Below are 144,179 nucleotides of genomic sequence, written 5' to 3' on the forward strand. Positions count from 1 at the left end.
CGATTTAAACTCTGTGACTATTGGGAGTTTAAACTGCAAGCTATCTTCTTTTGTGGGGCTGCTGCCTCTGCTTTGCTGCTGCTGCGATTTAGACTCGGTGACTATTTGGAGTTTAAACAGCAAGCTATCTTCTTTTGTGGGGCTGCTGCCTCTGCTTTGCTGCTGCTGCGATTTAGACTCGGTGACTATTTGGAGTTTAAACAGCAAGCTATCTTCTTTTGTGTTCGCGATGTGGAACTATAAGAGGTCGTGATTACTATTAGTATACTCGAGCTGAAGGGGAAGTTTTGAAGACGCTTTGAACTTACGGTAAATCGATACGGTGAGCATGTTCGTGTATAATAGTGTGTTTTTTGAGCAACCTTGAAGCAACCTTAGGGCTGGTGTGTTGTACAGTCTGTTATGCTACGCAACGTTAGGCTATGCTTCGCTATGCTATGTATGTTATGCTATGCTAGGTTATATTGTATGTTACGCTATGTTATAAGATAAGGTTATGCTATGCTTTTGTATTGCTCGTCATGATGGGTTATGCCATGCTTGCTATACTAGGATAGATTACCTCATGCTAGGTAATGCATGCCTCGATATGCCTTGCTAAGCCAGCTCGTTATGGTATGTTAGGTTATGTTATGTTAGCTAGGCTTACCTTGCTAGGCTATGTTATGCTATGCCTTGCTAGGCCAGGTTAGGTTATGTTGTGCTATGTTCTGCCTCACTAGGCTATGTAAGGTTACGTTATGCCATGCCCTGCTACATTTACATTTACAGCATTTTTCAGACGCCCTTATCCAGAGCGACGTACATAAGTGCTTAAATCTCTAACATTGGATACATTAATGCTGGCTTACTAAGTTACATACTTAAGATACCATGAGTTTAAAACATTTGTTCAAAGTTACAATGAAAAAGTGTCAAAGGAAAAATAATTGAAAATTGAAAATAGCCAGTGACTCATTCAGTGTCAGTGGTGCCAGTACAGACAAGAGTCTTGTAGTATGCTTGCCTCTTACCCTGAGAGATGGTGGAACCAGTCGAGCAGTGCTGGTAGATCGGAGGGTGCGGGGTGCAGTGCGCGGAGTGATGAGGGCTTTGAGGCTCTGCTAGGCTATGTAAGGTTACGTCATGCTATGCCCTGCTAAGCTATGTTGGGTATGTTATGCTATGCTATGCTTCACTAGGCTGTGTTATGGTGCTTGGTGCTGTGCCTTGCTGGGCTATGTTGTTGCGTTGCATTGTGCTGCGCCTTGCTAGGCCGTGTTAGGTTACGTTATGCTATGTTGTGCCTCGCTAGGCTGTTGTGATACGTTGTTCTGTGCCTCAATAGACTGTTGTGATACATTGTGCTGTGCCTTGCTAGGCTATGTTGTGTTGCATTATGCTATGCCTTGCTAGGCCATGGTAGGTTACGTTGCGCTATATTATGCCTCGCTAGGCTGTGTTGGGCCGTGCCTTGTTGGGCTATGCTGTGTTGCGTTGCGTTGGGCTGTGCCTTGCTAGGCTGTGTTGGGTAACGTTACGCTATGTTGTGCCTCGCTAAGCTGTGGTGATAGATTGTGCTATGCCTCTCTGGGCTGTGTTATGGTATGTTGTGCTGTGCCTTGCTAGGCTATGTTGTGTTGCGTTATGCTATGCTTTGCTAGGCCATGTAGTTTACATTGCACTGTTGTACCTCGCTGGGCTGTTGTGATGCGTCGTGCTTTGCCTCGCTAGGCTGTTGTGATGCGTTAGGCCGTGCCTTGCTATGCGTTTTGTTACGTTATGCTGTGCCTCGTTTGGCTGTTATGATGCGTTGTGCCTTGCTGGGCGTTATGTTGAGTTGCGCTATGCCTCCATAGGCTGTAATGGTACATTATGCCATACCTTGCTGGGCTGTGTTTGTGTTATGTTGTGCGTGCCTCGCTGGGTTGTGTTGGGTTACGTTGTGCTGTGCCTCGCTGGGCTGTGTTGGGTTACGTTGTGCTGTGCCTCGCTGGGCTGTGTTGGGTTACGTTGTGCTGTGCCTCGCTGGGCTGTGTTGGGTTACGTTGTGCTGTGCCTCGCTGGGCTGTGTTGGGTTACGTTGTGCTGTGCCTCGCTGGGCTGTGTTGGGTTACGTTGTGCTGTGCCTCGCTGGGCTGTGTTGGGTTACGCTGTGCTGTGTTTATGCCTCGTTGGCTGTAGTGATGCGTGGTGCTGTGCCTCGCTGGGCTGTAGTGATGCGTGGTGCTGTGCCTCGCTGGGCTGTAGTGATGCGTGGTGCTGTGCCTCGCTGGGCTGTAGTGATGCGTGGTGCTGTGCCTCGCTGGGCTGTAGTGATGCGTGGTGCTGTGCCTCGCTGGGCTGTAGTGATGCGTGGTGCTGTGCCTCGCTGGGCTGTAGTGATGCGTGGTGCTGTGCCTCGCTGGGCTGTAGTGATGCGTGGTGCTGTGCCTCGCTGGGCTGTAGTGATGCGTGGTGCTGTGCCTCGCTGGGCTGTAGTGAAGCGTGGTGCTGTGCCTCGCTGGGCTGTAGTGATGCGTGGTGCTGTGCCTCGCTGGGCTGTAGTGATGCGTGGTGCTGTGCCTCGCTGGGCTGTAGTGATGCGTGGTGCTGTGCCTCGCTGGGCTGTAGTGATGCGTGGTGCTGTGCCTTGCTAAGCGTGATTTTGCGTTGTGCTGTGCCCTGCTGGGCTGTGTTGCTTTACGCTATGCGATGCCTTGCTGGGCTGTGTTGCGTTACGCTGGGTTATGCCTCACTGGGCTGTTGTGATGCGTCGTGCTATGCCTCGCTAGGCTGTTGTGATACGTTATGCCATGCCTTGCTGGGCGTTATGTTGCGTTGTGTTAGGACTTTCTGGTTATGCTTTACCCTGCTAGGAGGTTATGTTATGCCATGCCTTGCTAAGCGTTATGATACGTTATGTTAGGACTCACTAGGCTGTTATGATGTGTTATGCAGGAAATATTTACTGACAAATGATCTAACTTCTTAACTTGACTGGTTAAAGGCTAGCCAGCAATGAAATGAAAAGCTTCTTAGTTTGCCTATAATAATTTGCTTTCTGCTGTTACAGAACCTGAAATCGTCGATTCTTTATTGGGAAAGGGAGTTAAGACTGGATTTCTTGTTGGGCCTTTTGGAAGTCTCCTTTCTCGGGTTGTTGGATGGATCCTAGAGGGATGGCTACTCGGGAGATATTCAGGGAGGAGGCGCTTGGTTTCTCGTTTGTGATTGGGCTAGCTCTGCTGCTAGCTCTCCTCCTCCTCTGCTGCTGCTAGCTCTCCTCCTCCTCGAGTCTTCTGAGGCCTTGAATCGTATACAGACGCTGCGCCTTCCTTTGGTTTTGGGGGGGGGGGGGTTTAATGGTCAGTGGTTGCTAGTAAATTGCAAAAGAACTGCTTTCCGCTCTGTTGGTGTTTTACTAATAAGTTTGGTTAGTGAAATGCTGGCTCTTCAGTTAGCAAGAAGAGCCAGGGAGGATTGCCTGGTATGGTCTGTTTGGGGGGATTTTGTCTTGCTGCTTTCCCAGTTAAATGGGAGATTTTCCCCCCACGAAGCTGCTGCTGTTCCCTGACTAGCTTTCATGGAGCTCATGAAAAGGATGGGGAATTCAGAACAGAGCCATACCGCCAAATGTAAATTTTATAAGCTTGCAAATCAAAAATTTAAATATGTCAAAGAATTGTCTTTATTTTGACTCAAGTGGTCCTGACTGAAATAACGTTTTTGCTTTTTTATTCTGTTCACAACTGAATAATCAATAACAAATAAGTAATTAACAAAAAATGCCACAGTCTTTACTCACACAGAAGGGGAAAAAGCATCATAAGAAGTGGTGGATATACACACACATACATTGTCATTTTAAAAGCACTATAAATATATAATTTTATTGAACTCAAAGCCAAACCAATGATTTTCACTTTGTGCTTTTCTGCACCACATAATGTCACAAATTCCAAAAGCCCAGTGTGCTAGTTTTATATTCTTGCTTTTGGATACGAGTATGAAATTGAAATCCACAGTAATTCCATAAACTCACAGATTTATAGGTTCATTGCTTAACAGAACGAAAAGACACGAAGGAGGGGTATCAGAGGTAGCTTTATAATACCTTATTATTAATAGCTGTATCAATATTAACATTATTAATATTACCATTATTAATATTATTGCTATTACTACGGCTATTTTTAGTTGTCCTCTTCCTGATCCTTTAATCTCCCCCTCATTCCGGATGAAATGAGTATATTTGTTAATATGTTTATTACTGCTACTGCTAATACTATTAGTCATTTATTAATTGGATTTATCATCATTATTATTATTACTATTGTCACCTTCCTCATACCCCATTTTCTATTTTTTTGTGTGATACTATTATCTTCATCATTGTCACTAAAAGTATTTTTTTTCCTCTTTGATTTATATATTAACAAAAAACAAAAACAAAAAATCCCTTTGGTTATGTCTGTTGTACTTCCCTACATGCTCCTTTATTCATACATTTCCACACACACACCCCCAAATCGTACTAGCTGTTATGTATGTTTTGTTAGTCTTTGTATTTTGCATCTAATTTCTCTTCTGTAAATATTGTAATTGTCTGTTTGCATAATATATATAAAAAGGAGGGATATGTCCTTTTGGCTAATGTATAAGTTAGCATTTATCTTTACATGCATCCATCTATTTTAGTCAGCTTGCTTTTACCATACTTAGTTTGGGTTTAAAGGTTATTTTTAATCCAGTTTTAGCAAGATCACAGAATTTCCCTAAACCAGAAAATACACAATGAGCTCCGTGTACTTACCAGACAGACACACCACCACACTCTGGAAAATCAAGTTTATTGATAAACTGTATAACACTAACATGTACATAAAAAAAAAAAAACAAGAAAAACATGAAGAACAGCAAACAATTTTGGTTTACTTTGCAATCCCAGTACCATCAATTGACTTTTCCATTCAAGAAGAATGTTTCTTACCCAATTTCAATAGTTTTCAATACTCGTATTTAATCGGAAATCAGTCAATCCACAGTACATTCAAGAGATTAGACATGATATAATCTAATATACTAGTCTGACATCCTCAAAGGCCTTCCACTACCAGCTGTTAGATATATTTATTTTTATTAGGTTCAGTTATGTCTAAATATAACATTCTAAGTACAGACCTATATTACATTTCAAAATTTGTGCATTGAAACAAATGCTTCTCTGTTCAACATAAAGCCATATGCATTCAATGTCAAGAGCCTTATATAGCTCATGACATGTTAGCACTTTTGGGCATTTATTTTCAATAGCAATCTGCAACATTGTCTTCACTCTCTCTGGTCATAAACAAAATGTCTTCCATTAGAGACTGGGGTGAATTTATCACATGATCACTACTAAGTGATAAAGTATGTTGCATGATCTCAAGGTCTAATAATTCTAATATCTGACACAGATCCAGGTCTGCTGAAGCTCGATCAAGAGATTCTGCATTGTCTATTTTCCTACAAGATGATTTGGCTCCATTTTTCACACAATGAAGCTCAATTACTTCTTGGTTTTTCTGGTATCTCTTAAGCATTTCCTCATTCCAACTGTACTTACGTATGTCAAGAGTAAGAACTTTGTGGTCAGCAGTAGTAATCTCTCTCAAAAATGTTCTTAGCTTAAGCAGGAGTGAACAAGCTTTCTGAGAAACAGGTCTGTCACAGTCAAATATGCATTTAAAGAGAAAGTCAAATAGCCCTAAATCCTTCAGTTTGGACAATGTGTGCATTATGCATGTATTTTCAGAGCTTCTACAAATCTTCTGAAAGTGACAGGGACAATGATTTAGCGATTTGTCCATCAATGAATCTGCTAACTCCAGAGTGAGAACTTTAACCTCCCAGTCAATGTCATTTCCACCAAGTAACAACACTGAGCTAATCGACTTCTCCAAGGCAGTACAGCAATATGGGCTTTTTAGCCAGGCAATGAATACCTTCACTGCAGCACGATGTGGGAAGCTCTGTGTATCTTGAGAAAGAATTCTCAATAGATGTGTCACAGCTTTTTCCTTTATTTAAAAAACAAACAAAAAAAAAAACTGTGAAAAGGTGTCAATAATGAATATAAATATATACTGTATTTTCATTGTTTAGCAATTTTACAAAATACAAAGTGAGTGAACATGAGAAAATCTGAATCAAATCATTAGTTGGCATGACTACCCTTTGGTTCAAACCACCACCACATTGTACACTTGCACAAAGGCAGGGATGTTATAGGAGTCAGGTGTATGATTTACCAGTTATACACAGGTGGACAAAATTGTTGGAACATTAAAGGAAGAAAAAACTACAATGGTGACTGAAATAACTTGCAACTTACAAAATAATAAATAAAAAATGTGCTAAAAATAGAGTAATACAAATTAGAAATTGCGGTTCAATAATTAAAAAAAAAAAAACAATTTATAAAAACAAGCTAATGAAACTGACCTGGATCAAAAATGAAGGTACCCTTAACTTGTTGCACAACTTTTTGAGGTAATCACTGCAAGCATTTCTGTAACTCTCAAAGAGAATCTGCACCGGTCCACATGTATTTCTGCCCACTCCTCATGAGCAAACTGCTGTAGCTGTCTCAGGTTTGAAGGGTGCATTCCCTAGACTGCATGTTTAAGCTATTTCCACAAATGTTCAATAGTATTTAGATCAAGGCGCATAGAAGGCCAGTTCAGAATAGTCCAATGTTTTGTTTTTAGCCATTCTTGGGTGCTTTAGGTAATTTTCCTGTTGGAGGACCCATGACCTGCAACATAGACCAAGCTTTCTGACACTGGACAGCACATTTCACTAAAGAATACCTTGATAGTCTTGAGATTTCAATGTACCCTGTACAGATTCAAGACTCCCTGTGGTTCATTTTTGTGTTTGTGAACATAGAGCAGATGTGACTTGCCATAAAGGTCCAGTTTTGTTTCATCTGCCCAAAGGACATTCTCCCAGAAACTTTGTGATTTGTCAATATGCATTTTGCCAAATTCTAGTTTTTTTTTTTTAAATTTGCTTTCACCAGTGGAGTTCTCCTCGGTCATCTTTCATTAAGTCCACTTTGGCTCAAACAGTGATAGATGGTGTGATCTCACACTGATGTTCCTTGACTTTGGAGTTCACCTCTAATCTCTTTGGAAGTTGTTTTGGACTCTTTGGTTACCATGTGTATTGTCTGTTTCATTCTAACTGTCATCAATTTTACTCTTGCAGCCACATCCAGAGAGGTTGGCTACAGTATTGTGAACCTTAAACTTCTGAATAATGTGTGCAACTGTAGTCACAGGAACATAAAGCTACTTGGAGATGATCTTATAGCCTTATAGCCTTTAACATGCTTGTCTATTTTCCTTCTAATCTCCTGACAACTTTCACCTTAGCTTTCTGTGGTCCATGTTCAGCATGGTGCACACCATGATACCAAAGAGCACAGTCACTACTTTTCACCCTTTAATTAGGCAGACTGATGGATTACAAGTTTGAAGTCACCTGTGATTCTAATTACAGGACACCCTTTAATTTAACGTCTCATGTGTTAAACCAATTAATGACCTGGACAAAAATGATGGTACTTATAAAAGATGTTATTTTCATCATTCTGTTGAACCACAATATAAAAGCAATTTCTGATTTTCATTAGTCAATTATCACTACATTTTCAAGTTATTTCAGTGACCATTATGGTTTTTCTTTATTTAATGTACCAACAATTTTGTCCATGTGTGTGCCAAGCAAGTGCTAATGATCATCAAGTTCATATGTAGGTTGAAACAACTGAAACAGCTGTGTAGGATGCTTAAAACTGAGGAACAGCCAAAACTATGGTCGTGGAACAGCCAACTGAGGTTGTGGAAAACAGTTTCATGTCACGGGTCATAAAGCATAGCAAGACTGTGCTGATGAAGTATGACACAACTACCTTGATCATGTTTCAGTGCTATCATGTTTCAGTGCTATGTCTCATGTTCATGTTTCAGTACTATCATGTTTCAGTGCTATGTCTCTCACAGGCAAATATTTCAAAGCAGACTGGGGTTTCCAGATTTGTCTCTTTTTTTTATTGAAGAGACAAAGAAACAGGCAATGTTGAGGACCGCAGACTGGGTCTGGATTAATGCTGAGAAATACAGGCAGATACTTATCATGCAGTACCATCAGAAAGGCATTTGATTGGCAACAAATTTACTTTGCTGCAGGACCATGACCCAAAACATACAGCCAATGTCATTAAGAATCTTCAGCATAGAGAACAGCAAGAAGTGAGGGTTTGGCCACCACAGAGACCCCAAAGGGTGCTCAAAACAAATATGGATTTGTTTTGGAAATATGGATATGGATGTTATTGGGATTTCTTTTGTGTTCATTTACTTTCCATTTTTAAAATTGATAAAAAATCTATTAACATTTGTATTTTTGAAAGCATTCTTTCTTTACAGCATGTTTTCACACCTATGTATGTATGTATGTATGCATGCATGTATAGTGTTTCACCTGCACATTGCTACAGACATCAGATGATGTTACTGCCTCCCCAAGAGCTGAGACTGCACTTGCTTGGACATAGCCTTCTAAATCTGACAATGAGGTGAAGAGTACTGAGATCATGTCACTACTATGAAGATTTTCAGTGTACTTCCTATTACCTGAACAAAACAAGATGACAGAAATAACTTAATAAAATTGAAACATTGCAATATTTGGAAGAATGATTTATGAAATTGTAAACATGTTTAATTTTAGTACTGTACCTTTGAGTTGGGCTGTGAGTTGTGTAATGAACTCAAGAGTTGAATCTCTCACTTCCCATCGTCTATCACATATACGTTTCTTTGTTAATTGAAACAGCTCTGGGCACACACAAACAAAGCTAGGTATATTCAATCTTATCACAACACCATATAGATGTATATCCATACATCTATATCTATTCTATCTATCTATTCTATATATACACACGCACATACACACACACACACAGTACTGTGCATATTTGGTGTTACTACCTTTTGCCAAATTAGCATGAAGTGATGGCATGGTCCCCTCGTATCTCAAAACAATTTTCCCGTTTAAATGAATTGGATGTTTATGTGTTTTGAATATGAAAAATGTACAGTACCTGTATTATATATAAATGACAAATATTATATAAAAACATACTGTAATAAAAGAGAATGTTAAAAAATAAACTGGTTTTACTTTACGGAAGATGCGCACGGAGATTAAGGGAGGATTAAACAAGGAGGAATTTTGTCTCGTACGTACACTTTCACTTTCGTTCACTTACTCGCTACTGTACCCTCTTAATGCTACTTTACACTTAAATGGAACTTAACTAAACTTCACTAAAATTACCGAACTTAAAGCATCACGTTAGTTCTGGCAGGCCACGTTGTCAAGCGTGCATCAGCTGTAAATCAGCTGTCCACGACGCGCACCAATCCGGTTACAACATCCATATTACCAGACAATTTAAATCCCCATTCACAGAGCCGCTCTAGCGCTTCGCTGCTGCCGTGATCTAAACTCCCTCCTCCAACCCGACTCCAACATGCCGGAACCTGTGTTCGTTGTACCAGTTTAGGTCATAAATCTCCACATATTCTCTCTCTCCCTCTAATTATTTAATCATTTATTTATCAATTCATTCATTTATTACTTTCCAAAAACGCGTAAGCGAGCATATCGAATACTATGCATGATTAGTGGTTCTGTTATACGGGGGTCTATTCTATTTTCGCTGCTCTCTCCGCTCTGTCCATGCATGCGCACGGACGGGCGTGTGGATTTTTGTCCAGAACAGAACCATACCGCCAACACTAACTGTATGCATATCATCTAATAAATTCTCTTTTGACAAAGTGGTCCTGAAGAACTGAAATTCTCTTAACTTAACTGAACATTAATTTTGCTTAATTTTCTTCATCGCTTTTCTTTTCACTTGTTTGTCTTTTGCCTTTTTTGTCACTCTTTCCTCACTAACATCTGCCGGTCGTTTTAATAAAAACCTGTCCAGTCGGCATATCAGATGCGGTGTAGTCGTACAAGTAAAATCTTTTTAACGGATCCAACGCTCAAAACAAATCCGAAAATTACGGATCCTCAGATGGTCGGCACCTCACGCAGCGCCTTTGCGACTCTCCATAGGAAATGAATGACTTCCTGTTTATCGGCCGTCGTTTGACGTGTGCAGTAGAAAGGCGGCTTTAACCGAGTGAGACGCGGGAAGCTGAGGCGGGGGAAACAGAGCACACGTGGTTGTTGGGGATCTTTGTTTTGGCGGCGGCGGCGGCTCGAATGCTCAAATCTCAAAGATTTGCTCGTATCTCAAGCCAAAAATTTGGTCCCCACGTGGGTCTGTTATTTTTACAAGTTATTAACCAATCTAAAGTCTTGAAAATAGCTTCAGCGCAAATCTCTTAACTCCATTGGACACTTCAACTGTCTGAGAAATCTCGTAACTCCACCTCTTCTTCACTCCGCGGGAGAGCTTCGCAGCATATTTCTCCTCAACATTAAGAGTCGCATCACTTATAGATCTTAAACATTTAAAATAGAGTTTAGGAAGATGTATGTAACTACAGCCATTAGCTTTGGTTAACTATTGAAGCCTTGTCTCTTGTCAAAAGGCTCAACGTGACCGCAGACTTTATTGAACACTGCTGGCAGCAGCGACATCTGTGTCCGTACCATTCTTATCAATGACAGCATAATCTCGTATCTCCCTGTTCCCAAGTCATAAAGCTTGTATCTCCGATAAAACGTGACTTTGGGAAAATGTTGTGTTAATGTTGGTACACATTTATTTATTTAATAAATATTTTACCTGAAAAATAATGGTTTTGGAGATACGAGGATTCCGCCCGACAGCGACGATATATAAGAAAATTTGTCTGTCACAATAGGTATTGGTCTAAATGCTAGTACTGGTATTTTGCAGTTCGGTATAAATAAACCTCCCTTTTTAAAATTAAAACTGTCTCGGTCAATCAATTGACCGAGACAGTTTTAATTTTAAAAAGGGAGGTTTTTTCTGACAGATATTAGCAAGATTGTGTGCTTTATTGAAAAAAATCAAAGGGCATCGTAGATGAAACTGAGTCTATTTGTTGGATTAGAGGAAAGTATTAGGGTTTGGAGATGATTAGAATGACAGCATGATGCTGTATTTTAGCCTTATATTGTCTATTCTCTGGCTGGAAAAAATATGCAAAACGATATGTACTAAAATATTTGTTAGTTTGGATACAGTATTAAATAAAATCTTGGTTTCTAAGTTTTTATTGCTTTTAATTAACTTTGAGTAACATGTTCTGGCTGGAAAGAAATGCTTGACGGTGAAGGGTTATTTCAGACCTATACAGTCTAGGGCAGAGGTTTAGAAACACCTATGTTAAAGATAATCAACATTTCCAATATTTAGTCAATTAGACTCATCTCCTTTACTTTTAAAAGACTTCATTTAAAAAAAAAACTATGGCATCTATACAGGCTGTCCTAAAGACTCCCTATAGCAAAAAATTAAATACTTTATGTTGTATTTTATTTTCCTATACAATTATAGAATATGGAGACATGGGACACCCTATATTTTTATATACAGTAGGTATTAAAATTTACATTTACAATAATTACATTGCTTTATATGGCTTGAACTTCAAATATATAACTGGGGTGGCTATTCAACACTTTTTAACAATAGTTTGAAGAAATTTCCAGTTATCCTCCTTCCTCATGATTCTATCTATTCTCTGAGGTCCAGGGCTGGTGTGATTACACATGGTCTGCGGTTGTGAAGCCGGTTGGATGTACTGCCAAATATTCTGAAACGCCTTTGGAGACGGCTTATGGTAGAGAAATGAACATTCAATTCACGGGCAACAGCTCTGGTGGACATTCCTGCAGTCAGCAATTGCATGCTCTGTCAAAACTTGCAACATCTGTGGCATTGTGGTGTGAGATAAACTACACATTTTAGAGTGGTCTTTTAACGTGGCCAGCCTAAGCCAAATCACGCTGTCTAATCAGCATCTTGATATGCTACACCTGTGAGGTGGATGGATTATCTCTGCCAAGGAGAACTGCTCACTAACACAGATTTGTGAACAATATTTGAGAGAAATAGGCCTTTCGTGAGTTCAGCTCATGAAAAATGGGGCAAAAACCAAAGTGTTGCCAATTTGTTAAAGCCCTGTATTTCCAGTAAGGATCCCTCAGGTTCTATAAACACTCGCTTCAGTTTTTTTGCCTCTACTGTAGTGGTAGTTGTTTTAGCGGTGTCCAGCTTGTGATGGACTTTTGATTACTGACTCTTCAGTCTTGTCTGCTCATCTGTTTTCATACCAATATACATACACATATAAACTTTACTTGCAGTTATTACTGCACAAGGGCTCAGAACAGATACCAAAACTTTCACATATTTTTGCAAGTCACAGATATGTAACGAAGGATCACTTTTCTCAATATTTAAATGAACTATAATATGTTTGGCCCATTTGTTTGATTGGGTTCACTTTGTTTACTTTAGGATTTCTGTGAATATCAGAAATTTGTTTTCAAGTTGTGAAATCTTTCGTAACTGCATGTAAAATAATTACTACGATTTCTGAACAACCAACATTTTCACAAATGTTGTATAATGAAGCCCTGGGGTACTCACCATTTATAACCATCTTCCATAAATCTGATGATGGTGAACAGAGATTGAGCCATTTAAGGGTTGCCTGATATGTTTTCTTCAAAACCTAGAATGTTCTCTCATATTAAGTTTGAAGAAGCCAAGTGCAAGTCAAAGAAGCAGAAGAAATAAAATGGACACTGAATGCATCTCAAAAGAGAATAAAACTACTAATTTTGATTGATTGTACACTTACTGTAGCATGTAAGTCAGGAGACTGCAGATATTGCAGAAGAATCATAAGAGCCTCCTCAATTGGGTCTGTACACTCTGTAACTTCCAAAGCATCTGCAATACATTAATTTAGAGTCTCTGGTTCAATGTGTCTTAAGAATTAAAATTCAGAAGAAAAAACAATTCCCTGCAACATTCAAAATAATCCAGTCAAAGTGCCAAAAGTCTACTTCAAAAACTGAAGAAATTACCTATGCAATAACTTTGAAGATGTAATGGTTTCTTTATTGTGAAAGGACATTGACCTAATTTAGTTCTTCAACTATCAGAAAAATCATGCATTCAATATTGATTAATGTGTATGGAAAATAGCTTACTGTAATATTTTTATATATAATATTAATAATTTTTTGCCGTATTGCCTAGTACTACTTAATGGAACTATGTTCTGTATTATATGCATGATGCTTTTTAGCACTTCATATATGATGCCTTTGGAGAAAAAACATTTCAAAAAAAATAAAATAAAATAAAAAAAATAATAAAAAAAAAAAAACATAGACATGACCTTCTAGAAGGATGTCTCCTAAATTATATGTAGTAATTTCCCATGCATTAAATAATATGATTATACAAATAGACTTCACAACATGATGGGCCAAGCCCAATATGGGACATACAATATAATGTGCTTTGCAGGACAATTAAACATTGCATAGTATAGGATGACAAAATGTGTTTGCTAACTCTGTCAAACATTACTTTTACCCGCAAGTTTAAAAAAAGACAATCTTCAGCATGACATTTGAATCTCCACAGCTGACTGATGTAATAAAGATGATCCTTGCTCCTGGATAGTTTCAAAATCTGTTCCCTATCACAGAAGTAGTGAAAAAGAGCTACATGTGTGCTTTATGCAGTGTGGCAAAGTCTGCAGTTATTTTCTCTTAAAGTGTTCAAATATCTGCTTTGGCCTCTTGCCGAAGATACAAACTCTCTCTCTTTATCTCTTGTCAAGTTCTCAATTTGTAACTTAATTGGAATGGCTTTGCTATGTAACCAAAGTTCAACCATGAGTAATTTTAGGCCTCAGGTGCTCGCTCTGCAATTTTCTCCTGAAGTATATTTCAAAATTCTCTGCATAAGATTTTCAGGTGGGCTTTGTTCCATGTCCACGGGCACTTTTTTGCGATAGGTTGGCTATTAATTAACCGAGCTCCCTCTATGATCACCTGTATTACTTTCAAGAAGTAATATTTTTTTCAATGCAGTAGTTCTTCAAAGCACTACAGATGTTGAATCCTCTGGTTTAAGTTTTCATATGAAACCATATTAAAAAAACTCCTATTTGGTGAAAAAAAAATCTGCTGGTTCATCATACTGAAATGAAAGTCAAATGAACTTTTAAAGTCCTGTTCTAACTGTCCCATCACATCTCAAGAAAGCAAGGCAGCTCACTTTGCCACTGTGTTGGCACAGAGTTGGACATCAGCGATCAACTGAGCAATTGAGGATTAAGAGGCCCAACAGTGGCAGCTTGATAGACGAGGGATGCTCACAACCTTTCAATCAGTAGTCCTTAATCACTATGCTACCACATACCCACATCATTGATTCCTTGATTGCCTCCATAAATTGGATAAGTATCTGACTATTTATCAGCATTGAGGACACCAAGGATCCAGACCAAATCTTCAAATCCATGTGCAGAAATGCAGCCCTAAAATTGCAAGTAACCTCCACCATGCTTCATTGTTGCCTGCAGACATTCATTATTGTACCAACAGCCCTTCAGCAAACAACCTGCCTCCTCCTACAGGCAAATATTTAGAATTTGGACTTAGTTGTCAGAACATCTGCTGCCTTTTTTCAGCACCCCGGATCCTACGTTTTTGTGCATAGTTGAGACTCTTGTTTCCATGTCGGAGGTATGGCTTTTTGGCCACTTGGCCAGACTTCTCTTGATAGTAGCCTGGGTCCGTCTGGTTTCTGCCAGTTCTTTATTGACGGCACTTCTGGACATCTGGACTGATGTCAAAGTGAAGAAAGCATGATGCGCCTTTCATCTGCTGAAGTAAGTTTCTTTGACCAACCTCACTTTGTATTTAAAACTAGGTAAGGAACAACCAAACCTCTGCTGCAAAATGTGTAAATGCTGGTTTGAAGCCAAAAGAGTTGTCACACCAAATATTGATTTGATTTAGATTTTTCTTCAGTTCACTCACTTTGCATTTTGTAGAAAATAATAAACAACTAAAATATACAGTTGTGCTCAAATGTCAAATTTCATACCCTGAAAGAAATTGTTAAACATTGCTATTTATTTAGAAAATATGACTGATAATGCAAAATATTTTTTCTTATTTAATGATAGTGGTCACGTGTAGCCATTAATTATAACAGTTGTTTGACACCTTTTTAAAACTTAATGATAACTGAAATCACCTAAACAACCCTAATCAAAAGTTTACATATCCTTAAATGTTTGGCCACATTATAAACAGACAGGTTGACACACAGGATTAAATGGCTATTAAAAGGGAGGTATCCACACCTGTTACCCATTGTAATTGTAATGCAAAGTCTGTGCATAAATTAGTTTCTCAGCTCATGAGGTGATGCAATGACTTTACTGGATAGTGCACCATGGAGAAGACAAAATAACTGCCAATGGACCTGCATGATAAAGTAGTTGAACTTTATAAATCAGGAAAAGGTTATAAAAAGATCTCTCAACACTTGAAAATGCCAGTCAGTGCTGTTCAAACTCTTAATACTAAGCAACAGTCAGTAGACCAAGAAAGATTTCACCCACTACTGCCAGAAGAATTCTTTGGGATGCAAAGAAAATTTCACAAACAACTTTGAGAGAAATACAGGCTGCTCTGGAAAAAAGTGTTGTTGGTGTTTCAAGGAGCGAAATAAGGAGGTACTTGAACACAAATGACCTGCATGGTGGAGTTGCCAGCAGAAAGCTGTTACTGCTCCCATGCCACAAAAAGGCTCACCTTCAGTACACCAGACATTACCTAGACAAGCCTCACAGCTTCTGGAGCTTTTGGAGTGATGAGACCAAAACTGATCTTTATAGTCACAACCATAAACGCTATGTTTGGAGAGGAGTCAACAAGGCCTATGGTGAAAAGTACACCATCCACACTCTAAACCAGGGGTGTCAAACTCAAATTCACAGTGGGCCAAAATGTAAAACTAAGATAAAGTCACGGGCCAAACTAAATATTTATTGAAAAATTAACTGCAACTGATATGTAATGTTCAACCTTTTTCATATGGAAACAAATTTTAGTTTTGCTTGAACACAGGATTTGGAACAACCAGAGCTTGATATTGCAAACACATAAGAAATTAAATTTGAAATAAAAGACACATCAGTGGTGTTCATTTCTTATTTAAATAAATAAAATAAATGATGCCTCTCACTATCATTTTAAGTTCCTTTTTGAAGTGGATCTTTTTCAAAACCAACAACAAAACAACCAAAAATAATCATTTCATTCAATGAAAATCCAACTTTTCGACTAGTGTCTTCTTGTGTTATATTCTTTCGTTACAGACACGTTAGCTCCGCACACAAGACAAACAGGTCTGTCCTTTATATTCGTGAACAGATAATCTGCCTCCCACCTGTCTTGAAAGCTCCTATTGTCCATCTTTCGTTTGGCCATTTTTGTGGAGGGTGGAGTTAACTTGCCCGATGTGACTGTAGCATGGTTGTTAACGACTGTCAACAGAGAATGAGGGGCGCTTGCTGTTCGTGACTACACGTCACTACAGTGGCAAGGCATTCTGAGATTTGTAGTATTAGCAGAACATGCAGCTAGCCAGCTGTAATGCACATTCGATATGATTTCGCGGGCCAAATATAATTACACCGCCAAATTTGGCCCGCGGGCCTGAGTTTGACACCCCTGCTCTAAAGCATGGTGGTGGATCTCTGATGTTTTGGAGCTGTATGAACTCCAGTGGCACAGAGAAGTTAGTATAAATTGATGCCAAGATGAATGCAGCATGTTATCAGAAAATACTGGCAGACATTTTGCATTCTACAGTACGAAAGCTGCACATGGGATGCTTTCGGATGTTCCAACATGACAGTTATCTAAAGCACAAAGTAAGGTTGACCCTCCAATGGCTTCAACAGAAAAAGATGAAGGTTCTGGTGGCCATCACAGTCTCCTGACCTCAATATAGTTGAGACACTTTGGGGAGATCTCAAACGTTCAGTTAGTGCAAGAAAACCAAAAAATTACAGGAACTGGAGGCATTTTGACAAGAAGAATGAGCAGCTTCACCACCTGAGAGAAGGAAGGACCTCATGCACAATTATTACAAAAGGCTGCATGCCATCATTGATGCTAAAGGGGGCTATTGCATGATATTAAGAAATAAATGTATGCAAACATTTCTACAGAGATTTCCTTATTTTCTTTTTTGTTTGATGATTGTGCCATTCTGTTGTGCCTTACATATTAACTTTAGTCCTATAAGAAATAAAACAAATTAGTTTTGCCTTCTCACTCATGTGTTCTTTAAAACAAAATGGTACACAATTTATGGCAAACGTGTGAGCACAACTGTATATTTTTGAAAGCATTCTTACTTTACAGCATTTGCAAAATTCTGCACAGGACTGTACATTTCATCTTCTATGCCAGATGACATTGGTGCCGTCACCAAACTAAACTATTTTAGGAATCATTTCCTTTAGCTATTTAAGCTGGTACATTCTATACTATTGCAGGTTGATCATGAAGAACAGTGTCTACATAACATGGGAGAATCATCTGTCTTCATTAACAAAATAATTAAAATCTTCTTACCTGCAAAAATAGTAAGACCACCTAGTAGGTCGATACTGCACTGCTGAACCTTATTACAGCCAATAAGATGAGGAAATGCACCAGCTTCTACGAGAGTGAAGGGGCAATGGCCAATGCACATTTCCAGAAGTTTTATCACAGAAGAGGCAATCAGTTGAACAGGAATATCAGCCAAAGATTCCTTTCCAGGGAAAACAAAGATATCAGAGATGATATAATTATTTAGTCACTTTTCAGCATTTGTTGCCCAATTTAGACAGAGTAAAAGACTATTTAGTACTAATAAGTCTAATAATTCTAATAATTATTAATCATGTTAAAATTATATTATTATAATTATAAGTCTGTATACATTTTATGTTCGTGGTATGCACGTACACTGGTACCGTTAATGAAAATGAGGGGAAATGCATGCATACAAAATAGTACTGAAAAATTAAGAAAGCAAGTAAGGAAATATATAAATATTTTTTTCCAGAAATAATGCAACTTTGGCTAAAAAAATTGGGATGATAGACAAAAATAAACCAAAAGATTTCAAATTTAAAACATGAGCCTATAGGAGATTTGCATAGGCAAAATGCATAAAGAAGGCACAAGATCAAGTGAGAGGGCTGCAGACAGAAGGTTAAATCTAAAATTTGTAGGTGTCAGAAAAGGGGTAGAGATTGACAAAACAAATGACAATGTAATACCCTGTTGTTATGAACATGTTAGCACATTTAGGCAATGACTTAAAATGGATATACCTTTAATGAACACTCTATATAAGAATCACTATACTAATACTGAGTAGGACCTCACATGGCTCTTAATTATTTGTGGCAACGATTTTACAAGATACTGAAAACATTCCTTAGAGATTTGGGTCTCTACTCTCATGCATTCACTCATATTTGTTGAGGGTGTGGTGGCTGGCTGCTTTATTTCCCCTGCTTTATTGTGTTCTGTTCAGGTTTACAACTTAGATTAGCTTGTTGTAGGTTGTTTTGTACATGATGGCAAGTATACAATGATGGCAAGTACAAAAATACTTGCCATCATGGCGACTAGACACCTTGTATAAACATGCTATTTCTCAATCCCTAGGAAAACATACCCCCACCATGATTTGGCTGGTCCTCCCTCTTCTTCAGTCCTGAGCTTTAAAACAGGAAATTGACTCGATGACACCTTGAGCGTCTACAAAGGAATACTGGTCCAGATATATATGCCATAGCTTACTCTTAGCACTTGCTTTAGGCTACTTGCTACAGGACTGCTTTAAACACAGGGTTCCTACAGGTTTCCTCAAGTTAAATTCAAGTCTTTTTAAGACCTTTTTAAGACCATTTTAAGACCATTAATGTGCTTGGACGACTTGGCATGAGACTAATGCCTTCATTCCCATTGTACCTAGCTGAATCCTTTTTTTGCATATGGTGCAAAAGGCCACAAAAACGTTGTTGTCCACTGGTTTTAACCAATGATGAAAAGAGTTTTTATCCAGCCACGCTTCATTAAATTTACATTTCCCCATAACCTCAGAATGAAATTGGTAGCTTAGTTTTTATTTAGTCTTAGGCCAAATGTCCTTGTTAGTTTTAGTCATATTTAGTCATTTTAGTCTAGTTTTAGTCAAAAGAAAACTCAAGGTAGCTTAGTCAAGTTTTAGTCGACTAAAAGTCTTTTAATTTTAGTCTAGTTTTAGTCAAAAAAATTGTAGCTTGACCACATCTGGAATCTATTGTAAGAATAATTAAATTCTTAATTAAATTCTCATTAAATGCAATAATATCAGGAACAGAAGTGTTATAGTGGAAATGAATAACAATGAAAATCCTAAGATCAAAACTGTAGGTGTGTGTGTGTGTATATATTATATTACCAACTTAATACAAGTTATACATGGTATTGTACACACCATTATTGATGATATTTGGAGCAATATTACATGTAATTGTTAAACTTGATTCCCTTACATATACATTTGCTTTTAAGCCTAATTATTAATTTTGATCATAATGTGATTGTGACAGAGGCTTGGGAAGAGGTTTCTGTTTGGGGGTGCTGAGTTTTTTCTGTCACCACTTTTGAATAAGAAACAATATCAAGGCTATAAAACTTGTCAAAACTCCGCGAATCACAAAAGTATCAGTGAGAAGTTGAGAACACTCATTTAAACAGTGCATACACTCGAACTTGACTGCACATCACATTTTTTACTTTATTGATGCTGCTTTTAATCGTAATGCAAAGACCGGTCATCGGGACATAAGCTGTCATGTACAATAAGCCTGCGCAGCGACAGGAAATATAATTTAACACAAAAAGCTGCCTTGACCTACAGTGGACTTGCGCTCAGGAGATTTAATTTATTTATTAATTTATTTATTTGAGCGGCGTGTGGACGAATTGTTTCTACGCACACACTATTTTATTTCTTGATAACAGACCACTGCGAACTATAACACACCGTTGCCATGAGAAACAGAACGTTGCCATGGACACACTGGATTCTAACCGTAGAGACGGAGCGCACCATTTTCTTTAGCGGAAACAATACAATTGTTTTTAAATCAATAAACTCCTTTTTAAATCATCATTTTGAGTCAAATTATCTATTTATTTGGTAGGTAGCAATATAATAAGCAGGATCCGCTTCGCGGACCTGTAACTTGAGCAACAGTGCGAAGCCGCGAACTCGTTGTGAATATTTTAAAGGCGTAACAGCTGATGAAAAATCAGAGACAACTGTAGACGAAAATGAAGAGAGATTTTAGGTTGTTGACGAACATATTTCGTCTCATCTCGTCTAATGAAATTAACACTACGTCAGTCAACCTTTCCTGTGGAATGCTGAGATTTTCATTGATTTCTCGCGCTTCTCCTTTGCTTGTTATGTTGTGTTGTAGTCTATGGCTGTGGTGTCGTAGCGCGTGATCTTCCTTTACTGAAGGCATCGCGTGTTCGCAGTATTTTGTACGGTGACCCGGGGCTGCGTTGTGTTATTTATTTAATTATTGGTTCTGCCACTCTTTTATACGCCGTCATTTAATCAAAATAATCGTGGTTGACAAATGAAACTTTTGAGGAAAATTACAATATGGAAAAGTTACATACAGCACAATTTTTAAGACCCAAACATCAAAATTCAAGACTTTTTAAGGTATTATTTCCAAATTAATAAATTCAATGCTTTTAAGACTTTTTAAGACCCCGCGGGAACCCTGTAAACAGTGCCTGGTTGTGGTGCTCTGTGGCATGGTTTCCTTCACTTTGCAGGTTTCATTCCCACTTGCACATCCACTGTTGCTGAACTCATCCTGAAGTCAAATTTGTCATCCTGTCAGCTTGACCCAGCTCCTACCTCTCTCTGGAGAACATATGTTATCCCTATTCCCATCTCCCACTTGATTAAATTGGCCCCTTTCTTCTGCCTTGTTCCACCAAAATTAAAAACTGCAGCTGTCACACACTAACTACAGGCCAATCCAATGTTCCTTTCCTAGTGAAACTATAAGAAAGCATTGTTGCCAGTCAGTTGCAGTCACACCCGTATTCCAAAAACCTCTATGACCCCCTTCAAACAGTTTTCCTTCCTTTCAATAGCACTGAAACTGTTTTCATCAGAGTTGTAAATGATCATCTCACTGCTGTCTCAGGGGCCCTTAATATTCTCGTTATTTTTCGGATCCCTTTTCTGCCTCTGACACCATTTCCTAGTCCATATTCCTATATTGAATCTCAGACATTGGTATCTTTGGCATGGCTCTATCATGGGTTTAATCATATCCATCTCACTGACAGTTAGATATGTACACAAACACTAATCCCCCATGACCCCTCTTATGCAAGATGTTACTCAGGGCTCCATTATTGACACTCTACTATCTTATCTCCCCTTTGTCATATTACCTGGCATCATGATCTATGCTGTCATTGCCATGACGATGACCTGCAGATCTACCTTTACACTAGCTATACCTACACTAGCACATCTCCTCCAGCCACGTCATCTTTAGCTGTCTGTATCACTGATATAAAACAATCAAAGGACTGAAATTTTCTAAAAATAAACTCAACAAACATTTAAAAAAAAAAGAATACTCATACCTTCTCAAACTGTTATGAAACATAGGTCAATTTTCATCCCTACCTCACATTTGAACCACACACCAGCTCTTTTGTTAAAACTGCCTTTTATCATCACCTCAATATAGTTTGCCTCCCTCACATTGTTAGTTTTAAAGACTAACAGAAACTCTTGCCCATGCATTTATCTTATCCCATGATCTAAGGCCATAACCAGACTACAATACATTCAAAACTCAGTAGCTAGAGCCCTCACTGTCTACTCCAAGTCCCTGCACATTACACCTATCTTACATCATCTGCACTGTCTACCTGTAGCATCTAGTATTTAGTACAAAATCCTCCTTCTGACCTTTAAAGCCCTCTATAGCCCTGCTCCCCCTTATCTCTGAACTCGTCTATCCTTCCATCCCAACATTAACTCTAATACTTTGCAATTCATGCCCACAGAAGCTTTGAAATATCTCCATCTTGACTATTAAATTCCAACTTAAAAAGATTTAATTCTTCTTCACTTTGGCTCTTCCCCCAACAGCTGAAGTTCATACATCATTCCTCTTTTCTTTGTCTTAGAGTCTATTTCTGATTTTTTTGTCCTTTATCTGCCGGTTTCTGTTTGCCACTTTGTTTATTGTATGTTACTTTGTTGTTGTTTGTTAGTGTTTAACCCTGTGTCTGTTTGACTGCTATGCAAAGTGGACTTACCTTTAAATAAAATGCAATATTATTATTATTATTATTATTATTATTATTAGCAAATGGGGGACTAAATCTGGAATAATGGACGTTCAAAAATCACATACGAGTGATATATAGACCGTGTATAATTACTTAACCAGTGAAAGATGTAATATAGTAATGTATAGCACAGGAAGCTTAATAAATAAAACAATGAATGAATACAACCTTAATTTAGATCAACAAAATATATTCAAATATGTCTTTGGAAAATAACTATATGCTCTCTATACCCTGTATATATTATATGTTGTCTACTACTGTTTCAGTTTCATATAAATACTGAAATGTCTCCTGAAGAATAATACAATTTTATTTAAAAAATGTTTATGATTACTGAATATCTGTATATAAGTGTATTAATATTATTTAGTCTTCTTATATTTATAACATTTGATAAATGAATACTGAAAAGTGAATATTTTCACCCTACCTTATATACATGCTCTGCTAAGCTGGACAGGCTCTGAGTCAGCAAACACACACAGAAACCTTTCTGGGATAGCTGCTTCTCCAATTGTAATATATGGCCTTTGAGCTTATCTACATCAAAAAGAGAAGAAATATTGTATATAATAAGTATAATTACAAGTGGTGCTGAACGCAATAATACTTTTCACTTGAGAGATATTGGACAAATCCAGGGTCAGGATCACATCTAACTGACAGACCTCTGACTTTGGCAAACTCTGCCAACATTTGCGCACAAGTTCTGAATAGCAGTCAAGTCTATAGTTATATATAGTTATAATTCAGTATTAAATCCTCAATAAGCTTGGGTAACAAACTCTAAGAATGGTCTACAGACCAGATCATCTTTAATCCATCTGTCTAAGCCCATGAGCAAATATTTCTGGCTTCTTTTATAAGACCATAATTAATATCATATCATAATGAGACCATAATTAATATAATACTTAGCTCAGTTTCTACCATCCTTTACCAAAGGATTCAAACAAAATAGGTGGGACATTTTGTACCTGGTTCATGAAGCTGTAAAGGGGATGCAGTGGCACACAAAAGAGGAAGGAGGATTACATCTGTGGCTTTCCATTTTAAAACGTCAGGGCTAGGAAAAGGACACAAATTAAAAATACTGATGCTTTTGGTTATACTCAAGTGGTATTCAAAAGCAAGAAATGTATCTCTTCGATAGTCACCAGTTTTCCATTTGTAAGATAATTGCTGCACACTGCACAGATTCAGTTGCATTTCTTGAAAACAACATAATATCCATGAGTGTCTCCAATCTACAATCTGACTGGATCAAATCAGGACTCCTGTGATACAAACAAAAGTATTAAGATTTAACATTTTTTTAATTAGCTTGTGCAAAATGTAATAACTGCTGTCTATTACCTACTGTATACTAAATGTGGCATTATACATTTCATTTTTGCAGGAGCAACTTTAATACTGGGTCCATATTCATAAACTCTCAATTAAAAAATAGGAATTTGGTCATTTGTCACACTGTTTAAAAATTGTAATTTTGTTTCTCCTTCACTAATGCATGTAGAAGTAATATTCATTTAGATTCCTAATATAGAAAAGCACACCTAAACAATAGATGTGCCTCACAATATGAAATAAGAACTTACTGTGCAACAGCTTGGAGCACTGCTATTATGGGCAGTGTAAAGGAGTCATTTTTTACATTTGCTAATACTTCAAGTGGTCCCACCACATGTTTCCAAAACATGTCCTTGAGTGGTTCTCTACACTGGGTGAGAATTGTGGCCAACAATCTTAAGGCTGGAATGATAACAGACTGATCCTCAGAGGCTAATGAGGCAGCTACATGGTTCATCACTTCTTTTGTAATGGAAACAAACTCAGTACTGCCAGGACCGCAGTTTGGTGTCTCACTCTTAGTGTTGTTGCTTTGCACTACTGGCGTGACAGTGTTTAAAATGTGTGCTAAAATCTGACTCGTCAAAGAGGTAATGAAAAAGCCTTTGTCATTTTGCAGGTGGAGGATCAAATCAATAAATCCTGTGAAAGATGCAGACATAAAACAAAATTATTGCTTTTGTTTTAAATTAATTAAAATTTAAATTAAAGACAATAATACATTTTCTTTGTTAATTTAAGAACATATATGACAACATAAATTCCTAGTCTATAGGTGTGAAAATGGAGGTGTGGTAGAGCGCATGAGTGCGTGTTAAAAAGCGATTTGATAAAGTTATGCGGCCATGCCTCCAGTTTCATTTGTTATCATCACTGATGTCAGTTTCAGTGTTTGGAAATTTTTTAAACTACATATCTTAGTGTGTTATAGAGGTTTTTAAAGTTTATCTACTGTCTACAAATATCTATAGATTAGTTATAGTGTTGTCTGCTAAGGAACCACTTTAAACAATTCATATAAAAATAGACGCTGTTTTCCTGCGAGAATAAAAGAAAAAAAAAAAATCAAGATCAAGAAAGTACTCAATAGTTACCATTCTTGCAGAAAAAGTTAATGGATTGTGAATGTTGCAACATACTCCACAATCCGTGTAGCCACCCATACCGAACTAAAGAATTTTTCCAGAGTTCCAGCATATGCCAGCTATCTGGCTGAAACATATAGTCCAACACTCCCCTCTCCTGTTTTTCAAAATCAAGAGCAGTTACAAATCAGAATTTTTGAAGAAAACACATTGCATATAGTACTTCAAAGATTAGTACATGCCAAAGACATTGGACAAAGGTATAAATAAGGACAGACATTAGCTGTAGCCAAGGACTCACACAGAGAAAAACAAGATCAAAATTATTAGCAATCAAATAATTTCTCCTGATTATTGCTGCCGGCTCATTTAAAGTTCAATAATTTGTAAAAATAAGAACACTATACTAGAATACACTAGTATCTGTGTCGTTGAAACGTAGAGGGGCAACGACTTGTAATAACACTGGGGTATGTAAAGACATCCCAAAGTAGTTGAAACCCCAGGAGCTGCTACCAGTCAAATCCTACCCTGATTGTGCAACACAGTGACTAAGAAAGTGAACATTTATGTCAAAATAACTATGTAGTGCAACTTTGAACATTCTTACCTTCAGCAAGGTGAAATTGTGCTCTTTTCCTGCCAGAAGCCCAGCAAGTTTGAGTGAGAATGTAAAGACAGAGGGATCCACTGTTTGAGATTTTGATATATGCTGCAAGAACTGCAGAAGACATGGCATATACTGCATAAAATATTGTTCGCCATCTGTGGGAGGAGTAAATATGCATTCAACAAAAAATAATTAAAATGTATTTAATGAGAAAAATGACTGAATTTCTCTAAGGAAGGGTTCATTTAAAATAATGTAGCAATACACCTACAGGTATTGGACAAAATAATTTGAACACCCATAATTATAGAAATTAATATTGTTTTTGTAGGATACTGTAAAAATTAAATGTTGTGATTATCATTCATTTATTTTTGTTGCTATATTTTGTTTAGGATGCATGTCAGAATAAAACAGGTTGTGTTATGCATTGGTTAGTTTAAGACATTGTTGAAATATCCACATTAAAGACGCTGTTTTCACAAAAACAGTCCACAGAGAATTGTGAAGTCCACTTCACAAATCCAGCATCCATGGAAGAGTTGCAATTGCTAAACCATTATTCACAGACACCAATCTAAAAATGTGAGTGTGTTCTCATGGTGTCACGCTCACACTTGCCCCAAACCCCCATACTGTACTTACTCTGCACAATCAGCTCTTTAAAACAATCAAGAAGCTTCTCCAGACATGTGTCATCATGGAGCAAAAGTTTGGAATCTGCCAGAACTTCACAGACAGATGGCAGCAGGCTTAAGCAGTCACTGTCCATGACTTGGTGATGCAGTTCACTGAAATAAAATAACAAAACAATAAACACAATCATTCAAAAAACTACTTGTATATCATCTAACACATTTGTAAATTCAATAGTTTTGCTCTGTAAACGTTATTTCCTTGTCAGAACCCCCCCCCGAAATTCTGCCCTATTGTCTCATATTTTGTAAACTCGTATCCAAATCTCGCAGCCTTACAATCCAACTTAGTGGTTTATGAACAGTGCCATGATAATTAATACAAACAGCTGCTAATACTGCTAGCATTCCACTGCTAATACTGCTAGCATTCCACTGCTAATACTGCTAGCGTTCAGTGGCGATACCAGTGTGAGAACACTCATGGCACCCGGCATAATATAACTTTTATATTAAATATTAGTTATTTTGCTGAGGATATATAGAGTATTTGATAATGTTACCAGTGACACCGAAGCTCCGAGGCGAAAAAATGAACCGATTTTCATTTAAGCTTTGCATCGAAGATTGATTCGTTCTGGCAAAATCACGTGACCAATGACGTCCGAAGCTTCGTTTCACACACACACCCACGTGACTGCTTTGTTATATGCTTCGGTGCGCCATCGTGTGTTGTATTGGAGTATTGCGTTACACGGAATCTATTACTGTATAGCGAGTTAAGGAGAGCTTATTGTTGCGAGTTGTCAATGGAGCCTGTTACAAAAAGATCGCGTTCTGAAATGTGGGAACACTTTCATTTGATTTCACCCAATAAGGTGGATACAGTATATATGGTTTTGTTGTGAAGCCTATATTTATAACTTAAATCTCACTCATCATTGGGCAATTATACGATTCAATGTAACATTTCATGTCGTATATTTTGTCACATATATATTTATTGAATAGTAGTAATAAGTTAAAAAATATAGGAATGCAGAAAAAGCCTTTTTTGCACCGCTTAATACCATGATCTTTATTTAAATGGTTCACACTTTATACTTTTGAGACAAGGTCTATCCCTTCATCTGTTTTTAGGTCCAGTGTTTGATTTGCTCCCAGCAGCTGGCTTATAAAAATAATACATCATCCATGTCACTCAGTCAAGAACACTTACAATTTCCATTTCACGAGTTCACACTTACAAATAAGACTGTGTGTCTATATAGTCATGCTGAACAGGTTGTTTGCAGTCCGCCTGATTGCAGACTGCTGATTGCTAATAAAACATAACTAGATTTGTAAAGTTTGTCGCAACTTTGATGTTGGCTTTGACGATGCAAGTATTCGCAACGGATGGTGCTTTTTGGAGGCAAGTGGATATAAGGGTTAGTGTTGCTTTTGGAGGCAAGTGGACAGAAAGCTAGGTTACCAAAACATTTGGAGATAAATGGAGACAAGAATGTGACATCATCCAAATACTCCTGAGGAAGTTTCCCACATTGGGCTGATTGTTTTGATATGTCACTTATCCATGTTGTGCTAATTTTTGATTTTCACGTGACATCACGTGACGTCATCAGAATACACGTGAGGAAGATCCCCCTTGTTCTGAGTGTTTTGATATGTCACATGTCCATGTTGTAAAAAGTTTTTTGATTTTGCATATTTTGGGGGCGGGGCTGTGGCACAACCGAAAGGCCAGTCGGTACACCAATTTAAAAGTTTGTTCAGAGTATCACCCTAAAGGAGCTGGACGAGTTTGGTGTAGATAGTTCGAAAGCTTGCCGAGTCATAAACCTCTAAAGTTTATAATGGGAGTCTATGGGAAAAAGGCCACTTTGAGACCAGGTACCGGAAGTACCGGTACTCGGATCGCTTAGAAAAGTAATAGTAACAAACTTCAGACCAGGGTCTACAACATATCCGAATTTGGTGCATGTGGCTCGAAAGCTCTAGGCCGCATTAAATTTTATATATTTTTGTCTAAGCTTAAATAGGAAAACAGAATGTTGGCTTCTACAAAGCCAACATAATTAAGCACAAAGCATCCATATAGCCTACAGTACAGTAGTCTGTAAGGCAGATTTATAACCGTGTAAAAGTGTGTCTGCACTTATGTACCTTCAACATTCATGAGTTTGATTTTTTTTCTAAAAACAGTCAAAATGTCCACATTCACCATACAAAAAGTTTTCTTTAGCACTATTCGGACGGGACTAGTTTTACAGGGGGTCGCTAGAGAAATTTCAGTTTCACAGACGTACTTTGTGATTTTAATCCCGTCCGAATCTGCCATGTCTGTCTTTTTCTCACACGACCTGTGTAAAAATTCCAGCGCAAATTACCTACTGTTTTTCAGCAAAATCGGTGCTTCTCTGAGAAATCTGATCCCGTCCGAATGCGAATGTCTGTGATTGCCGAAAATGTTTTTTCCAAAACGCGTTTTCTTGTCTGTTTTGGTCAACGTGAACTACCGTATTAACCCTAGCGCACCGGTATTCAAGTTTCTGCACACCAATAATGGATGTAAAATGTTTGCTACCTTGCGAAGAAATATAAAAAATGAAATCAACAAGAAGAGCCAAATCACGTAAATTGTTAAGACTGGCTACTGTAATATTAGTTTCATGTAAGAGTACTTTCCTTTCTATAGTCAATTACATAACGTGAAAATTATATAAAAACGTATTTATTCCAGTGGGTTTATAAGAAGTTCTATATAAAACCATATGATGACCATACAGCAATCCACGCATCCTGGACATGTGGTCTTGTGCAACGCCCACATGTAAAACACAGACACTCCTATCTCAGTAATAAACACAGATATTAGTCCCGTCCGAATCCATACATGAAATGACAGACGTCGGCTGAAAAAAATTCTAACTCTAACGTCGTTTGGAAAACTAGTCCCGTCCGAATAGTGCTTTTATTACGTTTTTGTTTGGAGTTACCAGAACATGCTTTGGTCATGTATGTATGTATGTATGTATGTATGTAAACATTTAACCAATGTTTAATATATTGGTACATTTATTTATTAATCCTTAATTTGTCAATCCATTAATTTTTGCTTCTAAAATTAATACGTTTGGTTGTGGAACATTCTGTGATAGCGCTTTCACCAGAAGAGGTCCTCATCGAGCTCTGATAGGAAATGCTTCGAGTAATGAACCTTTTCCCGATACAATTGGGTTGAACGCTTCACTGCTTCAAGAAAGCTTGACTTCGCCATCACTAGTATTTGACTACTACAAAGGTTATTATATCCAGTAAGTTAGTTATTGTTAAAACGTTGATCACTAACCAGCCTTCGCTTAGCTGCTTCGGCACGTCTCCTCTTCTTCGTGGCTGTAGCTGTTACTTTTGTTCTCGGTGGCTCTCTGCTGCTACCATCTGGATTGGGTCCGTTGATGAACAGAGTTAGCATGTGGCAGCGGCACAATGAAAACAAAACAAATGAAATACACGCAAAAAGAAAATACGTTATTATACTCCGCACTGTCGTGTATTAAGATTTGGTAACAACGAGAACATGTAACTGTAAATGTGTGGAATTTTATATATATGAAAAACAAATTCGTACATGCCACTAATTCTTGTCTTATATGTTCTTAAAAATGTCAAAATGTAAATTAATTATAAAAGCAATGCTAAGAAAACTAAACACTATTCAGTGTGCTTTAATTTCATATATTTGTATATTATCATATACAACTTATTACACACAATAATATATAATACACTGCTCAAAAAAATAAAGGGAACACTTAACACAATGTAACTCCAAGTCAATCACACTTCTGTGAAATCAAACTGCCCACGTAGGAAGCAACACTGACTGACAATCAATTTAACATGCTGTTGTGCAAATGGAATAGACAACAGGTGGAAATTATAGGCAATTAGCAAGACACCCCAATAAAGGAGTGGTTCTGCAGGTGGTGACCACAGACCACTCTCAGTTCCTATGCATTCTGGCTGAGATTTTGGTCACTTTTGTATGCTGGCGCTGTTCTCACTCTAGTGGTAGCATGAGACGGAGTCTACAACCCACACAAGTGGCTCAGGTAGTGCAGCTCATCCAAGATGGTGACGAGTCTGCTTATCAGCAGGAGGTGAAGCGGCTGGTGCTATGGTGCAGTCAGAACAGCCTAGTCAAAACTGTGGAGATGAAAGTGGACTTTAGGAAAGACCCCTCAACACTTCTCCCCCTCACAATATCCAACAGCCCTGTCATGTGTGGAGACCTTCAGGTTTCTGTGCACTACCATTTCCCAAGATCTGAAATGGGAGTGAAACATAAACTCCATCATTAAAAAGGCCCAGCAGAGGATGTACTTTCTACATCAATTACGGAAGTATGGTCTGCCACAGGAGCTGTTGATACTGTTCTACACTGCAGTCATTGAATCTGTCCTGTGCACATCCCCATCTGGTTTGGAGCAGCAAAAAAACAGGAACAGACTGCAACACAGTAAAAAACAGCACAAAAATAATTGGTGCCCCCCTGCCCACTCCCCAGGATGATACAAGAACCAGAAACCAGGCAGGAAAAATCACTACTGACCCTTCACACCCTGGACACAACAAGGTTACAGATAACAAGGATAAATGCTTTTAAATTAATTTAAAAACACTTTTAAATAGCTTATCATGCTTGTAGATAATTATAGGAAAAAAGTGTCATCAGGAAGACACTGAAAAAGACCACACATCAACCAAGAGGAAACAAATGAAAGTGGGTTAAAAACTTTGAGTGGGGCTGACAAATAAAACAGAATGGGCTGTGTTATGGGGCAAATCGGATCATATGACCAAATGCTGAGCAATGAAGCTCTTATTCAGGGTGGTCTAGTTATGTTGTCTAGGCTAACAGGATAAAATGAGGTTTTAGTTTCACTGGTACCTAAGATGTAAGCATATCCAGACTACATGTGAAATGGGGTGTTTAAAAGGTACATCAAATCTAATGAACAGGTGTCTGGCCTTCACAGGATTTGAAATTGTATTAATGGCCCTATTCAGGAAGCTATCAGTACTGCAGTATTTTGAATATTTTGAAAATATTAAAAGATTACCTGTTCATCAATTTGTCCAAGTGAATCTTCATTTCATGGCCATTCTCTGCTGGCCACTCTTTGATGTCATTAAGCTTACAAATTTAAAGTCTGGTCTTATATATTGGCTCCTTAATAGAAGACTTTAAACTTCCATTTAGACTTCCATTTAGACTTCCATTTATAACAGCTATGTGGGAACCTAGTAAAGATAATCTAGTGTACGGAATGTGTCCAATCAAGAATACAGATTTTAGAACTTGTATCACTAACTCCTAATGAGTTGAAACACTTTGTCACATTTCATACTGACTTTGAAAGCTTTCAACAGATGGAAGTTATTCAGCATGTCAGGATCAAGAACATGAATGCCACTGAAACAGCTTTTTTTTTTTCTCAAAGGGCCTGAAAGGAATGACACATCTTTAATAGTCACTACATAGTTCAAAAGCATTCTGGCAAACCACCACATTGTCCTGCAGAGATAATCATGCCAGTTGTATATTGACCTCCATGCAAATGAATATTAGTTGAGAGAGACACCTGACTTGTGGTTGGATACCTTCTCTCACTTACCTGGTGCTTCCAGATATGCACCTGTGTAGGCTGTTGCTTTCTCTACATATGCGTATTATTTGAAAAGGTCCTCAACTTCCAGATAATAAGCAACCATTGGTTGATGCTTTGTGGAAAGTGTCAGCAGAACTTAAGAGATTTGAGTATCATGAACTATTTCTTTAAAGTAACTTTATCATTACTTTACACATTTTCAAGGATTTTGTTACCAATCATAAGAGGTAGTAAACATGAAAGTGTTAAATTCTCATGCGCATTACTACCCACTGTACCCTAGATGAAACTTGATTAATACCTTAACTTGATTAATACCTTTGTTTTGTTAAACCTGTATTAATCTTTGTATTTGAATGACTTCATGCAGTTAAGCTCATCAATTGAAATGTTTTCTTTAAACATAAAATATTTAAGGATCAAAGACAGTTCTGCCGGTACTATGCTTTCCAAAAATCATGTAATGTGTCAGGAGGGAAACTTGTGACAGACCTCTATCTGTCTGCACTTTCTGCACAAAAGAAATGTGTCCTTCAACAGTTCTTAATTTAAAATGAGTCATTTCAGCCTGACTAGACTTCATTTTCAGACTTCAGACAGAGATTCCATAAATATACATTTCATGATCATACAAAATCGGTAAAATCTGTCAGACATAATGCTTCCTAAAACTCTGTCAAGCTATGGGCTTCTAGGTTATCAGCAAATACACAAAGGATTGTCCACTTTATGTTCAGAACTGTCTTGAATCCAGAGAAGTGAGCATCACGCTTACCAAGAATAAAAAGCTGAATAGAATAAAGACTAGAGTGGAATTTGCATGTTTAGAAGCAGCCAGTAAATGGCAACCTTATGTATTTTTCTCAAAGTGCTCAAGGGACTGCAAACTTTAAATTCGTCCACATGCAGTCCCAGAAATATTGCTGTGTCATTGTCACCTAGGTGTCTGTTCTCTTTAAAATAAGAACCATTAAAAAAAAAAAAATGTCAAGGAGTAGACTCTTCTTCATGACCTACCAACAATATAAAGACACATAAACAAAGTCAACTTTGTGTGTCCTGTCATAGAAATACTCAATTAAAGAGAATGATGTATTCAGAAAAGGGTTGGTCTCAAAAATAGCAATGCCATTTACCTGGATACATGGAGGATACAAGCATCTACATCAATTTTTTTGATTGATCCTAGAAAAAGTATATCCTAAATTTCCTCAATTGTTTTATGAAAGGTATTCTTCTATTTGTGCAAGATTATTTGCACTTTCAAAAATACAGACGCTAGTTTATGGCTAGTTTAAGAGTTTCAATATCTACACGCTCTTGAACAGTTTGTGAAGACTGCAAAACATAATCACAATCATAATTAAAGTTCATTGTATCAGTGTAATTTAAGAGTTTTTTAAATTTCTTGTGTGACTTTTGTGTTTCCTATTCCTGTGACAAGCCTGTTAGGTTTATACACACAGCTAGCAAAAGGGCAGGGTGCAGTTTCATGACTTCTTAGATGTCTTCCAAGATGTCTAAAAAAATATGCTTTTACTTCAAACAGTTTGCTATATTTGGCTTGCATTTTCTCTTGTTCAATTTTTTTCCTTCATTAATGGACAACTTCTGTGTAATAATAAACTCTTCATTCGTTTTCCTTACTTTTACACTAATATTTAGGTTAACTAAAATGCTAGCTAACTATCTTTAGATATGACAGTCTCATGGCCCAGCACCAGAACACAATTTATTAGCCATTTTAATGAGATACAATGAAACAAATGTTATATTTAATACTCATTACATGCATATCACACAATTTTCCTATTATTCAAAGTATTATTAAAATTGTGCATAAAATATTTAGTTTTAAAATAATGTCAGCAGGACAAAAATGTACAATGGCCAACACCAGAAGATGGTGTAATGACCTTTTTTTTCAAGAAAAATGATAAACGAATGTCTCTATACATTAGAATTTTAATGCAATTTTCCAATTATTCGGACGATTTCATTTAATGCATTTCCTTTTTTGTCCCTCGGACAAGTGCAAATTAAGTAACACACTACTAAATCAGTTAGCTTGGGAACAGCACATGAAACATTATTATGACAAATAATATAAATACACACCAATGACTCTGTGGAAACACTGAATTACTTTGGCATGTCAATGATCCTTCACATCAGGTAAGGTTCATCACAAAACTAGTATTATTTACTAAAACATTAAAACATAGCACATTTAACATTTAAGGAATGTATTTTGTTGAATTCAAAGTATTTTACTTTAAGCTTAATTTTTTCTGTTCATTTGGAGAATGTTTTGTAAGTTTTTTTTTAGTTCCTTATTTCTTTTGATAAAAAGATTTGGATTTAATTTTTGGCAAATTCTTTTGTTTACACACTGAAGACATTTGGGTTTTATATCAAAAGATGAAAATAATATGCTATTTTATGTTGCCCAGTTGTGCCGTTAGATTGATTGTTTAAGCATTTAACAGTTTAAATACTTACTCTTGGTTTGATCCCTATGTTTTGCCTGTGTTTGTTTTTAAAAAAGATAAACCTCCATGAAGGCCATAGACCCTTCACAGCTGTCTGTGTGGGAAAAGGAAGCTACTTCAAAGGTGAAAAAGACAGAAATCATAGCCAAAACAACAATTTGAAACAATTGGCATAGTAATGACTTCATAGAGGGCATTGGAGAAAGTCTTACAATCCACTTTAAAAAAAGACTTTTCAATATCAGAAATCTAGAAGTCCAATGATTTAAATATATTTATTTTATAGATTCTTTTGTTTATATAACTACAAATTTAGATCTGTGATATACTAACACTATGAGCTACAGTTTAAATACAGTGAAAAAAAAGTATCTTGAAAAATAAACAAATTCACAAAAACAGGCTGATATTCTGTCTATGTGTTCAGAACTGTAACTGCCTCCCTGTACGTTTGCATATTTCTGTCAATAGGTTGCCAGTTATTTGCAATAGTGTATTCATGACTGATTCTTACAAATGTTTCCAATCAGACAAGGTGCTTATGAACATTCAATAGGGTGAAATAGATTAAGGATGAAGAACTATGAAAAAATACTGAAGCAATATGTCAGGGTACCAGCCAGCAAGTTAAAACTTGGTCACAACTAGTTCTTCCAGTAAGACTATGATTCTAATCAGCATAGTACTAAAGTTGTAAGAAAACGGTTTCAAGGCAATGGTTTAAAAGTGGCCATCTGTCTCAAAGCTATCTTTTTTAAAAATTGACCTCTAATGGAAATATGGTTCATTTCCTACCTAATTTAAAGTAGGAGGTATGTGGTAACATAAATTTTTATTTTATGTTTTATAATTTAAATTTTATGCATTTAAATTACTTTACCCAGAAAACATGTAAATCAGTCTCTTTACCCTAAATACATGTAAATCAGCATCTGCTTTAGATAATAAAAAAAACCTAACTTTTATTGTACCATATTTGGGATGATATTACCTCTAATGTTATAAATACATAATTAGCATTATATGAATGCTACTTAACAGGTGAAACAAATTAAATAATGCTTGGCCATGTAGCGATAATTAAAAAAAAAAATTCACGTCTGTGGGTCTTTTCAGCATGGCTGTGCTGTGTATTCAGACCCTTTATTCTTTTTATGTGCTTTATAGTAGCAATTACTCTCTCAGCTTGAAGCTTCCTTAAGCTTCTCATGCTTTGCACATCTCTAAAAATCTCCGGGGCATGTTTTCTTCAAGGACCTTGAAGAAAGGTATTTGGCTGCAATAATTTTTTTCTTAACTCTAAACAATCTATTTGGCAATTGGAAGAACCCCCTCAGCATACTTAGGGGTGGTATGAACAGTTGGTGAGCAGTACCTGTATTTCATCACAAAAGGTTTCATATTTGTCTTATCAGAGCAGAGCAAGCTTTACTTCATACTCTTAAAGTACTTTAATTGCTGCCATGTCTTTTAATGTATAGTGGTTTCTTTTTCTGTGTAAAACGCTATATACCACAAATATATGCACATTCCAGTTTCTCCCTAAGCAGGAATAACTGTGGGTATCACTTCCAGGGTGTCATATCAGAATGCAACTCTCAGTCAGGGTAGACTGAGCTTTTTTCCATGTTTTCTCGGATACGTAATGCACTTGTTCTAATGCAATACTTTATGATTTATTATTGTTATTGTTTTTCTATTGGGTAAATTGAATATTGTACATTTAATTCAATTAGTTTAACTGCTGCTAGAATGTAGGAGGAATCTTGTGGCATACGGCAAAGTCATGCGTCACATTCTAACTCACATGAACCTGAATACTTCCTTCAGCCAATCGGGAACTGAGCAACTGCTCCTACAAAGATGACAGAACAGACACAAGACACAGCTCTTCTTACTAACTAACTAGAATTAATACAACAAAAAAATGAGTAACGATAACATAGTACCGTCATATGTGGATTAACAAAAATAGCCTTTATTTGAATAATTTTGAGGCGGTTTGAACGCTCTCCTTTCCGCGATCCTCCGGTCGTAAAAAAAAAAGTTTCGTCACACTTCGTTTGCGCAGCAGCCAAAAGCCACCTCCAGTCCACTGCCCCGTTCTTCACGACGTTTAACCCCGAACTGGCGGACTGGCCAGTTTCTACCTCAGACTCAATCTTACCCTGATATAGCCAAACTCATAGAGGGCAGGATTGTTTTTGTGGCGTGAAACTGGATTACGGATAATTGCGCGTAAAATAACGAACGTCAGATGCCATGTGCGGGAAGGGCGGACAAATAGCAGGAATTACGCACCGCCAAGACATGAAATCTCTTCTCGTATTGATCACCCTGTGTTTCATTATAGGTGAGTACAGTAAGCTTCAGTAACACGTGAGAGACAGAGACAGAGGGAATGTGTACAAGAACCAGGGTGTAATTTTATTTCAAAATGAATAAATAACTTGTGTGAGATAAAGCCGAAGAGAGTTAACATTGGTTTTAAAATCACAGTTATGTCTCCCACTTTCAGATAGAGTTGTACTGTGACAGTGGGACTTTAAAGACATTGATATTAAACAATAAAAGGGTACATTTTTAAAGACCCTTCTATCGTTCTGAAACTTTGAACCGTTCTGAAGTGTATTTGATTGGGTTGTATATTTGACATAGTCTCAGTAAAGTAAAGTGGCTCTCACTTTGACATGCTGTAGGCTGCTGTCTACTGAATTTTTAGAGAAACCCCGTAATAGGCACTTAAATGTCGAGAACACAAGCAGATTCTGGCTGCTCGTTTTGTGGGGTTTAAATGTACTTGTGTTAAAATGGTGTATGTGTGTTTCCTGTTGTCATGTGGAGGTGCGCCTACAGGTGTCATTAACCAGGGTTGCCAAGTTTACGCAAATTTCCCTTTCAACCATTATTAGTAAATCATTTTAAAGACACACACACACACACACACACACACACACACACACACACACACACACACACACACACACACACACACACACACACAAAAGACCTGAAACTAACTCAAGGTTCTGACAATAAAAAAGTGAGACACATTTTCTTCTTTTTCTCAGCCGTTGCGTGGGAGACAAGGTGACACAATTAAGATGTATGGACATTATACACTTCGTGGTCTTGCATTCCTTCTGCCAGTCTTTGCCATATATCTTGCAATTGTTCCTTGGAAATGATTCTGTACATCATAAACCCATTATATGCGCTTACATTTATTCTGGAATTTTTTTAACTGATATATATAAATCACCAAATGGCTTTTCTCCACCAGCATATGAACATAACATTGTGAACACACGTTGTGGATGAAATATGGTGTTATTGGTCAATTCTGATGTATTTAAAATGTAGATTAAAACCGTTCATTTTTAGATATAAAACTAGTCATTGTATAATTATAGCACTAAGAATATTTTAATCTAATAATCATATACAGCCCCTTATGAAACTATTGGAACTGCAAGACCAATGTATTTATTGGAGCAATATGAAAGAAAAGAAATGTATATATTTAGTTGCACATCTCTTGTTTGGAATAACTGTAAGCCTGCAACTCACTGACATCACCAAATTATTTATTTACTGCAGCTTAGTTCAGTTGTTTGTTTCATGAGTATCTCCCTTCAGTCTCCTTTTCAGGAGGTATAAATGCTTCTCATTTGGGTTAAGCTCTGTGGATTGACATAGCCAGCCAAAAACCTGGCTTTGGTTTATTGTCTTGCTGCATGCTGAAATTACTCCTGATTATTTTCTTTGAAAATAAATTAGCAGTCACAAATCCATGACACTACCTCCACCAAGTTTCACAGATAAGCTTGTGTCTTTTGAATCATGAGAAGATCCTTTTTTTGTCCACACCTTGGCCTTTCCATCACTTTATTAGAGGTTAATCTTTGTTCCAGAACTTATGTGGCTCATCTCTGTAGATGTTTAGAGCTATTTATTGTTTAAACAATCAATCAAACTGGACACATCTGTCAGTCAAATGTTCTAATATTTTTGCTCACCACAAATTGGATGGTCATATATAAAATGCACTGTAAAAAACTTTTTTCTCTTTATCTCAAACCCAAATGTTTTTAGTCTACAGCACAAACAGTTAAATTGGCCTTCCAAATAGTTAGGGGACTGTATGATGCTATTTCTACATGTTTCTGTTTTTCTTTTTAGCTTTGAATTGTTTCATATGAATACATTTTCAGCTTCCACATAATTGCCTTCTTAAACTGTGAGAAATTTAACGTTTGTGAATATAGTCTGTGAGAAATTTGCAATATTTAAAAGTTGAATAATACTTACACTTTTATTCATTTAACTCCAAAATCTCACCCTTTCTGTTCATACAGTACTGACCTTCCTCTTCAGAGACCATTTATTTAACTATGTGTCTGTATACTCTATTAAATAACTGCAAATGTGTGTGAATTTAACAAAATGTAATATTATTAAATTATTTCAATTATTATTAATTAATATAGTTATATTACTTCAATTATTGTTTGTTTAGGTTTGACAGTGGGTCGAAAGGTGTTACTACCAACAGGCCCTCTGATCCGAGTGGAGGGTGAGACACTGTCTTTACGTTGTGAAGTGTCGGATTATCAGGGCCCCAAGGAGCAGGATTTTGAATGGAAAGCAATAAATGGGTCAAAAACCATTCGGGTTGTCTCCACGTTTGACCCTTCATTTCCAGACCAGTCTTTAAAGTCCCGGGTATATACTGGTGACATCAGTGTGGAAAGAATTAGTGAAAGTACAGTGGATTTGAGGATTAAAGAAGCCAGGGTGACTGACAGTGGCACTTTTACGTGCAGTACCCCCAGCACAGATTCTGTTATCAGTGGAAACTATGAGGCAGATGTTCTGCTGAGAGGTAAGTTAAGTTTTTTAAAAACTGTTAAAAGGTAATTTTGTTGTCCTGTTGTGTAATACTCTGTAGCCTCAAATCATTTGTGTTTTGGGAAAATTCACATCAAGTGTTTTGGGAAAAATCCTTGGCAGAATGCAGACCCAGCACTTGAGATTTATTCTGAATATTCTGATTTAGAGACTCACGTGAGCAAAGCACCACAGCCCGAACAGCTTACTAGCTGTGATCAAAAATGTCCACCAAGAGCCAATAATGTACAGTACCAAGTGTGGTTAGCAAAGTCCACACTGTCGGATGTGTCCAAGTTAACACCGCAAACTGCCCCTGTGCCAGGATATATTCTGCTGCTGCATAAGGCATTTCAAATGAATTAATTTATTATTATTATTATTATTATTATTATTATTATTATTATTATTATTATTATTATTAGTATTATTATTATTATTATTATTATTGTAGTTGATGTTGTTGTTATTATTATTACAATCTGTTATAAATTAATTTTTACATGCAACATATGCAAAAATACAAATATATACAGAGGACACAACTACTACTAATAATTTAAAATTTAATTATGAAAATAGACTATGAAAATTACAAAAATTAAAATAATAAATGCATGCGTGGCTTCAGATACCTCCTCTAAAGGGAATTTACTTTACCTTTAAGATAAGCAAAATTTCTAAATAGATTCCAATATTTTTGTTGCTATCCAATTTGTGCTATTTTTGCTGTCTACAACACGTCAAGTGATTAATTATTCAAAAAAATAGGTTATTCAGCTGAGGGCAAACATCATAATTTAGCTTCATACTGTCCAAATCTCAGCACTAAAGTGCATGTGTATGAGTATTTTTATTAATTCATGTAAACTTGACACTACTGGTTCTGCTAAAGGTGCCTTAAGATGTTTTCTCTTTATTGCTTGCAGTAATTCGTAATACACTAGTTGTGGTTCCCGAAGTTCCAGCCCCTTCAGTCCATGAGAGCAGATCAATCAATCTTCACTGCAACATCACTCAAGACTTCACTGAAGGAGTTTACCTATCAATAACATGGTCTGTTAAAAAGAATCAGTCACTAGAGCAGGATCTCCTTACTTTTGGCCCTGATTCAGGTCTTATTGTTGGAAAGAATTTTACCCAGCGTTATGCAGATGGTGAAATATGTCTACATATGAACAATACTGGTTCCTACAGCCTGGTGTTGTCTAGTGCAGTGCCAGAAGATCAGGGGATATATTTATGCACCGCAAAACAATGGAGCAGAGAGCAGGGCACCTGGACCATGATACAGGAAAAGGCAGAGGTCATAGGTGAAGTGGCTGTTATCCCAGCAGGTGAGGTGTGGTAAAAATGCTTTAGGATTGCATTTGAATATGTGTAATAGTTGTCAGTTGCTGAGAACTGTTCATATGGCAGCATACCTCTGTAGGGATCGCCAAAAATTATTTCTTTTGGACATTATTTAAAACATGTACAATCATTGCAGGTACATTAGACTTAAATGAAAGTTCTTAAATAAAAAATGATAGGGTATCCATAATTAAAGCCCCATTTTGATATTAAGAAAAAGAGGAAGATGCCTTGGAACATAGCTTGAAAAATATCTGGTATAAATAATGCTATTATTATCTATTATAGATAATAGATATAGATAATAGATAAACATCCAGTTTCAATCCAAATAAAAAATGTTTTGGGCTTTGCGCACTATACAGAAATGATCAACACACATTATAGGTCATATGGTTAGATGACTATGGACTTCATTATATCTCCTGAGCAAAAGCCTTAAATCATTTCTGTTGCTCATGAATCTAGGAGAGTGATTGTGTTGCATCTGGTGACTCTATACTCAGCACTTGATCATGCTGAGTTTAAATAGTAGTGTCTGGTAGTTCCTTCTATATTTCAGCACTACTGTAGTACCGTACTTAGAGGATGCAGGAGACAGGTATATTTTTATGGAGCTTTGTGTTTCCTTTTATTTTATTTTATTTTATTTTGTCATTTTCACTTACTGTATTTAAAGTGGCCTGCCAGTGTATATGTAATTTTGGTTTTGAGATTTCGAAGGAATTCTTGGGAGATTATCAGTCCCCTTATGTGAGCAAACATAGACTTCAAGTGTAAAATAAGATCATTGTTTATTTAACTTCCAGGTGGAACTTAAGCAAAAGGTGGTTCTATGATGTATTTACTAAGTGGTTGGATATTTATGTACCCAACAAATCACTGCTTAAACTTTGTGCCTCAATAAAATTATTTAGTACCAGATGTTAGACATATTATAAATATGTTCATGAGGAAAATATAAAATAAATGGGGAATAATGAATATTTATATTGTATAGTATGTGAATCCTAATATCTAAAATATTTAAGATCTTTTACACAATTTTATTTTAAAGAGACTGTGACTTTTCTCACAAACTCAACTGTTTGCTTTTGTTACCAGGGATACTCTTGCTGGGTTGCTATGTAGACTTACCACACAACATTTAATTACAGATGGGGTGCACGGCAGAGAGAGTGCACAGCTGTAAACGACCACCCATAGAACATAGAGGAAAGCGATATATGATCTTACTCAATACTTGATTCCACCAGTGTCTTTATTTGTTTATGGTTTCATATTACTAGATATCTAGATATGTTTGATTATATTTTTGTTCAAATATGTATTGAAAAAACTTCACTGACATTTAATGAGAAAATTTGACTTATATTTTATGAATCTGACGAAATATTTGTATAACTTACAAAGAAATTAAGCAAAAAACATCCACAAATAGACCAAATTCAAATCTAAAATCTATTTCATTTATTTAAATAAGTATTTAACTTCACCTTGTTTATTTGTCTAGTTCTTCATTTTTTACAGATCACTGTATTATCACTGGCATTTTAACAAAAAGACTAGCATTTATTCATGTATTCAAAAGCAGTTCTGACATTGACTAGTGCAGTTCAAGCTACAAATATGTTTTTTTTTCATCATGTCTGCTCTAAACAATCAGTCAATTTTCTGACACAGCTGTAGCTTTAACCAGTAACAGCAAATATACACTGATCTACCATAAAATTTAAACTATGTGACTAGTATATTGCAGGTCCTCTTTGTGTTGACAAAAGAGCTCTGACCTATTGAAGTATCTGGATTTGACCTTGTCTAGTAACAGATACTTGATTAGATTGAGATCTGGGTAATTTAGAGGTCAATTCAACACCCTAAACTCTTTGTCATTTTTCTCAAACCATTCCTGAACATTTTTTTTTACAGTGTTGCATTGGTATTCCCTAATGACAGCGGCCTCTTTCAGCAGAATAATGTGCCCTGACACACTACAAAATAATTGTTGCCATGAAGGGATGTACTTGGTCTTTCAAGATTTTCTGAAAATTGTAACGTTCACACTAAGTCAAGACCCAAACCCTATTTTTATGGCTTCCAACATATTAACTTCAAGACCTTTATTGTTTTCTTGCTGCTACATATATCTTACCCATATCCCATAATCAAAATTATTCACTAGGTGAAATATTATGGATAATTGGTGTATTGGTTGTTTCTGAATCCACCTTAACCCTGACCAGGCTTAAGCACTTAGTGAAGATAAATGAATGAAGGAAATAAATTAATCACAACTTTGAAGTGATTAATTTTGTTTATTCATTGATTTATCTTCTGAAAGCCTCTAACCTCAAATTTGAAATAATGTACAATTTTCAGTACAAATTAAAGTTGTGCATTTCAGAAACATTTGTGAATTACAGAAATATTTTTGCATTTCATTTTATGGATTTGTTGATGGAATTTTATATATTTGTGAAATTCTTTATGTATGAATAAAGTATTATTTATTTGTAGGTTATGTAACAAATATACCACCCTAAATTACTGTTCATATTGTCAATAGTGTATTGACTTTTACAACATAAATTGAAATGTTTGTATAAGTGACAGCATGATGCTGCAAAATTAGTGAGTGTCGCAATATTATTTGAGTTTATTATTGTAAGTGGATTTTCTGTCATGTGGTCATTACAGTAATATTAACACAGTTCCTTCTTTATTATTTGATTACAGCTGAATCCCTCATTGTACAAGTCCTGGATAGTACGATCCTTAAAACAGGAGACAATCTGAATCTCACTTGCTTGGTTTCTGCATATGACCTTGCTGCCTTAGATCTTGAGGTGACATGGCTGCTAAATGAGACTCATATTCTGACCCACCTTAGTCGTGATGGAGTGGTGGCAAAAACCTCAGATATATTTAGCATTAACCAGGTTGGAGAGGGTGATTTCAGGCTGGAGATCCACAGCGTTGAGCTGTCTGATAAGGGACTTTACTTATGCAGGGTGAGGGCATGGATACAACAGAGCAGGGGAAAATGGTACCAGGCTGCAGAGAAGACATCAGCCCCTGTGCAAGTCTTGATAACCCCACAAGGTGAGTTAACTCAATTATGTCTTTATATTTTCAAAAGTTATTCTCAAGCCCAGACAATACAAAACCTCACCACTACAGTTCATAAGCCTGAGATGCCCTTTAACATATAAAAAATAATTTGCTTAAAAAAAAATCGGACGCAATCAACAAACGATATAACATAATATTTTAAGAATAGGAATTCCATAACGATTTGAACCAGTTTAAAATTCTGATTTTGAGTTAAAGGTGGGGTCTCCGATATTTGAGAAATGCTTCAGAAAGTCGGGACGACAAGCTAAACAAAAATCAAAACAAACGTGTAGCCAATGAGTAGAAAGGGGCGTGTCTTGTCAATCTGGGCGGAAAGAGTGTTCAGTGCGCATGTATGACATTAGCAGAAAGTGTTTTTTACATTGACTTGGAGGATAAAAACAAATAAAGAAAGCGAAGAAAGGCTTACGATAAGGCAAGAAGTAGGACCCGTGTTAATATAGGATCAGCTTTCCAGCGCTGGAGAGAACTGAAGGAGCAGGAAGTTGGCTCATATTCACAGATTGGAGTTTCCTGAGTCATTAACTCCTGAGCTAAACGCTGTTACTAGCAAAACGCGTTTGTAGCTGCCTCTCTACATTACTACGATAGAAAGGTGTTATTTGTGTAGTAACAGCGTTTAGCTCAGGAGTTATTGACTCGGGAAACTCCAATCTGTGAATATGCTCACATGCACACATGCACACTGAACACTCTCTCCGCCCATATTGACAAGACCCGCCCCTTTCTGCTCATTGGCTACATGTTTGTTTTGATTTTTGTTTTGTTTGGTGGCCTAACGCAGTTTTCTGAAGCATTTCTCAAATATCGGAGACCCTATTTTAAGGGTTACTTGTTGCAATAGTTATATTTCTATTCCAATAGTTGGTAACCATAGCACCTTGAAAACAGCACTAATTCTGCCATTTATCTAAACCATGTTTGTTTTTTTTATATCTGAATCTTGTTCCGTCCTTGCTTTGTCCATTTCCTAACCTATACCTGCTTTTTGACTTTGTATTTGCCATTAGGATTTGGATTTGTTTTTACATTTTGTAATTCCTGTTTACCAGCTTTGCATTTGGATAATAATAAAGTCTTTGGTTGATCTGAAGATGATGTAGGCCAAATTTGGTGTTCTCACTCACTCACTCTCACTCATATTCTACCGCTTATCCGAACTACCTCGGGTCACGGGGAGCCTGTGCCTATCTCAGGCGTCATCGGGCATCAAGGCAGGATACACCCTGGACGGAGTGCCAACCCATCGCAGGGCACACACACACACTCTCATTCACTCACACAATCACACACTACGGACAATTTTCCAGAGATGCCAATCAACCTACCATGCATGTCTTTGGACCGGGGGAGGAAACCGGAGTACCCGGAGGAAACCCCCAAGGCACGGGGAGAACATGCAAACTCCACACACACAAGGCGGAGGCGGGAATCGAACCCCCAACCCTGGAGGTGTGAGGCGAACGTGCTAACCACTAAACCACCGTCATCCCCCCCCAAATTGTCACTTAATATGGACTTGTAATATGGACTTTTAATATGTAGGAGGAGTAGTGAACAGATTTTGACAAAATACAAGATGGTTGACAGGAAGTACACTTGAATTTCAGATGTTGGGGGGCATTCACTTATATTCCATGGAATTATATAATATATATATATATATATATATATATATATATATATATATATATATATATATGCTAAAATGATTTAAACAAATGATTCTTTAAATGATATAAGTAAGAAAATGAAAGATATGGTTTATAAATGTATTTATTTTTTTTTTTTTGCATTTTCTGAAAATGTAAATAATACAAATTGTTGAAAAAACTTATGACTATCAACACACTTCCAAATTAAACCCAAATTTGACCCTGACAGTGGTACTAGAGTTTCCTTAGACTTTCCTTAGTGTCACTGGGAACTTAAAGCAAGATCATTTGTTTTTCTGAAACGAGAGAGAGAGGGAAATTGTGATACTGCTTGCCCAAGCTTGTAAAAAACACAAAACCACAAAACATGTTAAGGATCATTCACTTTAACCTGATAGACCTGTTTCCTGTTGTTACAGAATGAATAAGCATTAGCCTGGAACTCAGGTAAAATTCTGCTTGTCTATGGAGTCTTCTTCCATACCCTTACACAACAGATAGTACAAAGGTGCTAAAACCAAGGATTTCAGAAAGACTCTGGTCAACACTGGTTAATGGCGGAGGAGCAGGATGCAGAGCAGATCATCAAGTTGGTGGTTCTGGGTCAATTTGTTGCTTTACTTCCAGCACGATCAGTAGAGATGGTCTAGTGCCAGCAGCCCACATCCCTGGATAAAGCCTTCAAATTGGTAGATTTGAGAACAGACTTACTACAATCTGACTGTAATTAGACACTGGGGGCACTGTTTGTGTTTTACTTCATTCATTTTTTGTACTGCTTACCATACACATGGTTACAGGGAACCCCTATCCCAGGGGATTCTATGTACAAAAGGCGGGTGACACCGTACAAAGCCCATTTCAGCGCATAATCTCAGACTCATTCAAACACACTCACACACCCATTTGTACACTATAGACAATTTAGAGATGCCATTTAGCCTGCAACACATGTCTTTTGACTGTCCACATGTCTTTAGACTGAAAACCACTTAATATGCTCTATGTGAGAGAACATGCAATTTCCTTTTGCTTACCAGGTCAAGTAAATCTTTTAGAAAACGGTGAAATTTCTTGCTAAACCCTTATAAGGGCTAAACCCTTATAAATTTTCCATTTGAATAATTTAGTCACACCCACTCAAGTTTAGTGTTTGTGTAATATGACCACTTCCACATATTTAGTGTCAAAACACTCAGGAGTGTGTTTATTATTTATTATTTATTTATAATAATAATAGTTTATTATTTAAAATGCCGATACAGTAATACCTCGAGATATGAGTTTAATTTGTTCCGTGACCTTGCTCGTATCTCAAATTGCTCGTATCTCAAAGCAATTTTCCCCATTTAAATTAATTGAAATCCCATTAATCCGTTCCAGCTCGCAAAATTCCACTCCAGTTGTTTTGTTAGTGTTTTGAATATGAAAAATGTACAGTACCTGTATGTATAAATGCCAAATGTATAAAAACATACAGTAATAAAAGAGAAAGTTAAAAAAAATAAACTGGTTTTACTTTACGGAAGATGCGCACGGCGGTTGAGGGAGGAGTAAACAGGCGGAGGAGTTAGGAGGAATTACACTTTCACTTTCGTTCACTTACTCGCTACTGTACACTCTTAATGCTACTTTACACTTAAATGGAACTTAACTAAACTTCACTAAAATTAACGAACTTAACTGAAATTCTCTTAACTTAGCTGAACTTAATTGCTACAATTTCTGTTTTCTTTACATTAATTTTGCTTAATTTTCTTCATCGCTTTTCTCTTCACATGTTTTTGCCTTTTTTGTCACTCTTTCCTCACTAACATTTGCCGATCGTTTTAATAAAAACCTGTCCGGTTGGCATATCAGATGCTGTGTAGTCGCACAAGTTGAAAATTTTTAATGGATCCAACGCTTTTTCAAAAATCTTTAATGGATCCAACGCTTAAAACGGATCCGAAAATTACGGATCCGCAGATGGTCGGCACATCACGCAGCCCCTTTGCGACTCTCCATAGGAAATGAATGACTTCCGGTTTATTGGCCGTCGTTTGTCGTGTTCTGTCGAAAGGCGGCTTTAACCGAGTGAGACGCGGGAAGCTGAGGTGGGGGAAACAGAGCACACGTGGTTGTTGGGGATCTTTGTTTCGGCGGCGGCAGCTCGGATGCTCGTATCTCAAAAATTTGCTCGTATCTCAGGGCAAAAATTTGGTCGAATCACAGCTCGTATCTCAAAAAAATTGTATGTCAGAGCACTCGTATCTCGAGGTATCACTGTATTTGCTAACAATATATCTGCCACCTCTTAAGTAACCCAAGTGGGATGGAACTGATTTATTCAAAGAGCTGTACTTCACAAACGCCTGAATGGAATAGATAAAACTTGAAATGCATGTATTGTAAATGCCAATGATTCCTAGGTTATATGCAAAGTTTGAAAGCATAAACATTGAAAAGAGGCAGTGTTAAGTTGAAATAGCTATTTCTCAAAAAATAAGTGTACATTACTTCATTACTTCCTAGGCTATAGTCCAGGGATCACAACATTACATGAGTACAAACTACTCAGGAGAGTATGAAACTAAGTAATTATCAAAAATATGTTATCATTTATAAATAGTATAGCACTCAGACGTCACTCAGTTCTAAGGAGTCAGAGATGGTTTGCTTAATGTCTGCAGTGATTAGGGTATGGTCATACACAGTCCAATTTGCTGTTTCTCAAACAAAATAAGCCTGATCAACCTGGAGTGTGCAACCAAGTGCTAATCTGTATGTGGATTTTTCATGATACTTAATCACTAAAAAACATAGGATTTAGGTGGCATGTGACAGGTAAAGTTATCCTCATGAAACCCAAATTTCATTGGTTTCATTGGGGCCAACTAGGCCCCCTTTCCACCAAAAAGAACCAGGTGCTGGTTCAGAGCTAGTGCTAGTGCTGGATCGAAGTTGGTTCCACTGGCGAGACTTCTAAGAACTGTTTTGCCTTTCCATGGGCTAGAGAGCCACCACAGAGCCAAGTCTTACGTCACTGTATATGTCTCATCTTTACCAGCAACGTTAGCGCAGCAGCGGCAAACACAAACGCAACATCAACAATGGCAGATGTTGCTTTACTGTTAATGCTCATGGCTTTGCGAACCTACATTGGCATCCAAACGAGGCGACTCCAACGTGTACGTGCATGTAATTTGTATAAACGGAGGCTGTAATCGAGAATAACGGAAAGTACATATCATTATTTTATCATTAAGCCTTAAGGTATTAAAGGTAGCCTTAGCATGTACAGTAGCTACCTACTATCATGTGTGCTGATAATTGATCATATTGCGGTAAAGTAAAAGTGTATTAGACATTGGTATACTTAAGGTACATTATCAAAGGAGCTAACAGTAACCATGCCCCCAGCCCCGCCCCAGCCCCTACTTAAGGTACATTATCAAAGGCGCTAACAGTAGCAGCAGTTAGTAGCAGATAGCAGCAGATAGTAAATAAGAGCTGAGCTTCTCTTTTCAAATTTACTACATAAAGAGAAAATTATATAGATGGCACTTCTTTGTTTTGGGTTTGACTTTTTTCTATTTTTATAAATAGTATTTACTTACAGTTAACATTTTCCATGTACATTGACTACTTTCTAACTGTTGAAAATTGTTCTGAGAGAAGAGAAAGAGAAAGTACAGATGAGAGAGAAAAGCAAAAAAAAAAAAAACACAGAGAAATGGCAATGTATGTAATTCATGTTGATTGACACCCTTCTTGTTTAGTTCCCAGAGTACTACATTCCTATCCCCAGCAACGGCCTAAAGTTAGCAGAAGAACATAAATTTTGTTCGTACTGTTTGTCTGGCTAACAATGTTTTAAGTGCTCTATATGCCAGTCTTTTTTCTATTCAATTTCTTCTTTTAATATGTTAACACTAGTCTGACTATCTGTCTGTCAGAGATTCTTGTTAGTGATTTGATTTTTTTTTATTTTTAAAAACGAGTTGTTGAATATTGATAGTATTTATATCGAAATATCATTGTAGCCAGCAATAAACCGACTAGATTTTGAAATTTATTCAGAGGAGGTCAGGTTCACAGCAAGCTCAGAAGTTTTAATTATTTCATTAACTTACTTCAATAGCTTGTCTAAAGTATTTTTTAAAGTTTTTAAGGCATACAAATTAATAACAAGAACAAGACTGCTGCAGCTGAGTGAGGAGGAAATCCAAAAGGGAATCCATTTTCTCTGGGTTGAAGGTGAAGGTGAAATTCCCAGCAAACTTTAGGTAAACCATTTGGGGCCATCCTCAGCAACAGCGAGTGATTCTCAGGTGAAGTAAGCAACAATTATAAGTAGAGCATCAAAATGGATCAGACAAATGGCTGGCAACTCCTTAAATCTTTTATACTTATTTTTGTCTGTTTCTCTTTTTCTCCCTAAATTATTTATTATGATGTTAGACCACTGTATTTCAAGTGTTATTTGAAATAAATACTTTCTCAAATATTCTTTCACATTCTTTTATTATTGGGCAACAACATACAAATTTTACTGTTTTGATTAGAAAGTCATTCAGAGTAAGTGGTTGGGTCTCTACCTGGGTAGATTACTGTAAGTCCTGTAGATCATCTCTCTAATAGATTTACTTTTTTATGCTGACTTCCACATATAGTCATCCTACTACTAACAACATTTCGAAGGACTGTCTAGAACTGACTCTGGTTCTGCTTTCTTTTTTCATTGAATGCTACAATATATAGCTTTCCTTACTCACTAGTCTTAATCGGTTATTCCTTGTTTGTTGTTACCTTGTTTCATACAATACGGTTTTCAGGATTTTACCTGTTTAATTTTACCAAACTGTCATGCATAATCATGTCATGTTTTTTTTTGTTGTTTTTTTTTTGTTCATTAAATAAAATCTGCCCATCCAACTACTTCTGGCTGGCTAGTACTTCTACTGTTATGCATGTGTGTCTTTTATATGTCAAAAAAGTAAGCTTCTAGATGCTCATATATCAAAATTATTTTGCACTGATATTTCTCTCTTATTTCTTTCAGATCCAACATTTACTGTGACATTCAAATCTCCAGTCATAGCCCAGTATGTAGGTGATCCCACAGAGCTTGTGTGTCAAGTGTCCAACATTTCCCAATTCTGGGGCAAACGATTGAGTGTCTGTTGGTTCTATTCTGTTGCCTCTTCTGATGGTGGGCATGTTGGCACTGATGTTATTGCCTCACTGAATGAAAATGGGGCTATCATTCCCAGTGATAAATATAGGGACCGCATTGATTCAGGTCTCATCCTGGTAACCCGGATTGAGCCAGCTACCTTCAAGCTCCGCCTTCTTCACACCACAAATGCAGATGTAGGTGAATATGTCTGTAGTGTCGCAACATGGACACTCACTCGCCTTGGCATCTGGAAACATACATCAGAACAACAAACTCATGGACTAAAAGTCAGCTTGGCCTCCAAGGGTGAGGGAATTTTCATAATTCCATTTAAATTCAGCAGGTTACACTACATTATATGTGATGAAATGCTTCCTGGAGAGAATAAAAGTAATAAGTGTCTTCCTTTATCAAGTCTGGAAACTAAAGAGCATCTAGATCACCAGGCACAAAACCTCCCTGAAGTGTCAATGACCCATCACCATATTTTACAGATGGTTTGGGAGAATACACTTCTGATAACATTACTTAATATAGTCTAATATAGAACATTTTTAAATTACAAATGACTACATATTTAACAGTTAAACATTAACTAGTATTGATACGCATCATGTCATCATACTACAAATCTTTTATTTTAATGCATTAATAAACATCAATAGTAAACATCAACAATCAAGTCTTGTTAAACCATTAATAATAATGATAACAGTAATGCTAACAATAATAGAAAACAATCATTGATGATTTATTATGTTATTTGTCCTTCTTTTAAGCCTCTGCATTATGGTTTTCATTTTCCATCAATCCAAGATTCTTGTTAATACTAATTTTCAAGAATGATACATAAACATGAATATAAACTAATTGCAAAAAAGACACATTGCCACCAACTTCAGTTTAAAATCACAGGCTAGGTCCAGCCCTAAATATGAACACTGATGATGTTCTTTGTGAGACATTTTTTTTCAGGGACATATAAAGTGTCTTTTATATTTCTTTTCAGGGACATATAAAGTGCCATATTATTACTACTTTTGTATGATTAAGATGTAGTTTGGCTGGAAGTGAAACCTGGCAAAACTTGGTTAATGCTATTATATTTTCAGTGTGTGCCTTAATGGGACACTTGCTTTGTCAGACACATTTGGACTAAAATGCATCCTAAACCAGTCAGAGGCTGTGAGACTGTATTCTGAATAACTGCATGTTGCTGCCTCTCAAGTGCAACTTATATTGTTACTTTTAAAATTCAACAGACAGAAGCCAAAAAGCATATATTGTTTAAAGTGTAATAGCCTCTCAGCTTAATTAGTTTGATGTCATCCTGCCCCACCAATATCTATGTTCATGGGCTTCTGCTGACTGTATATATGAGTTGTGCTTTATACAAAACTAATTTGATAACTTTGATAAATTTGATAACTCACAATCTCCCCCACTCCTTTAAGGTCCTGGCATCAGTGTAATCGCCCGACACATACGACAAGCAACTTTCAGTGGATCCACTTTTGAAATGAACTGCCTGGCTAAACTTAAGAACCTCTGGGATGGTGTGTCCCTTTCTGTTCACATATTGGTCCAGTATGGTGTAGGTGCCCCGAGTCGGAAACTTGCTTCACTCAGCCCTGACCTGGTTCTGAAGTTAGAGGACTGGTACGAGTCAAGTCGACAGGACAGCCTGAGTCTGGTGAAGACTGGCAACATGGAGTTCATATTCCGAATTCAGGGTGTGCAGATGATGGATAGAGGATTCTACTACTGTGAAGTTGCAGCATGGACTAAGCCAGATGGGAAGAACTGGGTGGAGATGACAAAAGGAGAGTCAAATAAAATTCAGATTAACTTTGAGCACACAAGTAAGAGCTTAATTAAACCATGAAATCTGAATGGATGATTGCTATACAAATGATTTCCTCTACTGTCCAAACTGAGTGAGCTGTAACTCAGTAATTTAGGAGTTCTACAGTGAATGTAAAATAGGGGAGGGGAAATTGTTGCATGATAAACAAGTTATAAGTGTATGGTTAAGCTAGTGTTATAATTGCTCTTAATCTTTTAATATTATTATTTTTCTCAGGGCCAACATTTGACCTTTCCATCATGTCAGACACTACCAGTGTGTACCCCTGGGAAACGGTTAAGATAGATTGCATTATCACTGTATCAGGAACTTCCAACACAGGTATGTATATTTTTGTTTTTCAATGAAAAAAACTCAATTCATTGAAAAAATGCTTTTGCAATCTCAGTGTTCATCACATATTTGCATTGAAATTTAGAATTAAAAACCACATGGGAGTGGGCAATCTGCATTCTAAATAAGGTTTTTTTGTTAAACAGGACAGCCATATTTCTTTTGAAATGCATGTTTTTGTATGCAAAACTGTTTCTGTGAGGTCCATAAATATCATAGTTGCTACTAGTGATCAAAAAGTGTTAGGAGTAGTGAGGATGACTTTTAATAGGCTTAAGAGTTTCTTTATCAGAGGAGAAGATTGCCAAAAGGTGAAGAAGGAGAAGAAATGTATTGTATTCAATATTTAATTGAATACAATATGGAGTTAATAAGATTTTACAGATCAGATCGTGTCAGGATTATTTTTATGACCAATCATATTAGAGATAACATCTCTGACACAGTATAGAAATGAAATATATATATATACAGTACTGTGCAAAAGCTTCAGGCAGGTGTGAAAAAATGCTGTAAACAAAGAATGCTTTCAGAAATATAAATAATGAGTGTTTATTTCTGTCAATTTACAAAATGCAAAGTGAGCAAACAAAAGAAAAATCTAAATCAAATCAATATTTGGTGTTACTAACTTTTGCCTTCAAACCAGCATCAATTCTTATAGGTACACTTGCACAAAGTCAGGCATTTTGTAGGATTATAGTCAGGTGTATGATCAACCAATTATACCAAACAGGTGCTAATGATCATCAAGGTCACATGTAGGTTGAAACCCAGTCATGAACTGAAACAGAAACAGCTGTGTCATGTCATGTCATGGCAAGATTGAGCACAGCAACAAGACACAAGGTAGTTATACTGCATCAACAAGGTCTCTCCCAGACAAAGATTTCAAAGCAGACTGGGGTTTCAAGATGTGCTGTTCAAGCTCTTTTGAAGAAGCACAAAGAAACGGGCAACGTTGAGGATCGTAGATGCAGTGGTCGACCAAGGAAACTTAGTGCAGCAGATGAAAGACACATCAAGCTTATTACCCTTCGAAATTGGAAGATGTCCAGAAGTGCCATCAGCTCAGAACTGGCAGAAACCAGTGGGACCCAGGTACACCCATCTACTGTCTGGAGAAGTCTGGCCAGAAGTGGTCTTCATGGAAGAGTTGCAGCCAAAAAGCCATACCTCCGACGTGGGAACAATGCCAAGCGACTCAAGTAAGTACAAAAACATAGGAACTGGGGTGCAGAAAAATGGCAGCAGGTGCTCTGGACTGATGAGTCAAAGTTTTAAATATTTGGCTGTAACAGAAGGCAGTTTGTTCATCGCAGGGCTGGAGAGCGATACAATAATGAGTGTCTGCAGGCAACAGTAAAGCATTTATTTATGCATTTAGGATTTATGGTGTTCTCAATGCTGAGAAATACAGGCAGATACTTATCCATCATGCAATACCATCAGGGAGGCATATGTTTGGCCCCAAATTCATTCTGCAGCAGGACAACGACCCCAAACATACAGCCAACGTCATTAAGAACTATCCTCAGCGTAAAGAAGAACAGGAAATACTGGAAGTGATGGCATGGCCCCCACAGAGCCCTGATCTCAACATCATCCAGTGTGTCTGGGATTACATGAAGAGACAGAAGAATGTGACAAAGCCTACATCCACAGAAGATCTGTGGTTTGTTCTCCAAGATGTTTGGAACAACCTACCAGCCGAGTATCTTCAAAAACTGTGTGCAAGTGTACCTAGAAGAATTGCTGCTGTTTTGAAGGCAAAGGGTGGTCACACCAAATATTGATTTGATTTAGATTTCTCTTTTGTTCGTTCACTGCATTTTGTTCATTTATGGAAATAAATGTTTTTTTCAAAAACTTCCATTTTTGAAAGCATTCTTTGTTTACAGCATTTAATCACACCTGACTGAAACTTTTGCACAGTACTGTATATTTATAGATACATGAAATCTTATACTCCGTATAAGAAGCCAGCACTATGTTTTCCCTCCAGTGCTGGCTCTGATCTTTCACCCAGGTGTCTCGTTGGGTCTTAAAATGCACTGCTGCTGCCAGTGAAAATGCAGCAAACAGTAAATGCTGTTTTTGGTAGCATAACCGCCATAACAAGTTTTTTCGTCTTCTTTTTGATTGCATTCTGAAAACCGCATTCACCAACGAGTGTTCCATTTGAATTAGACCGGTAAAATATATCTGCATTTTGGGCGGGAGTAGAAAGATCGGATTGATATCCGATTCGCCAAGACGCATTTATGTGGCCTAATGTAAATGGAACAGTTTAAACAAATCAGATAGCTATCGGATCAGAGAAAACACATGAAGTGACCAGGTGTAAAAAGGCCCTTAAGCTAAATTCTGAGTTAGAAAATTTTAAGCTAAGTTAGGAGCTCTCTGAGGTCATCCTTATAATCTTTATGAATACGGGTCCTAGACTCTGGCAGGAAAACAAACCATCATTAGGCAAAAAACAGTATAAACAAACTGTAAAACCTGTTGTGTGTGAAGATGTGGAGGAAGTCTTGGGATGCAGACAGCATTCAAGCTCCAGGCTTGCTTTTACATCATTCTTTTTAGTCTTCTTTTGAAAAACTCAATCAACAAATCAACTAAAACGTGTCCTTGATTAACTCAAAATTAACACTTTGTTTTTATGCTCCTGTGTCTGTGTATGTTGTACACTCTACTCTACTCTTGATCACACTCTCTTTCTGGTTACAGCTATTCCTGAAAACTCAAAGAGACACAATATGTGACAAGACACCAGTGACACTCCTGCATTACCTGCCAGTTTAAACCATCCTACTCAAAAATAAGGAATCCTCAAAAAATAGGAATATCAAATTAGAGATACATTTACACCTTGTAAAAAAGCCAGCACAGTTCTGGAACAACATCCTTTGTATTTACTGACAATGCAAAAAAGAAGGATGACAAAAAAGAAGGATGAATTCAGAAGGGTTATATTATCTGCTATAAGGCTTTATGTCAAAGTGCAGATGGAGAATGACCCAAAACATATCAAGGAAACCAGAAGCATTCAAAAGCAAACCGAGACTTATTAAATCAAAGTCAACTCAACTCAAGTTATTTAAAAAAGAATTAAATGCCATACTGACCAAGGTGCATAGGTAGAGACACAAGTAACAAATAACAACCGTAAACAATAAACGTAAATAAACAGTAAACATTTAAGCATCATAGAGCTATGGTGTCTTAAATATACTGTAAATGTCATGGCCGAGACACCTGCCTCGTCCCCCGACCGCCACCAGAGGGAACCTCCGCCTGAGTACTAGATGTTTCCGGACTGCATCTCCCATAATTCTGATTAGGCCTGATGACAAGCCTGATTACACCGCCACCTGCGGCCAATTACCCGTTTCCTATAAAACGAACTTGAAATGTGCTATAGTGCGAAGTCTCAATTTGCCTCTGCTATCGGTCTGAGCGTTTATGTCCTGTGTTTTCCCGGTTTATGACTTTATTCTGTTTGCTCTGATTTACGTTTGTCTGCCCCCTGCCCTGATCTTCTGCCTGTGTTACTGATTCTGATTTTGTTGTTTACGTTGTTGTGTTTGCTGTTTCTGACCTACGCCTGGGGAACGAAGCTGTTGCAGAACCTTGTAGTCTGATGGCAGAAGCACGAACAGGAGGCTTGAAGGCAGCGTGCCTGAAAGATTTCCTGGATAGAGGAGATGGAGACCCCTATAATCCTTTCAGCTGTCCTCACTATGCACTGTATGGTCTTGCATTCTAAGGTTTTGAAATTTCCAAACCACACAGTGATGCAGCTGGCCAGGACGATTTCCAAAGTTCCTCTGTAGAAGGTGGTAAGGATGGGTGGTGGGAGGCTGGCTCTCTAGTCTTTGCAGGAAGTAAAGATATTGTTGTGCCCTCTTCACTGTGAAGTTGGTATTAGTAATCCAGGTGAGGTCATCAGAAATGTGTACCCCAAGAAACTTGGTACTACTGACTCTCTCAACAATGGTGCCACTGACGAGCAGGTCCGGAGGTCAACAATGATCTCCTTTGTCTTGTTTACATTAAGAGACAATTTTTGTTGTAACACCAGCTCACCAGTCGCACCTCCTCTCTGTATAGTGTTTCAGTGTCGTTTCTGATGAGTCCCACTACTGACATATCATCAGCAAACTTGACGATGAGGTGGATTCCGACTTTGCTGTGCAGTTGTGGGTGAGCAGTGTGAACAGCAAAGGGCTGAGCACACAGCCTTGTGGGGCACCTGTGCTCAATATGATGGTGCATGATGTTCTGCTGCCAATGCACACTGTCTGTGGTCTCTCTCTCAGGAATGCTATAATCCAGTTACACAGTGGAGTGTTGAGGCCCAGTAGAGAGAGATTCTTCACCAGTTGCTGAGGGATGATTGTATTGAATGCTGAGCATTCAACAGGTCAACAAACAGCATTCTGACATATATGTCCTTTCTGTCCAGATGAGAGAGGACAGAGTGCAGGGTGTGGGAGATGGCATCATCAGTGGAGCAGTTGGGACAGTATGTAAATTGCAGTGGGTTCTCTGAGGTGGGCAAAGTGAATGTACCTCCTGACCAGACACTCAAAGCACTTCATCATGATGGGAGTCAGTGCTACTGAGCGGTAATCATTGAGACACCTCACCGTTGACTTCATCTGCACTGGGAAGATGGTGGTCTTTTTGAAGCTCACAGGGACCACAGCCTGACTCAAGGAGATGTTAAAGATGTCTGTGAGGTCACCTGCCAGCTGGTCACATCACCTGCTCCTCTGGGGTAGGCATGGACCTGCATGCTCGTGTGGTTTTCAGAGCTTCAAACTGCGCATAGAAGTTATTTACCATGTCTGAGTTATGGCTTTCACTGTTGAAGGCATGTGAGATGATTTTGTAGTCAGTTAGGGCCTGGATGAACTGCCACATGTGTCTGGGGTCCTTAGTATCACAGAAGTGGTGCTATTAATTGCTTTCTTTATGACTTTGAAAAGCTGAACCCTTATTAACCTGGGAGGCTCTTCTTTTCCCGACTTGAAGGCATGAGGAGGACATGGATTTCACCTGTCAATCATTTTCGATTTTTCAACAGTGATGTCTTCAGTGCACTTCTCTATGTACCCGGACACCAAGTCCGTGTATTCTTCTAGACAAACATGCTGGTCATAGGTGGCAGTTTCCATGAACATGTTCCAGTCTGTACTCTCAAACAGTCCTAAAGGGCTGAAGTGGCTCTTTCTGGCCAGCCTCTGATGGTCCTTTGTACTGGACTGGAGCGCTTCATCAATGGCCTGAACGTTGGGAGTAGGTGGACTGATTGTCCTAGATAGGGGCAAGGGATGACTTTGTGTGAATCCCGGATGTTTGTGTAGAATAGGTCAAGTATGTTGTCTCCTCTTGTGGCAAAATTTATGTGCTGGTAAAACCTTTGTGCAACGGTTTCCAGTTTTGAGTGGGTAAAATGCCTCCGGGTGGGCCATTTGTTGCTCAGTGATAGTATAATGCATCTCTCGCAGCACTTCATTAGCATTTGCCGGTAGTACTGACAGGAGAGCCAGTTGGGAAGGGTTAGATTTTAGCTTCCAGCTGACACCAACTTGCTTGCCTCGCTTCCAGTTCTTCTTGCACAGATTATGGTGACTCCAGAGCCCTTTCCACCCTCTGTGTGCCCTTTAAATCGAGCTGATATCAACGGCCTTGGCACTACCTTTTTCAGCCAGTGCTGTGCAAATAGCACACCATGAATGTTTGGGGCATAACAATCACAACTACGTTGTCTTCCTACAACTACTGTACTAAAATTTGTAGATCTTTAAAAAATAATTTTGTGCATTTCTCTTTATCTAGACAATGTTGCATATGAAATACGATGGTATCATGGGAGTCATTTTCAGGGATCAGGCAGCTTCGTTCTGCTGACCAGTATAGATCATTTGGGTGTGGTAAGGAAAAGCCCTCGTAATGACACCAGTGACTGCAGTCTGGAGCGTCTCAGAACCCGAACCTTTACCCTCACCATTCATGGCACCCAAGACAGTGATGCTGGCGAGTATTATTGTACTGCCACACCATGGATACGATCAACCACAAAAGATAATTGGAGTAAAGAACCAGAGATCATATCCAAGAGGTTCTTTCTTAATGTCAAATTTGCATGTGAGTTATATTATGATGCCAAAGCATATTTACCACACAAATATTTTTGCATAAAAAGTTAAACATAAATGTGTATCTGATTGTTATTCTTTTTGTTTTTTTAGTATGGGATTCAATGAAATTACCCTTGCTTTATGGGACCTGTACATCCCTCACTATGGGTCTGTTTTCTCTTATTCTGGGCCTCCTCTGTACTCTGTGCTGCTGCAGAAACACTACGCACACTAAAAACCCTCCACACACTCGCATCAAGCTCATCAACCCACAGAATGATTGACATGTACTACATGAAGCAGATGCTTGTCTGCATCTTCAGCAAAGCACTAACATGACCAAGTAATGTTTTAGAGATTACATTTCTCTGTTATTCACAAGTGAACCCTATTCACAGATGACGATGGAACCAGTGAAGAAACCCAAGCAGAAAATGCACCTATGGCATTTGTTTGATTTATATTATGATACTCTGCAAAAAGAATAATAATTTAATAATGTCTTTGGATTTGTAGATTAATTCATTTTAAAAAATGTTATTAATAAGATTTACCAAGAAGGTTTTATAGAAATGACTACAGAAATACCAATCCTGACAACCAGGATCAATTTTTAATGTTCAAAGAATTTAGTGCCAGTGGATGTCTCTGAGTACTAACAATAATTAACTGTGAAAACTCTTTTAACCAGTTAACATGTTTGACAAGTACATGGTTTATGTTTTTAAATGTTGGTATTGTTTTTGCTTTTTTTGTTTTTTTATTGTTTATTTAGTCAAGTTTTTATAATATTCTATTGTGTGGTAGCTTGTTTTTACTCTGGATGTTTATGAGTTCAGGTAATATTTCTAGCAGTATTATTTAGTAATATTGAATGTTAGGCAGTCCCAGAAAACATGACATCACTGTGGCTGAAAAAAGGAAAAGAAACTCTGAACATAAAAAGAAAATCAGGTTTGGAATTAGATAATATTTACCCATGAACGCAAATTAAGACAGAGCTTATTAAACTCTTTAATATATAAAAGGAAAATGATGAACAGCAGGATGACATGATGCTCGGCTTCACATAACTAAAAAATCCACACACAGCATCCTCTAATTTAATAATTTAATGTAATAATACTTCAAAGTGTTGAGTGGTCAAAGTCTTCATTAATAAATGTTAAATAAATGAATAAATACTGAAACTCCACCACTTATAGGTTTTTCATTTTAATTTTGAATTTAAGATGACGGTTAATTTTTTCATTTATTTCTTATTTTTTTATTAATTAGTCAGTAATTATCATAAATACAGTATGTTGCTACTACAATTAAGGTGATCTAGACTCACAAGAGGCAGGGCTATAAACATATTTATAAACCATATTTAATTACTTTACTCATAATGTCAGTATATGACATGGTCAAAAGTTGGAAAATGTAACCAAATCCAAAATATGTCATAGACTTAAAATTTAAATATCCTTTTCATATAAAACTACTAGTCATATAAAATGAATCCAGGCTTTATAATTTTTCTAATAATCCATCTTATTAAAACAGTCTGATAATAGGAAATCAAATAAGAAAATTATTTCTTCATCCAGAAGGCAATGTATTTCGACAACAATCATGTGTCAAAAAGCTATATTATGTTCAGATAATATATTTTGAGGCGCAGTTTCAAAACCACCTTGAAGTATAAGCTTTATTATGATTTTCCTTATGATGCTTACATTAACCAAGTTCCATTCATATTTTCCCTTTGCTTTAATTGAGGAATTTTCAAACCGTTCCTGCATTTTATTGATCTAACCTGTGAGAATATGTTCATTTGCACTGAACATCATTTTATTTCTGGAAAGCTATAAAACTACTTAGGTCTGTGTAAGACCCTGTTTGTAATGCCCATTTAAAAACACATTTTTATATTTTATAATATTATAAATTAAAATTTGAACTTTTAAAGATAAATTAGTCAAATGTTTAATACCTGTGGGAAATCATTTGCCTAGTTTCTGAAGGAGTAGCTCAAAATAGATTAGCTTCTTATAACATCATAGCAATATAGATGTATCAGCGATGCGGGCATAAAAACAGACCCGAATGCAGGTTAGCTAAAATAAACTGGTTTAATAACTAAAAAACACAAAACAGGAACACAGACCAAACTAGACATGACACAGATGTAACACAAGATGACAAACAACCTCTGTTCCCTTTGTTTAATAGAATTAGAATCATTAAACTTTACAGTTTCAAACACAAAGTAGTCAAAAAATAAATAAACTATTCACAAGACATTTCTTTGCACAGATGTACACAGTCCTACTAAAGTTGTTGGCAGCATGAGAGAGCAGTGTAGTGTGCAGTGGAACTAGTTTTTATAACAAGTGTGAGAATGTAGGACAAAGACTTGATTTTCCAATAATAGAAGCTGTTTCTGCATACAGGTGCTGGTCATATAATTAGAATATCATCAAAAGTTGATTTATTTCACTAATTCTATTCAAAAAGTGAAACTTGTATGTTATATTCATACATTACACACAGACCACACAGACTGATATATTGCAAATGTTTATTTCTTTTAATTTTGATGATTATAACTGACAACTAAGGAAAATCCCAAATTCAGTATCTCAGAAAATTAGAATATTACTTAAGACCAATACAAAGAAAGGATTTTTAGAAATCTGGGCCAACTGAAAAGTATGAACATGAAAAGTATGAGCATGTACAGCACTCAATACTTAGTACAAGATCACTGACATGGCTAAAGTAAGGAAAGCCGGGACGCAATCTGTAAGATAATGAAGATAGTGACATGAAAGTGGTACAGGAAGAACTCAATTCAATTCAATTTATTTGTAAAATGCTTTTAACAATTGACATTGTCTGAAAGCAGCTTTACAGAAGCATTCCTCAATTTGAATCTTGATGTGGGTAATAAAACAAGTACTTTATTTCCCTGTGAAATTTCTGTAGCTGTTTATCCCTGTCATATAGTTGGGACTGTCATTCTTTGGCCTGATGCAAATTGCTCTAGAGTGCCCCAGGAGAATGCTCCTAGGTTAGGTGACTTAAGTTGTGTCTCAGGTCCAAAATATATTGAATTTAATTTTTTAATTTAATCAGTCAATTAAATATTAATTTATTAGCACCTTACAACAACCAAGTTAAACCAAAATACTTTATTAAAATACATTATTATACTTTATTACACAGCATTAAAATAAATGACAAAACATTGGATATTACAATAAGATGGCAAAAAAATAGCAAGAAAATATACAAAACCCAGAAAATCATTATTAGTAATATGGATGAAGGTCCCTCCTCCCAATTTTCCTTAATGCCTTGTGCTGTACAAGATTTTTGCCTGTATATTAAAAAATAGTGAAAACCATGTGACATCAATTCACAAAAACTTGCTCAACCATGTCACTCTTTCACAGTGAGCTTGAAAATATCACTGCTGATTTTTGATGACTTAATGACTGCACCTTTAAATTCAGCATTAAACTGTCTGTGATTTCCTAATTTTTTTGTTGTAAATCAACTATTGCCATTAAGAAGTTACTTGGCTGCAGCAGAGTTGCATTGAATTCATTGCATTGTTATTATATTACATTCTATTTGTAAGCTAAAACAATCAGCAGTGTAATTAGATGACTAAGTCACTGTGAATGTTATTGCCTATTTAAACAGAGCTGTAAGTCATTCATGGGGTGTGGCTGTTTACAATTCCAGGTTTACAATTTAGGATTGGAACTACTACAACATTTGAACATTTGACTATGTCAGTAACATATTTGTACTGTAAGTGACTAAAGATCAGAAATATTCTTTGCACTGGCTTACTGGTCAAAAAGTTGTAATTGTGATTGAAAGGCTGCATCTCTTTTTGTTGTCATGTTCAGCTTCAAAAGTATCACATGAAGCAGAGTTGCCTGGCTTTATCCTTAACACATGACTTTGCTTGCATGTGTAAAACAATGTCAGTGTGAGATGCTTTGTTCACACACTCACCGTCTTACGTTACATTTACACAGCATTTAGCAGACCCCCTTATCCAGAGCAACTTACATTTTATCTCATTTTTATACAACTGAGCAATTGAGGGTTAAGGGCAAGGGCAAGTTTGATTTTGACATTGGTGGGGACATAAATAAAATTGGTCTGCAGCGCCGCATTGTCACAAAAGTACAAAAGCTTATCGCTTTTTACTCGTTCTTGAACAATAATTAAAATAGTATTTTTTGTGCCATAACTTTATTTATTAAGGTTACACAGGTCAAAAACAACATATATACAATAGGTCTATTTTATTTTTTACCTTTTTATGATACCAGTAAGAATTCTAGCAGGGCAAGTAAAAAAAAACGAATAAGCAGATTTCCTCCAGATCTGCTCCAGAAAAACACCACATTACATCACAGAACACAAGGTATTAATTACTTAATTTTGTGAATTAAATAACAATATATATTTATAATTGGTAACTAGCCACATCACAAAAACTGAGAGCTTAGTGTGTACTGTACTGTAACTTGCTATTTGAACAAGCCAAACACGTCTACGTCTGTCATTACCAGAAATAAACTGCTGGCATATTTGTTTCACATCGATATTATGCAGTTTGTCCTGGTGGACATGGCAAATAGCAATATTGTTCAGTCTCACTTGTGTCATTGTTGTTCTGAGCCATGTTTTTAGTCTTCGGAGGGCACTAAAACTTCTTTCAGCCTCAGCTGATGACACTGGGACCACTAAAGCAGCCTGAACTGGACTTTTAGATTGTCTCTGTTCAGTTCTGGATACTGATCAACAATGTCGCTCACTACTCCAGTCAGTAGAGTTTCCTCTAACCTCTGCAGAACATCTAGATCTGGTTGAATGAACCTGTCCATAAGCTGAAGATCAACACTATCTAGCATTTTATAGAACTCTGTTCTGTAATGCACCACCGGTGACATGACAGTGTGCTGGCTTGCCCCACCAGTGTATCGCCTTGGTGGATGTCTTTGGTGAGGAATCTGAATGGACGTAATTCCAAGGGAGTCAACCATTGCAGCTGCTTTATTAAAAACCTCCTAAAAGTTCCTCATTTCTTTTGGGTTAGAGAGGCAGGACTCAAAAAAGGCAAAGGCCAATCCTTTTAGAGAGGTGAGTTACAGAGGTGGGATTCATTGCAGGGGGTAGATCTGTTAACCGTTTGTGTTCCACAAGTTTCGCTATTTTTTACAGAACGCTGTTGTAAAATATTTTTCATCTTTTTTAATGATTCCTGGATAAATGTTAAATGAAATAAGTAAAAAAAGCACAAGACACAGACGGACATCAGTGGTTATATATAAATATATATATAGGCTTGGTCAAATTATTGCTATGGACAATTGAGTGTTCCCTGGATATTCGTAGGGACATGTCCCCACCCAAATCAACGCCCATGGTTAAGGGCCTTGCTCAGGGGCCCAGTAGTGGCAGTTTGATGGACATAGGAATCAAACTCACAACCTTCCAATTGGTAGCCCAACACCTTAACCACTAGGCTACCACATCCTATCTGGAGGATTAAAAATCCACATCTACAATAGCTGCATAGAAAGTTTACTAAGTAAAATTGTAAAAAAAAAAAATTTGTTGTTAAGAACAAATAAAGCATGTCCACAGTTTATAGAGTAAATGCTGCTATCTGCTAATAAGCTAATAATGTTGCACTGTAGCACCACCATTAGGTTAATTGTGTTGATCTCCTTATGCTTTGGTCTGCACAATTGTTATGGGAGAAAAATAAGAACAAATACACTTAAACAATATGGTTCCCTTAATTATTATCTTAGGGAGTAAGTGGGATTAGTCACACTGCTTTGGGAACTAGCTTGACACATTTTCAGTGGTTTAGTAAAATGTTCTTCTCGATATTGGGTTTTAATTTACATCTATCAAACTGTACAAAGCATGTTTAACATACATGTTTTTAATTCCACTTATCAGGCCAGAAAATATAACTTTGCCAGCACCAATAATGTCACAGCTATAGAGGACTTTTTCTACATTATGTGAACATTAACAGCAGATATTGACCTGTATGTATTCAGTGCTGTAATATGATTAGAAAACTGCATAAATGTTTACAGCAGTGTTATATGCTGCTGCGCACTGAACTATGTGGCTAACATTAGCATGAGAGTTCATTTCTGTAAGACATTATTTGTTCATTTATATGTGTGTGTGTGTGTGTGTGTGTGTGAGTGTGAGAGATATTAATTTTGAAGCCTTTTCCCAGCTTGCTAAAAGGATCTTTCCTATTATTCTTACACACATTCATAGATGAACATCATTAACATTTTCTTGAGGAATTTTTTGATCATTTAAAAAAGGTATATCCGACGACATAACTTCCTGTTACCCGGAAGGAAACCCCGATAAGGCGGTAAAACATGACAGAAACCGGGTTTATTTTGGCTCCTCCTTCATCAGCTGGTTTCTTTCTGGATCCTACTGCAATGGCGGAGCAGCAGCAATTTTACCTCTTGCTGGGGAACCTTATGAGCCCTGACAATAACGTCAGGAAGCAATCCGAGGTATGAAGCGCTTTCTGAACCAGTGTATGTGTGTGTCGATGAATACTGTAGACGTTTGTACGTGTAGTCGGATTGCTGTGAGCTTCATTCCTCAGTGCGGCTCAGTCCACGTGTGACGGGGCAAGTTTTCGGGATGTCCGCTAAGCTAAAGCGGGTAAATCTCTGGATATCCAGATCCACGCCTCATGATCTGCTTCTTATTCACCTGGCAGTTTAATAACTTCACCCCAAATCCGAGCTTCATGTAGTAAACACTTTATCTTTCTAATAAAGGTCTCAATGCTGTAGTTTTGACGCTTTAAGACATTTACACAATATAATATAATGTAATATAATATACAGTGTGAAATGTTAGAACATTAACAAGTAGCTCCTCAACACCGTGTGGCTTATAACCAGTTACCCAGAAGGTAAATGTTCTCTATTGTGATGGACTTGTTAGTTAGCATGTTAGCACGTTAGCACACAGAATTGTGTTCGTGTAGTTACAGAATTGTGACTTAAACAGTGTGTAGGGGCCCGTAAACGTGTCCCCGGTGTACATCAGTAACACTGAATAAACGGTTTGTGAGCCTTTGGTCCTTTATATCTGGGTGTGAAACAGAAAACTTCAGGTCTGATGCAGACATCCAGCTTTTATTACACTCACACTTCGGTCTGTTAAACATCTAAAACCGGACTAAAGTGTCTTTTATACTTTGTATACATATTGTCCTATATTTCAGTGCTCATCAGTCGACACTGAAATCCAACTTTCCCCACATTAGATAAACTTTTTTTCTTCCAAGTAAAAGTTTAAATGAGTTTTTATTAACGCGACATCTCCTCAGTAAAGGGAATCATTTAAATAAAGCGGATTGTGTACAAACACCTGACCAATGCATCGTTTTACTGTTCATTTATCTGCTCAGTTATTTGCTTGTCTTTTCTTGTTGACGGTTCAAACACTAAGCCACAAATAGTGTCTTCACAAATAATAAGTGTTCTAGACCTTATGAAGTGTCTTCTGTACTGTGGGACCTCCTGATGTTCTCCTGAGCTCTGTGATGGACTGCTGTCTCAGTAATCAAACTAACATTACACACATTGTAGCTTGTTAGCTAATTCATTGCCATTTTACCACAGAAGCTGGCAAAAACAGCCTTTGTTACATTTTATTCTGAACACTGAGGTGCCATGATGGGATTAATGCACACACAATTCGCTCCATTATGCTACCATTGCTTTTAATTAGCTTCCACAGGTACTGATCAAGTTTAACTTTATATATGCAGTATTTGTCAGGTGCTCTTATCCAGAGTGACTTGTGTTTATCTAATTTATACAGCTGAGCAGTTGAGGGTAAAAGGGCCTTGCTCAGCTTGGTGGTGCTCACCACCTTCTGATCAGAAGTCCGACAACTGTTGAGCTGCCAATTTTTCTAAATCTGCTGAGCTGAGTGTTTTATGTTCCCTTGTGTGCACTACAGTGGCATGATAAAATTTCACAATAAACAATGTCTAATTGTTAGTGTATCAATGTAACAATTATTTGGTCATAAATGCTTGTGGATAAATGAGACAGACTGGCCTATGGATGGGCAGATAGGAAGATGAATAAGTAAAGACAAATTAAATAATGATGTTGCAGATATAACACAGCTGTTTTTACCCAGTTTATTCATAAAAATATTAGGATGAATAGCCTTTCACACTTCAACCCCTTGATGTTTGAACTAAATCTACATCCATGGGAACTGGGGTGCTAATAAACTTATAAAGCTTATTTAACTTACTTATAACTTAGAAAACTTTATTAAAATTCATTCAGTATTAGGACGATATTATCACTGGCTCATTGCCCTAACTTTCAACTTGTTCTTTCATGTATAAGCAGTAATCTGGGAGTCTCTCCTTAAATTCCATACTTCTGTCCCACATTTGGAGAAAATCTTATGTAGTACACTACCATCTATTCCTTCTTTTTCACATCTGATTATGCTGGTATGTTTCTCGTGGAAAGTGAAAAGGATAGGAAAGGATTTTATTATACTTTCTTAGAACTTTCATAGTTCAATTAAGTATCTGTTTGTTTATGGTGACAAATTAACAGCATTAACATTTAAAATGCTTGTTTATTTATGTGTTGTTTTTTTTTTGGGCATCTTCTAAAAGTCTATGCCTGGGGAAATAATAATGCTTTCTGCCTGGCCCTATCTAAAACGAGCTAATGACGGCACAAAGTCAGCTGCAAACACACCAAAACTGACAACAACCCACAAATTTTATAGGGAAAGCTCTGCCAAAACTGAATTACTTTTCATAGCATTTATGAAATGAGGTTTCTGTGTTTTCTAAACATGTGCCTCAAGGCTCTGATGCTCAGCCTGAAATGTATACAGCTCTGAGGAAAGTGCTGTACAGCTACATATACTCATAGACCTCCACTAACGACTAGTTTCTCTGTGTGCCAGTCTCCCCACCTTCCACCCAGTTTTTCTCTCTTGACTCCAGGTAACAGATAGTTGTGGCATTGAATAGAGGTGTACATTTAATTTAGCAGGGAAAACTTGTTTATATAACATTTTCCGTATAATGGTGCATTTTCCTAAGGATTGTTCACAGTATTTTATGATTATTGCTGTACATTTGTTGTATTGTGTGTTTGCTGCATTCTAATGTATTACATTTATTGTTAATTTCAATTTTGAAAACTTTCTTTTAATTGTAGGAAACGTATGACACCATCCCTGGATCAACAAAAATAAGTTTCTTGCTGCAGGCCATTCGTGATGCATCTGCTGCTGAGGAGGTGTGTAAAATCATGCTTGGACCAACTGTGTGCTGTGTGTTTATTTGGTAGTAATACCAAATGTTTTACTTCAAGCTATTATGTGGGGAATTGATTGCGTCATGTTTCAAGTGCTTTATCAATCTTCAAAATAATAAATTGAGACCCAGGCTTGAAGGTCAGGGCTTTATACTCTAATATACGGTCAAGTATGCGTGTACCCGTTTTTATTGTTGGCTTATACATTTTGTTTCTGAAACATTGTTTTTTACATTTTTAACAAGTAGGGTTGGGTATCAAAAGAAATTTTCCGGTTCCAGTTCTGCCTTACGATTCCCAGTTCTGATTCCGATTCCATAATAAAAGAAATGTGAAAAATAATGCACAATTCTTAAAACAATTCCATTTGTGTTTATTAATCACTCTTTATTTTAAACAGAGCATTTCAATTCATATCAATGTAAATAAATCCAACATCAAATTTAACCTCCAGAATTACAACTTAGCAAAACGGTTAGCAATTTTTCTGAAGAAAAATTAACGTCTGCTTTCTCTGGGAGAAGATGAACCTTTCCTGGCTTATTGTATGTCCAGCTGTGGAGAAAACTCTCTTTTTTTTTTAGACTTGTTTAACACAGTGTACCTCAGCACAGCAGCGCGAGTGTCTGATTTCTGTGGTAAGCTGCGTTAATTTGGTTGCATGACTGTAAAACAGTGTAAAAAAAATATTCATGAGGTAAGACATGGCTATTTAAAGTGACCGCTCCCAGCGCTTTGCCCGTTATCGCATCGGAACCGCGTTTGGAACTGAAACTTAAATTCCACGCAGTTCCGGTTCCTGTTAAAAAACAGAACCGGTTCTGAATAAGAACCGGTTCTCGGTTCCCAACCCTATTAACAAGTTTATGTAAGGAGATTTATTTATATACTTTTTTACCATGTTGGATGCATGATGTCCTGAATGTAACAGAATGGTTCAGTTCAATAACAGAATTTGGAAAATGGCAGTTGCCAAATGCCATAAATGTAAAGTTATTTACAGAAGTGCTTTGACTTTAATAAATACATCCTCATACTGGTTACTATCAGTCTACTGTTGGGGAGCATAGTAATAGCAATCATATAACTATAGGAGGTTTCAGTGTGCATTAGCAGGATTTAAAAAAATTGTGAACATGGCATACCACCCTGCTAATTATCTGTTCTAAAAACCATCCGGAAAGTCATTGTGCCCCAATAACAAACTGGGCCTCACTGAAACTGCTTGTTTTACCCAGCGATATCTGTTCACCTAATTCTGGCACTATAAATACTTCCAGGTAAAATCCAGGTATTAATAAAATTTACCTTGGTCGAGCGAATTTAAAGCTATTGTTATTCTGACCAGTAAAATTTTCCATGATATTCCAAACAGAAAGTAATTGCTTAGGTACAGTCTCACTTTCTGTTTGGCAGCTTTGCAGTAAATTTTTCAGCACCACTTGGAATATCAACTGTAGAAAACTTTTGTCCAGGTTTGTCTGAAGAGGATTTATGACAAAATCCATGATGACTTTGCAAAAAGAACAAGAGACAGTCTTAAATCATCATAGTACAAAACGTGACAAAATTAAATAGAATGTGGTCTATTTAGAACTAACCAAGAAGATTGTGGGACAGCTCAGCAGCTCGTAATGACTTTGCAAACTGATACACAACTTGGTGCCATTTTTATTGATACTCCTCCAAATTTTGTCAAAAGTGTACTTCCTCTCCACCATCATGGATTTTGTCATAAATCCTCTTCAGGCCAACCTGGACAAAAGTTTTCTAAAGTTGATATTCCAAATGGTTTGCTGAAAAATGTACTGCAAAGCTGACAAACAAAGTGAGACTGTATCTAAGCATTGACATTGACACTGAGACCGATTTGGGTACCATGACGTGAGGCTATACAGCAGTAACAATCATGACCATAGTACGGAGTAGCAGCCCAACCTGCTGCCTGTTCATCTTGACCTGTTTTCCTTTATTCAGCGAAGTCCACAGCTGTCTGCGGGTAAAAACAGACACGAGTTTCACAATTTTTGGGCAATCCCTTGCTTAGTTATGGCACTGCTTTCCTTTTATTGCTTAGGCAACAATTCTAGCATGATTGAATCTATGACTCATTGCGTCTGGGTGCTTGGACTCAAAACTGGATTGCAGCTTTAATTTCTTATAAATTTTGTCATTACTATACCATGTTTCAATCTATTTAACGCACCATTTCTACTGCCAGTTTAATGTAAAGTACAACTGATTTAACGATTACTGTTCAAGGGGTTGTAGGGGTTATATTTGTGTATATGGAGGATGATTGTGTTGTCTGACGTGTGTTGAATTGCTCATGATTTGAATAAACATTAAGAAAAATACATGTACATGGTGAATGAGAATTCTGATCTGCTTTGTGTATTAAAGGCAGCTATTTGCTTGTAGAGTAACTTGTTCAGGCTGCATCATTTATTACATAGAGGGCCATCAAATGTATTTTCAGTTTTTTGTTGGGCAAAAAATTATTATACTATTTATGCTTTATTTTTTCTTTGATTATTCACATTGCATCAACGTTTACCAAAGTGATCTGTAACCTAATGGATCTAATATGTTTTTTAAAAAAACAACTTGTTGAATGATTTTATAATAATTTGATCTGTTTACTGTTTCTGGCTTCTTAATCATTTTTTTTTTGTAGAATAACCTCTCTTTAGACAGGCATAATCCCAATTAATGATTAATAGTGACTTTATTAGAATTTTTTTTTGGAACCTGGAAGGCATTTATGGTTAAATGTTTCTCTTTATGATTGATTCACATACAGGTTAGGCAGATGGCAGCTGTCCTGCTACGGCGTTTGTTGTCCTCATCCTTTGAAGAAGTTTACCCAAATCTGCCAATAGACCTTCAGACTGCCGTTAAAACAGAGCTGCTTGCCAGCATCCAGGTGGACGGATCCTCTAGTATCCGAAAGAAGATTTGTGATGTAGCTGCTGAGCTGTCTCGCAATCTTCTTGGTTAGTTGGACCACATTCTATTTAATTTTGTCACGTTTGTTTTGTACCATGCTGACCTAAGACTGTCTCTTGTTCTTTAAGATGATGATGGAAACAATCAGTGGCCAGAAATTCTCAAATTTCTGTTTGACTCTGTGAACTCTCAGAGTGTTAATCTACGAGAGGCTGCGCTTCACATATTTTGGTGAGATGTTTTCACCATTTGGGTAGAACATTGATCAATAGGTTATTAAATAGTTTGCTTAAAAAAATAAGTGGTTTATTCTACCTTTTTGCACAGGAATTTCCCAGGTATATTTGGCAACCAGCAGCAACATTATATGGAAGTTATAAAACGCATGTTGGTGCAATGCATGCAAGATCAGGAAAACTCACAGGTAAAAAAAACACGTTTTCACCATGAGGACTTCTTAAACTGACATCAATTTGTGCACATAATGACTATTCTGATCAGTTTTTTATGTATAAATCTGAGTCGATGGAATGTCTGAAGCTTTTTTCGTTTCTATATGATCTTTTTATTTATTTTTGAGCTCTTTTCATTTAATCAGTTGAATATCTTCTTTCTTTAAAGGCTGCAGTTATAATTTGATCTTATGCTGATCTATAGTTGTGTGCAATACACCTGGTTTTAATCTGGTCTTTTAGATACGTATGCTTGCAGCACGTGCAACTGCCTCCTTCATTCTCTCCAATGAGAGCAACATGCCGATCCTTAAACATTTCTCCGATCTTCTGCCTGGAATCCTACAGGTGAGCAGTCACTGGATGCTTCAAATGAATTCAGTGAGCATAAAGTTGGTGCCTTTCATGGCCATTTTTTTTTCCTGTGTAAAACTTCTGTCATTGCATCAACATAGCATTTGGTGTTACAGGTGTGATGGTATAGTTATGACTTCATCAGAAGTTTTTAATAAATAAAGAGCCTTTAATGATTCCATGCTGTAATCCAGGCAGTCAATGAATCCTGTTACCAAGGTGATGATGCCGTGCTGAAGTCATTAGTAGAAATTGCTGACACCGCCCCTAAATACCTGAGACCAAACTTGGAGGCGACTTTACAACTTTGTCTGAAGGTATACATGTTAAATCTTTGATTTGATCAGTTATTCCTTATGGTGTTTGTTGTCTATAGCTATATAAAGAAATCTTCCTCTAGTTGGATTTTTTTTTTTTGTGTGCCTGGTGGTTCCTTGAGGCTGCTCATCTGTGCTGTTCATCGAGGTTGTATTTCACAGGCAAATAGTAATATCTTCAGTTTAATGCTTGGATGTTGCTTACCTCTGTGACCTCCAAAGCCCGACTGGAGAAACATTCTGTGCTCAGTTTTAACACCACCTTTGTGTCTTAGAGTTTTTATTAAAATTTTTTATTCTCTAACAGCTTATGCAGAAAATATTCATCTAAATTGGATATCAAATGTCTACTACAACCCGAATTCCAGAGTAAATAAAATGGACACGGCGTCCATGATTTCCAACAAGAATATTAAATTTGGACTCCTCTGACCATAGAACACTTCTTCACTTTGAAACAGTCTATTTTAAATGAGCCTTGGCCCACAGGACATAATGGTGCTTCTGGACCATTACTTGTGTACGGCTTTCTTTTTAAATCATAGAGCTTTAGTTGGCATCTGCAGATGGTACGGCGGATTGTGTTCATAGGTCCATGTAGTAATGTCATTGACACAATCATTCCAATCCAATAAAGGTCTTCAGCCTTAAAGGTAGAGGTTTATTCCCCCCCCAAACTTTTTGACCTGTAGCAGGCATCAAATTTGAAAGGAGCTCATTTAGTGGCTAAGTGTAAAACTTCTTCATTTAAACATTTATCTTTGTGCAATTGTAAATAAAACATTGGCACATGTGACTTGAAAGCTTATTTTATTTAAATAAAAAAAAAACATTTATTTCTGGAATTCAGGTTGTAAATCCTCTTAAAATGGCAGGATTCTATGATGTAAACTGAGCTTAGAAATTATGGAAATGCCTGGTTTATTTAATGTTTTAAGTAGATGATGGACATGTTTTTAAAAATGTTTTTTGTGTGCCTTTAGCTATGTGCAGACACAAGTCTAACAAACATGCAGCGGCAGCTGGCACTTGAAGTTATTGTAACACTCTCTGAAACTGCTGCTGCCATGTTGAGGAAACACACCGCCATTGTGGCTCAGAGTGGTAATGAACAAAATGTTGTAATATTAATATGATGGGCGGGAAAACGTGATATCACATAGCTTTAGTAAATCTCTGCAGACGCCTGTCTCTCATGATAAATGAATTAAAACATGCCACAGATCTAGTATTTCTGTGTTTTAAAGTTTATTTTTAAATTTAGCTTCTTTGTATTGTCTTATTGTTTGCATGCAAATATACCTGTGTCTATATATTCATAGTTCATAGAGGTCAGTACAACAAAAATAATTATGAAAGATTATGTAAGTAATGTATTTCTAATGGGTAAGGGATTAAAAAGACACCTTTTTTTTTTTTTTTTTTTCCCCCTCCAGTCCCACAGATGTTGTCTATGATGGTGGACTTGGAGGAGGATGAGGAGTGGGCCATGGCGGATGAATTAGAAGATGATGATTTTGACAGGTAAAAACAATTTGCAGGGGTTGTAGCTTTTATGTTGGAGACGTTTGAAATATTTAGGAAATTTGTGTCTCTTATTCATAAGTATGCTGTAAAAACCAATACATGTGTAAACACGTTTGCCATACAAATGTGACCATATCAGTAAATTAGAACTCAAGCATGTTGATTTGTGTGTTTTTATATCAGTCACTGAGAATAACGTATATTAATAAATACTCTGGAAGAGAAAAGACGGTGAGAATGTCCTTACAGTTTAAAGAAAATAAATAGATATTAGATGGAAAGCCCAAATTAGAGTTTTAGAAGTGAAGCTTAAACAACTGGTGGTCACAAAGCAAAGTAAATGAGCTTTCATGAGCAGTTTTTGTGTTGCTCTTATGAAAGTGTCCTATAAAATGACAACTATCTGGATATTGCAGCACTGAGGTATTCAGTGTTGTCATAATCACTGCTCTGTCTGTGACAAGCTACATGTCAACATCAACACACGTGGTATAGTAGAAAATTACTGTTCTGAAAAGTAGTTTAAAAGGTTTTGCATGGAGCAGTGGACCAAGACACTGTCTAAGACATTAAAGAAAGAGACTTGGTCCAGTTATTTTCAGGTGTTGAAAAGCACTTTTTTGTAGGCATTAATGCTATTCATTCTGAATCCAGTGTTTGTGTTTAAGAATTACTCAAATCAAACTTTGTGTGGTGCAAGAAATGATTTGGTGAAACAAATGGATATTCTGTGTGTTTAAACACAAATTTGACTAATTACAATGATTTTATACATTATTTTGCTCACTTTAATGAAGAGCATGAAGATATTATTAAGATATAAGTATCAAATATTTGGACATTTGACATTCATTTATTTAGATTGTACACTTACAGCTTTGTGGTTTCCCTTTTTATTTAATATTTAAATTAATTTCTCAAATACTCAAAGATTTGAGCTTTACTTCGAGCTCATCATGGCTTCAATCATGACTTAAATCAACTCCATCTGTGATTGTCACAGATTGTCGCGATTCCTTATCCTGTGCGAATTAACCTTGATTTCTATAGATATCCTCAGACTTTACTTAAGAATGTCTGAATCTTATCACACCGAAAATCAATATTAAATTTCCCATTTGCTGTTTTTTTTCTTTGTTGTTGTACATAACCAGGATATGCAAAGACACAATCATAAGATTTTTTTAATAAAAATACTTATGCTCTCCTCTGGCATGAATGTCTCTTTAAATAGTGAATTGCTATAGTGATTATCTTTATTAGGGAGACGATTATACTGTGACTATCTAAAACATGTAGTGTCATGTGTAGAGCTCTGAACTACAGGATAGCTGCTGATTCCTGTTTAACTTTCTATTCTGTATATCTGTAATGGCAGACACGTTCCTTTAAGGTTTGCCCTCCTAAATGCTGACTTCTGTATGTTGGACAGCCTGCATAATTTTAACTGTTTATATTGAATAAGGTTTTTTTTTCTAGAGGTGACTAAACACATTTTCCTAATATAATTTTAAGGATTCTCTCTTGTTCAGATTGTGTTTTAAAGCAATGTTCATATAGCATTCTAAAATAGTTTTAGTCCACCTAGTTTTATTGTGTGTTAAGTGTTTATTAGACTATTTTGCCTTTATTGGGGTTTTATTTATTCTTTTTTTTTTCCTCTCAGTAATGCTGTGGCGGGTGAAAGTGCCCTAGACAGAATTGCCTGCGGCCTTGGAGGCAAAATTGTGCTGCCCATGATTAAACAACACATTATGCAGATGCTACAGAACCGTAAGTGCAGACACACGTCAAAATTTTATTAATCTGATTAAAAATACATCTGTTATAATTGTCAGAAAGCTTGTAGAAGATGATGCCTAACTGAATTTTCAGTGTCTTTGTAGTAAACCTTAATTCTTGTTTTGTTCATGGTCCAGCGGATTGGAGGTACAGACATGCTGGGCTTATGGCTCTTTCTGCTATTGGTGAAGGCTGTCATCAGCAGATGGAATCAATTCTGAATGAAATTGTCAGTTTTGTTCTGCTCTTCTGTCAAGATCCTGTGAGTACTTATCGACTTGGTTACAATGAACACCTGAGTTATCTTTAGATGATATTCGTGAACATTAGTTTCATCACTCTCCATTGGTGTGCTTCATGTTAACGATTCTATTTGTTATCTTTTCTACATTAATTTGCTGTGGGTCTTCTTTCTTTCAGCATCCCAGAGTTCGATATGCAGCTTGTAATGCCATTGGTCAAATGGCCACAGATTTTGCTCCTACCTTCCAAAAGAAATTCCATGACAAGGTATTGTTTTTTTTTTTCCATAACTCAGGATTTCTGAACTCAATATGTAGTAATTTATGACTTAAATAGTAGCTAAACTTGCTTGAAATGTGCGTAAGGCTGAGGTGGTTTGATCCCATTGTAGCATCAAGACAGTGAGTACAGTTTAGTTGAATGGTAATAAAGCAACACGTCATACAAGAACAGACCCAATTACTTTGAGAAATAGCTTTGCTGTTAAGATAATTCTCAAAGTAATTTGTTTTAGCCTGTTTTTATTGTTTATTGCCTAATATACAAGCCAGATTTTAAAAGGTTTTCTGACAATTGCTAATATAAATACCGTGCAGTTGTTTTGAAGATTTATTATACATTGCTTTTTTAATTAATGAATAATTTTTGTGATTCCTTAATATGAACTGTCCTAACATATCGAATGTTCTGAGCAAGCTCACTTTGTTGTTATAGGTCATCTCTGCCCTTCTCCAGACTATGGAGGACCAGTCGAACCCTCGTGTTCAGGCTCACGCTGCAGCAGCTCTGATTAACTTCACTGAGGACTGCCCCAAAGCTCTCCTTATTCCCTACCTGGATAATCTAGTTCAGCACCTCCATGTCATCATGGTGGCCAAACTCCAGGAGGTCTGTTAAAGGAAGTCTGCATCTTTTGTGACAATTTATTTGTGCATTTGCTCTGGTATCCAACATGTGCCTCTTTTAGCACAATTAACTAATTTATCCAGCTACATTATTACCATATGTTATCTTGCTCATTAAGAGCAGTGGCAAGTGTGCTGCTAATATTATCCTCATAAGCTAGCCATGGTGACAGTAACAGTTGCCATGTTCTCAGATATTCTATCTAATTTTGTCTCCAATATCCCACCTACTAGTTAAATCCCCCATCATACCACAGCTACCAGTTTGGTAAGATGGTTCACATGGTTATATCACTCTGATATGTGAAGCCAAGCAGCCTCATCTGTATGAACACGGGTAGATTGATAGATTGATAGATTGATGATTGATAGAGAACATTGAGTATGCCTTCTCTCCCACCCAGAGGGCATGGCCAATTTTGGACTCCTGTCACAGGACTGGGTTTTTGTTGTTTTTAAAATGGCCAGTTTCACTCTCTTTTCAGTCCAAACTGACATTCAGTATCAGATTTAGTAAAGATTTTTTTTCTGGTTTCTGATATCTTCAGCTCATACAGAAAGGTACCAAGCTGGTGCTGGAACAAGTGGTGACCTCCATTGCATCTGTGGCTGACACAGCAGAGGAGAGGTTTGTTCCTTACTATGATCTTTTCATGCCCTCCCTTAAACACATCGTAGAGAATGCTGTACAGAAGGAGCTTCGTCTGCTAAGAGGCAAAACCATCGAGTGCATCAGTCTAATTGGTCTTGCTGTGGGCAAGGAGAAGGTTAGTATGAGGTGCACTCATCTCTTGTACCCTAATACTGTCTTCTGTGAAACTTTTGTTAAGCTTTTGATTCACTGTCAGCAGCAGAACACTGAGCAACTAAGGAATTTAACTGAAGTATCATGTGTAAACAGTTCTTTAAAAGCAAATATTTATGAATGACTTCTTTATCTTCTCACTTTAGTTCATTCCTGATGCTTCAGCAGTAATGCAGTTGCTCCTCAAGACACAAACTGACTTTAATGACCTGGAGGACGATGATCCACAGGTGAGTGTTGCTAGGTAATTTCTAGTAAGCTCAGTTTGAATGTTATGATGCCTATATATATATATATATATATACACATATATATACACATATATATACACACATATATACACACACATACATTTTATATATATATATATATATATATAAATGTGTATATATACGCCTTCCCCAAACTGTAGCCCGAAAGTTGGAATCAGACAACTGGTATATTTCTCACCTGTACTTTACAAAAGAGTGAAATAATTTTATTTGCATATTCAAGCTTGTTAGGACATTGTGGTTATAGTGATGATCTAGTGCCCCACTTGTTTTGTTTTCTGAGAATCTACTGCACCTTCTGGTAACTTGTTTGCCACGTAGCAATAAAAAATATACTAAAAACCTGGATTATTCTGGTTAGTCACATTGTACTGCTATTATTTTGAACAATACTGTCTATATTCAACTAAATTGAGTGTAGTGCTTTTAACAATGGACATGGTTGGTGTCTTACTGGTTTGTTCAAGGTTTATATGATTTACTTGTAACCTAGCAGTCCTTGCACCCTTTTGAAGCCCAAAATGTGGAACGTTTGCAACAGACTTTAATTATCTTCTTGTTTTTTTTTTTTTTAATTTCCTTTAATATTGTCTCTTTAACGTCTCTTCATGCTGATTTATGCTGCTTGTTCATCTGCAGATCTCCTACATGATCTCAGCATGGGCCAGGATGTGTAAGATTCTGGGTAAAGAATTCCAGCAGTACCTTCCTGTGGTTATGGGACCGCTTATGAAAACTGCTTCCATCAAGCCAGAAGTAGCTCTTTTGGATAGTAAGTCAGAATACTTGGCAACCTTTTGTGCTCTTGCCGTTTTTTACAGAATTTTTAATTGATTAAATGTACCTCTTTTTGTCCATTACCATACACACAGTAATCCATAATGACAGATTTGGTTTTTGTATTTTATTATGTATTATTACATAATGCATAAGGGGCTCATTTTGCTTCTCTCAGGTGTATTAAGACATTTCATTCTAATGCTCATTGAGTGCTGCCTCTTGTGCCACACTAGGTAGCAGCAGCAAATGTGGCCATTTATGGCCAGAAGTTTGTGGACACTTGACGATGGAAGAAAGAGCAGAACAGCTTGAGCTTGTCTCATAAATTGTCAATGAAATAGTGCTAGATTACATTTAGCATATTTGATTTACTGGCTGGCTAGATACTGTATAAAACACATTTTGGTATTTGCTAAATAAACTTTAATACCATAGATAAAGTATATTTACCAAAGTAAATATGTGCAAACAAAAAAAAAAAACACAAACCTTTGGAATCAGTATTTCTGTGGTAGTCTGAGCCTGGAAGGGGTAGGGGGGGTAATGGTGGTTGATTGTGGGGGATAGTCTTTTTAGGCAGTTTTGTTTATTAGCTCGTCTAAATTTCTGTTTAGTGTATTTATATTTACAATGGTATCATTTTGATGCACAATAGCATAACACAAAGCACAAGAGAGTTTTAAATACAACTATGTAATATGTAAATACTCCTCAAGATGGACTGACTTTTTTTTTTTTACATTTTGAGTTCAAGGTTCAATGAATGATCTGTGTTGTGGAGGAATGCACAGTTCATTAGGGGGTACAAGCCTTAATAGCCCTGTAGTAGGTGAAGTGCTGTGTACATGGGATTGGTGAATGTTCAGGGTAGACATTCAAGTAAAACTGCAGTAAATCTGGTTGTTTTAACCAAAATTATTCTGCAAGATTATTTTTCAACTACATTTAAATTCCGTGTTATGAGCTAACCTGCAATTTTGTAACTTCCCAGTTGATCTCATTAATTCCCATGGAAAGTTTCCAGCCATGAAATTTTGCAACCCTACATGTACTCAAAATAAATTGTACTACCAGGCCTTCCAACCATGATGTAAGAGCTCCCCAATTTAACATCAGGCTGTTAGTACAAGTTCTCAAATTCATCAAAAAGTAGTATTTCCTAGCCCTGGTTGAGAGGGTCATCCAAAAATGTGGAGTTTACTTTTACTTTGCTCTAGAATTACTTTTAATCCAACACGGTTAATACTGTGCACTCTGTGGGAGGGATTGCTTTCTTTCTCCTGGCAAATGCCAGGCAAAAGGGACGTGGTAGCCTAGTGGTTAATGTGTTGGGCTACCAATCGAAAGGTTGTGAGTTCGATTCCTACGTCCACCAAGCTGCCACTGCTGGGCCCCTGAGCAAGGCCCTTAACCCTCATTTGCTCAGTTGTATAAAGTCGCTCTAGATAAGGGTGTCTGCTAAATGCTGTAAATGTAAATGCTGTGACTTGAGAACTGGCATGGGACCACTGGTAACCTATTTCTCTTAATCTGTTTTGCCCTCTCAGCCCAGGACATGGAGAACATGTCTGAAGATGATGGTTGGGAGTTTGTCAATCTTGGAGACCAACAGAGCTTTGGCATAAAGACGGCTGGATTAGAAGAAAAAGCTACAGCGTGTCAGATGCTGGTATGTTTGAATCATCATTTGTGACCCCCACTAAGAATGTTGTATGTATGTGGGGGGTGTTTTTCTTTTTCCCTTCATTCCTTGCTCCCCAATTTCATATTAGCTGGTAGTGACTGAAGGCATGCTGTCCACTGCTTAATTTTGGGTTCTAGATCAACATACTTGTATGTCCTGTAGTGAGCTTAATTATTTACATGTTTTTTATATCTTTATCTCTGACCTGCCTGTATGTTTTATGCTACATATGGAAGTTACTTGTGGAACATATTTTAATTTGTATATACACACAGTGGACACTTTGAAAGTGATTGTGTCCCATGCTGTGTGTAATTTATTTATAATAAATATAGATATGTGTTAAGAATGATCCATCCACCTAATACAAAAGTGACACTGGCCTTTTTGTGTTGTGTACTGGTCACAACATTACTGTTAAAGATATAAATGTCACTTTAACTAACTGAAGAATTGATAAGGGGAATACTGGTGCCATGAAGAGGTGTACTTGCAACAATGTTTAGGCAGGTGACCTCCACATGAATGCCAGGACCAAGGTTTCTCATGTGTAAATCTGAACTGTATGGGGCTACATCATCTGCTCAGTTTCAAGTGCTTATCTCCTGCCTGATCAATAACCATCTATGGTGTAAAGCTCTACCCAGTATGTCAAAAGTAACGCAAGATCATCTGCAATGGCCAAGTCACTTACCTAACTTTAATCTAACTGAGCATGCCTTTTAAATCCTTCATTAACAAGCAGGAACCAAAGGTAGCTGCAGTAAAGGCTTGGTGGAGTATCATCAGGGACGAAACCCAGTGTCTGGTGTTTGTAAAGTAGGTCTTTGTGAAGTCTGGAACCTATAGGATTACTATACAAGTTACTATATATAATAGTAACTTACTATTAAGTTACTATATATATATAACATCTATCCCTAATGAGCAAGCTGGGGGCAATGGTAGCAAGTAAAAACTGATATATGGCGAAGAAACTTTGAGAGGAAATTAATTATTGATTATAAAATACTATTACTGACCAAGAAAGCACTTAAACAAAATATCTGTGAAAACAAAAGTATTGTGGTGTGAGATGATTATTTTATGATCCGTCATGCTACATTGATCAAAACGTGCAGGCTATTTGGAGTACCTCAAGTTCTAAAGGCTAAAGCAGTGAGGCAGAGCGTTTTCTTACAGAGACCCAGAATTATGGAACAGCCTTCCAATTAGTTTTTGGGTCTCGGTGTTTAAGTCCAGGCTGAAAACACGTTTGTTTAGTGTGAATAGCCTTTACGTAAACTCACCATTGCACATAAACTGTTGTAGAAATGACATTACTTACTGTCCATGGTCACCCAAATAAGGATGATGTTCCCTTCTGAGTCTGGTTCTTCTCAATACCTTATAGCTCAGAGTTTTTCCTTGCCACGGCCCCCTCCGGCTTGCTCATTATTGATGGAGGTTAGAGAAATGTAGTAACTTAAAACTTAAATTTTTATATTTAATTCTGTTCTTATACTTCTGTAAAGCTGCTTTAAGACAATGTGACTTGTTAAAAGTGCTATACAAATAAATTGGATTGAATTTGGGTGACACTGGACAGTAAATAATGTTCTACAACAGTTTATAATGGTGCAAACAAGAGCTCCAGAGGAACCAATGGGTCAGTGCAAATTCTTTCCTGCCGAAATCTTCCAATAATCACAGATGAAGGCCCGACCATAAAGCTGACTGATGCAACAATGCCCAAAGCCCCATCTACAGCAATCCCATGAGTCACTGGCTGACCACCTGGCAGAGTGCACACTGGGCAACCCAACGAGACTTAAATCAGGCGTAGAACGTCAGGATTAAAGAAGTAGGTCCAGAAGAGGCGATCAGAACACGGGGAGTGGCATGTACAGCGCAAGAGAGGGGGAGAAAAAGAGAAAAAATGTTAGGTATGATTGTAATCATACGATGGACAATATATATTATGTGTAAAGTGCAGACAGGGACACTGGCTATGACCGCATAACTAAAAGGGAGAGCCAGAAGGTGACGCATTTATTGACAGGGAAGAGAAAAACAGCAAACACACAATGAATACCAAGCAGATGGACTGCCATCAGTTATTATATGGTAATTCATGATGGGTGTATAGTAAATTAATCAGATCTAGTGAGTATAGCTGCATGTTACTTACCTAACTATGTGAAAGATTTAATACAGTTTTATCTATGCATGAATTACAAACACAAGTGTAAAATGCACAAATGTGCACCATTCACACGATCACTTTAATCACATTTTTAAAAATTGCTAATGGATTTAGAATCGTTCTACTTCGATGGAGTGAGCTTGAAATATGTTCCTATAACAAAATGTTGAGTTGAAGGTGGTCCCAGTGTGGATGAACTCCATATGCACATTTGTCCCTGCTTCCAGGTCTGCTACGCAAAGGAGCTAAAGGAAGGTTTTGTGGAGTACACGGAACAAGTTGTCAAGCTGATGGTTCCTTTGCTTAAATTCTACTTCCATGATGATATCCTTTGTTTTCTAATTTATTCTTTGTACTTATAAGGTTCATTTATAGTGTTTGTTAGTGTTTGTAATAAATACTTCAGCTATTATAATCCTTGACCTACTTTCCATGTGTGCGAGTAGCTGCAGCTGAGTCCATGCCTTTGTTGTTGGAATGTGCTCGTGTGAGGGGTCCAGAGTACCTCACTCAGATGTGGCATTTTATGTGTGATGCTCTCATCAAAGCCATTGGCACTGAGCCAGATTCAGATGTGCTGTCAGAAATCATGCACTCTTTTGCTAAGGTACTTCATTTCACTTTGGTCTTTAATGTTTTTTTTTTAAACCCTATACAGTTCTTCGATGTGAGAGAGAAATCAGTTGGGTTTTACACATTTATTATGGAGATCCAAATGTTCACTTTTTTTTTTTTCCCATCCCTCTCCTGCATTCAGTGCATTGAGTTAATGGGAGATGGCTGTTTAAACAATGAGCACTTTGAGGAGATGGGAGGAATTCTCAAAAGCAAACTGGAAGAGCACTTTAAAAACCAAGAGCTCAGACAAGGTGATGTCTGATTAAAAGATTCTTCATTCTTAATCGTTTAGTCAACAGAAAATGGTAAGTCCTGTTTTTCTTTTTTGTACAGCCAAAAGACAAGATGAGGATTATGATGAGCAAGTTGAAGAAACATTACAAGATGAGGTAAGTGTGCTTTTATTCACTCTTTAAATCTTGAAATGAGATTCATTCTAATATGCTGGAGCTATTCCACCTTCATATAATTAATAGCATAATTTCTTCCTCCTCCAGGATGAGAATGATGTGTACATTCTGACCAAGGTGTCAGACATTTTGCATGCTGTGTTCTGCAGTTACAAAGAGAAAGTGCTTCCTTGGTTTGAGCAGCTTTTACAGCTTATAGTCAATCTTATAGTGAGTATGCTCTTTGATTATTTGATTTATTTTGAAAATGCACATGCACCGCAATCCATGAAAAGCTTAAATGAGTAGTAGCTTTTAACAAACCAGACAATAGATCAGAATTTCAGCTTTTATTTCCTTGTTTTAGTTGTTGATCTTGCCATTACTTTATTGTGACGTATTAAAGGTTCGCTGTATCATTTTGGTGGAATGTTTTCTGGTCAGACAAGAATTGAATTTTGGCCATAATTATGAGCACAACATCATGGGGTTGTTTTTTCAAAAATTCTTTCCAGCTGTGAATCATAGTAGCAGCATGACGTAGATACGTTTTGCTGGATAGGAGCTATATAAAAATAGTGAGGCAACATCAATGTCTCTGGTAGAAATTAAAACTTCGCAATTGACTTTTTCAAAATGAAATATTAAAAAAATGGAAAATCATTTATATAGATGTCTTTATTCTTTTCTATAAAATATTATATAACTGTATAACCTTTTTATAAATTTAGATATCCCAATTGTCTTAAAACAGGAAACATGAAAGCAACATTATAATAATACAACACTATGTATACTTTTGTTCTTAAATGCATTGCTTACAGTTGACTCAGTGAATGGCCATTGCATGAATGACCAAAGCCAAATCCTTTGCTCTCTTGTAGTGCCCACATAGACCCTGGGCTGACAGACAGTGGGGGCTGTGCATCTTTGATGATGTGATCGAGCACTGCAGTCCTTCTTCATTCAAGTATGCGGAGTACTTCTTGCGACCTATGATACAAGCCCTCTGTGACACCAGCCCAGAGGTACGGCAGGCAGCTGCTTATGGGATTGGAGTCATGGCCCAGTTTGGAGGAGAGAACTACAGGCCCTTCTGCACAGGCAAGTTCGTTAGAACTCCACAAAACGGCCTTTACCAACACAGGACTTCTATTATAATGCTATATTCATGACTGAGAATACTGACATAATTTAAAGTCACTGATTAAATCAAGTTTGTGCCAGAATTTAATGGCAAAATATTCTACTTTTCAGATGTTATAACCGCTTTCTATACATGTTATTGCAAGAACAGATTATTTTTAAACTGAACTGCACCAGTTTACTATCAAAAGTTTGTAGGATAAGTGACTTACTAAGCAGACAGCTAAGTAACCTAAATGCCCATTCAGACATGCTTCAAGCCTGATAATGTAAAAGCACCAGTTGTTGTCATTGTTTTTATATGAAAAAAAGCAGGAAGCAGTCAGCATCAGCATTTAAATTGTTTACATGTTTTAGTTCAGGATATATACTATATGCTAAATATAAATTAATCAACTGGATTGGGATCCATGGAATTTGGTGGCCAAGTCAACACCATTCTTGAACAGTTTCTGCAGTGTCAGGGAGCATTTTTTTTATTATAATGATGGGCTTTACTTGAACTGCAACAATGTTTAGGTAGGTGGTATGTGTCAAAGTAACATCCAGGACTCAAGGTTTCTGAGAAGAACTTTGTTCAGCCATCACCATCAGTTTGTCTTCTTCCTATAGTGCGTCCTGGTGCCATCTCTTCCCCAGAAAAGTGATAAGACGACGTCACCTTCTTTCATTGCTCTATGGTCCAGTTGAGTGTTCATGTGCCCATTGTAGTTTTTCAGTGGTGGCCAGGGGTCAACATGGGCACTCGGCCTCAGAAGACAGTGCATCCCAGCTGGCTGTTTCTGACACTTTTCCAAACAGAGCAAGCGTAAACTACTGAAAGTTAATGCTAGGCTAGCTTTTATTCCCCACACACATTCACTGAGCTCTTCAGTACAAACCCATTCTACCGCCAATGTTACCTTTGAACATTCTATGACTGTGTGCTTCATTTTATGTTGCTGTGTGACTGAAACATGTGAACTCAGGAGTGTCGTCCACCTCATGTCATTTTGTCCATACTGTGAATAGAGACCAGAGCCAGGGAAAGGGAGTGGAAAGGAGCTACACCGGTGTTGTTTTTTGGCAGCAAGGATAAAACTAGGACAGACATGAGTCCTGAGGGAGAGAGAGCTAAGCAGCACAGAACTGAATATTCTCCTGTCTAGTAGAATAAAATAATAGTAGTGAAAGAAAATAAAGAAGCCTGCTGAGTTGTCCCAAGCCTGCCTCCTGTCTCCTCATTACAACCCAAGCCAAGTGTCACATTTATACCCCTTTAATACATTTGCAAAATGTCTTCTTGCTTCATCATTATTACATAATGGGTGTAGATTAAAAAAAGTCTCTTTTAAAGTTAAATCTGTAACGCAGTAACCTTATTAAAACTCTAAATGCTTTCTGAATCCATTTTTTTTGTTGTTGTACTTATAAGATGTAAGCAAAATATAATTTCCTTGAATAATTTAAACTTGAACTGCTTGTAATGCTATGCTTAAAGGAATTCATGATGTATAATAGCAAACAGTTAAATTTTCTCCTAATGCCTCCTCAGAAGCTATTCCTCTACTGATTGGAGTGATCCAGGCTGCAGATTCCAGAGCAAAGGAAAATGTCAATGCTACAGAAAACTGCATTTCTGCTGTTGGCAAGGTCATGAAGTATCGTCCAGAATGCGTCAACGTCGACGAGATCCTTCCTCATTGGATTTCATGGCTTCCACTCAATGAAGATAAAGAAGAGGCTGTTCACACATTTAATTATCTGTGTGATCTTATTGAAAGGTGAGTCATGCATTATGGTCCTGTAGATGAGTGGTATGTAATGTTGAACCAATCCTAATCAATTCTCTCTTGTTTTTTTTAAAGTAACAATCCTACTGTTCTTGGACCTGACAATGCAAACCTTCCCAAGATATTCCTCATAATTGCTGAAGGGGTTGCTAATGAATCTATTAAAACTGAAGATCAATGCAGCAAGAGACTGGCAAATGTCATTCGTCAAGTACAAGTGAGCGATAACCTTTTCTCCATTACTGTTACCATTATGAACTTGACTGACTATGACTGCTGACTGAAGCATCAACTTTAGTGTCTAAAAATTGTTCGTTTCTTCAGGTTTCTGGAGGACTTTGGTCACAGTGTGTATCAACGCTTAACGAAACACACCAGAAGGCCATTCAGGATCTTCTCAACACTGCATAAATTGAGTCTTCATGGTCCACCAGAGAGAGAGAGAGAGAGAGAGAGAGGTCTTGATTTCCAACCCCAAATCTCCCACTCACCCATTGAGTAATAAACTGTAGTATTACTTGATTGTAGGGCTAAGGTGCCCTCTCCCATCCCTAATGGGTGTCGTATTCACTTCTCCCACAGAAAAGGCTTCCTTCTTTATAGAAAAGTCCTTGTGCTCATCAGTGAAACTGGAGGATACATTAGATGTTAAAATATTTCCCTTGTAGGAACTGTTCCACTTAAATTGAGTTCACAATCGTGTTGTCCCATCGATTGCCTCAACTGCATTTTTCCAGCTTTAGTTTAAACTTGGATCCCCAATGACTGTAGTGACTTTACCAGTAGAGGGGAAGGCCAATTATTTTTGCATCTATGCAGATGTGATGTAATGGCTAACAGCATATCTTTTTGTCCACTCACTCCATGATATATAAAATAAAAAAATACGGTATGAGTCATGATTTTTTTTTTTTTTTTCTTTTTATTCAGATTCAAGGGATACTGATGATCTAAACATGTGACCACAACATTTTATCAAACATTTTCAGTTAATACAATGTTTTCTATATTGGCAAATGGAAATTTATTTCAATTTAGACACGTGACCTATTGTCTTAAAGTTGTGTATTAGTCAGAAATGATGATGCATAATTAATAATATAAATAATAAGAATAGCTCATTGTTAAGGCCTAGAGAAAGCGGATTGTTAGTTTCATCCATCATAAATATTTTGTCTTTACAATGCTTTCACTTTACTGCAGATGCAAAAGCATGTAAATACCAGAGGCTGAAAATAATGTTCTACTTTCAGCTAAAACAGCTCTCACTGAACGGGAAACTGATCAGGATGTCAAAGATGCATTTATTCATGCTAGTGGTTACTTTATGGTAACTTTATCCAGGAGAAATTTCACATGTGAATTCACAAACCTTGCTCTTGAGCTAATAGAAAACAAGAAGGAAACATTCCTCTCTGGTTAAAAAAGCCATGGGTCAAGCTGCTTACAACTGCTAGACCTGATATTTGATATCAAAGTACAGGAGAGGTCGAGAATATTTATGTAAAAAGAGGAAATGCAGGTGATGGGTACTCATTTATTCTGTTTTTATTAGAGCAGATGGGTTATTCATGATGAATGGAGGGTTGGATGAGCATGTGTTTCAGTATGTAAGGCGCTCTTATTTATTTAAAAAAGGTAAAAAAAAAAAAAAGGTAATTTTATTTTGTTCCTATTTGGGTTGATGAGTTAACACTACTTGAAGTAATGAGGTCAAAAGGAAAATGGAAATCCTTGGATGCATGCTGGTTGTAATGAGTTTCTGCAATAAATTTCTGTCTCATGTTTCTGGATTATCAAGAGCAAACGTTAGTACAGCCTGTAGATGCCATGTGTATATTAATGGAAGAAAACAGGAATAATTGAAAGTCAGTGAATAAATTCACTGATTTTGCTGTAATCTGTGGAAATGGCTTAAACGGTAATATAATTTTAATTACACACCACAGCAGGTGTACATTTAGCTGCCATTAAAATAGCAGCGAGAGAAAGCATTGATCAACTAGAATGCAGTTTTATTGTTGAGAAATCCAACATGGAGGATGAAAATGTGGTCATAAAAACTACATTCTCTGAGTGGCTTACACTTTTATTCAAAACTTACAATTGATTTAAAGTTTTGGAGCTGGTTTTAATCTACAACTCTACACCACTTACCTTTTTAATGGAAAATGCCATTGGAAAAATTCTGTGGTAGCTCTATCACTTGTGCATTAGTGTACTGCATGAACTTTTATTTGTTCCTCTGACATTCCTGGGTATAAAATGCTTATCAGCATCAGAAACTTAGACCTTTTTTGGTCCTTTACATGCTTAGAAGTGCACAAGGCATCTACAAAAGACCTTTATCACTTTGATTAGAAGCACAGAATCATGTTAATGTCTCCCCAGAAGACTGAGTGACTAAGGAATACTCAAAGGAGTATACTACTATTTATATATAAAGTAGACCAAAGGAATACTCCTTGTACTGACCCACCTAGAGGAAATAGAATCCAGACTGAGGTCGTGTCAAAAAGGTGAGAATGTGAAAAGGAATATTAGACATTACATGTTGAGCATCTTCCTCCTAGTTCATTCTGACTTTATAGAAACTCAGGATGACCTTTTAATTACATCACAGTGAAGACCTTGGTGTGATTATTTCTAATGTGAACAAAAGCTGTCTTGGTAATGTTAACTGAAGTATTGTTAAAATAAGACATTTGATGCCACTACATAATGCAGAAAAGTCATTTTAAGCTTTTAACACTTCTAGGTTAGATTATTGGAACGCACAGATGTCTGGACATTCCAGCAGGAGCATAAAACAAGCTGCAGTTAGTCCAGAATGCAGCAGCCTTACTAGAATCAGAAGATTTATTCACATCACCTCTTTTCGACACCACTGGTGCCCGGTAAAATGTTTATTGATTATATTAATCTGTCCTACTGAATGGTCTCAGACGGTGGTACCTGAGTGAACTTTTAATCTTTTTATGATCCATCATCCTGCTTTGATCAAAATGGTCAATCTTTTTTTTTTGTATGTAGTGCAGTGATGACTACAGACCCCCTGGATTTCGATCCGCCATCCAATTAGTGTTTGGGACTCAAACACACTCATTTTCTACCGCTTATCCGAACTACCTCGGGTCACGGGGAGCTTGTGCCTATCTCAGGCGTCATCGGGCATCAAGGAAGGATACACCCTGGACCCCCTTTTAGTTTTTAATTCTAGGCTGAAAGTCAATTTGTTTGGTCAACACTTTTATTAACTGTTATTAAATCTAGATGGTTTATGTGCATAGATAGTTCTGCTACATGTAACTCCTGCTTCTTTAAGAGAGACCCACAATACTCTTCTCCTGCCTGATCCATTAAGCTCCACTAGTGATCCTGACCACTTCTTCTCTCCGGACCTCCCCGAGTCATCTTTGTGCCCTACTTCTGGGAGTCTCATAACTTGGCACTCAGTGGTGCTGAGGATGGGATTGCTGTGGATTGCTCCCCCAAAAGATGAGTCGTCTTACTCTCAATAGCTTTCTTATCACAACAGAGGAGGGAAACAGATACAGTATGTGTTGTACAGTATGATAGTGTATGCAGGCATCATTTACATTTACATTTCTGTCATTTAGCAGACACACTTATCCAGAGTGACTGTCATTATTATAGCACTATGCAATTAGGTTCCAAACACTTTTTAAATTAATATGTAATCTTTCAAGACTTCAGGAATGTGGTATATAATTAATAACTGATTCTACAATTGTGTACAAAAGTGTACAATTTGCACTTTGTACATAAATGAACACATCATGTACATCAAGAGAAACGCTTCAGTGTCGCTGTCACCTTAACTAAGATAATCTCAGTCCTAGTCCTGACAAGCTGTCAAAAAAAAAAGATAATTTAAATACAGCTTACTATAGATGAAATTCTCACAAAACCCCTATTTTGTACTTATAAATAAATTGTGTAATCATATAAGTAAATATTCTGAATTTAGAATATTGTGATAACAGCACTGACACTATATTAATAATCCACAAAAATGAAATAAACACAAATTAACTGATTTACTGAAAACTGAATCTTTAAGTTGACTAATTATATTTAAATTTGACATTTTATAAAACTGCCTTCCTTGTATTTAAGATAAATTTTGTATTATTTAAAGTTTACTGCCTTGGCCTGCTATATGACAGAGTCCACTGTTAAAGGTCTGGTGTGGGTTTGACTTTATTCCAACTGAACACACCTGAGTCCATTCAGAACAAAGATCAGCTAAGAAACAGGTGGAATCAGATGGAACCTGCAGCACACCAGCCGTCTGTGGGGATGAACAGAAAACACATAATTTTAAACACATTTGTAGAGCAAACTTTAGAGTTATCACTGTTTCATGATGTATAAGGTTTTATTATGTTTTTATATTTATAGAGGTGTAATATCTGATAGTCCACCAGGGGGAGCCATACTTCCCCCCCTTCGGCTGCTCCCTGTTCGCCACAGTGACGTGGTCCACAGATCACATTTGGCACTTGTTTTTCCTGACGCACTGAGAGTTAACTAGCGCCATGCCCGGGATTCGAACACGGGCCGCGGTAGTGAGAGCCCTGTCCGTTGGACCACCTGGGAGCGAATAGCGTTATAGTACGGTATGGAAATTCGCGCAGGCGCAGATCGGGCATAATTACGTTTTGAGGCATAATAAAAAATGGCGCGCACGGGATGCGGATCAGGTAGCACAAGCACAAAAGGGCTGCTGTGGGCGGTCCTGCGTTAGGAGCCCTGTGTAGGGTTCATCACTGCACAATGCAGCGCCCCCTAGCGGAAATGCACTAAAGTGCTTTTGTTGTCTTTTGCCACTTACTGTAATAGCGTTTGACTTTCTTCGTTTTTATCACTTGTAAAATCGTGATTTCTTTCCGACCGAATCTCTCAGTGTATTTAAATGCTTGAGTTATTTTCTAAAAAGAAATCTGAACATACATGTCTACTTTCTGCACATCAATTGTATTGATTAATTTTGTATAAAACGTATGGAGTATTTAATATAATAATTTATTGTACCAGCTCCGATCGTCTTCCGTGCGAAGATTTTGGACCTCCACTGAGATGAGACCGACTCTGAGAATCCTGAAGCATCTAGAGATGTTAAGATGTTCCAGCTCCAGTTGGACAGCGATATTAAAGAGGAGATGTGAACTCCATGTGATCTTTTGTATCAACAGAACATTTATTAGACTGTATATTTATAATCACACCCTCCAGTGTCACCCACATGAGGATGAGGTTCCCCTTTGTGTCTGGTTCCTCTCAAGGTTTCTCCCTTTACCAGCTAAGGGAGTTTTTCCTCACCACCACAGTCACCTGAGTCACCTCAGACTTGCTCATTGGGGATACATACAAACACATTTAAATATATCTATTTATATAGATATTTATATATATATCTTAAATTTTGGGCACGGTGGCTTAGTGGTTAGCACGTTCGCCTTACACGTCGGGGTTCGATTCCCGCCTCCGCCTTGTGTGTGTGGAGTTTGCATGTTCTCCCCGTGCCTCGGGGTTTCCTCCGGGTACTCCGGTTTCCTCCCCCGGTCCAAATACATGTATGGTAGGTTGATTGGCATCTCTGGAAAATTGTCTGTAGTGTGTGAGTGAATGAGAGTGTGTGTGTGTGTGTGCCCTGCGATGGGTTGGCACGGACAATTTTCCAGAGATGCCAATCAACCTACCATGCATGTTTTTGGACCGGGGGAGGAAACCGGAGTACCCTGAACATGCAAACTCCACACACACAAGGTGTGAGGCGAACGTGCTAACCACTAAGCCACCGTACCACCTGGGACCAATTATTATTTATTTAATTTCTTTAATCATTAAATATAATAGTTTTGTTAGTTCCATGTGCAACTTAGAATTTATACTGTTATTCTACTGGATCACAGAATTCAGGCTTCCTTTGACACATAAAATGGTTTCCAGACAAACACTTCTGTTAGAATAAGTGATGTGTGTGAGAGACTGACTGATGACTGGGTCCCACCACTCTTGGCTGAAGGATGTTGCTGAATTTAATCCTCATTTTTTTTGACTGAAGCTACTGAAACTGTGGTTGCATGTGGAATGGAGCAGTACATTTGGAGACCCTGTTGAGGACATTTAGAACGGTTGATATGGGAATAATTGTATGCGATTGTGATATTGGCCTTCAGTGCGTTGGCACCTAATTCAGTGGCTCCCCTGGGATTGGCTGCAAACCCCCTGTGGTTCTGGTGTAGTACAAGTGGTACAGAAAATGGATATGTAACACGTTTATGGAGATTTAGGATAGTTGTCACTATCAACGCGTCACTCAAAAACGCTTTATTCCCCCGTACACAGGAAAAAACACCATAACATGTTACTAAACAAAAACACATTAGCATGAGAAAATAAAATAAAAGGGAAAATCGGTTGCAGCATCTGACTTCCATACGTGTTAAAACTGAAGCGTGCACTCTTTGGCGCATGCGCACATTCAACTAATATACACAGCAATAAAACAAAGGCACATTGCTCTTATAGGGGTAGCACCACTCCACTCGTTACAGATAGAGGATGTATTTTTGAATAGTCAGTCTTGCCCTCTAGTAAAATAAGAGACCAGCGCTTCTCTCAAGTCTTATAGACTACTCATCTACTTAAACTATGTACTAAATGTACACACTCATTTTGTGAAGAAATGTACATACCTTTGAGTGTTTGGAAAAAATTATGCAAGGACTGGGACATACTATAATTTGGGACAAGGTTGATTATAAATTTATTTGGTGTCCTGCATGGGTTATCAGTCAGATATGATTTGACAACTCAACACTTTATTAAAGAATTTGTGTTCAGTTCTCATTCATGCTTCACTGAATAAGCCAAAGAACTGATGTTTGTAATAATAACCATACTGAACAACCTTTTAAAATATTTAGTTGTCAAATAATATTTTATAATCCCACTCTTTGGTGTCCCTCAGAAGAGGATGAGTCTTCAGTCCTCTTCATGTTGCCTCACCACTGTCACATCTGCCCTGAACATTAGGAATCCGGAGGTAGAAGTGGATTCCTATACAGCAGCTTTGTGATGTTTATTGCTAAAAGCACTGCACAAATAAACCTGAATTACACAATGCTTACAAAAACCACTATAGTATTGCAACACAAATTACTCAGGAGACAATGTTGCTTTTGTCTTTTTATTGGATTCATCTAACAGTCTTCATTCACATAGGGAATGCATGTATAGTAATGACTTACATATCAAGGAGGTCATAAACAAAAGAGGATTGGCAAGCTCATATTTCCTGCATTTTATTAAGGATTCCAACAGTGGTAAAGCCTAGATTAGGCAGAAATGATGACTGTACACATAACCTGGTCCCCGAGCACTTTCACTTTCTCTGCCTCATGATCAACTTCCTTCACACTGGACCCAGTTACTGTCTTATTTTAATAAATTCTTAATTCTCTAAAAGTCATGCAAAATCATGCACACTCAATACATGGTTAAAATACAAATGACTTCTTGTTTTCTTCTGCCTTTAATGTCATATCAGGCAAAGCATTCTCCTACATAAAAAGTAAATTGGGTTCATGCTTATTTAAAAACTGCGCAAAACAATGAAATTTGCTGCAACATTTTTCCTTTCACTGATCTTTTAAAATTCTTTTTAGGGGAAAAAAAAAAAGTTTGATGTACCAGTTTCTATAAATTGGTTTATGAAATGAGTGTAAATGAATTAAAACAGCACAGCTGAAAGCATGTACCTCAAGCTGCAACTTAGACAATTATACAGTTATTAATTGTCTCACCAGTCTCTGTTTTATAGTAGCTGAGGAAGCATTTGTGGAAATAAATTTGAAGAACTTAAAAAAAAAAAAATCTTTAACAAAATGTGACCTCTGTAGCCAAACATGTCAAAGAAAAGTGAAAACCAAAGCCTATTTGTAGAAGATTTTCTGTCATGATATAGATTTAAAAAAATTTAAACATGAAACACAGCTTTTGCTTACATGCTGCAGTGCCATGGTCATTTAAGCTTAAACTTGCTTCCCTCAAAAGTATATAAAGAGCAGACATGAAAACCCACCCATGAGTTGGAAGCACAGAAAGACAGTCAAGTAGTCCAACTTGGTCTGTAAATCTCTCAGTTCATTTTGCACCATGAAAGCCTTAAAGCTATAAAATCACTGAATTTAGCCCAATTTCAGATATGGACACTGAAAACAGGAAGATTTCTATTATTCCATGCGGAGCTAATCAGGCTGTGCTAAACTACTTGCATGTTTTTTTTCATTTTAGTCATTTCATAAGATCTAGGAGTGACCCAAAAAAAAAACAGCCAGGGCCACTTTAGGGTCCCTGAGCAAAACCCTTTCAAACTGCTCAGTTCTATGCCATGTCTGTAGGTGCTTTTCACTAATAAATGTAAAGCATCCAAATGATTTCAAATGTAGGAAACTACTGGGAGTTTATTTATATCACAATTTTTAAAAACGTAGAAAATTGGTCCGGCTTCAGAAACAAGGCACGCAATGTCTTGGTTCATGATCTCCATGTTTGTGTCAAGCATTCCCTAGAGATGTACAGATTTTTGTATATATAAAAAAAAAAAAACTGAATTACTGAGGTTAAATTCCAAGCAGCAAGACAGCCATGCAAAAAACTTGTGCAACGTAGACAGGATGCTTTAATAATAGGTCTCTCTCTCCACCCAACCTACAACAAAACAGACATTCCTTTAGTCGTCACAAATCGTAGTGTTTATTCAATAAAATAACTTGTAAAATCTATGACCATATTACCCCTATTAGAGTTTACTATTTAAATGATGCAAATATACAAATTGTTAAAATCACTGGTTCATTACATGTAACGTTGTAAAGCTGTTTTGCAATAAATGTTGATATATAAATTAATTTACACAAAGTGGTTTTAGTTTTTCCAGACTCACCTCCTGGACTGCGCCGGATGATAAGCTTTCGAATTTCATCATAAATAAAGATAAGTAGTGAGTAGGGGAAGGCACAGAACCACCAGTTTGGTCTGGAGAGGAAAGATCAAAAAGTTAATAAATACGTCTATTTGCAAACTTTACGTGTGAAGAAATAAAACCCTACTTGCATATAATTACCATTCAGCTTGAAATTTATTAGTTCTTCATTTTACCAATCAGTACATTCAAGCATATGAAGACTGAAGAGTCATAAGGAACTTACTTGAGTGGATACATTCTCAGGGCCACATCCATTCCTGGGCAGTAGGAGAGGAAAGCTGCCAAAGCAGTCTCCTCAAACAGTCCAAAGATGAGAATTTTATTCCTGTGTTGACATGAAATTGTGAATTGTTTTATTCCCAAATGCAGAAAAACCAATAGTACAGAATTTGAACACCACTGCAAGATTTATTGTGATCTTTACTTACTTCATTCCTTGTTGGAAAACAGAGTTCCTCCTGGTCTTACAGATGATCAGATCTGCCCATTGCACAACCACAATACTGATAAAGAATGCAGTGTGGCATGTGAACTCCACGATCTTCCTCTGCTCATATGTCTGAAAAGAATTTGGGCACATTAAATCTTTAAACTATTTGAAACTTGAAAACCTGCTGAATAAAAAAAACAAAGATCACTCACCCACTGCTGCCCATAGCTATCTTCCAGGTCATTGACATATTTGTCATCCCAGTGCATACGTATACCCAGCAATATAGAAGGCAGGAATCCATTCTCAGCCAGAATTACAAAGTAGGTAAAGAAGCCAGCAAGTGCCTGAATCATACCTGTGAGTGAAAACAAGGCACAGATGTAGTCAGCATATCTCAGTGTTGATTTGGGGTAGGTGGTGTCACTTATGACTATTATTTTTGGACAAATTGTTTAAATGGAATTAAGGCTCAATTGTACTGCATTCATGTGAAATACAATTTAATAATTAAAAAAAACAACTTTGCTTAAAAGAGCGATGTTTCTGAGGATCTTACCAATCTGTCCATAGGCCATGCTAATAAGCCTTTCATTAACCAGCTTGTCTGTCTTGGGGTTTCTAGGTTGCCTCTTCATGATGTCACTCTCAGCAGCCTCATAAGCCAAGGAAATTGCAGGGACCTGGGAATGAGGACAGAATAGTTAAAGCCCAATTTAAATGTCAAACAATCTTTTTAAAAACAAGCTCTTACTAAAATTATTCTTACCATGTCTGTTCCAAGGTCAATGCAAAGAATGGTGACTGTGCCCAGAGGGAGAGGGATGTTTACAATTATAAACAGAAGAAAAGGTGTGATCTCAGGAATATTACTCGTCAAGGTGTAAGCAATTGACTTCTTCAAGTTGTCAAAGATCAGGCGGCCTGGTAAAAGAAAACTCAATGTTAGTTTATAAAATTTTGCAGCCAAATATCAAGGATTGCTATTAATTTCTGTGTCCTTTACCTTCTTCTACTCCAGTAACAATAGAAGCAAAGTTGTCATCCAGGAGAATCATATCAGCAGCCTGTTTGGAGACATCAGATCCAGCAATACCCATTGCTACACCAATGTCAGCCTTCTTCAGAGCAGGGGAATCATTAACACCATCACCAGTCACAGCCACAATGGCACCCTGTAACAATAAAACATAACTTGCACACCAGTCTTTCCATTATTTCATTCAGTAAAAACTGTAACGGCTTTAAGGTCATCAGCGATTACCTGGCGCTGGCAACCTTCCACAATAATCAGCTTTTGTTGAGGAGATGTTCTGGCAAACACAATCTCAGTGTGGTATTTCAAGATGTCATCCAACTGCTCAGGGGTCAGGTCCTTAAGATCACCACCATGAACCACACATGCCTTGGCATCTCTGAAAAGTCAGTGAACAGACGTCATGCACACCAAATTTAAAAAAAAAAAAAAAGACAGACACTATAAGAATTAGGGATGTACCGATCCAATCATTTTGAATGGATCTGGTATCAGTGGTGCGTGACCGATCCAAATCTGATACCCGTGTCATGGGCGTCGGAACCATTATATGTGGGTGGGACAGGACCCACCCACTTTTTAAGACCAATAATATTGGACCCACCCACTTTTACCGTCTATTTTTTTATTACTTTTCAGAGCGTTGCCAGTCGAATCCATTCTGCTTGAGGAAAACCCTAATAAATTAAACTCCATTCCGCGTTTTACCTACAGCATTGACCACGCTCCTGCTTCCTGAAATCCATGGGCATCGGAACCATTGTGTGTGTGTGGGACAGGACACGCCCACTTTTTATTTGCTTCAGACACCCATGCCCCTGGTGGTTGATTAATGACCAGCAAACATCATAGACTATTGCTTAAACTTCTAAGAAAAATACACTTGTATATTAAATTGCATTAATTAAAATAAATATGAGAAATTTAAATAGGAAATGTGTTGCACAAACGCCTGCGACAGACAGGCAAGTTTAGCAGGCACCCTTTCCATTTACCTCAGTGCGTTAATGTCGCTCATTTGGGTGCAAGGTTTAATGTTTCATACATTTTGCATTGTGTTTCAAGAGTAATAATTTAAGATTCACTTTAAAATATTGCATTTTCTTCATAAAATAATTTAATTTAATAATTGCAGTATATATGGTTTAGATTGTTATACCACTAACTGTTAAAAGTACTGTTTGCTACTGCATTAATACTTTAAGGTTTCTTGTGTTTTCATTTTTCATCCAGTAATGGGCATTTTTGTATTTCTTTGCCAGAAACAAATAAATCTTAATAACTATACATTCTTTAGTTTTAAAAGGTAGAAAAAAAAAAAACAGATATCGGATCGGTATCGGCCGATACTGGCAAATGCTGGTATCGGTACATCCCTAATAAGAATATAGTTTATCTATATAGAAGTTTTCAGAATTGCCCCCTACCTTGGGTTGACCTCGTTTATTGGGATGTTCAGACGAGCAGCAATGTCTTCCACAGTTTCATTGCCTTCAGAGATGATGCCCACACCCTTAGCAATGGCTTTAGCAGTGATTGGATGATCTCCTGTAACCATGATAACCTGGGACAAGGTAAAAGTTTTAAAACTCAAACCAAACCATTACACAAACCATTCCACTTCTATATTGTAAATCTTTGTACCTTGATTCCAGCACTCCTGCACTTGCCAACAGCATCAGGTACTGCAGCACGGGGAGGATCAATCATGGACATGAGTCCAACAAAGCACAGATTCTCAGTGGGGAAGTTCACTTCTTCGGTGTTAAACTGGAAGTCCTGAGGGAACTGGTCATCAGGGAGATTGTAATGACAGAAACCTAAATGGATCATGTCGATTTGTTAGCAACAAAGCTCTTTTTTGGAATAACTCATCCACACAAATTGTTGAGAGCTGCATTTAACAAATGAACAAAAAAGTACAAAAAAATAAAAATAATTATTACCCAGCACTCGCTCTCCCAGGCCCCCCAATTCTAAATAAGCATTTTGGAATGCATCCTTCAACTCATCATCCAGTGGCTGCTCTTTTCCTTGAAGCATAATAGTTGAGCATCGGTCCAGAATCCTCTCTGGAGCTCCCTTCATTACTAGCAGGTGTTTGCTCTCTCCATCACCGAGGTTCTTGTGGATGGACAGCTAACGGATTGGCCCATTGTTTAAAAAAAAAGAAAAAGAAAAAAGACAAATTCAGACTCAGAAGGCAGGCAAACTGCACACTGTACATGTATGTGGCTCACATTACCTGGTATTTATTGGTGGAGTTGAATGGGATCTCAGCAATCTTTGCGTATTTATCCCGCATCTCCTTCACCGAACCACAGCAAAGCTCAATACACTTCAACAGGGCAGACTCTGAAGCATCACCAGCTGTGTCTCTCTGTGGAACAGAATTATGGATTTTATTTCAGTGTTATGAAGAACATTTGCAAAGAAATTCAACATGCAATATTACTAATGACAAAAACTGGTGGATTTCAATCGACCCCATAGAAGTAAACGTTCACTACCATCAGCCCTTAGAAAATGATTCAAAAACACAGAAATAGAAGGCAGAAAGTGTTTACAATGAAACTACAGTATGTGCTACTTATTAAGAGACTCTTGGGGCTGGGCTAAAGGCAGAGTTATACACAAGCTAGTAGAACAACAAGGCTTGTTAGAACAAAATCTTGGAGAAAAAAATATATTAATACTAAATATGTGATCTTTTATGGTACAACTAACAAAAAAAGTGTAATGTAAATACCTTAAGGATTGGAACAGTCTCTTGTCCTGCAAGGAACACTGCACGATTGCAGAGGCCAGAAATTCGAGCCAGGCCAGCCCAAGTGGCCGAGCTTCTGTCGAAAGCGGTTCCACTTTGGTTCTCGGTGGTATCTGCTTCATGAATCTGGTTATCAAACCACATATGTGCCACAGTCATACGATTCTGGGTCAGAGTTCCTGTCTTGTCTGAGCAAATAGTGGAAGTGGATCCAAGTGTTTCTACAGCTTCAAGATTCTTTACCAGACAGTTCTTCTTTGCCATTCGTTTGGCAGTTAGAGTTAAACACACCTGGGCACATGGACAATAAATGACTGATTAGAATTCTGTTAGTAGTTCATCTGTTAGTTCATCTGTTAGTAGTTCATTAGTTCATCTGCTTTGAGGTCTGTAACAACCACCAATGATTTATTATGAAAGTCACCATAACAGGTTACAGACAGGGATATTAAAGATTAGATAAACTCAAATATACATGCAACATTTGCAATCATAAATGCAGTTAGTCCATCACCAATTTGTTTATATATTGTATTTTGCCAGGTTTTCTAAATGAAGTTCAATTCAAGTTTATTTGTATAGCACTTTTTACAACGGACATTGTCTCAAAGCAGCTTTACAGAACATAAACATAGAGCAGAAGGTAAACATAAGGAGAAGTATAAAGAATTAATATAATAAAAATTCAATATATATATATAGTTCACAGTATGTATGTATGTATGTATGTATGTATGTATATGTATTTATCCCCAATGAAGTATAGCTCTTACTGACGTGTAAACTGGTACTCACAGTTACTGTAGCCAAGAGACCCTCTGGCACATTTGCGACAATGATACCAATTAGGAAAATGACAGCCTCTAGCCAGCTGTATCCAAGAATCAGTGACAGAATAAAGAATGACACGCCAAGGAAGACAGCCACACCAGTGATAATGTGAATGAAGTGTTCAATCTCGATAGAAATAGGGGTTCGGCCAACTTCCAGACCAGAGGCAAGAGTAGCGATACGGCCCATCACAGTCCGATCACCGGTGCTGATGACAATACCTCTAGCTGTACCTAAAAGAAAAACAAATATTTGATTGATTCATCAAAAACATTCTGTATTCGCTTTCTACATAAACATATATTCAAAAAGATGACGAAGAAAAAGAACTGTACCTTCCACACAATTGGTAGAAAAAAAAGCAATGTTCCTTGTTTCCAATGGATTTTCATTGGAGAACTCTGGAGTACGAGTCTGGGGCTCAGATTCACCAGTGAGTGAGGAATTATCCACCTAAAAAAGGAGGACATCCTCAAATCACACACACAAAAAAAAGGTATATGAGAGGCAGTCATTCTCCCTGACTACAGTTAAGTCAGGCTCACCTTGCATCCATGGGCAGAAATGATACGCAGATCAGCAGGAATTCTGTCTCCACCCTTAACCTCTACAAGGTCCCCAACAACCACCTCCTCTGCATTGATGCTCATTTTCTCACCATTACGGATGACCAAGGCTTGCTAAAAACAAATCCTTAACATTATGTGGAACAATAAAAAAGTATTTGAATTCCAATTTCAGGCATGTTGTTAGACCCATTTCTATTACCTGAGGTACGAGATTCTTGAAGGAGTCCATGATCTTCGAGCTCTTCGCATCTTGATAGTATGAGAAGCAACCAGTGATCATAACCACCGCGGATAACACAACACCCAGGTACAACTAAAAGATAGTGAGACAGAGAAACAGTGATCAATCACCTTTGCATATAACATGCTTCCAATCTTTATGTTTATATATATATTACGTTATCATTTGCTGGTTCATCTTCTGAAGCAGCTAGAATTCCATATGCCAGGAAACAAAGAATAGCTCCAATCCACAGAAGAGTGGAGAATCCACCAAAGAGCTGCTTGCAGAATTTGACCCATTCTGGGGTGGTAGGAGGGGGGGTCAGAGCATTGGGTCCATCACGTGCAAGAATCTCTTTTGCACGCTCGGCAGTCAATCCCTAGTAAGCAAAAATTTATAGTTAAATCCAAAACGTACCAAAATATAGAAGATAAGCAAGCTAACATGAAATCTTATGGTGATATTCTATTGGTGTCACAATTACAAACAAAAATATCTAAACAAAAGCCTTACCCTGGTAAGATCAGTGTCATATTTCCTGGTAAGCTCTTCCAGAGTCAGCCTATGATCTTCCTATAAAGATTTTATATTTGCAAAAAAGAATTTTAGATTTACACTCAAGTTTTGACCATAAGGTTTAATATAGGTGCATGAAACTGACTCACCAAGTCCACTTCTTTTTTAAGTTCATCCATATCCTTATCCTTTTCCTTTTTGCCCTTGGGCTTGGACTTCTTGCCACTCTGTTCTGAGGTGGCTGCCAACTCATACTGTTCACGGCCTTCCTGTGAAAGACCAGAGGCATGCTTAAAATTTGTCCATTACTACAACCATACAATACTAGAGTCATTAAAGGCCAGTTTCAATGCATCACAATAAAAAGTGTACACATACACAATGTAATTTCAGCCAATAATCACTCAATGCAGACCTTAAAACTATAGAATTTGTTCATCCGAAATATTTTAACAATAGTCTAAAATATTAAAAAGCAGTCATTTATACCACATAGACCCTGATAAGTATACAGCAATTTCTAAACACAAACATATAAAGCCAAGTTTACACCAGACAGTGACCGCAGTTTCATAAAATTCATAAAAAAAACTGACACAATATAAATATATAAATAGTGCCACCATCACCCCATCAAACAGCAAAGCGTGTTTTTGTGCCAGGGCTGTAACAGACATTTGTTTAAATAAATAACAGGTGTGTAATAAAATAGCTGAAGGCTAAGCAGCTGGGCTCAATGTCTGAAAAAATTACAACTTTCCTTTAAGGAGTCCAAAAAAATAAAAAAATAAATAAAAATTCAAACCTAACAGCTTCAACTTCTGCAGCAATTCAACCCAGAGTCAAATCTGAAGTCGAGTCATTTGTAAATCTTAATATGCTTTGAGCTCAGAGCAAACTAAAAGAACTGTTTAAACTCTCGAATTTCTCTGTAAATATCTTGTGGTTCAATATGAATTACTGCTTGGGTCCGCACATATACACTTAGCAAAGGAACTGAAAAGCCTCTGAGAAATGAGGAACTTAATTTTGAGTTCTCTGAAGCCTGCAGTTAACCCCCCCATACATTATCTCACACACACACACACACACACACACACACACACCTTAAGGTCTTCCATGTATTAGAGTAGGTCCAAAAATATTTTTATTCCCTTCATTTCCAGCTATAACTGCACAGAAACACAATTACTTACACACACTTTTTTCTGGACCACCAATAAATGCATCTCACAAAATTTTCCTGCCATCACCCGCTGTGAAAATGTCTCTTCTAGTCTGGCTCACTAGGCAGGATTGCAAAAAAGCTCACTGAATTGACTAAATTCAATTGCATTCAAAAGTGGTGGAATGAACTTCTGCTAGTCTTAACAGCTGAGTCACTAGGTGTCTTCAATCTACATCTATGTACTCATCTCTTCCTAAAATACTTACATTAGTTAAATTAAAACATGAAAATCATCTGTGCGGTTTACTATTTTTTGCTGCATTTCCTCCCAGAGTTTTAGACTAATAGTACTCTTACCATTACTCTTATTCTGTAGAGCTTCTGTACTAAAACAAATTCCTCATATGTGAAAACATACCTGGCAGTAAAGATCTGATTCTGATTCTTTTAATCCATGACCTAGTTCACCAGTACTGATGTCCTCAATCAGAATCAGCTTTATTGCCAGGCATGTTTTCACATGCGAGGAATTTTAGTGACAGAAGCTCCACAGTGTAACAGAAAGACAAAGTATAGACCAAATTGTATATACACATTTACAGGTGTTAAATGTGCAGTTGAAATATACATATACAAATATAGGCAATTGTATGTACAAATTTGCAAGTGTGAGAAATGTGCAATTGAAGTATACAATATATACAATTTGTATGTACACATGCGCAATTGTGAAATGTGCAATTGAAGTAAACAGTATGTAACAGTAACAATGATCAGGACTTCAAAAGTACTTAGTCACTCTGTATCCACATCTCTGCCACATGACATAAATGTAAACCATGGACCACATTCATCTTGTAGCTATACACTTTGTAGAGGAGCATTTCAGCAGCCAGGAAGAGAAAATGGCTCTTCTAGGCTAGCTGGCTAAACAGTCCAGGAAAAATAAATAAATAAATAAATTCCAATTCTCACTGCATTAAAATCTGACAAGATCAAAATGTAAGCCATTCCGAGTCAGAAAAAATTTAAAGACCATGATTTTACATGTCCTTTGAGCTGCAGACAAATTAACTCCTTATTTATAAAATGTGAGCACACTTTGTAACTTGTCATGGTAATACACAGACTGGGCAGATCTGAAGTGCAGGAGATTCAGTTCATATACAGTTCAGATCAGGGACATAGAACAAAACATGTCTAAATGGCAAACAGATTTAAAGTTTAATGCTTAATAACAAATGATAAGTTTACAGCTATTAATAAGAGAATGTGTACTGATTAAGTTGTTTTGTTTGGTAAGGTCACTTCAGATTACTCCTTCTGAACAAAGTGAACTCTGAACACAGGAGAATTTCATGCTCCATTCTGATCCATTTTTGTCGTCAACTTTTTCCCCTTGAAAGGTCCATTTATAAAAAAGGAATAAAAAAAAAAAGTATTTGTTTAAAATGGTTTGTATTCAGTTGAGCCAAAGTTACTGTGAAAGTCAGTGTTGGAAGCAGGTCAAAGATTCCTGCAACAAATGATTGTAATATGCTTCATATTTGTATTGCTCAGCTCTAATCTAAAGACCAATAGGGGTTGAACTGCACTATGCATCAATCACTCTAAATTTTTCTATGTTGTTTTTGGTCTTATCTGTCTGTCAGAATACACAAACACTTTGCACCAGCACCTTTTCTACAACTGAAGTCGAAACACTTACCTTTGTAACAATCTATTTTGACAGCGATTTTATTATACTTTATAATATACTGTACAGAGAATACCATTATATTTTTAACAAATTAGTACAAATTACAAAAACTAAACATAGTTTTCTGATACGTGTTGAAATTCTGTTAATTTTGATAATACTTTATTGTTGCTTTGACTTCTGGGTAAAGTTCAACTTTATAGTCAAAATAAAACTACATTTTAAAATGCTTTCTGCTCATTTCAAAATCTCTTTTCACACACACACACACACACACACAGAGGTCAAAATTGACAGTTCTGAATGGTGAATTACAATCTAGGTCCAATGCAGCATATTTCACGAAGACTTGCTCACCTTAGCTTTTCAGACCTGCCTTTCATACCTGTACCAATTTGACTTTGTATCTTTTTTTAGCCTAAAACAACTTTTATCAGCCTTTTTTGTTTTTTACTATTTTATGCTGACAATTTTGTAGTAACATTTTAAATACGTGACATTTAAGCATTTTCAATATTATGTATGGGTGTTTTAATAAACATTATAAATATGAATATTGCTCTGAATTAGAACACTTTGGTTCACAAATTAAACTAACCAAATTAATCATGAAACTCAACCAGTTCTATGATGAGATCTGCTCCCTAACCAGCCATAGACACTGATTCAGCCCAAATCAACACATACAAGCATTAAGATCTCACAAAAATGGAGAGTTTATAGTGTTCAACAAAGGATTACCAGGATCAGATAATGTGGGTTTAACGCTGAATTCAAATAACATCATAACTGATGACCGTTATACTAATGCAACATCACCAGTACTATAAGATATAAGCCAACAATATGTTACACAGAACAATATGAAAGCTGTCTAAATTACATCTACTACTTCTCTTCTCAAATCGGTCACATTTGCTATTTGATAAAAAAAGCTCTTTAGTAAATACATTTAACAAACTATTTGTTGGTCTAAGTTTGTATTAAATACAGCATATGAAAGATCACATTGTACAAACATGGGAAAATAATGTGTTGTTTCACAATGTGCTATGCATCATTCCCCATCCCCCAGGGGCACTAGAGTCACACCTCTAATCATTTCAAGAGGTGAAGTCACCTATTAAATATAAACACATTTCATTTCAGTCTCATTCAAGAAAAAATATGAATAATGTACAAGTTTCACTATATCCCTCAACAACAGCAGAACAGAACTGAATATGCAGAGAGAAACATGTTACGCCACACTGCATCTGCTCCTTTAGGCCAAGCACCAAAAAAGGAAACAGCTAAGCCAGCCTCCACAGAGAGGCGGGGGGTGGGCGCTCCTCTCACTTGTAGAGACGAGAATGCCAGGAACAAAGGGTCACTCGCACAAGTAGTGAATGGAAAGAATGTTAAACTCTTTGGAGGGACACGATGGCCTTAACCTTTGCGTAAACACTCAAGGAAAAGAGGGGAGGGTGCAAGGTACTCGTACTGTCTATATTATCTCACAGTGTCTTGTATAGTCTGTTTTTGTCTCATACAGTCCAAGCTAAATGTATAGTACAGTGTTAATGTCTGTACTTTTGAGAGTCACAAACAACTGGAACCAAATTCCTTGTGTGTGTAAACACACTTGGCCAATAAACCTGATTCTGATGAGAAACCACAGCTGTGAACAAACACCTGTTCCTGACGCTGAGCTGCCACCAGTAATAAAAGTTGTGTGCGCACGTGTGTGAGAATGAGAGAGGGTTTCCCCCCCCCCCGCCCCCCGCTCTTTCGGCCTGTAAAACAGAAATTAATATAATCATTGCCAGTAAGGACATAAAGCGAAGCGTTTGATTCATCTTTAAACACAGAGAGAGGCAGCCGCTGGGGGAAGGGGAAGTGGAGGGGGAGGTTGGGGGCGTTGTTCAATGCACCAAACCACGTCTCAAACATGGCTGTGGCCCTAAATGTGTACTATACGCCTGTTTTGCGATGTTACTTGTTACATCTTTTGCCCAGATTAAAGCCACATCAAAAAAAACCCTATACAAACAACAAAATAAGAACACAAGGCATTTTTCTTTTTTTGTGCTACACATTTACACTTGTACAATAATCGCCATGTTTACACAATTAGAAATAATACAAACGGGGTTTTTAGGAGTTTTTTTTTTGCTGGAGCTCCTCGATTTAGTCTATTGGCAATATTTTGCATGGGGGTGAAGGAGGAGACATGGCGGAGACATGGAGGCTCCACGTCTCCTACACTAACGTCCACATGCTGAAGCTGACATGGTGGAGACATTCTGAAGCTGACATGGAGGCTCCACGTCTCCCACACTAACTTCCACATGCTGAAGCTGACACAAGACCTCTTTAACAGCGTTATGACACAGACTTGTGGCCAGTCACACTGTTGCATCAGTCTGGTCACAAGCTGCAGCTGATTACAGGTTGTGTTCAACACACACTGTCCTGAAAGCTCAATTTGAAGCCCAGGAGCTTCTGGTAAATTTCCATTTCCTACCTTTCAGATGTATCGCACAGAAATCTGAATCAACATGGAGTTACATTACAGTACAAAACTCATCTAAATCCCACTATAAACATGTGTAACACTAGAGACTGAGATGCAGTGAACAGATCATCATTGTGTCACAAGACTAGTTTCCTTCAGCAGACAGACAGACAGACAGACAGACAGGCCACAGAACCTCGCCGCCATCTCAGAAGAACTTTCACCAACAATCTCCACTGATCCTCTCCTTCTTCATGATCTCACTACAATCTACACGCTTTTACACACAAAAACAACACAAACCTGTTGCTCTTTACGTCAAAATAATGACTTTATATTTTAAACCCGTCTAAATGTCCACAAGCCTGAAGCCGAACTGCGGAAGTCTGAAGTCCTCCAGATCATCAGTTTACTCACAAATCAATACACAGCACTTATTGTGAACCAAGAACATTTTCCTGCCTTTATAATAAATATATAGAATAAAATAAGAGCTAAAATCACACTTACTCCGCGTCCCATGTTACGTCTCTGGGGTTTGAATAATGAAGAGAAAATTAAAGTTCGATCCAAAAGATTAAAAATTAACTAAAAAGTACTAAATAAAATTTCCCGTTGTCTTGATTACAGGCTCCCGTGAACACGTCCCGGCCACACGTGTCAATCCAACCGGACACGCACCGACGACGGCGCGCAGCTACACACTTTTATACACGACTCCTTCTTTCTCGTGACGTCTGGTTCGATTGCCATGGTAACGTAAAGTGGGTGGAGTCTGGCACAATGAGAGGGTCTTTTTCTACTGTAAATCGGCCATTCCAGATTTAAAAAGAATTAGAATTTTCAGAATCAGAATTAAAGCGATGACTGTAGATTGTGGAAGCACATTTTGGTGGATAAAATGTTCTACTTCTTTCTCTTCGATTTCTAGAGAATTTGATTCCACACACACACACACACACACACAACAACAACACACAACACACACAGAGACAACCACACACACAACAACACACACAGACAACAACACACACACAACAACACACACAGACCACACACAGAAAACAACACACACACAACAACAACACACACTCAATACAAATAAGATGAGAATAAAAATACACACATGTAAATACAAATAGACAAAAAAGTAATAAATAAATAAAATGTATGTACAGCCGTACTATATATGATGGAATGGAACAGAATGAGATGTACTAGGATGGAGGTGGTAACAAATAAATATAAGATTATTGCACATAGTCTAATAAGGAACATTTAACTGTTTGTGAAGTAGATTGTCTGGGGGAAGAAACTGTTCTTATGCCTGATTGTGCTGCTATTTGGGGCTCTGTAGTTCTGGCCAGATGATAAAAGTTCAATTATTCATTCATTCATCTTCTACCGCTTATCCGAACTACCTCGGGTCACGGGGAGCCTGTGCCTAGGCGTCATCGGGCATCTCAGGCGTCATCGGGCATCAAGGCAGGATACACCCTGGACGGAGTGCCAACCCATCGCAGGGCACACACACACACTCATTCACTCACGCAATCACACACTAGGGACAATTTTCCAGAGATGCCAATCAACCTACCATGCATGTCTTTGGACCGGGGGAGGAAACCGGAGTACCCGGAGGAAACCCCCGAGGCACGAGGAGAACATGCAAACTCCACACACACAAGGTGGAGGCGGGAATCGAACCCCGACCCTGGAGGTGTGAGGCGAATGTGCTAACCACTAAGCCACCGTGCCCCCCTAAAAGTTCAATTAATAAAAAGCAATTAATGTTGGAGTAACAATAGTTTACACCTTCATTGTTTATTAACTGAGCAGGTAAGGTTAATGTACATATATAGAAAATGGGGGCTAAAAATATAAAATATTTACACACTGCAGGCTGTAACCTATAAATGTGTTGCCGTGGTAACATCATGTTCCACCCCCATTAGCAGAGAAAGACATCCCCATTGGGGGAATATTAAACTGCTGCAGTAATAAAGACACCTTAAAGCCCTGTTTCAGTTCCAGGATATTTTGCATGTTTATCACATTATGATCATATCTACATAAATGCATATATCTAAATATTTCATTCATTCATTCATCTTCTACCGCTTATCCGAACTACCTCGGGGTCACGGGTATCTAAATATTTATTTATTTATTTATTTATTTATTTATTTATTTGTGGATGATTTAGCTACTGCAGTGGCAGATAGTAAGACACTCTTCTATACCCAGAACAGAAGCCTCATCTAATAGCCACTATAATCACATGTTATCAGTTACAGACTGTTGCTTCTTATCTAAATGTTTTACAGAACTGAAGCTGAAATTTTATTTTATGCCTGTAATCAATGCGCTAGATAGATAAGGCTATAAGTCAAAGATATATTCAGTCAGGGCTTTTTCTTGGACTGGAATGCCTTTTCATTCCAAACTGGTTTAGTCAGCAATTTCATCCACTTTAATTTAATCTCCATTAATGTTTGGCACAGTCATAATGATTCACTCTCTTTGGAGCACAAGACGTATTTGTATATGTTTCATCAAAACAAGAGACGCTCATTCAGCATTGTACAGTACAGTATTATTATATTTAACTTCTGGAAACAAGTACAGTATGTAATGTTTGTTCCTGCTGCTGTGGTTGCATGAAATCAGTCTCTTCTCTATTTCTATCACTTCATGCGGCTAAAGATAGACAGACAGACCAGCTGTGAGGCCTAATTTACTTTTGATACATAAGCACGTGCATGGTTTTTTTTGTGGCCAATAATGTTCACATGTGAGAATGATGTATAATAAACACGTACACATTTTTTTTCCAGATTCGATCTCTGATATTTATTGTATAAATAAGTATGCTTTATTTTCAGCATTACACAGTTATCGACTGTGGATATGTTGATAGCAGAGGGATTATTGATGTTTAATAGTATGTCTCTTTTTCTAGCCAACCTATAATGGGGAAACAGAAATGAGAAAATGTCCCTTTATCAACGAATCACAGATTTTCATGAAATTGATTTCATAAATTAATTTTTCTATATTTATTTACTATTGAATTTGCATGTACTTAAAAAGCAGATAATGTTGGTAATGCCTGTTCTTACCTCCTGGGTTTCGTCGAAGGTAATATTTTCTGACCTCATCGTAGATGAAGATGAGGATTGAATAAGGTAGAGGACATAACCACCACCATGGTCTAAAAGAGATGGACACTTAAATATTTATAGATAATATATTTAGAATATTTATAGCTGAAATATAGTGGATGGTGTTAATTTAGACTGTTATGTGTCTGCAAAAATGTCAAACTATAATTAATAATTACATAATCCAAACATCATATTACACTAAATAAAGGACACAATCAAATTTCATCAGTATCTTCGGATCATTTGTCTGGAGAAAAATATAACTTTATAATTATTTGAAAAAAAAAACAAAACTGTACTTACTTAAGTGGATACATTCTAACTGCAACATCCGTGCCTGGACAGTATGACAGAAATGCAGCCAAAGCTGTTTCCTCCACAAGACCAAAGTTAAGGACTTTGTTTCTAAAGACGGAAACAGTTAAGTTTGAATAAGGGATGAAATCCCTCAAAGTCAATATTTCACTGATAAAATCCATGCAATGTATTTTGTTAAATAGCTCGATATAAATTTATTTCTACATACTTCATTCCCTGGTGTATTAGTGAGTTTGTCCTGGTCTTACAGATGATTAAGTCAGTCCATTGTACAATCACAATACTGACAAAAAAAGCAGTGTGGCATGTGTACTCCACAACTTTTCTGTGCTCATAAGTCTGAAAAATAAGCAAAATCAAAAAACAATCTTAAACCCTTAGAGAGGTTCACCAAATGAGACTTTCCTAATGTTTCACTATTTATTGCTCCTATGTGTTTTACCTACCCACTGCTGGCCATAGCTGTCCTCCAGGTCATTGTTATAGGGATCATCCCAATTAACACGCAGTCCAATCAGAAACAAGGGCAGAAATCCATTCTCAGCGAGGATTACAAAGTATGTAAAGAATCCTCCAACTGCTTGCATCATCCCTAAAATTAAACAGCATATGAAACTCAAAATGAATTTGCCAAAGCGATTCATTCATCTTCATTAATCATATTATTCTGGCCAGGATACGGACCAAAGTCTTTCCCTGGAACACTGGGTGCGAAACAGAAATACAACTTTGATGGATTTCCACATAATATTACAGAACCTCATGCAAACACAAATTCACTCAGTAGTCAATTCACATACTCAATTGTTTTTTGTAGTAGAAACTCAAGAAACCAAATCAGATATAGGGAGATCACGTCAAAACATACAGCAACCCAAAATTAAGAATGAATTTTTAGCAATGCTACCCACTGTACACAATGGCTAACTTCTTATGATCCTATTCTACACAAAGCTGGGAAATGTAATGCTAATTTTAGTAACTGCTTTTTACTTTTTACTAAGTCCGGTGAAAATATCTTTTATTTTCTCATAATTTTGTCATAAACAATTGCTGCAGTTGTCAAAGTACATGTGCTCTTCATTACGCAATAGTATATCTTGCCAATAAAAGATCTGTAAGTAGTAAACCACACTTAATGTGTAATGTGTAACATAGTTTACCAATCTGTCCATAAGCCATACTGATGAGCCTTTCATTGACTAGTTTGTCTGTCTGTGCATTTCTGGGTTGCCGCTTCATGATATCACTCTCAGGACCTTCATAGGCCAAAGAAATAGCTGGCACCTGTTTGATTAACATGAAGCCATATAAATGATAAATTAGTCACCTAATAAATAAATAAATAAATAAATATATGTATAAGAATGTCTTTATTCTCACCATGTCAGTTCCTAGGTCAATACATAAAATAGTGACTGTCCCCAGAGCCAGAGGAATGCCCGCAATAACGAAGAAGAGGAAAGGTGACATCTCAGGGATTTTGCTTGTCAATGTGTATGCAATGGATTTCTTCAAGTTGTCAAAGATCAGTCGGCCTGGTGAGATAATTATACTTGATTTGGAAGAGCTGAAATGTGCAAACAACAATGGACATTACATTTCAGCTGTACTGTGTACCTTCTTCTACTCCAGTAACAATAGAAGCAAAGTTGTCATCCAGGAGAATCATATCAGCAGCCTGTTTGGAGACATCAGATCCAGCAATACCCATTGCTACACCAATGTCAGCCTTCTTCAGAGCAGGAGAATCATTAACACCATCACCAGTCACAGCGACAATGGCACCCTATTTTAAGGAAGAAAATAGACATTCATAAAACGAAGTTCTTATAACAGTTAACTACAAAATTATTGCCCTAAAATTGCTTAATGGTACCTGTCTCTGGAAACCTTCCACAATGATGAGTTTTTGCTGAGGAGATGTTCTGGCAAACACAATCTCAGTGTGGTGTTTTAAGATTTCGTCCAGCTTCTCTGAGCTCATATTCTTTAGGTCTCCTCCATGGACCACACAGGCCTTTGCATCTCTGCAAAGCCAGTTTTCTTCAGTATTTCATAAAGGTGAAAAAATACACGCATAGTTTACAGCTTGTCGCTTACCTGGGGTTGACTTCTTCCACAGGGATGTTCAGGCGAGCAGCGATGTCTTCCACAGTTTCGCTACTTTCAGAGATGATACCAACACCCCTAGCAATGGCTTTAGCTGTGATTGGATGATCACCAGTAACCATGATAACCTAAAATTTGAAAAAATTCGTTATGTATAAAAATTTGATTATGATATTCTAACTTATATTCTAACCGCCAACATTTGACACGAGTTGATGAATGAATTAAAGGTGTACCTTGATTCCAGCACTCCTGCACTTAGCTACAGCATCAGGTACAGCAGCCCGGGGAGGATCAATCATTGACATGAGGCCAATAAAGCACAGGTTCTCAGTAGGGAAATTCACTGTGTCTGAGTCAAATGCAAATCCTTCAGAAAACTGATCATCAGGGAGGTTATAATGGCAAAATCCTGCCAGAAAAAGATCATTAGTTCATTTGTCTCAATGCAGCCTACATGCACCTGGAGAAGCCTTTGTCAAAACTGTGCATTAATGTGGCTTACCGAGAACTCTTTCTCCAAGACCACCCAGTTTCATATATACACTATGGAATGAATCTTTCATCTCATCATCCAGTGGCTGTTCTTTTCCTTGAATCATAATGGTTGAACATCGGTCCAGGATCCTCTCTGGAGCTCCCTTCATTACTAGCAAATGCTTGGTCTCTGAAGAATTGGGGTTCTTGTGGATTGATAGCTGTGAAACACCAGATCATTAGAGTTCCAGTATCTTTTAATTGTCAATATTCCAAAAATTGAAGCATAGTACCTGATATTTATTTGTGGAATTGAAGGGGATCTCTTCAAGTTTTGTATACGTGTCTCTCATATCCTTCACTGAGCCACAGCAGAGCTCAATACACTTTAATAAGGCAGATTCTGATGCATCCCCAGAGGTATCTCTCTGCAAAAGGTGAACAAAGTATTTGCTTCCAAATGATCTAACCCTTCAACTCAAAAACCCTTAAGTGTAAAAGAGTACTAATCAAACTGATTTGACAAAATCCAGATATTCTTAAAAGTAATTTTTAAAATCCTCTAGGTTTGACACATTTCCTGCCACATTGTCTGTTCCTATTGCTCACTAGGTTGCTCAGACTTGTTTAGTGCTCCATAGCAACATCCACCTTGTGATTGTTGAGGGTATAGCTAAAAAATGAGAAATTTATGTGAATTAAATGTAGATATTGTTAAGTCTGCAATTCTTAATAAAAAATCGATTTTGAGTCCCTGCACTTATGTCTCTAATTCCAATGTTGTTTTGATGACTATATTTAAACATTTTTATTATTATTATTATTATTGATGTTTATTTGACAGGGACAAATGCATAAAACATTGCTTTATAAAATACAAAGTAGATGCCATGCATACAGGTTTATAGCCATGACTAATTTGCAACCCCTGTCCCTGGTTAGGCTTGTAAAGTTAAAACAGAAATTACAGAATATTAAATCAAGAATTTATAACTATTAAAATACATGCAATAAATACATTCCGTCCATAAGCTAAAATGGGCTTAAATAAATATAGCAATCACTATAAAACAGAGTCTAGACATATTTAACAATACAAAACACAAAAGTATGCATATGTCTGTGCATGCTGACATATGCAACCTTATGTTTGCATACATTGCGTTGTACCCTATACAGTCAATGTTCACAGAGTTGTTTCAGTTTCAGCCACTGCTTTAAAGGTGTATTAAAAACCTTGAGTCTTGTTAATGTTTTAATATCTGGTGGTAAATCGTTCCATAAATTTAAGCCTCTTACTAAAAATGACATCTGACCAAATGTTGTTCTACGTTTTGCGGCTATACAGTTTCCACTAGTTGTGCCTCTAGTAATAAATATTACTGTCACATTGTATTGATAATAAGTGATGATTTTTAATGCCAACTAAACATACATATACCTTAAGGACAGGAAGTTTGGCTTGATCTGCAAGGAAGACTGCACGATTGCACAGACCAGCTACACGAGCAAGTGCAGACCAAGTGGCCGAGCTTCTGTCGAAAGCGGTTCCGCTTTGGTTCTCTGTGGTATCTGCATCATGAATTTGATTGTCAAACCACATATGTGCCACAGTCATACGATTCTGGGTCAGAGTTCCTGTCTTGTCTGAGCAAATAGTGGAAGTGGATCCAAGTGTTTCTACAGCTTCAAGATTCTTTACTAGACAGTTCTTCTTCGCCATTCGTTTGGCAGTTAGAGTTAAACACACCTACAATAATAAAGGGAAAAATAAACATTGTTGTTATGTATACTATAAACTAGTTAATTATATTTTATGCATTTCATGTAGGTAATAGATTGTCAGGTGAATGACTGGCACACTGCATATTTAATCTTTCCAGAATAAACAATGTTAATATCAACCATAGCTTGCAAAAGTCAAACCCTTTATAGCTACTTATTTTATAATAATAATAATAATAATAATAATAATAATAATAATAATAATAATAACATTTTGTTAAACAAACATTAGAAGCACACAATTAGCATTATCTAACATATTTCAAACGATATTAAAGGATTTTACTTACTGTGACTGTAGCAAGTAAACCTTCAGGCACGTTGGCAACAATGAGCCCAATGAGGAAGATGACAGCTTCTAACCAAGTATATCCAAGAATCATAGACAAGATGGAGAAAGTACCAGCCAGGAAAAATGCTACACCAGTGATGATGTGAATGAAGTGTTCAATCTCTTTAGCTATTGGTGTCTGTCCAACTTCCAGGCTTGAAGCTAGAATAGCAATTCGACCCATCACAGTGCGATCACCTGTGTTAATCACAATGCCTGTGGCAGAGCCTGAGGAAGAAATACATAATACCACACATTTAAAATTGTCCAGAATTTTTTCATCAAATAAATAACAGTTTCATGCCTTCTTGTACCTTCAACACAATTCGTAGATAGGAATGCAATATTCTTTGTCTCTAAAGGATTTTCATTAGAAAACTGAGGGGTACGGATTTGAGGCTCAGATTCGCCAGTAAGGGAGGAATTGTCCACCTGAAAAGGTAAAGGAAAAAAATTTAAATAACTAAATTTTTTAAATAGCTTTCTTATAGGAAAATCTGTTACTACATCCTCTCTTACCTTGCACCCCTGTGCGGAAATAATTCGGATATCAGCAGGAATTCGATCACCGCCCTTAAATTCCACAAGGTCACCAACAACCACATCCACTGCATTGATGCTCAATTTCTCACCACCACGAACAACCAGAGCTTGCTATAATGCAAGGATTCCAATAGCAATAACTATTTTGCATGTGTAGCAAGGTAGACTTGTATTTGTAATACACATTAAGTTATATGTTCATATACCTGTGGAACGAGTTTCTTAAAGGATTCCATAATCTTTGAGCTCTTAGCCTCCTGATAGTACGAGAAACATCCTGTGACCATCACCACTGCTGCAAGTACAATACCCAGGTACAGCTAGAAGGAAATAGTTTTATTAGTTTATTAATAAATTAAAAGAAAATTTTAAGTAAAGTATAGCTTTATTATTGAGCCATATTTTGCTTTATTATTGAGCCATATTATTGAGCTTATCATTTGTCTAAGCTTTTAATTAAAAAAAGCTTTTACAATAAAAATAAAAAATGTGCTTCTTACATTATCCTTTACAGGCTCACTCTCTGTGGAAATCTGTATTGTATAAGCCAAAAAGCAAAGGAAAGCCCCAATCCACAGTAGCGTACAGAATCCACCAAAGAGCTGCTTGCAGAACTTGACCCATTCCGGGGTCGTAGGAGGAGGCGTCAGAGCATTGGGTCCATCACGATCTAGGATCTCCTTTGCACGGGAATTGGACAAACCCTGGATGTAATGAAGGAAGAATTATCAGGTAAATGCCCTGTGTTCTGTGTAAAATATGAACCTATATATTACAGAATTCTACTCACTCGAGTGAGATCAGTGCTGTATTTATGCAGAAGTTCCTCCACCGTCAACTTGTGATCATCCTGGATGGTAGAACAGTTATTTCAGAAACATTTTAATGTGCCTTTCAGCATATTTAAATATCTTAATGATTGTTAGGTTGAACAATTTTCAATAATTGAAATTTTTTATTTTGGGGAAATTACTCACCAAGTCCACTTCTTTCTTCAGTTCTTCCAGGTCTTTTTGATCTTTCTTTCCACCTTTCTTCTTTTTTCCCTCATTGTCAGATGTTGACGCCAGCCTGTACCTGTCATTCCCTGTCTGTGAAAATGTTTAGAGAAATGGAAAATATATATATAAAAAATATAAGACTTTGATTTTTAAATTCGAAATATTATTATAAATTTTCGAGACAGATCTAAAAGTGATTAGAAGAGCTGTACAATTTACTTACTCCTAACCCCATTCTTCTCCAAACACTGCAAATATCCCCCCTTCTACTTCAGAGAGACATTACAGTCTCTGTGTCCCAAAATCAGGTCTGACAGCCTTTATACTCACCTGGATAAAGAGGTGGAGATTCAGATACAGGTGGGACATACAGGTAGGTCATTTGAACATCTCAATGACAACCAAACAAAGTTTTTGTGGACACATTTAAAAGTATATTAGACACACAAGATGTTTATACAGGTAGGTCGTAGGAATCTGCTTTCAATGACAATTCATTGCTACCTTTGCTGTATAAAAAATAATTTCATGAAATGAAAACGTAAGTTAGATTATTTTAAAAATATATTTATTTATATATATATATATATTTATCTTATATATTTATTTCTTTTTCTCTCTCTTCTGTTTTCATACTTCTGTAAAGCTGCTTTAAGACAATGGGAAATTGTTAAAAGCGCTATACAAATAAATTGAATTGAATTGAATTAAAAATAACACTATAATAATATTAATATTCCCACTTAATGGAATTAATTACATTTCAAATCATTTTAAATTTCAAAGTTTTTGCCTGAACTATAACAAGTAAACAACTGAATACTTTAGTAAAATAATTTTGTTAATATTAACATTCAGCTCATTTATCTAACCACACATTTTTAGAATAGTGTACAGTTAGTTTATTTTAGTTATGGCTATGAGGGGAATGTAACCAAGTATAAACACAATTACAAACATGGAAATCTTTTCATAATTTAGATGCCATTAAGGAAGTTACATTAAAGATTCACTGATTATTGCATAAGGTTTACAGTAAACTGTTCTTTGCACTATGGTAAGAGCAACTGTATACAAAATGGTGTCATCTTCATATGGACAGTGTAGATTTGTGAACAGTTCATTGTTTATACCATGAACATTTAGGATGTGGACAATGTGTTTGTGGACAAATTTCTAAGTACTAATGTTCTTGTCAATGAGAACTTTAAACGACCTACCTGTATGACTGAAGGTTGAACTAGTTATAATTCCGTTTCCACCTGCACTCCAAACTCCTCCTCTTCAGGTGAGCTAGTGGATGTGAGGAGTCAAAGGTACACACAAAACTGTTGGTCTTGGTAATTTCACTAAATTTACAGTGTAGTACACTGTCAGTAGCAAAAGCAAAATATAATGTGTCATATTTTCCTCTATGTCTGCTTTTAGTTCAGCGGAAGGGGTTTAGATCACAAGTACAAGGATCTGCAGAAAATTAAAGTTTAAAAATGGTGTAAACAAGGATGAAATAAAGGAGCTGTCAGGGCAGCAGAATGATATTATAAAGACAAGGTTAGATGCAAAGATAAGCACTGATTAAAAAATGTGGTGAAGAGGAGAAAATGTAACAGGGCTGAAAGGACAGTATGTCAGTTACAACAAATAAATGTATTGTAAAACATTAGACATAACCTATATTTTTGTACCAAATATATAAATATATCTTTTAACAATCTCAAAAAAAAAACATATTCAAACAGTGCTGAATTGTAATTCCACAAATTCCTTCAGGAGAAAATGTAAAATGAAAAATTGCTTGAAATCTCACTAACATTTCATTGCAGCCAATGAGTAATTCATAACAGTTACGGATCGTTATGCTTTAAGATAAATAATTGAAGAATAAGACATGACAAACACATGGACTGGGCTTTTACTCATATTAAATGTATAAATACACCAACCAACAATGTAACTGCTGTGTTGTATTCTGCTAGTTGTATTTCATAGACAGCTCTTTATTATAATGTTTAATTCTGTATATCATATTTTACCCACAATAAATAGCCATGATGTTCCCTGACAACCACTTTGTTGAAGCTTTGGTTAACAAGTGGAAAAGTGAAACTCCATGTAATCATTTAGTAACAAACTGCATTATTCTAGCCCCAATAAGCCATAATATGATCTCCAGTTACTTGGTCTTTCAAAAACATAAAAAACAATAAAAAAAATAATAATATAAAATGAAGTCCTTCACATTACTCAGAATCAGGAAATATATTAATCTTATTTTGGACACTTAATGAGAACGATGATTCACTTTCTTGCATACAAACAATAATACACTAATGATTATAAGTCTGAAAATATTTGTATGCATAATTTGGGCTGTTGCTGAATTTCCCCAATCAAGTAGAGGGGAGGGGAGGGGAGGGGAGTTTAATTTAATTAAGATTAACAGATTGGAAAAAAAAAAACAGAATCACTAAGGTAGATAAAGGATCTCCCATTGTGTCAGTATTTTGTTGAAACATCCTTTGCTTTAACTACAGCCTTTAGTCTGTTGGGATATGTCTCTACCAACTTTGCACTTTTCAATATTTACCCATTCTTCTTTGCAGAACTATTCAAGATCAGTCAAATTTTAAGGTGACTGTTGGTGGACTACAGTCTTCAGGTCATTCTACAGATTTTCAATGAGGTTTAAGTCTGGACTTTTACTTGTACTTTTTTTTACTACATTTTTGTTATGTTACTACAGTTCAATTAGTATGTAATTCTAATTTCACAAGGTCATAAAATAGCTAGGCAAGAGCATACGTATATCCATACTTTGGTTAGCTGGGTCGCAAAGCAATTTTTAAATATTTAAAGAAATAAAGAATTTGCTACAGCTGCTATAGCTTCTTGGTAAAACTTTTGTTGTTTTAATATTCTTGTGTTTTTATGTATGCCACAGTTTTGTCCATAGGGTTTAAGTTACATTGTACCACAGTTTATGTTCATGCTTTTTGGTATCTTTTGCTGATTGTTAGCACTTTATTTAATTACAACTACTACTGAAAATTTTTTATGCAGCTAAAGTGTTAGTAAAACTAATAAGTCACATGACAAACAGGAAGTTTTATCAATACCCATTCTAACAGCATGTTCCTAGAGAATAGTCTCCTAAACTATTTGCTATTTTTTTTTGTAATTGCTGTCTGGATGAGAATCAATCTTTGTTTCATTAGAATAACTTTGTCAGTTTAATAGCATTGTTTCATTAGAAATTACTACACATTAGATACAATGTGGAGACTGTCATCCTTTATTCCATTGTTCTTTACTGAGAACTTTGCTGAGACACAAGAATGGACAATATTAATGGAGGATTTTAATCAGCTAACTGTAGATCCATGGTAAGGAAATATCAGAGAATTTATGATAGGACTACACATGAATGGAATGTGCTAAAGCTTTGTAAAAAATGGTTTTGGAAACTTGGCCTAAGAGCATAAAATCTGACAGATCCAATATATTTTCTTTTGTGTAACTGCCACATTCAGCCTTCAGCAATTTATTCTGAAATCTATTTCCATTTCTATTTAGAAAGCACTGTTGCTGCTTATTTTTATGGCCTCTCCCCAACTAAAGCTCAGTTCTTTGTTGTTTCATTTTGCCCAAACACAAAGTGCATTCTTAGTCATATTAGTGCTTTATGTACAATCACTGTGAATGTTTTCAAAAGAGCTTTTCCATTTTGCTGGCTGATTACAGGATAATACGTCAACAATGATTTCTTGCAGACTCTATTTATTTAAATAATAGATGACTTAACTTGTATTTACAACATTTCACAGAGACTCTTATCCAGAGCAACTTACATTTAGCTTATTTATACATCTGAGCAATTGAGGGTTAAGGACCTTGCTCAAGGGCCCAGTAGTGGTAGCTTGGTGGTGCTGGGATTCAAACTCACAAGCTTCTAATCAGTAGTCCAACACCCTCACCACTGGGCAACCACTTAGTTCAAACAAAGACAACCTTGGTTATGGTACTACAACTCCTATTGCATTTACAAACTATTATATTACTGTAAAACTTCAAATAATAGCCGAGTCCCAAAGAGACGCCTGTCTCTTTTAAACGCCTGGTGTGACGACAGGTTTGGGTAAATAAAGGCCGGTCTCAAATAGAGGCCTGGTCTGTTTTTTAGTATCGTGTTGTATTTGATCTTCTAAAACCCGTCAGATCCTCTGTTCTATGTTTTGATTAGATTTCACTTGACAAACGCAACCTTTCATGAACGACTCATCACTATGGCAACATAACAAAGAGGTTAACAAACTTTCTTTTAGTCTTCAGTTTTTCTTAATTCTCTCAATACCACCATGGAGACAAAAAGAAAAAAGTATGATTTGACATTTAAGCTGACAGTTCCTGAATTCCTGAATTCCTGAAGCGCAACAACTTTTCAATCAGAAGACGCACAACTGTGGCCCAGAAAGACGCCAAGCACTTCACTGAGAAACTGGTGAATTGTCACATATACAACGCGGATTATTAAGGCAAAGAAAATACAGCTGAAAAACATTATAGCCATGGACGAAACAGCGGTGTGGTTTGATATAGTGGGCTCTACAACGGTGGATAAAAGAGGTGCGCGCAGTGTTCCACTGAAAACTACAGGCCATGAGAAGAGCCACTTAACTGTGGTGTTGGCTGCGAAGGCAGACAAGACCAAATTGAAACCTTACATTGTCTTCAAAGGGGGGAACAAGGAGGTGAAATCAATGCAAAATATCAGTGGGGCGAGGAGAGGAGTTGACTGCAGACTGGCTTCAGAGAGTGGTGGGAAACTTCGCCCCTCGTCTCTTAGCCTGGTATTTATATCGCTGTCATATCAGCGCAGCGACCAAAGCTGAGCTCAAAAGGGGCTACAACATAACCACGGCTGTGATACCCGGTGGCGTACAAAGTACATACAGGCCCCTGACGTCGTATGGAACCAACCATTCAAAGCCAGCCTGAACGAGTCCTATGACAACTGGAAGGCAGGGGATGTGGACAAAGAGTACACAGCTGGAGGAAATATGAGGGCCCCAGCTTGCCGCTTGTTGGTTTCCTGGGTACTTCAAGCGTGGGAAAAGCTGGATACGGAGCGGCTGAAAAATTCCTTTAAGGTATGCTTGCGCGCACGCGCGCGTGTGTTTGTGTGTGCGAGGGAGAAAGAGGAGATAATATATTTCATTAACTTCAGGATGTTATCCTTAGGTATGTGGCCTGACAGTAGCTTCTGATGGAAGGGAGGATCACCTTATCCATTGTTTCAAAGAGGGAGAGCCGTGCGCATCTGGGCGGGAGCTGTTAGTGCAAGCAAGACAGGCAGAGTTAGCGGAGGCCGGAGAGGGAGAAGTTGAGGAGAGCGACGAGGAGGAGGAATTCGCCAATTAACTTGTAATTGAGGATCGCGGGGATGATGATAGTGATGAATAGAGTAATTTTCTATCACATGATTGCAGTTGTTTTACAGGGTAGCCTTCATTCTTTCTTGTTGCTGTGTTTCGGGCAACAAGTTCATATGTTCGATGGATTTTAGCGGTAACTTATATTGTTCTGCCCATTGTTGTCACATCGTTTCGTTTTTTGTGCTGCCAATAATCTAAGACATTTCTTACATTAAATGATTTGTTAAACACATTCGAATTAATTATAAATAAAACGTAATATAATGTGGAAACCTTGTTTCAAATACAAGCCGGTGCAGTTCGGCGATTTGGGTAAATAGAAGCCCGGGCTATTATTTGAAGTTTTACGGTATGGACCAAGAATATATACAAAAAGAAAATGGTAGTTGGGACATTGACAAAAAGGAAATGCTTGTGAATTAAATAACTAACTAGACTCTAATGCTATAATTTTCTATAATTTCAGAGGATTTATCTACTGTTGGCAGTTCTTCTAAGAGGAATAACTAACACATGCTTCAATATTTGCTACAGATGAAGCTGCATCAGAAGGATATAGTACTTCATATATTGCACATTTATTACACTACACCTGCACACACTGACACCATCTGCATTTATACATTTATATATTTTTATATTCTTTCTTCTCTCTCACACCTATATTGTAAATTCTATTTTTATTTATATTATATATTTGTTATCTCTATTTTGTTATTCTATTTTTATGAAAAATAAAAACTCATCTCCCAGTGCCTGACAAGTCAGCCTCCCCTGCAGAGCTCCCTCCAGAGGCTGACAGTGTGGCTTCCTCTCACCAGTGACCTGTTACATATTTCCCCCTTGCTGTGTACACTTGTTAAGTGTTTATTCAGATTGACACATTTGTTTTTGTTTTGATTCATGTCTTATCTTCACCCATGCCACATCATTGGTTCTCTCACTCATGTCTCTTTTCAGTTTGTCCCTTAATTACTTTTAGTGGAGGTAATTTTAATTCATCCCAGTGACTCAAATCTTTTGATTTTATTCACCAAAAAGGTTCATTTACTGATGCCTGTAGTTACCTCATTACAGAAGAAGTTGCGACCGGTGAGTGTCTTTTTTTGCAGACCAAATCTTTAGTAACCAAATCCTGAACCTTGGCAATTCTGTGCATTCAGCGATTTTTTTTCTACTCATATCTGTTGTAAAACTCTTTGAGTTACTGTAACTTATCACTGTTATGTTCTCTCTCATTCACAAGGGCTTTCCACTCACAGAATTATGGCTCTCAGACTGTTTTTATTTCTTTTGAGAGCCATAATGGAAAGCTGTGAGTGGAAAGCCCTTGTGAATGAGAGAGAACATAACAGTGATAAGTTACAGTAACTCAAAGAGTTTTACATATATTAATATATATATATATATACAGTGTATATCAACTCTAGAGACCATTGTCTGCAAAGATCCCAGGTCCCAGGTAGAACCACTTTGACTGGTCCCAACTACTCTGGTCAAAGTCGCAAGTTTTTTTCCATATTCTGATATTTAATCTTAACTTTTAACTATGTTTGACCGATTTCTACATGATTCTATGCATTGAGCTTCAGAGGAGATAATAAATATAGAAAGCTGCTATAGTCTGGTTTCAGTAATGCAAGTAACGTAAGTATTATTTATTTTTTTATCTGCAGTAACCTCTTTTTCCTGTAAAGGATTGTAGGCTATGTGGATATGGATCCCACCATGCTGCCTTACATATCTAACAGTATGGTTCCAATATTTAACAGTACTTTTAAGTTATACTAGGTAAAATGTGTGGAAGGGGCTCAAAACCATCACGGTTCATAAGGATCCCAGCTCTCAGGCTGAGAGTGACCAGAAGTGGGTGAATGATCTAAATCTATTCTTTAACAGATTTGATCAGCCACTCTCCCCTGCCCCCATTCAGTCCCCTCTGCTGCAACCCCCCTTCTCTGCTTCCACAGCAAGCTGCTCCAGCCCCACCTCTCTCCCTCCAGCCCCCACTCCAACCAATACACACTGCCCCTTACAGAAGACCAGGTGAGAATGGAGCTCAGGAAAATCAAAGTGAGGAAGGCTGCGGGTCCAGACGGCATCAGCTCCAGGCTCCTTAAAACCCATGCAGACCAGCTGTGCGGCATACTGCTGTACATGTTTGACCTGAGACTGAAGCTGGGGAAGGTGCCACAGCTATGGAAAACATCCTGCGTGGTGCCTGTACCAAAGACTTCGTGCCCAAAAGACTTCGGGGACTCGCATCTGATGAAGACATTGGAGAGGCCGGTGCTCACTCATCTTCGACCTCTGGTGAGCTCATCCACTTCAGTTTGCCTACCAACCTGGCATTGGAGTGGAAGATGCTGTCATCTTCCTCCTAAATCTGGCTATTTTGCACCTGGAAAAGGCTGGGAGCACAGTGAGAGTCATGTTTTTTTACTTCTCTAGAGCTTTTAACACCATCCAACCTGTGCTCTTGAGGGATAAGATGGTGTACATGGGAGTGGGCCATCATCTGTTTGCCTGGATATTGGACTACCTCACTGACCGACCACAGTATGTGAGGACTCGTGACTGTGAGTCTGACATGGTTGTCTGCAACACTGGAGACCCACAGGGAACGGTTCTGGCCACATTCCTCTTGACCGTCTACACTGCAGACCTCATGATCAGCTCAGCAACCTGTCACCTGCAGAAGTTCTCTGATGACTCTGCAATCGTCAGTCTGATCACAGATGATGATGACAGGTGCCCCTTTTCCACCGAGGCAGTTTGAGTGCTGGTTCGGAGCCAGAGCCTAATTTAGAACCAGTTCTTTCTTTTTCGACAGCCAAAGCACCGGCTCTGAACCAGGAAAAGTGTTTCTTAAGTAGCACCAAAACATTGCTGGTCTAGACTTGTCTAGATGTACCTTAAGTATACTAATGTTTGATACAGTTTTACTTTACCGCAATATGATATATTATCAGCACACATGATAGTAGGTAGCTACATGCTAAGGCTAACTTTTTTCTGTGTTAATAATAAAATAACGTTATGTACTTTCTCGATTACTACCTCCATTTATACTATTTACATGGAGCTGCACATACACATTGGATTCACCGCGTTTGGGTGTTAATGTAGGTTCAAAAAGCCATGAGCATTAACAGTAAAGCAACATCCACCATTGTTGATGTGTTTGTGTTTGCCGCTGCTGCGCTAAAGTTGCTGGGACACGTGACACGTATACAGTGACGTCAGACTCGGCTCTGTGATGGCTCTCTAGCCTATGGAAAGGCAAACTGGTTCTTAGAAGGTTCGCCAGTGGAACCAACTTTGAACCATCACCAGTGCTAGCTCTGAACCAGCACCCGGTTCTTTTTGGTGGAAAAGGGGTAAGGGAGTACAGAGGACTGATCCATATATATATCAGATTTTACAATCAAAGCTGCTCCCAGTGAACCAGTCACCATAATACACACTGTTATTACTGTTTCACTACAATAATAACAATAACAAAGTATTTTAAACAACACATGTGCAATAACAGAAATTTTAAAACTGAGCAATATTACCTGTGTGCAATATGTCTGTTAGCATAACTACATTTACATTTACATTTACAGCATTTGGCAGACGCTCTTATCCAGAGTGACATACATAAGTGCTTAAATCTCAACATTGGATACATTAATGCTGGTTCACTAGGTTACATACTAAAGATACCATGAGTTTAAAACATTGTTCAAAGTTACAATGAAAAAGTGTCAAAGTTTTTTTTTTTCCCCCGAAAGATAAGGAAAGAAGTGCTAGTTGAAGTGTTTCCTGAATAAGTAGGTCTTCAATCGTTATTTGAAAATAGTGAGTGACTCAACTGTCCGGACCTCAAGGGGAAGTTCATTCCACCACCGTGGTGCCAGAACAGTGAAGAGTCTTGTAGTATACTTGCCTCTTACCCTGAGAGATGGTGGAAACCAGAGATGGGGGACTCGAGTCATATGACTTGACTCGAGTCAGACTTAAGTCGCAAATTTGAGACTTGAGACTTGCTTGACAAATATTAAAAAAGATTCGACTTTGACTTGATATTCATGACTTGATACTTGTGACTTGAGTTAAAAGACTCGAAATAACTAGTTTTTTTTTTTTTTAAATCTGAGCCAGAGGGGTGTCCCTGACATCTGACTGGCCATACCAGGTGCCACCCCAAATTTTTATTTGATAGCATTGGAAGTTTGATGCTAATCGACATCTCATTTCACAAGAAGTCTTTCACATCACATATCAAAAGAAGTCTTTGTTTGACGTTTGGTCGAGGCGCCGCTCAACATTTCAAATCCATCAATGACAATAAAGAGTAGAGAGGTAGAGAAGAATACTGTAACAGACTAATACTAAAACATCAAATTTCGGCAAGTTTTGAGATTAAACATCAGGATTTAGTTTTCCAGAAAAATATTTCGAAAAAGTAACGTCGCTATATAAATTGACGTTAGACACTTTTAACAGATTAATCAGACAAGAGAGATCGGTTCGTTCCTCAGTTTAGCCATAATATACCTACTGCCTTGGCCACCCCATGTATAAAACCAGAGCCGATCCTGACCTCCCTGGGGCCCTAAGCAAAATTCTGCTAAGGGGCCCTTCTACCTGACCCGTGAGCCATGTAAACCCTTTGCCACACATTCACACTTGGCACCCCACTGCTCCCACTACAAACCTCCCTCCTTTTAAAAAAGTTTACTCCATCTCTCGGTCAAAGAGTAAAACAATACAGAATTAAATGACGTATAAACAAATCTTTATTGAATGGAATATTTTAAATAGAATTTTGAGTTGAATATTAGCAATTGAATTTAAATGTAATTCCTGATATCAAAAATATGGTTACTACTAGAAATCACACTCTTAATATTTACATTTTAAGTGTTGAAAACTGAATTCTTGATATCAAAAATCCATATCATGTGAATGTATAAAAGCTAAAATGGCTTGCCATACCGTATCACTGTGTTTTATAGTATGCATGAGAGCAATACTTGATCCCTGATGGTTATTATTTAATGAGGGATGTGCATTCATATTGACCTGGCATTATGCCCACTCCAATGTAAATCCATTGGTTTCCATATTGCAATAACGTTGTTGTAACCTTGATTGAGAGACTATAAACATTGTCATTTAGGAGTGCTATCACGCTACTTTTTGTACTGGTCCCCACATACAAAAAGTGTCATTTCGTGCACGATTGCACGCGCATATGAACGCATGTTCACGCGCGGCGCGGTTATCGAGCTGCCGTGAATAAACACCGTTGCCCTTGGGCGTTTATTCACGCGAATGTTCACGCAATAAATTGTTGTGTGACAGACAGGCCAAGAGATGCACTGCACAGTTAATTTAGCTAGTCAGATAGAGACTAGAGACAGAATCACATCAACTTTACTGTTCTTTGCTCTTGCTGACATCAAACTTGAAGAGAACACAAGTGTCACGAACGCGGGATAAAAACGGACCCAAATGCAGGACAACTTAACAAAAAACAGGATTTATTAACACAAAAAAAAAAACCCCACTAAACAGGACACAGACAACCCAGACGAAGACAACAGAGGATTCCGCGCTGCACAAGGCAACGCGGCTCAACTAAATAGTACAAATAATTATTTAGACATAAGGGACAGGTGTGCAGAGGCGGGGAGGAAACGACAAGGGCGGGGCAGACACGTGAACAAGGAACATAAACAAAAAGGCACATGGCCAAAGTCCGGGCACAGTCCTGACAACAAGTTTACCTGATTGTTGTTCTCGCATTTCACTCTCATTTTGTTTCTTTTTTCTCTTTTCATGGCCAGATAGATAGCTCCGATTCATATTGTCATCTACACAGTACAATTAACACGCGCTGTAAAATGAGGCAGGGGGAGGCGGGGCCTTGCGTAATTTGCGGTGCCCTACGCAACTTGAGTAGTTCGATCGGCTTTGTATAAAACTCTAGTTCCGCCACTGAAGCAGAGGGAGAGCGCGCACTAACTAATAAACCTTAACAGTCGTGACGAAACATGGAAGGCGCTAAAATAATTAACCAAAAATAATTAAGTTCGGGTACCGGGATTTTGTGATGGACAGGACTCCCTGCAGTTTTGGGCTGTGAACAGACACACCCTCCACTCTTTGTTCAAGGTAGCAGTAAGAGTTATGGCCATTCCTGCATCACGTGCACCTGCTGAACGTGTATTCAGCTAAGGTGGGGTGATAATGCTACCACATCGCTCACAATTGAGTGACAAACTTCTATCAAATTTAATTTTTTGCAAGTGTAATGTAGTGTAAATGGTTGGTCACTGTTTCTGTGGAAATGTCAGCTGTTTTGCAGTAGCACTTATAATTGGTCTTCAGTGTTAGGCTTTGAGTGAAAAGCGTGTTTATGGGGATGTACACACACACACACACACACACACACACACACACATACATACATATATATATATATATATATATATATATATATATATATATATATATATATATATAAAAACCTAATTATAAAAATAAAAAACAGAGTTGCAAGCACAGCCATATTCTTGTCTCGCATGCACACGCACACACATTCAATTTAAAGGGATAGTTCACCCCAAAAATTAAAATTTCTGTGTTTTGATGAAAATGGAGGAAGATATTTTAAGGAATGTTTGTAACCAAACCATTCATGAGCCCTATTCACTTCTCTAGTATTCTTTTTCCCCATTATGGATGTGAATGGGGCTCATGAATGGTTTGTTTACAAACATTCCTTAAAATATCTACATGTGTGTTCATCAAAACAAAGAAATTTATACAGGTTTGTAACATGGGTGAGAAAAAGATGAAAAAATTTTAATTTTTAGGTGAACTATCCCTTTAATATTAATAAATTACAATTAGGGAATGCCTGTTCAAAAAATGCCATTTGGTTGCATAGAAACCATTGCACTTTTTTATATATATACTTTTCCATGGTCTTCTGCCATGTTTGAGGCATATTGAAACTTTTCATGCTTTTATGTTGGCCTTATTTCAGTTACATTTACATCTTATTCTATGTAGTTTTGATTTTTGTTCATTTTTAGATTTTTATTGTATTTACAACTCACCTGTATGTGGACACCTTTTAAAAATAAATGCATATAATCATTTTTTGTTGCAAATAAAACTCTCATAGTCCATAAATACTGTAGATTTAACTTTGTTTAATATATACATTTAGTTAAATCATCAAACATCTGTATGACTTGCTTGACTCAAACTACAACTTGACTTGAATTGCTTGACATAAAGCAGTGACTTGACTTGACTCTCACAAAAATTGACTCGGACTTGCTTGAGACTTGAAGGTTAAGACTTGTGACTTGCACATGTGTGACTTACTCCCACCTCTGGTGGAAACAGTCAAGCAGTGCTGGTAGATCGGAGGGTGCGGGGTGCAGTGCAAGGAGTGATGAGAGCTTCGAGGTAAGAGGGAGCTGGTCCATAATTACTTACTCATGGTCTCTTTTTCCTTTGTATCATTGTGTTGTGTCTATACGGTATACTATATTATGTCTTTATTTTTTATATGTTTGCATTCTCTTTGCTGCTGTAACAGAGAAATTTCCCCATTGTGGGACGAATAAAGGTATATGTTATCTTATCTTATCTTATCTTATCTTATCTTATCTTATCTCTTATTATATACTAAAAAAATGTTTGAGTCAGTTGCCTCTCCAAAATCACTTCATTTTTAGATTACAAATGTAGTTTTTGTATTCCTTTGTAGGTAATATTTGCATGTAAATTAAATTTTGAAATGGCAGTAGATTTTTAAATAAAAATCAACACATCCCATTGATAACTTATGTTTATTTCACATACAATTGAATGTTCACTGAGCTGTATGGATGAAATGAAATGGCTGGAACATTTGTAGGTGGTAGTTGGTATAATGTGTTGCTTTAATAATATGTCTCCTTTTCCACCCAGCCTGAAAAGAGAAATAGCATTTTTATAATTTGATGAATTAGCAAATCATACACTTGCATAGAACAGGCATACCATTCTATCCAAAATCCAAAACATGAAAGATGCTTTGTATTAAAAACTGAAACTTTGCTAACTGAAACTTTCACCACAGTGACGATTTGATGCTTTCACACAACTACCATACATTTAATCAAATTAAATCAGGAAATTACTAAACTGTCCTAAGTGAACTGTGTGAGGGCATAAAACAATGACGGTGTGGTAAACACATTCTCTGCAATTTCATTAGCACTTGAGGTGCTTATTATTATTAAAAAGAGGTTCAATTCAACAAACAAAATGAGTTCAGTCCCACATCAGAAAGGAGGTTATTTTCTTATAGAACATTAAAACACTACATCTGTAATACATATTTGTCTATAAAAACATCTATTGGATCACAGTAGATAGTTTTCATAGTGTATTTTTTCATAAAATTTCACCAGTGCTGTCATCTTTGTAGCTTTTTAGATAAGATTATAAATATGTGCCAAATGCTTCCCCGAACAAGTTATAACTGAGCCCAGGATTTTTGTCCATAGTGTTAATTATTAGAACTTCTTAGTAATGTCAACTGTTTTGACACACAACTATAACATAATGTTAACTTTCAAATTTTGTACTGCTAAGCTAAATTGAGCAGTTACTTAATCGATGTTACCTTGAGAGTTCATCTTATATTGTTTTTATTATTATTATTATTATTATTATTATTATTATTATTATTATTATTATTATTATTATTAATTAACTGCTTGACTTGGCTTGCACATGCACTGCACATATCAACACAAAGACCCATCCTTTCAATGAACAACAGTAATTATACTCTTAACAGTACTTTGGTAAGCTATTATTTTGTTGAAGCAAACAAAATACCCACAAAAATACAATATCCAACGTACCTCCTGGATTTCGCCTGAGAAGGTATCTTCTTGCTTCATCATAGAAGAAAATGAGGAGTGAATATGGTAAAGCACATAATAACCACCAAGGCCTGTGAAGGTAAAAATATAAAGAATAATGTGTTTCAGTCTTTGGCTAAATTTATCTTCAAGCAAAGAATATTATCACAATGTCCAGTACCTAGCAAATAATAATGCAATACAGTGATTTGTTATAAATTGAAACTGTATGTGAAACAAAACACAGTGGAGTTGTCATCTGAAGATCTTTTCAAATAGAAATTTTATACAATCTGGTAGCTAGTAAAAACTTTTTCAACAACTTACTTCAGTGGGTACATTCTTAGAGCAACATCCATTCCTGGACAGTAGGATAAGAAGGCTGCGAGTGCTGTCTCCTCGAAAATACCAAAGATGAGGACTTTGTTTTTCCTTGGGGGAAGAACATACACATTTTTTCTGATGTCTGCATGTCCTAAGGTTTTGTGTTAGAAAAGCCAAGTCATTCAATTATTTACCTCATGCCCTGCTGCACAATGGAATTAACCCTTGTTTTACAGATGACCAAGTCTGCAACCTGCACTACAACAATACTGACAAAGAATGCAGTGTGGCATGTGTACTCCAGAATTTTTCTGCTCTCATATGTCTGCAGTATAGATCAGATGAATTAGAAACAATTGAAGATTTGTTTTTTTATTGACTTATCTTTGTAATATATACCCATTCTTGGCCATAGTCATCCACCACGTCATTGTAATCTCTATTGTCCCAGTCAATACGGAGTCCTATCAGCGATAGTGGCATGAATCCATTCTCAGCAAGGACGACAAAGTAGGTAAAGAACCCTGCTGCTGCTTGCATCATTCCTTGTAAATAGAAAAAAAAATGAATGAAAATGGATTTTGTCTAAAAAAGTTCTACACTTTTTAAAAGACCATGTGTGTATTGTGTAGTACATTCTTACCAATCTGGCCATAAGCCATACTGATGAGCCTTTCATTCACCAATTTGTCTGTTTTTGCATTTCTGGGTTGCCGCTTCATGATATCACTCTCAGCAGCCTCATAGGCCAAAGAAATAGCTGGCACCTGGAAATTTATGCATCATAATTATATCAGATGCAACTTAAATGTCTGTAGTGATGGTTGGTTGATGAGGACCTACCATGTCAGTTCCTAAATCAATACATAAAATAGTGACCGTCCCCAGAGCCAGAGGAATGCCCGCAATAACAAACAAGAGGAAAGGTGACATCTCTGGGATTTTGCTTGTCAATGTGTATGCAATGGATTTCTTCAAGTTGTCAAAGATCAGTCGGCCTGGTGAGATAATTATGTTTAAATTAGATCAGCTGGGATGTGCAAATAACAATGAACATTAAATTTCAGCTGTACTGTGTACCTTCTTCTACTCCAGTAACAATAGAAGCAAAGTTGTCATCCAGGAGAATCATATCAGCAGCCTGTTTGGAGACATCAGATCCAGCAATACCCATTGCTACACCAATGTCAGCCTTCTTCAGAGCAGGGGAATCATTAACACCATCACCAGTCACAGCCACAATGGCACCCTATTAATACATGAACACGTATTAAAATATGACGGTGCCATGCCTTAGGAATAAAACCATACACATCAAACTGATTTAATGCAAAATAATGGATCATTGTACCTGTCTCTGGCAACCTTCCACAATTATGAGTTTTTGCTGAGGAGATGTTCTGGCAAACACAATCTCAGTGTGATATTTTAGGATTTCATCTAAATGCTCTGGTGTCATGTCCTTCAACTCTCCACCATGAACAACACAGGCCTTTGCCTCTCTAAATATAAGTTTCAAATTTAGTAAATCTATGACAACCATGGTTACTAAATTTCAGAAAAAATCAAAACATTTCATTTCACCTTGGGTTGACCTCTCCAACCGAAATGTTCAGACGAGCAGCAATGTCTTCCACAGTTTCATTGCCTTCAGAGATGATACCCACTCCCTTAGCAATGGCTTTAGCTGTAATTGGATGATCTCCTGTCACCATGATAACCTGGAAACAATGGTAAGTATATAAATATGAGACAATGATAATCTTATTACATCTTTACTGTGTACAGTTTAGATTTACATGTGAGCTTTACAAGCTTACCTTGATTCCAGCACTCCTGCACTTAGCTACAGCATCAGGTACAGCAGCACGGGGAGGATCAATCATGGATATGAGGCCAAGAAAGCACAGGTTCTCAGTAGGGAAATTCACTGTTTCTGTGTCAAATTCAAATCCTTCAGGAAACTGATCATCAGGGAGGTTGTAATGGCAGAATCCTGCAAGATGGAAGATAAAGAAGTTAAGAAATAATGAACTCTGCAACTGACATTTAGGCATAAACATAAAAATCCATGTAATCACCTGAATTTTAGCAGTAATTCATGTAGTTCTGCATTAGTTTTGTTGGGCCTGTCATACAGAATCATGTCTAGATAAATTTGTTAGTAAAACATACCTAGAACTCTTTCACCAAGACCTCCTAGTTTCATATAAGCATTCTGGAAAGAATCCTTCATTTCATCATCAAGGGGTTGCTCTTTTCCTTGAATAATAATAGTTGAGCACCGGTCCAGTATCCTCTCAGGTGCACCTTTCATCAAAAGCAGGTGCTTTGTTTCTGAGGTGTTTTGGTTCTTGTGGACTGAAAGCTAAGAAAACACAAATTAAATGTCATTAAGAGTATCCATCAACAAACCAAACAAAAATAGGTAAAAAGTAGTACCTGATATTTGTTGGTGGAGTTGAAGGGGATTTCAGCCAGTTTTGAGTATTTGGCTCTTAGATCCTTCACTGAACCGCAGCAGAGTTCAATACACTTCAGCAGGGCAGACTCTGATGCATCTCCTGCAGTATTTCTCTGTAATGGTTTACAATAGCATTAAATTACAATCACAGACAGTTTTTTACACTACTGACAGTAAAAGCTCATATTTATCCCTAGCCTATATATAACATACCATTACTTATATACCATTTCTACTTAAAGCAGAAAAGCTTTGACCCTTTCTTTACTCTTGAGCATAGATGGCTGTGATATTGTATGGGAGATTGAGAGATTGAATCCTGAAGATGCCACAGTCATCTGTGCCCAGAAAATTTGAAGTTTGATGCTAATTTGCATCTATGGTTTGGACACTGGTTCAGCTTTTAAATGTGACATTGGCATATCAGACCATGAGCATATTTAACTCACTCACTAAATCCAAATATCTTATTATAACCACTCCTTTCAAAAAAAACATTGATGCACCCATTAAAAGTCAAAGTTAATAATATTAACGACCACAAAAACCACTGGCTGCTGGTTGGTGGAACCATAAAAAGCTTTGACAATCAGTTAGCTGTAATGCACAGTATGGCCTAAAAGCTCTTTTTAACAAAGCTCCATTAACAAACAAGCCAACCATGCTGTAACTGCTGTGCAACTAGTTTTTGCATTTTTGATATTGACAGCTTTCATGTTTCCACTGCTTCTTTCCTCAAAAACTGCCTGGTGTATATTGCCACCTATATACAGTTGAGGCCAAAATTATTAGCCCCCCAGGAATTTTGGAACATTTTCCAAAAGATCTTTCCAATGTTTGCAGCATTGATAAAACTTGATATAATCAAACATTCGCCAGTGCTATTTAGTAGCTTTTGGTACATTTTGGAATATAAAATACATTTTTAGGCTTGCTTTATAATCAAATATAGTGAAAATGGGGTGGTCAAAAATATTAGCCCCTTGTGAATATTTGCTTTCAAAACACACCCAATTAATCAATCAGCTTTCAAAACACACCTAATTAATCAATCAGCTTTCAAACCACACCTGTGCAGTCAATTGGCTTCCTAACAACACCTGGGCATTCAATCAGCATTAAAGGACTCCAAGGAACAGGGCACTTGAACACATTATTGGGAGAGACTACTTTTACTCACCATGCCAAAGACAAAGGAAATCAGTCTTGAGCTCAGAAAGAAGATAGTGGAGGCTCATGATAAGGGGGAAGGCTATACTGCCATTTCCAAGCTTTTCACAGTGTCTAGAACCGCCGTACGTTGCATCATTCCCAAGTACAAGGAGACAAATTCTGTAAGAAACAAACCTGGGCGTGGTCGTAAGCGCAAGATTTCAAGAACCCTGGAGAGGAAAATAGTCAGAGATATCAGCAAGATGCCCCAGACATCTGCCAAGATGATTGTTGCTGACCTGGCCTCTTCTGGAGTTGATGTTTCAAGGAACACAGTTGTGAGGGCTCTTCATCGTGGTGGGCTTCAGGGCCATCGTCCCAGAAGAACCCCTTTACTCAAACAGCGGCACATCACAGCTAGACTGAGGTTTGCCCGTGAACATTTGAAAGGTAAAGATGAGTTTTGGGAGTCTGTGCTTTGGTCTGATGAGACTAAACTGGAACTGTTTGGGCACATGGATGTTGCTTATGTTTGGCGAAGAAAGGGTGAGGCCTTCAACCCTAAGAACACAGTTCCCACAGTTAAACATGGTGGTGGGAGCATCATGCTGTGGGGCTGTTTTGCAGCTTCAGGCACAGGGAGCCTTGTTCGGGTGCATGGCATCATGAAAAAAGAAAATTATGTTGACATTTTGAGGGATAATATGCAGAAATCTGCTCGTAGTCTAGCCTTAGGTCGTCGCTGGGTCTTCCAACAAGACAATGACCCAAAGCATACATCGAAATTGGTCCAACAGTTCCTGAAGGATACCAAAACAAAGGTCCTGGAGTGGCCCGCACAGAGCCCAGACCTCAATCCTATTGAGAATCTGTGGCGAGTGCTCAAAGTGAATGTCCATGCTCGGAAACCACGTAATTTGGACCAGCTGGAGCAATTTGCAATGGAAGAATGGGCTAAAATCCCTCAGGAAACCTGTGCCAACCTAGTAAAGAACTACTCTAAGAGGTTGTTGTCAGTTGTGGCTCAGAAAGGGTTCACTATTGACTATTAATGACCGGGGGCTAATAATTTTGGACGTTTCATTTTTGCCCTTTCTTGTTTCAACTCACTATTTCAATTAAATATCCTAATCAAACTTAGTGGAGATTTTGTCTTTGTTATTTTGGAAACAAACACACTATAAAACACTTGTTGTTAATGGTCATTTCCATGGAGAAATCAAGAGTTTTGTCTAATTTCATAAGGGGGCTAATAATTTTGGCCTCAACTGTATCTCACTATACTTATTGCAGCCTAGCTTTTAATATTGTGCTGGCATTCTGGAAAAATAGTAGACATATTACTTTTAAAATTGAAACAATAATTTATAAATGTTTATTTATTTAATTATCGATTAAATAATTAACTGTTTGTTAGTTCATTTTTTTAAAAAATTCAAAATTTCTTATTCTATTGGTCAATAATTTTGTGTTTTTCTAGAAATAAATGCTAATTGAGCAAACATATTGGCCAAAAGAATAAGTTCCTTTCAAGCTTAAAATGAGTAGAAAGAGTATGAGAATGAGTATGAGTAGACTCATTGCATTGCCTTAAAAAGCTTACAAATATTTACATTTATACCTGTAGCTGGAGATTGATAGGAATATTATCTAAACATCCAAATCTTCTCAATACCTTATCGTTTACTTCCTATACTGGTTCTCTTACTAAGTAAGAGTTCCTGTACTAACTTTAAGGATGTGTGACACTACTCCATATCCTCTGATGTTTAGACCCCTGTCCATGCTAAGGAGTCAATGAGAGGTTCCCCGTAGCAGAGATGTAGTAACTTTTCATCTCCTTACCATCTCTTTTCTCATTGAAACACGGGTCAAATCTTCTATTTATTCAGTACTTTTAGCTTCTCATGTGTAACTAAGCAGTTTCACTCTTTTTATACACTATCTCCTTAAATTTTTGTGTCTTGCTTTACAATAAATTTGTAAATGGTGATTTTTGGACTGAGCTACCTTAAGTTTGACAGAGATACTATATAAAATGAACTTATTATGGGATAATTTCTGTGATCTATACAAAAAAATTATTTACTTTTGTTTACTGCAGACACAACAAACAAATGATTGTTAATACTGCTAGTAAAGCCCACCTTAAGGATAGGAACATTGGCTTGATCTGCAAGGAAGACTGCACGATTGCACACTCCAGCTACACGAGCAAGTGAAGACCAAGTGGCCGAGCTTCTGTCGAAAGAAGTTCCACTTTGGTCCTCTGTGGTATCTGCTTCATGAATCTGGTTATCAAACCACATATGTGCCACAGTCATACGATTCTGGGTCAGAGTTCCTGTCTTGTCTGAGCAAATAGTGGAAGTGGATCCAAGTGTTTCTACAGCTTCAAGATTCTTGACAAGGCAGTTCTTCTTCGCCATTCGTTTGGCAGTTAGAGTTAAACACACCTACAATGTAAAAGTGCAATGTGGAACTTTTTTTATACAGTCCATATCAATATTTAGTTACAATATGTAAATGTCTGGTTCTGTTAACTTTGAACATAACAGTAAAAGTCTTACAGTGACAGTAGCGAGCAGACCCTCAGGCACATTGGCAACAATGATCCCGATAAGAAAGATGACAGCTTCCAACCAGCCATATCCAAGAATGAGAGACAGGGTGCAAAATGTGACACCCAGAAACACAGCCACAGTAGTGATAATGTGAATAAAGTGCTCTATTTCTATGGCAATTGGGGTCTTTCCCATTTCTAGGCTTGAGGCAAGGGTGGCAATTCGTCCCATCACAGTGCGATCACCAGTGTTAATCACAATACCTGTGGCAGAACCTTAAAAACAAGACAGAGTTTCATTAAAATTTGTTACTTAATTTCAGATTCTTTTTAATAAGTAACAGGTGGAATAAATTAATTTCAATTGTATTAGTTTAGCACTTTAAGCAACACACATTGTTATAATACAGCTTAAAAGATATGTAGATGTAAACTCCCTAAGCAATTCACAGTAACACTGTGAGGCAAAAACTCCCTGATCATGAATGAGATCTGATCATGCACGAGATCTTTAGGTCCTGCCATTTTAGAAGCTCTGTTAATCATTTTCATCTTCAATAGCTGTTCATTTTATTGAACATTTCTACATGAATTTAATTTACTTATTAAGTCTACTAGTTTGTGTCCAGAGGTTTTCCCTCCAGTAGTCGCTTCAGGAGCTTTTTCCCTAGAGCTGTCAGCTGTCTTACTGAACTCTGCCTCCCGGTGACTACCAACCTCTGTATATTATGTCAATTTCATCGATATAATATATAACAGTGTATATTTCATGTCTATAGCACCCAACCTGTATATCTTGTACATCCATACCTGTATATCCATAGCATATTCCTCTGTATTTTATCCTGTTAATACTGTAAATATTGCACATCTTGCAGTTGCTGCTTATTGCACTTCTGTTTAGATGCCAAACTACATTTTGTTGCCTTTGTACTTAAAGTTGAATCTAATCTAATCTAATCTAAAGAATTTGAAGTTTTTTTTGTTTTTATTTTTTACCTTCAACACAGTTTGTTGAAAAGAATACAATATTCTTTGTCTCCAGTGGATTATCATGTGAGAATTCAGGAGTACGAGGTTGTGGTTCGGATTCTCCAGTAAGGGAGGAGTTGTCAACCTAAGAACATTTCTCAGTTGTTTAGAAATTTCACAGATACTGTTTTGTCTTACAAATAAATACATATTTGAGAAAAGGAGTATGTAACTCTAATGACTCAAATTATACAAAATATAAATTCAAACATTTAAAAAGTGAAATACAATGAAAATGTGAAACTTTGTTTTCAATAATTGGAAAATCTGACCTTGCATCCATGTGCAGAGATGATACGCAGATCAGCAGGGATTCGATCTCCACCCTTGATCTCCACCAGGTCTCCAACAACCACATCCTCAGCTTTGATGTCCTTCTTTTCACCATCACGGACTACCAGTGCTTGCTGGGTAGCACATATGAAATTTGTAGTAGTATGTAGTAAATATGTAGTAAATATGAATATAAATGAAAATATATTTAAATATAAATAGCAATGAAATATAAATGATGACAGAATCAGTATATTTCCAATAATAATTTATGTCTCTTTTTGACTACCTGTGGCACAAGATTCTTGAAGGAATCCATAATTTTTGAACTTTTAGCCTCTTGGTAATATGAAAAACATCCAGTGATCAACACCACTGCAGCCAGAACAATACCCAAGTACAACTGAAGAAAATAACAGAAGTTAGTACAAGATCTGTGTTACATGTTGTGACTACACCATATAGATGCTATATACAATAGTCAAACATTTGACATGAAAGAAGCAGAATTTCTTACATTATCATTTGTTGGTTCAGTCTCTGTAGACATCTGAACAGCATAAGCCAAAAAACAAAGAAAAGCTCCAATCCACAGTAGCGTACAGAATCCCCCAAACAGCTGCCTGCAGAACTTGATCCATTCTGAGGTTGTAGGGGGAGGCGTCAGAGCATTGGGTCCATCACGTTCTAGGACCTCCTTTGCATGGGAACTGGACAAACCCTTACAATAATACATCACATAGTAATGTTACAATTTTGTGTTAAATGTATTTTTGCAGCACTTATCTTCCTTAGTAATATCTATATACTTGATATGTGCATTACATTTTTGTTTTGCCTACCTTGGTAAGATCAGTGCCATATTTCCGTTGGAGTTCATCCAAAGTCACCTTGTGATCATCCTTCAAACGAGCAACACTTCTTAAATATAAATACAATTAAAAAGAAATCATGCAAATCGTGTAGAACATTTTGGTTTTAAATCTTACAATATCCAGTTCTTTCTTCAGTTCATCCGTATTTTTGTCTTTATTGCTCTTTTTGCCTCCATCCTCAGTATTAGCAACCACCTTGTATTTGTCATTTCCCCTCTGTGTAAAAAAAAAAAATAACAGAATAAGTAAAATGTATACTTATACACTCTTAACGGTCCCCTTAAGGCTTCATGTCTCAGTGGAGAACCCTTAAACATTTCCTAAAGGTATCATAAATTAAATTCCTTTCTGGAAACAAAGTACCCTTAATTATTAAATAAACATTTAAAGAACCCTTTTTCGTAGAGCTCTTGTTCTTAGAGTGTAACTATAAAAAGTAAACAAAGTGTAGTTAAATCAACAGAACAATTCAATAAGTACACTTGACTCACTCCCAGTCCCATTTCATTAATAATCTGCAGCTGTCCTCCTGCCCTCCAGTTCTCTTGTCTGTGTCCTACAGAGGCATCAGATATTCTGCATCACCAAATCAGGTTCAGAGAGCTTTATACTCCTTCCTTTCACCTGTCTGGTTGGAGTGGTTTGGGTAAAACTGGACATAAGGGTAGGAAATTTGTCTATTTGACAACAAAACAAGAACTCCCTCAACATCTGAGATGTTTGTGGAAAAGTGAAATTATTTGTGATACACATTGTTTCTATACAGGTAGGTGACTCTCACATTATTCCTAAACATGTTATTCCTGTTATTGTTGTCTAAATGGCTTTGCAAGGAATATGAGCAAGCACAGCTATCCCCAACAGCTAGCATTTTGGTACAACAGATTGGTTTTGTATTAGACCAATGAGGCATGACACATGGCAAAGAAATGAATTGTTTCTAAAAGTCTAAAAGCACAGAATGAGGAATACTGTGATATGTGATAAGGACTATGGATAATTTGGCCTAATATAATTGAATATTATAGAGAAATTGCAAATTTCTGTTTATTTGTATTTTATAATCATTATTATGAATTTTAACATGTAGGATATATATACATACAGTATATACATATATATTTGTACCTTTTCTTATCACAAGTATTTATATGGAATCTGTATTTTTATATTCACAAATACAGCTAAATGAATGTACAGATGCTTGTTCTTCCTTGCTTGTAAATTGCTCCTAACGAGGAACTGGGATTGTGGAGGTCTGTAAATCAAGTTCTTGAGTTGGTATGAAGGGCAAAAAGACACTGTAGACCTAGACCTTTTACAGCCACAGGTGATCACCTTATTTACTACTAATTATCAGTACATCAAAGCTTCTACAATCAATTATTATTATGAATAGAATTATGATGTAAATCTATAAAAATATATGTTTTTTATAATTATATGCTTTTCTGGAATTTTCCATTATGTGTAAAGAGACATTCAACTTGGTTAATCTAAACTGTTGTAATTCTGATACAGTCAATTTAAGTTGAAACAAATCTGTCACTAATTAAAATTCTGAGTGTCTGAATTATTGTTCTTAAAGTTGAGGTGTTGGAATCAGAAATCATTGCGATAACTAGACAACAGGGTTGGAATATCTCAGAATGGCAGGTCTTATGGGATGTTCCCGGTATGCAGTGGTTAATACCTACCAGAAATGGTCCAAAGACAGACAACCAGTGAACAAGGTTCAGGACCGAGGCTCACTGATGCATGTGGGAATTGAAGGCTAAGCTGTCTGGACCCCACAAACAGCTGAACTAATGTACCTCAAATTGCAGAAATGCTGACTATGATAGAAATGTGTCAGAACACAGGACATCACAGCTTGCTGTGTATGTGGCTGCTGTTTCTGCAGAGCAGTCAGCATGCCCATACAGTCCCCTGTCCATTGCTGAAAGCCTACAATGGGCATATGAGCATAAATCCATGCCCCAAAGGGTCAGAGATGTTTTGATGGCACAAGAGGAACCTATATAATATTATGCAGATGTCTTTATTGTTATGGCTGATTGGTGTATATACCACATTACTACACCACAATAGTTTGCAGATAAACTTCACTCTGTGTACCATACACAACAACAATGTGGGCAAAACATTCAGCAGAATTTTCCAAGTATTTCAGACAGATAATAAGTTTTTCCATGATTCTGTTTACGCAATTTCATTTTCACAGAACATGGACTTGAACTCCCAGAACTCTGTGGAATTTGCCTTCAACAAGTAGTTCAGTTAACGCATTGTGAAAAGTGTGGTTTTAAAAAGCATAATATATTCTTCCACTTCATTGAAAACTGGAGAGCAAAAAGAAGAAAAACTTTTTTATCATTTATTTTTTATCATTTATTAAATCTTTTTTGTTGGCTTAGTGTAAGGGAGCCCCAGCCATGATTATTAATAAATTTCACTTTTAAAAAAGTGCTTAATAAAATATAGTTTAATTCAAAATGAAATAATTTATGTATAAAATGTAATCCTCAGTTCATCCATTTTGTTCTGTGTCCCTGTGCATTTCCTCCATTATAGAAATAATATAATTAAATATGACTTAGGCATGAATGAATGAATGAATAAATGAATGTGTGTGTGTGTGTGTGTGTGTGTGTGTGTACATCCCTCGTTCATCAAATATAGGTTTTATTTTAACATTTGAATTTTTTCCAATTTTAAGAATCAATAAAATATGTCATTGTCCAGGAGTGTAATATACTGACATACTTGAACATACTTATGATTTATTGCTTTCATCAAACTTAAACACAATCTATAATTGGGTAATATGGTTGCACATATGCGATCTCTCCAATTAATTTCAGACTATGCCGCTGTACAGAAACACATGAATAATTCACCATGCTGATCACTGAGTCTGGCAAATTTTGTATATCAGGTTATATGGCTGTGCGTTGTAAAAGAGGTTCATTATGATTTTGGGTTGATCACTTAGTTGTGTTTTGCGCATGAGAAGCAAATTTGTCTTTAGCTTTAAAGGAAGGACTGGAATCAATAATCACACCACACAGTGTACCTGAAAGGTCATCCAGAATTACTATGTAATCAGAAAGATAATTTATAGCTGCATGTGGTCCTAGTACATATACTTGTAGGAATTAAGTAGGAGAAAGTAATAAGCACCTACTATCTGTTATAATGTCCATTAGATTTTCCTTAATTTATTTATTCCTTAACTCCTTAACCTCATCAGCATAACAGTGGAAGCTAACTCAATGTGAAGTAGCATATTTAAAGAAAAATGCACCCTAAAACAGAACCATGTGGAACACCAAATTTTACCTTGATTTGCATAGAATAGTCACCATTTACATCTACAGTACAAACTGGAGCAGGCTGTTCCTCTGTTCCTGGGGCAGTGGTAGCTCAAGTAGCTAAGGCATGGATTGTTGATTGGAAGTTTGGGGATTGTGTCCCTGACACTAGTGGGCATCTGACCAAGGCCCTTAAGGGCCTTGCTCAAGGGCACAACAGTGGCAGCTTGGCAGTGCTGGGGCTTGAACACTGATCTGCTGCACAACAACCCAGTGTCTTAACTGAAATAAATCAAAATTTCAGATTTTATTTCCATCCATTTACTTCTAGATGCGTTAAACAGTTTATCACATGACAGCTTTTGTTTGAGCCAAAATATCAGAATGTGGGATGAGGCACGTGTTTCATGTTTTACAGGTGTGCATTGTTAGATCAAATGTTTAAAGATTTAATAGCTCTGAATATCTAGTCTGCATGAAGAACACAGAACTGTCTAAGGGAGAAACACAAGCCATAAGCTGAAAAAAGGGGGAATTCAGTCAGAGCCATTGAAAAAACACTGAGTAATGCCAATATAACAACTTGGATTGTTAAGAAAAAAAAAAACCTGATGTACTAAAAACTAATGACAGAAACATTGTGAGAACTGTAAAGAAAAACCCCAAAACAACAGTCAGGTCAGTGACATGAGCAACAACATAGAGCAGGATGAAAGTATCATTATCCATTCTTCGAAGAACTCTTTTCAGGAAGGATCTGCTCATGATCCATAACATACAAGCTTACTAGTCAAGCAAGATGAAAGTAGTGTCATGGCTTGGGCTTGCATGGCTGCTTCTGGAACTGGTTCAATTGGTAGCAGATGAATGAA

General features: G+C 37.1%; 6 protein-coding genes and 1 non-coding gene across 12 annotated transcripts; 3 read left to right on the forward strand and 4 right to left on the reverse strand.

Annotated features, from left to right (window-relative positions):
- Positions 1–4,955: 4,955 nt before the first annotated feature.
- Positions 4,956–29,642, reverse strand: brat1 (BRCA1-associated ATM activator 1). Of its 4 annotated transcripts, none has more exons than XM_060860228.1 (14): positions 29,542–29,640; positions 26,200–26,345; positions 25,555–25,709; positions 24,954–25,101; positions 24,108–24,501; positions 23,667–23,786; positions 23,487–23,575; positions 22,940–23,049; positions 17,695–17,875; positions 12,876–12,967; positions 12,662–12,746; positions 8,751–8,849; positions 8,494–8,576; positions 4,956–6,023 (listed from the first exon to the last, which is right to left on the reverse strand). In XM_060860228.1, the coding sequence occupies exons 2-14, from the start codon at positions 26,324–26,326 to the stop codon at positions 5,268–5,270; spliced, it is 2,439 nt and encodes an 812-aa protein (XP_060716211.1). In that variant the 5' UTR covers positions 26,327–26,345; positions 29,542–29,640; the 3' UTR covers positions 4,956–5,267. The 4 variants fall into 4 exon arrangements, with proteins under 4 accessions (XP_060716211.1, XP_060716208.1, XP_060716210.1 ...); XM_060860225.1 differs by having other exon boundaries at positions 8,494–8,645; positions 29,542–29,639; XM_060860227.1 differs by lacking the exon at positions 29,542–29,640 and adding an exon at positions 26,753–26,840 and having other exon boundaries at positions 8,494–8,645.
- A 6,561-nt stretch (positions 29,643–36,203) lies between these two features.
- ptgfrnb (prostaglandin F2 receptor inhibitor b) lies at positions 36,204–60,089 on the forward strand. 3 transcript variants are annotated; one of them, XM_060860212.1, is made up of 9 exons: positions 36,204–36,709; positions 38,876–39,241; positions 40,176–40,583; positions 43,336–43,701; positions 50,434–50,856; positions 52,005–52,412; positions 52,634–52,738; positions 58,598–58,906; positions 59,011–60,089. In XM_060860212.1, the coding sequence occupies exons 1-9, from the start codon at positions 36,619–36,621 to the stop codon at positions 59,181–59,183; spliced, it is 2,649 nt and encodes an 882-aa protein (XP_060716195.1). In that variant the 5' UTR covers positions 36,204–36,618; the 3' UTR covers positions 59,184–60,089. The 3 variants fall into 3 exon arrangements, with proteins under 3 accessions (XP_060716195.1, XP_060716197.1, XP_060716198.1); XM_060860214.1 differs by lacking the exon at positions 40,176–40,583; XM_060860215.1 differs by lacking the exons at positions 58,598–58,906; positions 59,011–60,089 and adding an exon at positions 55,481–56,549.
- A 5,229-nt stretch (positions 60,090–65,318) lies between these two features.
- kpnb3 (karyopherin (importin) beta 3) lies at positions 65,319–87,357 on the forward strand. Its single transcript, XM_060859995.1, has 26 exons — positions 65,319–65,474; positions 68,184–68,264; positions 71,086–71,278; positions 71,360–71,462; positions 71,559–71,655; positions 71,927–72,031; positions 72,232–72,354; positions 73,338–73,458; positions 73,791–73,878; positions 75,548–75,654; positions 75,801–75,925; positions 76,084–76,173; positions 76,621–76,794; positions 77,360–77,578; positions 77,763–77,846; positions 78,528–78,660; positions 80,216–80,337; positions 82,765–82,870; positions 82,981–83,144; positions 83,295–83,406; positions 83,489–83,544; positions 83,653–83,775; positions 84,429–84,648; positions 86,225–86,453; positions 86,538–86,679; positions 86,787–87,357. Exons 1-26 carry the CDS (start codon positions 65,331–65,333, stop codon positions 86,871–86,873), a joined length of 3,348 nt encoding a protein of 1,115 aa, XP_060715978.1. The 5' UTR covers positions 65,319–65,330; the 3' UTR covers positions 86,874–87,357.
- Positions 72,459–72,595, forward strand: LOC132839897 (small nucleolar RNA SNORA84). The gene has a single exon (XR_009647775.1). It is a non-coding gene; the product is annotated as a small nucleolar RNA SNORA84 (small nucleolar RNA).
- Positions 87,358–93,667: 6,310 nt separating the features above from the next.
- On the reverse strand, positions 93,668–107,942 carry LOC132839855 (sodium/potassium-transporting ATPase subunit alpha-1-like). Its single transcript, XM_060861054.1, has 22 exons — positions 107,728–107,942; positions 102,003–102,122; positions 101,851–101,910; positions 101,513–101,716; positions 101,314–101,427; positions 101,091–101,225; positions 100,881–100,998; positions 100,510–100,778; positions 99,697–100,005; positions 99,193–99,327; positions 98,894–99,086; positions 98,592–98,767; positions 98,375–98,511; positions 97,176–97,326; positions 96,918–97,086; positions 96,681–96,835; positions 96,471–96,594; positions 96,124–96,269; positions 95,910–96,040; positions 95,705–95,806; positions 95,440–95,531; positions 93,668–95,204 (listed from the first exon to the last, which is right to left on the reverse strand). The coding sequence occupies exons 1-22, from the start codon at positions 107,737–107,739 to the stop codon at positions 95,176–95,178; spliced, it is 3,081 nt and encodes a 1,026-aa protein (XP_060717037.1). The 5' UTR covers positions 107,740–107,942; the 3' UTR covers positions 93,668–95,175.
- Positions 107,943–110,042: 2,100 nt separating this feature from the next.
- LOC132839856 (sodium/potassium-transporting ATPase subunit alpha-1-like) lies at positions 110,043–117,276 on the reverse strand. Its single transcript, XM_060861055.1, has 22 exons — positions 117,175–117,276; positions 116,928–117,041; positions 116,741–116,800; positions 116,451–116,654; positions 116,157–116,270; positions 115,927–116,061; positions 115,722–115,839; positions 115,367–115,635; positions 114,733–115,041; positions 113,585–113,719; positions 113,320–113,512; positions 113,051–113,226; positions 112,806–112,942; positions 112,582–112,732; positions 112,323–112,491; positions 112,086–112,240; positions 111,866–111,989; positions 111,149–111,294; positions 110,911–111,041; positions 110,688–110,789; positions 110,340–110,431; positions 110,043–110,184 (listed from the first exon to the last, which is right to left on the reverse strand). Exons 1-22 carry the CDS (start codon positions 117,184–117,186, stop codon positions 110,156–110,158), a joined length of 3,075 nt encoding a protein of 1,024 aa, XP_060717038.1. The 5' UTR covers positions 117,187–117,276; the 3' UTR covers positions 110,043–110,155.
- A 12,952-nt stretch (positions 117,277–130,228) lies between these two features.
- LOC132839844 (sodium/potassium-transporting ATPase subunit alpha-1-like) lies at positions 130,229–140,625 on the reverse strand. Its single transcript, XM_060861040.1, has 22 exons — positions 140,485–140,625; positions 140,108–140,209; positions 139,961–140,020; positions 139,636–139,839; positions 139,408–139,521; positions 139,118–139,252; positions 138,813–138,930; positions 137,821–138,089; positions 137,398–137,706; positions 134,077–134,211; positions 133,810–134,002; positions 133,455–133,630; positions 133,219–133,355; positions 132,986–133,136; positions 132,715–132,883; positions 132,478–132,632; positions 132,278–132,401; positions 132,034–132,179; positions 131,829–131,959; positions 131,638–131,742; positions 131,311–131,402; positions 130,229–130,367 (listed from the first exon to the last, which is right to left on the reverse strand). Exons 1-22 carry the CDS (start codon positions 140,494–140,496, stop codon positions 130,339–130,341), a joined length of 3,066 nt encoding a protein of 1,021 aa, XP_060717023.1. The 5' UTR covers positions 140,497–140,625; the 3' UTR covers positions 130,229–130,338.
- Between the last annotated feature and the right edge of the window lie 3,554 nt (positions 140,626–144,179).

This window comes from Tachysurus vachellii, chromosome 24 (assembly GCF_030014155.1).
Source record: "Tachysurus vachellii isolate PV-2020 chromosome 24, HZAU_Pvac_v1, whole genome shotgun sequence".
Taxonomy (NCBI): Eukaryota; Metazoa; Chordata; class Actinopteri; order Siluriformes; family Bagridae; genus Tachysurus; species Tachysurus vachellii.

Coding starts and splice junctions, on each gene's coding strand:
- brat1 (XM_060860225.1), bottom strand. CDS start 26,326: ATGGACAGTGACTGCTTAAGCCTGCTGCCATCTGTCTGTGAAGTTCTG. Junction 23,576..23,666: donor ATCTTACAAATGGAAAACTG/GTGACTATCGAA, acceptor TCCTTTTCCTAG/CCCTGACGTTTTAAAATGGA. Junction 8,646..8,750: donor ACTCACAGCCCAACTCAAAG/GTACAGTACTAA, acceptor TGTTTTGTTCAG/GTAATAGGAAGTACACTGAA.
- ptgfrnb (XM_060860212.1), top strand. CDS start 36,619: ATGTGCGGGAAGGGCGGACAAATAGCAGGAATTACGCACCGCCAAGAC. Junction 39,242..40,175: donor GGCAGATGTTCTGCTGAGAG/GTAAGTTAAGTT, acceptor TATTGCTTGCAG/TAATTCGTAATACACTAGTT. Junction 43,702..50,433: donor AGTCTTGATAACCCCACAAG/GTGAGTTAACTC, acceptor TATTTCTTTCAG/ATCCAACATTTACTGTGACA.
- kpnb3 (XM_060859995.1), top strand. CDS start 65,331: ATGACAGAAACCGGGTTTATTTTGGCTCCTCCTTCATCAGCTGGTTTC. Junction 78,661..80,215: donor AGAAGTAGCTCTTTTGGATA/GTAAGTCAGAAT, acceptor TTGCCCTCTCAG/CCCAGGACATGGAGAACATG. Junction 80,338..82,764: donor CTACAGCGTGTCAGATGCTG/GTATGTTTGAAT, acceptor CCCTGCTTCCAG/GTCTGCTACGCAAAGGAGCT.
- LOC132839855 (XM_060861054.1), bottom strand. Junction 101,428..101,512: donor ATGAACCAGCAAATGATAAC/GTAATATATATA, acceptor ACTATCTTTTAG/TTGTACCTGGGTGTTGTGTT. Junction 100,779..100,880: donor TTCTACCAATTGTGTGGAAG/GTACAGTTCTTT, acceptor TTTTTCTTTTAG/GTACAGCTAGAGGTATTGTC.
- LOC132839856 (XM_060861055.1), bottom strand. Junction 112,733..112,805: donor GTGGAAGAAGTCAACCCCAG/GTAAGCGACAAG, acceptor CTGGCTTTGCAG/AGATGCAAAGGCCTGTGTGG. Junction 111,042..111,148: donor ACAGCTATGGCCAGCAGTGG/GTAGGTAAAACA, acceptor CTTATTTTTCAG/ACTTATGAGCACAGAAAAGT.
- LOC132839844 (XM_060861040.1), bottom strand. Junction 139,840..139,960: donor ATGGCACTGATCTTACCAAG/GTAGGCAAAACA, acceptor TATTATTGTAAG/GGTTTGTCCAGTTCCCATGC. Junction 137,707..137,820: donor GTCTGCTCGCTACTGTCACT/GTAAGACTTTTA, acceptor TTTACATTGTAG/GTGTGTTTAACTCTAACTGC.